The 144179-nt window shown below is 37.8% G+C and overlaps 6 protein-coding genes and 1 pseudogene across 7 annotated transcripts in view; 4 read left to right on the top strand and 3 right to left on the bottom strand.

Annotated features, from left to right (window-relative positions):
- The window catches only part of LOC141344784 (microtubule-associated protein 1S-like), a 6471-nt gene extending 3119 nt beyond the window's left edge, over nucleotides 1-3352 (top strand). Inside the window, exons 3-5 of the mRNA XM_073849683.1 lie at nucleotides 1-1372; nucleotides 1456-1661; nucleotides 2739-3352. The exon at nucleotides 1-1372 is cut by the window's left edge and continues 1698 nt beyond it. Coding sequence (XP_073705784.1) covers nucleotides 1-1372; nucleotides 1456-1661; nucleotides 2739-2897 — 1737 coding nt within the window. The 3' untranslated portion in view covers nucleotides 2898-3352. The remainder of the gene's footprint in view (nucleotides 1373-1455; nucleotides 1662-2738) is intronic.
- Nucleotides 3353-19032: 15680 nt separating this feature from the next.
- LOC141344708 (interferon-induced protein 44-like) lies at nucleotides 19033-21792 on the top strand. The gene is made up of 8 exons (XM_073849602.1): nucleotides 19033-19189; nucleotides 19410-19893; nucleotides 19999-20050; nucleotides 20181-20376; nucleotides 20481-20633; nucleotides 20807-20978; nucleotides 21433-21533; nucleotides 21616-21792. The coding sequence occupies exons 1-8, from the start codon at nucleotides 19142-19144 to the stop codon at nucleotides 21790-21792; spliced, it is 1383 nt and encodes a 460-aa protein (XP_073705703.1). The 5' UTR covers nucleotides 19033-19141.
- A 5738-nt stretch (nucleotides 21793-27530) lies between these two features.
- LOC141343992 (interferon-induced protein 44-like) lies at nucleotides 27531-30721 on the top strand (annotated as a pseudogene).
- A 141-nt stretch (nucleotides 30722-30862) lies between these two features.
- rabgap1l2 (RAB GTPase activating protein 1-like 2) lies at nucleotides 30863-40588 on the bottom strand. The gene is made up of 10 exons (XM_073848707.1): nucleotides 40467-40588; nucleotides 38711-38770; nucleotides 35974-36981; nucleotides 34458-34526; nucleotides 34196-34306; nucleotides 33986-34090; nucleotides 33816-33899; nucleotides 33660-33731; nucleotides 32976-33167; nucleotides 30863-31694 (listed from the first exon to the last, which is right to left on the bottom strand). Exons 3-10 carry the CDS (start codon nucleotides 36082-36084, stop codon nucleotides 31476-31478), a joined length of 963 nt encoding a protein of 320 aa, XP_073704808.1. The 5' UTR covers nucleotides 36085-36981; nucleotides 38711-38770; nucleotides 40467-40588; the 3' UTR covers nucleotides 30863-31475.
- fam163aa (family with sequence similarity 163 member Aa) lies at nucleotides 38808-63323 on the bottom strand. The gene is made up of 4 exons (XM_073848708.1): nucleotides 62928-63323; nucleotides 44404-44503; nucleotides 44082-44196; nucleotides 38808-40954 (listed from the first exon to the last, which is right to left on the bottom strand). The coding sequence occupies exons 3-4, from the start codon at nucleotides 44172-44174 to the stop codon at nucleotides 40595-40597; spliced, it is 453 nt and encodes a 150-aa protein (XP_073704809.1). The 5' UTR covers nucleotides 44175-44196; nucleotides 44404-44503; nucleotides 62928-63323; the 3' UTR covers nucleotides 38808-40594.
- A 6783-nt stretch (nucleotides 63324-70106) lies between these two features.
- Nucleotides 70107-92396, bottom strand: nrd1a (nardilysin a (N-arginine dibasic convertase)). 2 transcript variants are annotated; one of them, XM_073848669.1, is made up of 31 exons: nucleotides 92349-92396; nucleotides 91718-92013; nucleotides 91181-91439; nucleotides 89775-89856; nucleotides 89519-89672; nucleotides 89270-89343; nucleotides 89086-89181; nucleotides 88872-88994; nucleotides 88728-88785; nucleotides 87814-87887; nucleotides 87660-87729; nucleotides 87259-87336; nucleotides 87000-87120; nucleotides 86614-86672; nucleotides 86461-86515; nucleotides 86195-86299; nucleotides 85968-86091; nucleotides 81840-81926; nucleotides 81624-81743; nucleotides 81435-81486; nucleotides 81088-81238; nucleotides 80869-80996; nucleotides 78827-78989; nucleotides 77711-77742; nucleotides 77484-77622; nucleotides 77330-77377; nucleotides 76634-76686; nucleotides 76463-76546; nucleotides 74260-74467; nucleotides 74061-74150; nucleotides 70107-71041 (listed from the first exon to the last, which is right to left on the bottom strand). In XM_073848669.1, exons 2-31 carry the CDS (start codon nucleotides 91891-91893, stop codon nucleotides 70820-70822), a joined length of 3285 nt encoding a protein of 1094 aa, XP_073704770.1. In that variant the 5' UTR covers nucleotides 91894-92013; nucleotides 92349-92396; the 3' UTR covers nucleotides 70107-70819. The 2 variants fall into 2 exon arrangements, with proteins under 2 accessions (XP_073704770.1, XP_073704769.1); XM_073848668.1 differs by lacking the exon at nucleotides 92349-92396 and having other exon boundaries at nucleotides 91718-92341.
- A 7855-nt stretch (nucleotides 92397-100251) lies between these two features.
- On the top strand, nucleotides 100252-105099 carry slitrk3b (SLIT and NTRK-like family, member 3b). The gene is made up of 2 exons (XM_073849143.1): nucleotides 100252-100693; nucleotides 101714-105099. Exon 2 carries the CDS (start codon nucleotides 101738-101740, stop codon nucleotides 104387-104389), a length of 2652 nt encoding a protein of 883 aa, XP_073705244.1. The 5' UTR covers nucleotides 100252-100693; nucleotides 101714-101737; the 3' UTR covers nucleotides 104390-105099.
- Nucleotides 105100-144179: the final 39080 nt, after the last annotated feature.

Genomic DNA, 144179 nt, shown 5'->3' with positions numbered 1-144179 from the left:
TCTGCAAGACCCTCTGTCAAAATAATAAATGAGCGCTGTGTGAATCTAGACCTCACTCCTACTGAATATACTTTGCTTGATGGGGCTTTAAAAGAAAATATTTCAGCAAACGGGCGTGAGGAGGTTTGCATCAGTCCTGATGAAAAGACTTTAGAGCTAACATCTCCTAGATCAGGTCCAAACAGTGCTGGTCATACTCCTTATCACTTGTCACCTGAAGAGACCTGGGCCTCAAAAGATCATAGTAGTTTTGGGGTTAAGATGTGTCTTGGTTCAGAAAGCCAGCAAACAGGATTGTCCAAATTTTCAGGATCCGGATGCCCTAAAAGTAACCAGGAGAGCATCTCCACTTCCTCCAAAGAGAAGCATTCTAGCTTTCTATCTCTTAGCTCTTTCAAGGATATAATGCCTGATATATCTCCCACTGTAACCACTACTCACTCAATGCCTGCAGAAGTAAGTTCACCACAGTCCACTGAGGTTGATGAGTCATTATCAATGTCTTTTGAACAAGTGCTGCCAACGGTGAGCGAGTCCACCAACGAAGACGAAACATCCTATTCCAATGGACACCATGTTAGTTCTGATTTCAAAGTAGGGATGTCTTTGTCTTTAAAGAAGCCTCACACCCAGAGGGCATCTCATGATGGCTCAGAAGGGTGTCTGTCTGGACCTCAGGGTCTATTGCTTGATACTACCCATGATGTTGACCTCTGCTTGGTCTCTCCATGTGAGTTTAAGCATTTCAAACCGGTGGGTGATCAAGTGGATCCACTCTCACCAGGTGTTCGTAACACCAGCCCGTTAAACCTTTCAGATGATAGTGACCACTCCCAGGACGCAGCAAAGCCCCTTCCAGCATCATGTTCGGGTCACAAGGCCACTCATCCAACTCAGGAGACCCCTCTTACTTCTAGCAGTGATTATTTCCCAATGGCAACTGATTCAGATGTGCATCCGGGTGTAGAGGATTGCCCATCCATTACAGCGGATGGACTTCTGGATTCTGACGAAGAAGGTGGTGTCCACTTGCAAACCCAGAACCTAAATGATGGTTTGAATTCTTACAGAGGAAATCATGCTTTGCCGAAGGATCCTCCACCCGCACCTGTGAAAGACCTACCTCCTCTTCCACCTCAGCCTGGTGCCTGTATGCCTGATCCTGTTAGCGGTCTAAAGCCTGGCGCAACAAAAGGCAGAAAAGCCGCAGGAGTTACGCAGAGGTTATCATCTTCTAGTGTTTCAACACAAGGCACCAAAACCAGAGCTGGAAGTCAGGGTACTTCTGTTAGCGGCTCGAGGAGCAGCTCAGCAGGAGACTTAATGGCTAGTCGTAGCACAGGCTCCAATTCTAAACGATCCACAACAGCAGGTTTGAACTGATTTTACATTGTTAATTTTTGTGTGCAAATACATATGTATTTGGCACTGACTTGTGTCTTGATTTATCAACAGGTAGCAAGGTTGGCACTTCGGTATACTTGGACCTGGCTTACCTTCCGTCAAGCCATGCAGCTTCCACTGTTGATGTTGAGTTCTTTTGCCGTTTGCGATCATCCTGTTACATAATAAGTGGGAATGACACACTCAAGGAAGGCTTGATAAGGTCCATTCTGGATGCATTATTAGAGGGAAAATCTGTGTGGTCTGAGGATGTGCCGGTATGTATGAGTAGATACAATTGAGGTCAAAAGTTTACATACATCTTGCAGAATCTGCAAAATGTTGCAAAATTCTTTGGTTATTTAGCATTTTTGTGTTGTTTGAGCCCTTTCCAAAAATGACTGTATGATTTTGAGATCCATCTTTTCACACTGAGGACATCTGAGGGACTCATATGTAACTATTACAGAAGGTTCAAATGCTCACTGATGTTTTAGATGGAAAAATTATGCATTAAAAGCCAGGGGGTGAAAACTTTTGAACAGAATGAAGATGTGTACATTTTCCTTATTTTGCCTAAATATCATATTTATTTTCATTTAGTACTGCCCTTCAGACACTACAGAAGATACTTACATGTTTCCCAGAGGTCAAAATAAGTTTAATTTACCTGATCTTCAAATTTTAATGCATTGATTTTCCTTCTAGAGCATCAGTGAGCGTTTGAACCTTTTGTAATAAAAAGATGGATCTCAAAATTATACAGTAATTGTTGGAAAGGGTTCAAATACACAAATAAGCTTAAAACCAAAGAATTTGTGTGACCTGAAGGATTTTTCTGAAGAACAGCGGGCAGTTTAACGGTTCAGGACAAACAAGGGACTCATGAACAACCATCACTAAACAAACACAACTGTGGATCATTCAGGTAACAACACAGTACTAAGAATCAAGCGTATGTAAATTTTGAACAGGGTCATTTTTATAAATTCAACTATTATTTTTTCTTGTGGACTATATGTAAACATCTTTTATGTGAAATATCTTTTTCAGGTAACATGCTTTTTTGTAGATTCCTCTTATTTTGGTAAAATAACATTTTGCAGATTCTACAAGGTGTATGTAAACTTTTGACCTCAACTGTATATGCAATAGAATTTAGTTTAGGTGCTATCTCTGTTACCATCTGTGGTTAAAATATATATTATATACTATAAAAGTTTACTTGTAGAGTTTTTTTTATGTCTAGCCACTAGGGGATCACCATATAATAGCAGACCAAAAATAATCTGTAATGCACCTTGAAAATCTACATTTTTAAGAGGGATAATGTTGCTCTCTGTATTACCTTTTAGGTGACCCTGATTCCTACCTTTGAATCACTGATGATGCATGAGTGGTACCGGGAAACCCAAGAAAAACAACAGCAACTGGGAATTACAGTCCTAGGCAGCAACAGCACTGTGGCTATGCAGGAGGAGACATTCCCTGCTTGTAAAGTAGAGTTCTGCTAGATGGAAAGTAACGACACACGCTTGACATTTTACATAAGTGTATCACATGCTTAAAGTCACACACACGCACATTTTTACCGATGTAGATTCGTATGTTCTTGGCAGACAACATATATTGTGTTTGTGAACGATTCCTTAGCAGGCTGCTGAGGCATAAAATGCACAGTAAAATCACAGGTATTAAATCAACACCCATAGATGTGTTTACTCTAGAACTGTAACTGCACTGGTTTATTATTAAGCAGAGTATTTACTAGATTCCCACTTTGCAAAAATAGTCATAAATAAATACTGCATACTTTAACATATCCCAGTGTGACATTATGCCACATTCTAACTGTGCATGAAGACCATTACAAAAGGTTATTTACAGAGATAAATAAATTACACAAATTCGCAGTGCTAGTGGGGGTACAGATGATGGCACAGATATTTCTATTTCAGTTGTCCATACTAATCAGATCACAAAGACATGATTACAAAGAGACCTATTTTTATACTTTGAGGTTTACTTTGTTTTGGGTTGATCCTAATGAATGGTATTTAAGCCATTTCCCAGTCCCTTTGACTGTTTGGGGACCAGTAGCTTCACACTAAGTCACATAAATATTGTATGAATGCAGTGCACTATAATAGAATATCACTCTGAAATCTGTAGAAATATGATGGCATGTAATGGATATTTTAGTTCATCCCATTTGGAAATGTGATAAGTGGTAGAAGTGCCAATGGCTTGACACCAAGTATACAGTAACTTGCAGTGCAGAGGCTCTGATATCTACCGTATGCCTACTGTGTTTCTGTTAAATACTGACTGCTGTAGGGTATACTGGCCTTTATTAATTTATTTTTTTAGATGCATCTCTTTAATTCAGCACTGTAAAAAGAATGTGGTAAGTTTGTGGGGCGCAAAAGAATTTTGAATCCATGTATTGCTACACTCACATAAAGGAAAACGTGTATACATATATGTTATATGAATTAAAACATTAAATGTCATTGTAAATACTGCATTGATTCTTTGCCAGTATAAGATAAATAAAAATAAGCCAATATGATGGATAAAGTTGACCGAATAATCTATATAAATAAATATATTTAATTCAGTCCTTAAAAGTATCAATAAAAATAAACTAGACTGTTTTAACAAATAATTGTGTGCAGTGTACAGCGAAGGAAAAATATTTGATCTCCTGCTGATTTTGTACGTTTGCCCACTGACAAATAAATGACCAGTCTATAATTTTGATGGTAGGTTTATTAGAACAGTGAGAGACAGAATAACAATAGTAGTTGTATAAGATACTTAGTGTCATTTTTATGATTTATGTCTAGATTTATGGTACCTGTCAGCATTGATGGACAGGTTGTCACATGTCAAATATGTGTAGGGTTAAATATATGAAAGGATTTATGGGCTTCAGGGGTCTCTGCCACTCTGATATCCGTGTCACCAGGGGTCTGTTACCCCTGACAGACAGGACATGACGTGACAGTGGGTGTGTAAATCAAAAGATCTAAGAACAGACATTTAGGTTTGACTTAATTTGATTTATAAGTGAATTTGCGATGTTTTATCTCTCACCCCCATTCGATCCCCATGGTGTTTTATGGTTGCTCCTTTTTGGTCACTTCAGTCTGGAAGGGTTTGGGTTCCCCTGATTGTGAAAAATGGCTGAGTAATTGTGTGTGTGTGTGTGTGTGTGTGTGTGTGTGTGTGTGTGTGTGTACCTGGTATTCATCACGTTGTGGGGACCAAATGTCCCCACAAGGATAGTAATACCAGTAGATTTTGACCTTGTGGGGACATTTCTTAGGTCCCCATGAGGAAACAGGCTTATAAATCATGCACAATGAGTTTTTTTGAGTAAGTAAAAGTGTGCACAATCTCCTGTGAGGGCTAGGTTTAGGTGTAGGGTAGGGTTAGGGTGATAGAAAATACAGTTTGTACAGTATGAAAACCATTACGCCTATGGAATGTCCCCATAAAACATGTAAACCCAACATGTGTGTGTGTGTGTGTGTGTGTGTGTGTGTGTGTGTGTGTGTGTGTGTGTGTGTGATTGTAAGTAATGTGTGACCGTCTGTTTTCAAGGATAGTCGTGTTGCTTTTGCAATCTGCAAAACAGAGCTGCTGTAATGTTAGCAAGCTCTTGGTGCACCCCCTTCTTCTCTTTGTTCATAAATATTGCTTTAAACCTCATCTTTATTCAAGACCTACATTACCTTATTATATTATCCTAGTTTATATCAGATATAAGATATACAATTGGTTCTTAATAATTATTTTCTGTCTACACTCGTACATTCTGTTCTGTCTACTGGTTTTCTTTTTATACAATTGATAAAATGTATTTTTAAAATTACTAATTTATAAGTCGCTTCGCATAAAATGTCTGCAACACCGTTAAAATCCAAAAACTGTACTTGGAGAAAAGGATAAAGAGTGATTCAACCTTTTATTTCAACAATATATTTATTGAATACATTGAAGTAGTCAAGAAAATGATCAAATTGCCGTTACAAACAGTGGTCTAGCCACAAAAGAAAATATCTGAAGGCCAACATGTTTTTGCCAAGTATAAAATCGACAAAAGAATCAACTATTTCACATATCATGGATTCATAATGTTTTGAAACCAGTGAAACACATAATTCTGTTATACACGTTAACAGACAGAGAACTTCATCAATGCCAGTTTCATCTCTACGTGCAGTCATCATACCCAGAATTTCTCTGGTGGTTACGCTGATTGTCTCTTTGCTGTTAATACAGAGGTTAACACAGATGTCTGTCACATCGGGCCATGCTTCATCTTTCAGGCTTCATGCAATTTTCATTTCTTTCTTGAGGTTTGTTATACGTTTAGTATCCCCCGGACAATCATGATTCAGATCACACTCATCGTTGATGACCGTATTCATTAGTTTGATCATTTGACCTCTGTAATACAGTTTAAACATAGAGTCTACGATGACTTTTACACTGCACATTTTTCCTGCTGCGCAGGTACACTCTGACTGATCATCCGCAGCAGCGCCAGAACTACTGTACAGTTGTGCTCCATCAGGTTTTGTGTAGTCTCAGACGGTCTTTTCAGAATTCAGTTTTCTCCAAGACGTTGCCGTTTCCTAGAATCCGAATTGACTGTTTAATCCACGAGAGTCCATGCCTTGTGCATTAACGCTTTCAATTTCTGCTTTATGGGTCAGAACCCCCCCAAGCGTTAATAGTAGAAAAAATTGCAGCACAGCTGTGGTTCAGTCAACCTAGGTTGCTGAAGCTGATTCTATCGGTCTATGTAGATGTCGCAGTAGGGCCAGTCATCCGCACTTTTAAACCTGGTTATGTTCAAAGCGCCGGGTCAATTTTACGATTACTGCAGAGTTGATGAGGACAGCCATTGTTGGTTTTTAACTATTGGATCCATCCTCACCCCCGTTGTTTGGTGTAAGAGGGTTGTGGCCAGAAGTCATAAACATTTGTCATGATAAGTTTCACTCAAGCTATACATCCAATACATATTGATGCATATCCCCTCGATTTAACACTCATCATCAGCAATGCTTAAATTCAACTCAAACAACGTCTATCGTTGAGAAAATGGTGCAACACAGGTAAATCGCTATGCTCAAAATGTAGCCTTGTTTTGCAACATTCAAAGGGACTGTCCTCTGAAGTAGGCCAGTCGCAATCATACTCATCAGAGTCAGACTCATCGCTGCTTTGAGACAAAAGGTTTGTTTCAGAGTCCTCATTGCATTTATTTACCAACATAAGGTAATTTTGGTCATGAAGCGTTTTGTTCCAACAGGATGATATGGATATGTGGTATAGTGACTTTGTTGCATGGTACCACATACCAGATGTTGATCCATCAAACTGGTAGAAGTACCAGGTTTTCTCACCAAAATTAAATACTCTCCAAATACGCCCAGACTATGGCCGTCAAAAGCAGATAGTCACTTTTGGATGTATATTCTTCGTAAGATTCCAAAACGTAGAGTTTCACAACCTGCAACTGTTTGTCAAACACAAATCTTCCAACACAATCATCAGACACTGGGAAATCTTCAATCTTCATCTTCACCAAGAACCTTTGTTAGGTTCCTCCCATCATTTTTTCCTTGGTGCTAAAGTCAGGTCCTCTCTCATTTCAACAGAACTTCTTGTTGGTGTTACACACATCATTCTTCTGATTGGAGCAGCAGCAGCCACTGTAACAGGAGAATAGAGAATGTCTTCTGTTGTTAACTATGTGACTTAGGGCCTGTCCACACGGAGACGCGTTTCGCTGTATACGTTTACATTTTTTATCGTATTGACGTTTCATCCACACGGATCCGGCGTTTTAGGAGACTGAAACCGCTATTTTTTGAAACCGGGTCCCAAAGTGGATAAATCTGAAAACGACACCCTCGCGGTTTCGTGTGTACAGCCAATCCGTATATTTTGTGAAACGATGATGTCATCACATCACGTGTCGGCTGCGTCACACGTAACAGCAACAACAATATTGGCGGACTACATGATTGTGTTCGTGTTGCTACTAAGCCTACTAGTGTCACGGATTGGCCAGGTTCTACTCCCTCACTCACTCAACGATCACAGTCACCTGATTACTAATCATACGCACCTGAATCCAATCACCAGCACCACATATAAGCACACCACACACCTCACTCAGTGTCCGGGCTCGTTTGCACGAAGCGGACTCATTGTGTTTCTCTGTCGAGTTCACAAACCTCAAAGACATACTTACCTCGCTATTTACCTGTTGAAACTTACCTCTTGTCTCGTCTATTCCAGTACGAAGTCTGTTCTCTGTTCCAGTCAGCTGTGGTCAGCCATAAGCCTGTTCGTCGATCACCAACGGTGTGTGTGTGTGTGTGTGGGTCGGAGTCCTCCTCCCGTCGTTCCTGGAAAGGAAAAGGATCTGTATTCAGTATTCATCTCTAGTCAACGAATATCATACTTGGACTGTTATACTTACCCGGTTCTGCACGTCATCTTATCCACAACGCTCTGCTGATAATAAACATTGTTATATTGATCACTTACCTCTCTTGTTTGGTCTGCTTCCGTAACAGTTAGCCCGGACCAACACAGTATCAGCATGAGCAATCGGGACCCGTTTCAAGAGCTGGTGGACTCGCTCAGGAAGGTTTTGTTGGCTAGTCATGCCACCACACCAACTTCAGCTCATCCCACCGCACCACCGGCACCCAGCACTTCTTCGGCTCCCGTAAACGTCCCTTCCAGTCCCATGGCCCGACCAGCGCCCTACTCTGGCGGGGCGGAGGAGTGCAGCGGATTCCTGTTACAATGTTCATTGATATTCACAATGCAACCTGCTCTCTATCCCACAGATTCTTCGAAAATAGCCTTCATCACGTCTCTGCTTACCGGACCAGCTCTCAAATGGGCGGACACGTTATATCAGCAGGCCGGGTCGGCAACCCATTCGATCCAGGCTTTCGTCGCTCATTTTAAAGAGGTTTTCGGACGTTCTGATGCAGAAGTATCCGCAGGAGAGCAATTGTATCATCTTAAGCAGGGAAGTATGACGACACAAGATTACTCCCTGCGTTTCCGAACTTTGGCCGCTGCCAGCGGATGGAATGAGCGATCGTTACTGACCACGTACCGGCTCGGCCTAGAACCCAATCTCCGGATGCAGTTAGCTGCTTTGGACGACTCCATGGGATTGGAGAAGTTCATTCAGCAGTCACTTCGTTGTTCAGATCGTCTAAGATCCTACCAAGACCAGTCCGTCACTACTGCACTCCTCCGACCAGTTACATCCGCCAGCCCTCCAGAACCAGAACCAATGATCCTGGAATCAGGGAAAATCTCTGCAGCTGAGCGACAGAGAAGACTGACCCGGGGTCTTTGCATGTACTGTGGGGCTGCGGGACACGTACGACTCAACTGTCCTATGCGTCCTATACGATCTTTGGTGAGTGTAATACGTTCTGAATTGGATAACATGCATCCTCTGACTACCAATGTTCAGTTAACCACCCTCACTTCCTGTGTTACAGTCGCAGCCCTCATCGACTCCGGGTCAGCGGGAAACTTCATCTCCAACACCCTCTGTCGCCAGCTCCAGCTACGCACCCAAGCATCAACCACCATCTACCAGATTCAACCGATAACTAACCGGATAAACTCACGGACCCGTATTCACCGGAAAAGTGAACCCATCATCCTACAGATTGGAGTTTTGCACCGTGAGGAGATTCAGTTTCTGGTTCTGGAGGGAGCTACTATGGACATCATCTTGGGGCGCCCGTGGCTGGTGAAGCATGATCCCATCCTCTCTTGGGGCACAGGAGAGGTGATAAAATGGGGAAAAGAATGTACCAACCAATGTTTTCCAGATCTTCCACGTCCTAGACACAAGATACTACCTGTCAACGTCACCTCCGTCGAAAGTCCTGTTGAGAAGCAGTCAGTCCAGATTCCTGCCATTTACTCGTCGTTTCAAGACGTCTTCTGCCCCAAGAGAGCTTCCCAGCTACCTCCACATCGGCCATGGGACTGTGCCATTGACCTAGTTCCGGATGCTCCAATGCCCAGAGGTAAGATCTACCCGCTGTCGCTTCCGGAGACCAAGGCAATGGAGGAGTACATACAGGAGGCTCTCGATCAGGGTTACATCCGACCATCAACATCACCCGCAGCATCCAGTTTTTTCTTCGTGGCAAAGAAGGATGGAGGGCTGCGGCCATGCATCGATTACCGTATACTCAATCAAGGCACCATCAAGTTCCGGTATCCCCTTCCTCTCGTCCCTGCGGCCCTCGAACAACTACGCACTGCCAGGGTGTTTACGAAGTTGGACCTCCGCAGCGCGTACAACCTCGTGAGGATACGTGAGGGGGACGAGTGGAAGACTGCCTTCGTGACCCCTACTGGCCACTACGAGTATTTGGTCATGCCCTATGGTTTGGTCAACGCCCCCTCCGTATTTCAGAACTTCATTCACGAGGTACTCCGGGAGTTTCTGCACCACTTTGTCGTTGTCTACATAGACGATATCCTGATTTACTCCCGGAGTGAGGCCGAACATCGCCTCCACGTTGCGGAGGTCCTTCAAAGATTACGGGATCATCACCTATATCTCAAGGCGGAGAAATGTTCATTTCACCTACCAGCAGTGCACTTCCTTGGATACGTCATCGACCAGAAGGGGGTCCGTATGGACGAGAGGAAGGTATCTGCAGTTGTGTCCTGGCCAGAACCCACCACTATCAAAGAGCTCCAACGATTCTTAGGTTTCGCCAATTTCTACCGCCGGTTTATCAAGAACTACAGCATCATCACCGCTCCGCTTACCAGTCTACTCAAAGGAAAACCACGAACCCTACTCTGGAACCCTGACTCGGCCGCAGCCTTCCATAACCTCAAGGAAGCATTTACACAGGCACCTCTTCTAACCCATCCTGACCCTGATCTCCCTTTCGTGGTAGAGGTAGACGCTTCTACTACCGGCGTGGGAGGGATTCTGTCACAGTATCACGGTACTCCTCCATTGCTTCATCCCTGTGCCTACTATTCCCGGAAGCTCAGCCCTGCGGAGAGGAACTATGACATCGGCAACCGCGAGCTTCTTGCCATCAAGCTCGCTCTGGAGGAGTGGCGACATTGGTTAGAGGGATCCAACCACACGTTCCAGGTGATAACAGATCACAAGAACCTACAGTACCTCCGAGACGCCAAACGGCTCTGTCCCCGTCAGGCAAGATGGTCCCTGTTCTTTTCACGATTCAACTTCACCATAACCTACCGGCCAGGATCCAAGAATACCCGAGCTGATGCTCTGTCTCGCATCCATGATTCTCACGACTTGCCTGACACACCCACGACCATAATCCCCGAAAACATCATCGTTCAACCCATTGAATGGACCAACCCGCCAGCTGTCGCCACTCCGGAACCCAGATCTCCGCCGGGCTGTCCACCTGGTCGCAGATTCATCCCTAGGACCCAGCGGGTAGATCTAATCCATTCAACACATACCTCTCTGGGCACTGGGCATCCAGGGGCCAACAACACTCTCTCGCTGCTGACGGACCGCTTCTGGTGGCCGCACATGGCAAGGGATGTGAGGAGGTATGTCCAAGGATGTAAGGAGTGCGCAATGTCCAAGAGTCCACGTCATCTGCCTGCTGGGAAACTCCATCCCTTGCCTGTGCCGAACCGCCCCTGGTCACACCTAGGAGTTGACTTCATGACAGATCTCCCCTCATCTGACGGTAACACCTGCATCTTTGTTATAGTTGATCGATTTTCAAAATTCTGCCGACTGATACCTCTGAAAGGTCTTCCCACAGCCTTAGAGTCTGCCGAACTGCTCTTCAACAAAGTCTTTAGGTACTATGGCATTCCGGAAGACATCGTCTCAGACAGGGGTCCACAGTTTATTTCACGGGTGTGGAAGTCTTTTCTCAAACTCCTAGGTGTGACCGTTAGCCTCTCCTCTGGATACCACCCTGAGACCAACGGGCAGACGGAGAGGAAAATCCAGGAGGTGGGGCGGTTCCTCCGGACATTCTGTCATGGTCACCAGGACTCCTGGAACCAGTTCCTGGGTTGGGCAGAATACGCCCAAAATTCACTGCGGCAACCCACCACAGGACTCACGCCATTCCAGTGTGTGCTCGGCTTCCAACCACCTCTCTTCCCCTGGAATGGCGAACCATCACAGGTGCCCGCAGTGGATTACTGGTTCCGGGAGAGCGAGAGAGTCTGGGACGAGGCTCACCATCATCTTCAAAGGGCAGTGCGCAGAACCAAGTCCACTGCCGATAAGAAGAGGATTCCTGGTCCCACATACACTCCTGGGCAAAAAGTCTGGCTCTCCACAAGAGACATCCGTCTGCGCCTGCCCTCGAAGAAATTGAGTCCCAGGTTTGTTGGCCCCTTCACCATCGTGGAACAGGTCAACCCCGTCACCTACAGACTCCAATTACCACCACAGTACCGTATCCACCCCACATTTCACGTCTCATTACTCAAACCCTTTCACCCACCTGTGATTCCCTCCACAGAACCTGGTCAGGAAGAGGAACCCCCTCCCCCCTTGGTCCTGGAAGAGGGATCCATCTACTCGGTCCGAGAAATCCTTCTGTCCCGACGTCGTGGTGGTAATCTGGAATATCTCGTCGACTGGGAAGGCTACGGGCCAGAGGAGAGGTCATGGGTACCCAGAGTTGACATTCTAGATCCAGCCCTCATGGAGGAATTCCATCGTAACCATCCTGAATGTCCAGCCCCTCGAGGACGAGGTAGACCACCACGACGTCGGAGGCCTCGGCCCTCAGGAGCGGGCCCTGGGGAGGGGGGTAATGTCACGGATTGGCCAGGTTCTACTCCCTCACTCACTCAACGATCACAGTCACCTGATTACTAATCATACGCACCTGAATCCAATCACCAGCACCACATATAAGCACACCACACACCTCACTCAGTGTCCGGGCTCGTTTGCACGAAGCGGACTCATTGTGTTTCTCTGTCGAGTTCACAAACCTCAAAGACATACTTACCTCGCTATTTACCTGTTGAAACTTACCTCTTGTCTCGTCTATTCCAGTACGAAGTCTGTTCTCTGTTCCAGTCAGCTGTGGTCAGCCATAAGCCTGTTCGTCGATCACCAACGGTGTGTGTGTGTGTGTGTGGGTCGGAGTCCTCCTCCCGTCGTTCCTGGAAAGGAAAAGGATCTGTATTCAGTATTCATCTCTAGTCAACGAATATCATACTTGGACTGTTATACTTACCCGGTTCTGCACGTCATCTTATCCACAACGCTCTGCTGATAATAAACATTGTTATATTGATCACTTACCTCTCTTGTTTGGTCTGCTTCCGTAACAACTAGCTTTATTACAGCAAAATCTATTGCTTCTATGCAACTGTTATGAGCAACAAGCGATAATGTTCGCATCTTCGTCTTCTTCTTCTTAGTTCGTATACAGCGCGCAAGGTTATGCGCACGCTCAAAGTCTTCTTCTCCGTGTATAGTGTGTATCTATGGCAGAATTACAGCACCCCATACTGGTCTGGCATATATACTACACCGTTTTCAGTGGTTTCCGTGTTTACGGAAATTTTTTTAGAAAGAGGGGGAAAAAAATGTTCGGATAGGGAACGCACCGGCTTCGTGTGGACGGAGCCTTAAAATAGGTTTAAATACCAAATTGTGAATGTAGGTAGGACCCCATAGGTGTAAAACAAACAAGAATGTGACACCTTCAATAGTCGTAAAACATCAGCTGCTTTGTCACATTCAGCGAGATTGTAATCTCTTAAATTACCTCAAGTTTTTCTTAAAAACAAAACATTAACATTATCTTGCTGGTAAATCAAAATGCACTGTTAAACAGTATGTTGCACCGTATTTTTGTTTACACCTTCAGTTTACAATGACAACTTAAAGAAATTTTAATTTAATGATGCACAAATCACCCAAGAACTCGCATTCACATCTCTTGTAAAATGTTAATGTGTTAATTGTATTATTGTTTTTAAAAGAAGCTTTAAATGATTCAGAGTGCAGCGTGGATGTCTCAGAATATTTTCAAAGTGCTGAATTCTATATTCACACACCCACATCACAAATTCACAAGAGCAGAAGAGAGGATTTCTGTGTTACGTGCTCATTACAGCTAAAATTCTCTTTTGTCAAATTCTGTACATACTTTTGCATTTCGTAATTCAGTGATTTTTAGTCAGTGTTGTGCACAGAAAATTCCTAAGTAAAGATAATGTTTTAATTTTTTCCATAACCTTTACAAAAGTGTGGAACATCATAGTTCCCAAATGTGATTGTATTACAAGAGTAGTCCATCTAACAAATATGACAGAAGTAGAGAAACAAAGATGACGATAGTAACTCTAAAACATTCTTTCATTTTTTTAATGTCAAGCGGGATGTGTTGAAAAGATTCTCTGGATAAACACATCGGGTAAATAAATTGAAATTGAGGTTTGTCAAAATAAAAAAAAAGTTTAGTCAACTGTTTAATGATTTTCTTAAATTAATAGGTATGTGCTCGTCCTGTTCTCTTTCCCATGCATGGATTAGCATGAATTTACAGAGGATTCTTTAAACAAATACAGCTAAACCAACGAGATGTGAATTGGGTCATCTGCTAACTGAACAAGATGGCTAAATCTAATGGTGTAATAAAAATATTATTATATTTACAAATCCACATTTAAAAACTTTCACAGTTGTCCCAAACTGATTTTGCCAAATTCTATATCCATTATAAACATTTATTTTCCTGCTATATTCTCCTTCTGGGTGTTTTGGTCACTTGAATGCACGAAAGGTTGGGATGAATAATCTTTACTCTTTACAAGAGTGTGGAAACTTTAACATGCTTACACTTTAAAGAATGTGCAGCTTTCAGTGCAATCGTTTGATTTGTTTCAGTTGGGTAAAACAGCAAAACTTAGTTTTCATGTTAATGCTTCATGTGATTGCACATCGTGGACAGACACAAAGTTGCACTAAAAGGAATATCTCAAAGGGAAAGACTGTTACTTAAATTCTTAATTTAAATGTATTTGTATTGTGATGACAACTCCACAAAGAGCTGTCCTCACCTAAAAACATAAATAGTCCAACAAACAAAATCTTGATAATATGACTAAAATCTAGTGGTGTAAGAAAAATGTCATTTACAAGACATTGTGATTCTTAGATGCTAGACATCCCTGACAAAATCTGTTGACATCCAGAAATACTCACAAAGGTTTTAGCATTGTTATTTATATATTAGAAAACAACATGTATCCCCTGTGGTTGTTAAGCACCTCGGGTAAATAAACTGAAATGTAGGTCTGTCAAATGAGAAAAGTTTAATCATACATAAAAAATAAAAAAAAACTCTGAATTAAAAAATGTGTTTGTCACAAACACATCCAAATTGTTTTCCACTCATGTGAGAAAGGCACTTGGGTGCATTCATGATCTAAAAAAAAAAAACAATGCTGGTCATTGGGCTATTTTGAAAGAAATTAGAGAACAAAACAAAAGTTTAATTTAAAGACAACAGACAATGCACCTTGCTTTCGTGACACAAATATGTTTAACCATTTAAAGATGTTTGAAACTTGTGGGCGTAATTATTTTACTGAGAAGTATTAAGTGGAGTGTATATTTGTTCTGTTGCAGTACACATACTATCTACGGTCTAGATTAAAATGAAAACTAACAACAGAAAGTAAACAACATGATTATGATAACAGTTTTGTCTTTTTAAAAGAAAAAAATGCTGGTAGTTTTCTGTGAGGGGTAGGCTTAGCTCCAGTATTGGTGGTAGGAGCGATAGAAATTACAGTTTGTACATTATAAAAACGTTACCCATGTTCCACAGATTCACCCATACTGTTGATTCTTTGTCTAAAGCATGATTCTGTGCATTTTGTAATGTGGATGTTGTAAAGCCATTAAAACAAGCACATTTAGCATACTTTCATCCATTGTCAGCTAGAGCCCTCCTCGCAAAAACCTTCACTGTTAGAAGTAATGGAAAGGGAGGATGGTCTGGATAGTTGATGGTTTGAATATTTTTTAGACTATTAGCTTACAAATTAGGTTGTACTGATCCTACAGAGGTGTTAGCGTACACAGGTACAGATGATGTAGTAAGAACATACCCAAACACAACACCTTTTCAAAAGGATATAGAATGTGTGATGGGTAATGGTCTTGGTGAATTTTTTTCATTCTTTTTCAGTTTTTTGGGAATTGGCATGGAAAATATTTGTGCATTAGTATTATTATTATTAGCCTAAGCATTTCAGCATTGGCATATGCAATCAAAACAGTGAAGTCTTCATTTTCAACATTTAGCCTATAGATCAGGCAGAGCTGAACTGTTTAGGGGTTTGACATGGACATGTGTTTGGATGTCTTTTAACCATCAAACAAAGCACATTCCCATTAACAAAACAAATTAAAAACATACTGTATCAGACACCAACTATATTGTGGTAGAAAACAGGTAGGAGAGAAGCTATGGACTTTGGTGTCTAGGCAACAATCCTGCTAAGGACAAACTCCTTATCCAGGCTGGATGTAGACGGGCTGATAGGTACACTGTTTGCATTAACATATACCATACTGATCAAACAAAACTTGTTCTGTTGAGGTGTCAACACACACACACACACTTACACACACACACACACACACACACACACACACACACACACACACACGTTGGGTTTACATGTTTTATGGGGACATTCCATAGGCGTAATGGTTTTCATACTGTACAAACCGTATTTTCTTATACCAGGTACATACATACATACACACACACACACACACACACACACACACACACACACACACATACACGTGTCAACCTGTCCATCAATGCTGACAGGTACCATAAATCAGACCATAAATCAGGGCCATAAATCATAAAAATGACACTAAGTATCTTATACAACTACTAACAATTAAAAACAGAAAACCCCATTTCAAAAAAGTTATAAATTGATTTGCATTTTAATGAGTGAAATAAATATTTGAGCAAATATTTCGCAAAATGTGACTTGAACTTGGTGGCAAAACCCTTGTTGGCAATCACATTTGGAGTGGGGAAGAGCGGGGTAAGTTGTCACACATTTCACACTGTCTAACTTTTACTGAGCACCATACATCACTGTGTAATAAATGTCTTACCAAATTAAAGAAGGAAGTCTCGGGCACATATGATGTATTCATTACAATTTCATATCTTATCTTATTACGGAGTTGTAGACTGTTGAATGGAGAATGTGCTCTTGTGACAGTTTGCCCCATCGGCAGGTAAGTTGTCACCAGGGGCACCGCTCACAATTTTGGGCCCTATGACAAAATATGAGGTTGGGCTCCCCCACCACACAAAAGCAGATCTCTGGGGGCCCCTAAAAGGCGTGGGCCCTTAGAATTGTCCTAACTTACCCCCCCTTAGCGGCACCCCTGGTTGTCACACTAGATTATCTAAAAATAAGAACGCAAATACTTAATTGTGATTATTGATTCTAATTGTTAAATTCAAACCAAAACTGGAAATATGAACAATTATGCCTAGAGAATTTGGAAAAAAACAATTATTTCAATCAAAACAGATGCCCTTATTCTGATTAATCAGACTCATCTTCAGAGTCACAATTCTGGCACACATAAATTGCCTGGCCTGAGGTGCAAGCATCATGGGCTCATTTGTTTTTTGAGCATGTATTTGTACTGGGGCAAGTTGTCACATGTGACGACTTGCCCCAAAGTCAATAAGACAACTTGCCCCAAACTGACATGTATGCTAATGTTGGCTAAATGTCAGGGTTAGCTCAACATAGCACGTCAGCTATAGCATCAAAAGACACGTTACTGTCTCCTCTATTTTGTGCAAAATAATAATTTTTAACATCTATACCTAACAAAATGTAAAGTGATTTTTTTTTTTACTTTTTAGCTCAAAAAATAAAAAAGTTGTGCTCACCTCAGATTAGTGCAGTCTTGACCACATGTGAACAGGAGATTGATTATAGAAGAAGTCACACAAAGTGGCTATTTCATTTTTGAGATAAAGCCTCTAGTTATGAGCAGTGTGACAACTTACCCGAGTGACAACTTACCCTGCTCTCCTCTACTATAGACTGACAAAAGTTATTAAAAATCAAGGAGAAGAGTGCAAAAAAACTGTCTGAGGAACAAAAGGTGTTTGTGGTTGGCCCAACTGAACCAGGATTTTCAGAACAAGAATCTTGACAACATTTGTGTTTGTTCTTATCATTACCAGCCAGGTAGGTGAAAAAGTAGGCTATATCTTGTACGTATCTTTACCACCTATTAACTTTAGTCTGTAAAACTAATGCGCATGCGCCCTTTCCTGCTTACTAAGTTCTTATCTATATCATGTAGCAGCTTCCACACGTTTTTCCATGGTTTAGACAGTATAAATTAGCAAAACAATATATCAGTAGTATATTAACCATGCAGTGCTGTTATTTACATCAGAGTATCACCAATATGGCCTGGGTAAGTGACCACATTGTGGCATAAGTGCAAATCCTCTTTTGATATTTACTCACTTGATTATAAAATACTTTCTGAATTTGTTTAAAATACTAAACAAAGTTTAATTAAACGATTTAAGTGAACCGAGCGCTAGCTCGTGATATCAAGTCCAATTATTTCTCCAAAAAGTAATAAATGTCATTCCCTCACATAGGCAAACAAAATATATAAGCGTTGATTAAGTTATTACCCAAGTTTGAAACAGTTCTTGAGATGTGAGTCCTTGACAGAGTTGACCAATGAGATCGACTGCAGGGCGGGGTTTGAGCTTAAGGTTTGTGCAGAGCAGTGTTGCCAGACGTACGATAATTATCGTATTTGTACCATAATTTTGACCTCTGTACGATGTACGATCAATAATACCACAATGTACGATAATTTCAGAATTTTGTGACACCATGGTCGTTGTAATTATAAGAGCTTCTATTCTCAAAGATCTAGCTGTCTGGATACTACGTCTACCTTCATGATTGTGAGGAGACGTGAACGTGCGTTACGCATGCCTTTCTTTCATCCAATCTTACGTCTTCTAACCAATATCATAGTGGAGAATGGCTCTCTCTCACAAGCACAAGTTAACGTTCCTGTCGTACTTAGGTCAGTTGTTTCAAAACTGAGGTTGTTAGTTTAACAATAAAGTATAGAAAATGAGTGCTGAAAAGGATAAATAGCTGTAACATCTAGATTAATAGCTGTATTATGAACGTTTGACTCGGGTAAGATAATTAGTTTAGCATTGCAATAAGGTATAGAAAATGAGTGCTAAAAAGGAGAAATAGCTGTAACATCTAGATAAATATCTTTATTTTGAACGTTTGACTAAAATACGATAATTTTCTCCCAAATACGATAATTTTGAGCTTCTGGTACGATACTTGGACATTTCCAATCTGGCAACACTGGTGCAGAGCCATAGAAAGCCATAGAGCCGTTTTCTCTACGGCTCTGCATTCAAGGGTCACAATAAAACATTGGGAATTAGAGTACATTGACGTGTCACATGCACTGTGTGAATGTGGTTATTAAGTAAATTATTATATTTAATCTAAAATTTTTCTGTTTCTGGTTTTCTGTACCTGACCTGACGTGACTGAAATGACGTTTTATTTTCATGACGTACGACGTAAGTTTCGTTTCTGTTAAAAGGAAAGTCATATGTTGCGGAGTGAAAGAAAGCAGACGAACCCGACGTCTTGTACCAAGGTGAGCTTATGTGAATAATTATATTAAATATAAAATGACAATTTTAATGAAGAATTCTTTGACATTAATTTGGTTGGAGACAGTAATCTATACGATGTACAATGTAATATCTAGCCTGCATATTTTGAAAAGTATTCAAAATAAATTTTTTACAAAATTACACCATTTTATGTTTTATTATAACAGCATGCTTTAAAAGTGTTTGTTGAATGTTTTTCAGGTCATTATGAGCACTGTGACATCCAGCTTGAATTCATGGCAGAGGAAGAAGCTCTGCTCATTGTTCAACCATGCCAACCTTAGCCTGCTGTTCAAAGCCAGTGTGCATGGTTACAATGCCAATGTATTTCACCAAAAATGTAATACTCAGGGGCCAACTGTTATTGTAGCTTACAATAAGTCTGGATATGTTTTTGGTGCTTACATTAGCAAAAATTATGCAAAGACCGGACAGCAAATTGTGGATGACAAAGCTTTTCTCTTCAGCTTTAATGACAAAGAAATGAAAGAAGATCCTCTACGTGTGGTCAGTGGAAACCCTCAGTATACTTTCACTGACAATGGTCCAAACTTCGACTCTTTGGTATTTCTTTACAATAGCACAGCCACCGTCTTCAGTAATCCAGGAACATACCAATTTGAGCCACAGAAGATGTTTGGGAATGACTTACAGCTGACAGAATGTGAGGTGTACAGAGTGGAAGGTTTGTATTATTTTGGTCTATTTTTCAGGTAGTTACTAAAAAGAGTAATGCACTTTCAGAATTGGTTGTGTGCATAGCTTGTGCTCTGGTTTGAATTCTCACTAGATTGTGGAGGACTCATGGAGAAACCATGGAGAAATGTGCAGTGGAATTCTGAGTGAGTAAAGCAAACAAAAAGTCTTCTATAACAATACAGATGTTAATTTGGTCTGTATTAATTTTTTTTAAAAGAACTTACTTACTCTTTCCATAAAAATGCATTGGGAATTTGACAATAATGTTTTTAGGAGAAAGAAGGCACTCTTGAGCACCATTTCTGGCTGGAAGCCTTCTGTTAGCTCAGTCAAACAGGCTCGGATTCTGCTGGTGGGTCCTGTTGGTGCTGGGAAATCAAGCTTCTACAACTCCATCAATTCGGTATTTAAGGGTTACGTGAGCATGCAGGCCAACACTGGCACCGCTGGCACCAGTTTGACTACCCAGGTAGAAATTTTTCCACCTCTGATGTTTTATGGAGTGATAACATGTTGTTATACAAAGTTTCTGTATGTACTTCAAAATAATTTGCATATATTTGTGCCATGTAGTTCCGTACCTACTACATCAAGCCAGGCAGCGGTGTCAGCCATGTTCCCTTCACTCTGTGCGACTCGATGGGTCTGGAAGAGGGTCTGAACACCGGGCTGGATGTAGATGATTTTGCCACTATTTTGAAGGGTCACATTCAAGACAGGTATCAGGTGAGAACTTTAGGTAAATGGCAAACATAATCAGTAATAGGTCAGGCAGATGTTTTACTAGTTAATTACAGAAAAAAAAGACAGGCTTTACATTAATTGTAATTAATAGAATTTTTAATTCAATATTTTTAATTCAGTGATTTAAAGATATTCTACATGTTTCTTTTTCTCAGTTTAACCCATCGATGCCTATAAACCCTGAATCCCCTCATTTCAATAAATCTCCTGGCTTGAAGGACAAGATTCACTGTGTGGTGTATGTAATTGACGCCTGCAAAGTCAAGCTCTTCTCTGACAAAATGATCGACAAGTTTGCAGTTTTTCGAAGGAAAACCAACCAGCTGGGTGAGGGAGTAACAATAATGAAGCAGATTTGAATAATTACTGTGTGTATTGTGTCATTCAAATTGTGGTCATTCCGTTTACAGGACACTTAACTATAAGATACTCCACCCAAAATTAAAATTCTGTCATCATTTATTTTTCTTTCTTCTGTGGAGCACAAGGATATTTTGAGGAATACTGGTAACTAAACCATTTCAGTTGCCATTGTCTTCCACTGTAGACAACAACAAAAAGGTTTGGTTATCAACATTCTTCAAAATATCTTCTATTTCTTTCAAATCTGCTTACAGGTTTGGAATGATGTAAGTAAGAATGACTGTATCTTGCTCAAGAGCACGTGTTGCGGGGTTTAAGTGTACAAATAGCATAAATCTTTACTAACTAGGGCTACATCACCCACAGGATAGCAATTTATGGGATTTAATGGCTGATAAGGTGTTGTTTTGTACTTCAGGGATTCCTCAGCTGGTTCTGATGACTAAGGTGGATGAGGCCTGCCCCTTAGTGGCGGAAGACCTGAAAAACATCTACCAGAGCCACTATATAAACAAAATGGTACAAATGTATGACTTAGTATTCTGTGCTATTTTGTTTCACATATCGTTTTTGAGTTTTCTGATTAACTATTTTGTGACAGATGCAGGAGGTGAGCACTCAGCTTGGAGTTTCTCTGTCTGCTGTGGTCCCAGTGAAGAACTACTGCCATGAACTGGAAATAGACTCTCAAACTGACATACTGCTTCTCAATGCTGTTGTTCAGATGCTCAGAGCTGCTGAAGGCTTTTTTGATGATCTTTACAATGCAGAAGAGTAGAACTTAGTCTGATATAAAGATTATGAATGTATATTGTATTAGCAAATTGTATCTCTCTGTTTTACATATTTAAGGTGACAAGTTCTCCAATGAGGTCTGTTGATTTCAATTTGTGATCCAAAACATGCAGCCTGATGGTTAGTATTTAAAGCTTTATTCTTTCACTGACAAGTAATGATTTTGAATTACAATAAAGGGCATATTATGAGTGATAGAAGTGTCAACTGTGTAAAAAGTACAACTTGTACCTGGAGTGCAGAGTAGTGTTGCTTTCGTCAACGAAAATTATGACTAAATATCATCGTGAACGAACCTTTATCACGTGACGAAAACTAGACGAGACGAAACGAAAATGCTGGTCATGTGACGATGACTATAATTAAATGTTTAATGCAATATCGTTGACGAATAAAAACGAGACTAAATGTGGTTTACAAAATAAAAACTATGCTAAAATATCTCTTCATTTTTGTTGACGAAACGAGACGAAACGAAATGTTATAACCTAACGTTAGATTGATGTGCGCATGCCCAGTAGCCAGAGCTGTATCCCTTCTAGCCTAAACCGCAGGCGACGTCACTTTCTCAAGCCCCACTCGCGTAATTATCTAGAAGACGACTACAAACGAAGTTAAGTCTGACACAGATAAACGGACCGATGGCCGGCCAGCTGGGGTTCGTCTTTGGGAGAAAAAGAAGAAACGACATTTCTTCGAAGCGTTCCCTTCAACTCTATCGTAAAAAGGTTCATTATTCAAAGCTTTTCAACATGTTGTACACTAATGACATCTTGTGGTCAAAGGTGGAAAAAGTTTCTTTTGCGTCCCAGATGCCCAAGCGATTTTTTGACAGTTCAGTGATTCTTGAGAATTTGGATAAAACAGGTTTTAATTTTCCAAAAAAAAATGTGTTTAATTACACTATCTGAATGTATATTATTATAGACCAAGGTCTTAGCTTTTCAGCAATGTACTGGTGTCACCTCCCCATTTTGTATTTTTTTCATAAAATAGGCGTTTTACTTTTTAGTGTTTTACAACGTTTACTTTTTGCTTAAATCAAACAAAAAATGTTTTTTATTTAACAAATGTATTTTTGTATTAAAAGAGACTATTACTTTATTAACTCAGCAGCACTGACAAAATATATTGTAGGCCCCTATGCATATTTATTTAAAAAAATTAAAACTCCCTCTGACGGTGGTGACACTAATCTGACGGTGGTGACAGTGGCCTCATTACAACATAAAATTCCAAAATGTATACCACTCAAGTCAACGGCTTCTTGTTTAATAACTTTATTTAACTATTTGGTCCAACAAATAACAATCCTGAGCACTCTGATAAAACATTTTTCAAATATTTCAACATCGTCAGACAGAAAACCTGACGGTGGTGACATCTGACGGTGGTGACAAAAACCTACTATTTCCCATGATATGCATTAGTTGTTCACAATAGCCATCTTGTTTTCACTCTGTTGCTAGCTACTTCAGACTTGTTTTTAAAAAGTATACATTTATGTCATAATCAAATCTAATATTATTTATACAAAAGAGACGGTGTTGACATGTTATGGTTGCCACAGTAGCAGTGTCCAAAAATATGAACAATTCTAAGAGAAAATAGCAAATTTACAGGAGCTTGGCTTATCTTGAAGCATACAGTAGAGCTGAAGATTTGATAATGTGGTCCTCAGGAATGCAGTTGACCTTGTAGTTGCCTGATTTTATTGCTTTTTTATAAATATCTGACGGTGGTGACGCATATGTGGGACACATTTTGTGCAACCAAAAATAATTGTAAATATTATTCAAACACAGTGTTTGTAATTTGTGATACATATTACAATGTACTCTTTCATATAGTAAAATTATTATTCAATTAAATGATTACTTTTTGCTTTTTTAATCAAGCTGAAATGATTATCTCCTATCTGAGGACAAGTGATTTTGTAGGCAATGGGCCAGATTTGATAATTAAATTAATACAAAATTAAAAGAAAACTATAAAAGAACCTTACATATGTGCAACTGACCCTCTGATTATAATCTTGATTCTTTTGATTTATAAAAATGTTCTTCATTTCCAACAGAATGAGCACTTTTCTTGTTGGGACATGTTTTTGCCAAATTTTCAAGAATCAGTGAGTTGCATAAAATAGATCAATTTGTTTTACGAAAAACATAAGAAATATTTTACTTACACAAGGTATAAATTAATTAATCTGTAATTAACTTATAAAAATATAAGCATGATTCGTGTTGGCATAGATGATCAAAGTAAATTAAGAATATTGTTAAGCTGACTAATATTATTATTAATTAGAAGTGCTTGTGAAGCGGGGATTACTACAAAATGAACATGCACAAAACTACACATGTACATATTTATTCATTATGATTTATTCTTAAAAAGTGAATGACACTTGAAACCAGTGCAAGGGGCTTTTTATTTGATTTTGTTGTAAATTCAAATTAGAGCATCTTCCATGTCTGGAATGGATGTATTCTTGAGCCTATAAGGTAACAATAATATAATAAGATAACCTTGTTTGAAATGGGTTTGGCTAAATGAAAACTTTGGTTTCGTCTATACTACTAGGTAGTTATACTATATTGACTGGGTTAAATAAAATTGCATTACTAAAAAGAGACTAAAATACAAATTTTATTGACTAAAACTAGACTTAATGTAATCAGTTTTCGTCGACTAAAACTAGACTAAAATGTCAACAGTTTTCGTCGACTAAAACTAGACGAAAATAGTCATGGGTAATTCTGACTAAAATAAGACTAAAATGCTCAGACTTTTAGTTGACTAAAACTTGACTAGACTAAAAAGAGTATGAATGTGACTAAAACTAATAAAAACTGAAATGACAGCTTCACACAAAGACTAGACTAAAACTAAAATTAAAACCGGCCGCCAAAAACAACACTAGTGCAGAGCCTCTGACATCTACTGTATGCCTACTGTGTTTCTGACTGCTATTGAATATACTGGCCTTTTTCTTTTTGTATTTTGTAATTATTTTTTTTTTGATGCATCTCAATTCGGCACTATAAAGAAAGTGTCTGGTAAATTTCTAGGGTGCAAAAGAAGTTTAAATTCATGCATTGCTACACTCCCATATAGAGGAAACTGTGGGACATACTTGAATGTAATATGAGTTACACAAATTAAAAGATATAAGTGTAATTGAAAATACTGTTTTGGTTATTTGTTCATATGATAGGACAAATCAATCCCACAATGCAAGGTTAGTGTAAAAACTAATTATTAATTTATTCATTCAAGCTAAAATATAACAGGTTTAAGTATATTTTAAACAAAAATGTACTTCCAGCAGTTGCACTTAGAACCAGTCTACACATATATTTGTATTTTTGGATGAAGAGCAGTGCAAGAATTTTGTATGGGCTATATACATGTATGTTCTAAGCCTTAAGATACAACATCTTCCTTTGAGAAAATACCATGTTTTATACACATATGAAAATTGAGTTTCCGATTATAAGCAACTGCAAACAGTTTGATTAGCCATTTAAGGCATGTTTTGTTTAGTCAGCATTCCAGCAAGTTACAGGAGTGAACACCTCTCCAAAGTAGTCTGTTGTTGTTTTGATCTGAAGTCTCATTGTTACACAATCACATTCAGAGAAACATCCAGGATCTTATCTAAAGGTAAGACTGTTTTACTCTACAGACATTTCCAGATTCTTAAGTTGAATCCTTTTCCATTATTTTGGAAGGGTGACAAGCTTTTTTTCAACATACTGTTTTTTTAAAGTGTAATGGTTGAATGTCTTTCAGATCACCATCATGAGCACTGTCACATCCAGGTTGAATAAATGTCAGAAGAAGAAGCTCTGCTCATTATTCAACAATGCCAAACTTAGCCTGCTGTTTAAAGCCAGTGTGCATGGCTACAATGGTGATGCATTTCACCAAAAGTGTGATAAGCAGGGACCAACTGTTATTGTAGCATACAATAAGTCTGGATGTAGTCTGGATATGTTTTTGGAGGTTTTAGTAGCAAAGATTATGCTCAAACAAACCAAAGTGTTGTAATGCATTTCTCTTCAGCTTTAATGACAAAGAGGTTAAAGAAGATCTCGGATTCTGCTGGTGGGTCCTGTTGGTGGTGGGAAATCAAGTTTCTTTAACTCTATCATCTCTGTATTTAAGGGTTACGTGAGCAGCCAGGCCAACACTGGCACTGCTGGTACCAGTTTGACTACCCAGGTAGACATGTATCCTTATTATGCAACCTCTAATATTTAATATGTTATAATATTATAAAATATTTAGCATTTGCTTTGTGTAATGTAATTATAACAAATGTTTATATCATGTAGTTTCGAACCTACTTCATAAAGCCAGGCATCAATATCAGCCATGTTCCCTTCATGCTATGTGACACAATGGGTCCGGAGGAGGATGTGAACACTGGTCTGGATGAAGATGATTTTGCCAGTATTTTAAAGGGTCACATTCAAGACAGGTATCAGGTGAGAACTTTTTAAACAGGGCAACAGTGCTGCAAGTGTATATTTGGAAGCTGTTGGCAGTTAAATTTTAGAGTGAAAAATAATGCCATCATTTCCCATCTTTGTTGTTTCTTTAGTTTAACCCATCGTATGTGACTGACATCTGCAAAATCAAACTCCTCTCTGACAAAATGATCGACAAGTTTGCTATTCTTCGAAGGAAAACCAACCAGTTAGGTGAGTGATTGAGACCTTGTCCACACTAATTTTTTGTTTTTTGTTTTTGTTTGAAAATACTTTTTTTTGTTTTGTTTTAACCTTCTGTCTGCAGTGAGAAAACGCTTTTCTGAAAACTGCATACTCCACTGTCCTAAAAAAATGTAAACACCATCCACCAAAATAAATAAATAAATAAATTTAATTTAATAATAAAGCTGTTGTTTTAAAGGATTAGTTCACTTCCAGAACAAAAATTTACAGATAATTTACTTATCACTTTGCCATCCAAGATGTTCATGTCTTTCTCTCTTCAGTCGTAAAGAAATTATGTTTCTTGAGGAAAACATTTCAGGAATTATTTCCATATAGTGGACTTCAATGGTGCCCCCAAGTTTGAACTTCCAAAATGCAGTTTAAATGCAGCTTCAAAGCGCTCTAAATGATCCCAACCGAGGAAGAAGGGTCTTATCGTGAAACGTCATTTTCAAAACAAATTGACTATTTTATATACATTTTATATTTTTTAATTCTCTTTTTATATACTTTTTAATCTCAAATGCTCATCTTGTCTCATCTCTATGCGTAGTCTGTGTAATCCGAGTAAATACAGTTAGGGTATGTCGAAAAACTCCCATCTTGTTTTCTTCTTCAACTTTGTTTCATTGCTGCAGCTATGTAGGACGATTTTGAAGTTGGAGAAAAAAATGAGACAGGAGTTTTTCAACATACCCTAACTGTCTTGAACCGGAAAAAACAGAGTTCACACAGACATAGACAAGACAAACGTTTGAGGTTAGAAAGTACATATACAGTGAGTGTGTTTCAAAAAAGACCAATCATTTTGCCAGTTTTCACTAGACCCTTTTTCCTCTGCTGGGATCTTTTAGAGCCATTTGAAGCTGCATTTAAACTGCATTTTGGAAGTTCAAACTTAGGGGCACTATTGAAGTCCATTATATGAAGACAAATCCTGAAATGTTTTCCTCAAGAAACATAATTTCTTATCGACTGAAGAAAGAAAGACATGAACATCTTAGATGACAAGGGGGTGAGTAAATCATCTGTAAATTTTTGTTCTGAAAGTGAACTACTCCTTTAAGCAACAACTATTTTCACTGTAAATTCTAGTCTTTCTTAAGGAACCTTGCAGCGTTTGAAAGTTACTAGCCCAGATATTTATTTTCTTCGGGTATTCCTCAGCTGGTTCTGCTGACTAAGGTGGATGAGGCCTGCCCACTAGTGGCAGAAGACCTGAAAAATGTCTACCAGAGCCACTAAATCAGGGTTCCTCCATTAGTTTTCACCGAGTGTTTTAGAAAAGTTTTTTTTTCATTGCAGGACATCTTATTTGCAGGACTTATACTTTATCAATCATTTCTGTATGTATAATTGTGTTGCACTGGTTTATTTTGAATTAAATGCTGTATTGCTAGATGGGTACAAATATAATCACTTTGACATCAAGATGATAGGACATTTAGTTATAGTTTAGTTTAGTTATATTTTATTTTTCAAACAGAGCGCAAATCCAGGCGCAAAGTCAGGATGAACTGCTTGGGAAACAACACGTCTGACTGAGGAAATTAAACATATTATTAGGCCTAGTACATTTTTAAATAACCAGTTCTGTTTTGTTTAGCGTTTTTTTCGCACCTGACAAAAATAAATAAATAAATAAATAAAAAACCCTGCGACGTCACACGCTTCATTTGTGGGGAAAAAAAAAAGACACGTTGCGTTTTAGGTAAAACGAAAGTGAATCTTTTCAGGGTAAAAAACGGAGAAAGCGGGCGCTTAATGACTTGTTCCAACGTGAGCTGATTACATAATGTTTTTTTTTTTTTTTTTTTTTTTTTGCAAGATAATCTTTCTTTCTTTCTTTCTTTCTTTCTTTCTTTCTTTCTTTCTTTCTTTCTTTCTTTCTTTCTTTCTTTCTTTCTTTCTTTCTCTCAGATGAATTTGGGTCACGTTGCAAGTTTATGTGCTGGCCATATTTTCCAAAATACTGTTAAAAGCATGCTTAAAAGTGTTGGTTGTATGTTTTTCAGATCATTATGAGCACCCTCACATCCAGCTTGAGCAAATGGCAGAAGAAGAAGCTCTGCTCATTGTTCAACCATGCCAACATTAGCCTGCTGTTCAAAGCCAGTGTGCATGGCTACAGTGCTAACGCATTTCACCAAAAGTGTAATATGCAGGGACCTACTGTTATTGTAGCTTACAATAAGTCTGGATATGTTTTTGGAGCTTTTACTAGCAAGGATTATCATCAAAGCAACCAAAATATTGTGGATGACAAAGCTTTTCTTTTCAGTTTTAATGACAAAGAAATTAAAGAAGATCCTCGGCGTGTGCTCAGTGGAAATCCCCAGTTTGCTTTCACTGAAAGTTTTGCCCAAACTTTGGTTCTTTAGTGTTTCTTTACAATAATACAGCCAATGCCTACAGTGATCCAGGAACATACCAATTCGATCCAGAGCAGATGCATGGGAATGACTTAGTTACAGCTGACAGAATGTGAGGTGTACAGAGTGGAAGGTTTGTATTATTTTGTGCTACTCTTTAGATAATTGCTGAAAGAGTAGTGCACTTTCTGTAATGGTTCTGTGAATAACTCATGCCCTGGTTTGTATTTTCATCAGATTATGGAGGACTCATGGAGAAACCATGGAGAAATGTGCAATGGAATTCTGAGTAAGTAAAGCAAACCAAATTCGCTGTCTTCTTTAAAATAATTTAGTTAATTAGCTAAGTTATAAACTATGTCTAAACTTGTCATTATTTAAAGAAATGTTCCTGACAAACTGTCACTAGGAGTGTTCAAGGAATTTTGACAAAGATAATCGTGTTTTTAGGAGAAAGAAGGCACTCTTAAGCATCATCTCTGGCTGGAAGCCTTCTGTTAGCTCAGTCAAACAGGCTCGGATTCTGCTGGTGAGTCCGGTTGGTGCTGGGAAATCAAGTTTCTTTAACTCCTCCAACTCTGTGTTCAAGGGTTACGTGAGCAGCCAGGCCAACACTGGCACTGCTGGCACTAGTTGACTACTCAGGTAGATATACTGTATATCCTGACTATGCCACCTTTTACAGAGTGAAATATTTTGCGAAGTATTGTGATTATTTATAAGAAATTATGTTTATATGTGTATTGAAAATAATTGGTAAATATTTGTGCTATGTAGTTCCGTACCTACTACATCAAGCCAGGCAGCAGTGTCAGTCATGTTCCCTTCACTCTGTGTGACTCAATGGGTCTGGAGGAGGGTGTAAACTCCGGTCTGGATGTAGATGATTTTGCCAGCATTTTGAAGGGTCATGTTCAAGACAGGTATCAGGTGAGAACTTTAGGTAAAAGGCAAACATAATAGTTAATAGGTCTGAAAGAGAGAAGTTTGGATATCAATTAAATTATTTTTATTCCATATTTTCTGTCTGAAATCTTAATGATGTAAAAATATTTGACATATCTTTTGTTTCCCCAGTTTAACCCATCGATGCCTATACAGCCAGACTCCCCTCTTTTCCGTAAATCTCCTGGTTTGAAGGACAAAATTCACTGTGTGGTGTATGTGATTGACATCAGCAAAGTCAAGCTCCTCTCTGACAAAATGATCGACAAGTTTGCAGTTTTTCGAAGGAAAACCAACCAGCTGAGTAAGTGTCAAACAATAATGAAGCAATAACAAAGACTTGAATTCGTTTCATTTAAATGATGGAAATTCAATTTACATTGTTCTGTTTTTTAGATGTTCCTCAGCTGGTTCTGATGACTAAGGTGGATGAGGCCTGCCCTTTAGTGGCAGAAGACCTGAAAAATGTCTACCAGAGCCACTACATCAACAAAATGGTACAAATGAACATTTCTTATTCAGTATTCTGTACTGTTCTGTTTCCCATACTGAGTATTTCTGATTAATTGTTTTGTGACAGATGCAGGAGGTGAGTGTTCAGCTTGGAGTTTCTCTGTCTGCTGTGGTCCCAGTGAAGAACTACTGCCATGAACTGGAAATAGACTCTCAAACTGACATACTGCTTCTAAATGCTGTTGTTCAGATGCTCAGAGCCACTGAGGGCTATTTTGATGATCTTTACAATCCAGATGAGCGGTCTGAGTAGAGCTCTGTCTAACCTAAAGTTTCTGCATGCATATCAGTATTAGCAAATCATATCTTTCCATTTACATCCATATTTACTAGTTTATATTGTTTTAGGTCACAAGCTCATCTCTTTTTATGTGTTATACACTTACTCATTTACGTAGATGCTTTTATCCAGAACTAAGCTATTATAAGGTCCGCTAATATTTCTGCTGTTTGAACATGCAAACTATTTGTGATTCAAACAACGTAACTGAATGACAAATATTTACAGCTTTATTCTCTATATTAGTGAACAATTGGTGGTTTACAATTGAAATAAAGGTATTTTTGTCATTATGTTGATAACTGTCCTTACTTCATAAAGTTTATTTGTTGTAGAATAAGAAATACATTCACATTGTACAGTACCAACAGTAGCATTACAAGGCAATTGTTACCTTAAAGAGCTGTTTGTACCTGATCTATAAACCTTAAAATTACTTTTGTTGATGTAATCAAATGTAGTTATGTTAATTAATAATTCACTTAAGTAATAAGTGAAACCAGTTCATTTAAATGTTACACGAGGCAATCTTTTTTTCAATGTGACTTTTGTAAAAGATTATGCTTTAAGTAATACATAAAAATGTAATAGTGTCTTCATGTGAGATTGCTTTAATAGCAACTGATCTGATGCACTCATCTCTAGAGGGGCAGATATTGCTTTCTGCTGTCATCCATCCTTTGAGAATCCTCTCATTCCCAATGTTTACAACCATACGGATCTATAATGTCCTCTGGTTTGAGGGAATAGCCTTCTCATCATTTGTGAGACTCATTTCAGGAATGCTCTCATTAAATCTTTTTCTTCTCCATCAGTATGCTTAACTTCTTCATACTTTGGCTGCTCTCCCTTCTCGATGGGCCCAGGAGAGCCTTCTGGTGACCCAGCTGGAGTGGGGGTTATTAGCGGGGCCCCAGGCAGGATCTGTTTGAGAGGAGTTCTGATGGCCGCTGGCAGCTGTCTTGAAGGAGTCCAAAGTTTTTTTGAGCCATGTGTTTTTAGCAGCCTGAAGTTCAGTCGTCAGAAGTGCATTTTGGTGCTCCAGCTCCTTGGGACAACAAGATGATAGACAAATTAAAAAATTGTATATCATTTGTAGTATAGAAGTAATAAATCTAAAATCATCAAGACATTTAATTAACACTTAAAAATAAGCTTCGATTCATTAAAGGTGCAGTAAGAAACGCTGTTGAAACTGGATCAGATTGAGCGCCTTCAGTGTCTATTTATAGTGTTTTCACGACGTATCTTCAATTGGCCATATTGGCAGCACTAAATGTAAACAATGTCACTGAACCGAAAGAAACTCACATATTTAGCTGATTATTGCTATTGAAAATGGTCAATTATTGTCCTGTTTTGGGCTGTACTGACTGGGAAAAACATATGGAGTACTGTAGTCTGCCAAAAGTTATAACAAATCAAGGAGAAGAGTGCAAAACACTTTCTGAAGGCACAAAGGCGTTTGTGGTTGGGCCAAACTGAACCAGGATTTCTAGAGCAAGAATCTTGACAACATTCATGTTTGTTCTTGTCATTTCAGCTCAGGTAGGTGAAATATTAGGCTAATATCTTAATAAGTAATACTGCTCAAATGTATCTTTACCACCTATTAACTTTAGTTTGTCACAATATTGTTTTCCTTAGTAAGCTTTCCTGCTTACTAAGTCCTTCTCTACAGTATATGATTTAGCAGCTTCCACTTGCTTTTTCCATGGTTTAGACAGCACAAACAGTAGAACAACATATTCAGTAGTACATTTGTGTTGTTAACCACCCAGCCAAAGTTGATTAAAAAAAAGCCAAGTTAATAAAATTTGTTATCAAAATCTTAAAAAATAAGCTTTCTATGCTTTTAAACGCCATGGGTGTGCCCGCGGTCGGCGCTGAAACCACGCCCACTAGCGGGAAGGATGCCGCCTCTCACAACTCTCAAACACCGCTACAACCTGAATGGATGACAGAGCTGTTTTGAAAAATGATCGCAAACAGGTAATTTGATTTACTTGACGAAGACATAGCTAGCTAACAAACTGTATGCTTTAGTAACTCACGGTAATAACAGTAACTTTCGACTTAGCAGGCGAACCACTGATGCTAAACGCTCTTAATTATAATAATGTTCTGAACACAAAAATGGTGAACACAAAACTCAGTTTAACGGTCTAACTACACAATTTAGTACTACATAGTTCACAGTCTTTGTAACATGTTTTCAGCAATACATTTTAAAGAAACAATTCTCTGAATTGCCTTTACACAGACTTTACAAGATCTTCTGACCAAACATTTCAAGCCACAAGCTTTTCATCAGACTCTTTTTCCTTACCTGTATCTTGCATTTGGACTCCACCATTTGTAGCTTGGTCTGGGCCAGCTCTCTCTCTAATTCTTGGACCTGTTCTCTGAGAGAGGCTTTCACTTCATCCTGAGCACAGGTATCTTCACTCTCACAGCACAGCTGAATCGATCCATCCATACTAAAGATTTGTCTACACTGCTCACACTCCAGCATCTTGCTCTGAAAAAGTATCATTTATCACTAAATGTGACCTTGGATCACAAAACCAGTCATAAGTAGCATGGGTATATTTGTAGCAATAGCCAAAAATACATTGTATGGGTCACAATTATCGATTTTTCTTTTCTGCCAAAAAGCATTAGGATATTAGGTAAAGATCATGTTCTATTAAGATAATTTGTAAGTTTCCTACAGTAAATATATCAAAACTTAATTTTTGATCATTAATATGCATTGCTAAGAAATACATTTGGACAACTTTAAAGGCGATTTTCCCAATATTTTGCACCCTCAGATTCTAGATTTTCAAACAGTTGTATCTCAGACAAATATTGTCCTGTCCTAACAAATCTTATTTATTGAGTTTTCAGGTGATTGTATAAATCTCAATTTTAAAAAAATGACCCTTATGAGTGGTTTTGTGGTCCAGGGTCACAAATATCATGCTGCTAAAGTAATACTGGTAAGGGTGCTTTGAGGTGTGTTTCTTACCTTAATAACTTCCAGCTCTTTGTCTGCTTGAGCTTTCTGGTTTTCAAGTTTAGCATTCAGTTGAGAGCAAATCTAAAGGAAGCAAGAAATTGGGGTGAATGTTGGCATCAGATAGAATAATGCTTATTGAGTGTGTGGTTATAATTAAATGTTTACCTGCTTGTAGTCGGCGATGATGTTGTTTGATCTCTTAATGTCCGCTTCTGCTTTGTCCAGGTCTCTCCTGAACATCTCTTTCAGCTATCGAACATACCAATACTTTAGACAAGGCCAGAGATTTTCCAAACACTTGTATGTACTGTATACATTAGTGCGTTAAAACTCACCTGTAAAGCTTCCTCCTCCTTTCCCCGTTTCTCCTCCTCTGTAATCATCAAAAGCTGTTTGGTTTTCAAAAGCTCCTTGGTTAATTCATCCACTTGGTCCTCGGTCTGAAACAACACAGCAGATCTATTTAAACATACGCAGCAAATAAAACAGAAAATGAAACGGGCCTGTTGTGCATAACATGCATGACTTGTAATAATTTGACAGACCTGATCTAAAGCATTCCTTAGGGCAATCTTGCTAGTGACAAGTTTTTGTGCAAGGTCATCATTCTCTTGCTCTAGGCGCAAACTTGTTTCCTGAAGCTTACGGTTTTCTCTCTGGAAAGAGAAGGTATTTTTTTAGTCCACAGATTTAAAACTCTGAAGTATTCAATGCATGATTATGCAGTTTTCACAAAGAGATTTTTTGTAGATGTGTTTGTTGCAGAGGACAAAAGCTTTTTGTTTTCGTCAGGGTGTGATCTCTTACCTCGTACTTGTCGAGTGGGTCTTCTGGACGCACTTGGTTATCTCTTAATTTTGGCTTTTTAGAAGGCACCTGTTCAAAAAGAAGATTCAAAGACGTTTCAGGTCATATCAGGTGTTCAAACTCTTAAAGGCATGAAAGGAATGTATTGCAACATATTATACAATAACGATTTCTTGAAATTTTGATTATATTTTTTATTAATTCATATTTAAATACATTATTTCATATATATATATATATATATATATATATATATATATATATATATATATATATATACACACACATTAGGTACAATATATTAATGACATTATTATATTATGTAATATTTACAAAGGTTTTTGAACAGTAAGATTTTTAATGTATTTGTAAAGAAGTCTCTTCTGCTCACCAAGCCTGCATTTGTTTGATCCAAAGTACAGCAAAAACAGTAAGTTTTTCTAGTTGAATATATTTTAAAATGTAATTGATTCCTGTGATTTCAAAGCTGAATTTTTAGCATTATTAATCCAGTCGCATGATCCTTCAGAAATCATTCTAATATTCTGATTTGCTGCTCAGAAAACATTTATTATTATTATTATGTTGAAAACAGCGAAGTAGAATTTTTTCAGGTTTCTTTGATGAATAGAAAGTCCAGAAGAACAGCATTGATCTGAAATAGAAATCTTTTAAACATTATAAATGACTTTATCATCACTTTTGATCAATTTAAAGCATCATTGCTAAATAAAAGTATTAATTTCTATCATTTCTTTCCCCCCACCTCCCAAAAAATAAAATAATTATACCGACTCCAAGCTTGAAGCTGTATGTTACAAAAGCTTTTTTTATCTCAGATAAATGCTGATCTTTGGATCTTTCTATTTATCAAACAATCTTGAAAAAAATTACTGTTTTAAATATTGATAAAAATAATAATAAAAAATGTTTCTTGAACAGCAAATCAGCATAATAGAATGATTTCTGAAGGATCGTGTGACACTGAAGACAGGAGTAATGATGCTGAAAAGTTAGCTATCACAGGAATATATTACATTTAAAAAAAATATTCAAATTGAAAACAGTTATTTTAAATAGTAAAATTTTGGATCAAATAAATGCAGGCTTGGTGAGCAAAAGAGACTTCTTTAAAAAACATTAAAAATCTTACCGTTCAAAAACTTTTGACTGGAAGTGTATATAATGTAATATTGACTTTTTTATTTATTTAATGTGGTTACATTAAATTGTGTCTGTGAATAAATAAAATACAATTTAAATTCATAATTATAATAATAATAACAATAATAGTTAATGATAAAAAACAATTTAAAAACAATTTATTTTGTAAATCATGCATTTATTAGATTACATTTAACATTTAATAAGAAAAAGATTGCAAATGCACTAATATTTGTGCATTGTTGTAAAGAGATTTGAATCAAAACATGCTATCGTGCTACGCCTTAGAAATTCCAGCATGCCAGGTTTGAATCAACGTGACAAACGTGAGGTCAAAGTGTGCTGAACTTACCACTTGTTTTGGTAGAGTCTCCACTACTAGACTAGCCAGGATCTCCTCCTCTGACATCTGGTCAATAATATAGGCATCATAGGCCACAGCGATAGACACTTCTTCCATCATTTTGGCAGGTGAGTAGAACACAGCTCGATCTCCAAATACAAAGCAGACAGCTAAACTTGTCTGGAGAAATGACAACAGGTTTGACAGGCAGCAGCCTATATCTGTCTGTCTCAATGCAAGCCCTGCCCCAACGTAAGACTATGGGAGGGGATTCATTTCAGTCCACCTTTGTCCTCTGGATCTTCACTTACCTAATAAGCAGGTACCAAAACTTCTCCAACTGCCCTTACAGTATTATTACTCAATCCAGCAGGCAGTACTAATTATTTCCACACACAGTTTCCTCATTGCTAAAGCAGTTAAATATTATTAAAATGATTAATCCAACGCAAGTAGGACCTGGAACTGATAGATTTTTCAGAAGAGCTTTTACCGTCGCTGTTTAGAGTTTGCTAGCCTGCCTGCGGGTTCAAGCTCAGGGCTAAAGACTGTGAAATTGAAATTCTTGCTGTAATCCTGTAGGTCGCCTCTCACACAAAAACACTGTGGTTTTCCTGGGACAAGCAGGTGCCAGTACATTCCTCCATTCCTTAAGCTGCTTATATCTGGCCGCTGTATATGTTCAGCAGGATTGATGGAGGCTGTGAACTGTTTTTATCATCTGACTGCAGCCTCAGGGAGGCATAATGCAGATATTATTAATCAAAACTGGTTAAAAGCATTGGAGTTTCTTATAAAACTATGTTTGATTCTGTTGTTAATCTGTTGTGGTCATCGGCCTAAACAAAGCCGAGCAAATAAGCGAGAAAGGGGACGAAAGTGGGGGAGGTTGTTATTAGTAATTGAAAGAAGGGAGGAGAAGAGAGCAATAAAGACAAACAGCAAAGTGTCACAGTGTTCAAAGGTTCCTGTATTATAGGAGGCACCACCTCTCAGTCTTCAGGTTTCGTCATGATCCTGTGAAGCAAACAAACAAACGCAAAACTCTCTCTTTAGGGCACATTCACTGTGAGGGGGGAGTGACTCTCACATCGGTTTGTTAAGTGTGCTGCCTATTATGGTTGAAAAACTTAGAGGAAAGCTTCATCATGCTGAGAGTGAAATTCTTCACATGTGCTGTACTGTAATGCAAATGAGATGCATGGAACAGCTGTTTGTTTAACAAGATCTTAAACTGGTCCTTCAAGTAGTTTAACACAATACACAGAATGCAGTCCCAGCCCTGCTTGGCACTCCTAAATGTCAAATGTCTTTAGCGCTTTAAGATATAAAAGTGAAAGAACAGGCTGCAAAGAGAAACCTGAGATTTTGTCAAAATGACATAAAATGTGTTTCCTCAAGCAGTAGTTTTGTACACTATACCAATGAAGATTTTGGGGGCCAGTAAGCCCCAGTCTTTTTTATAATAGTTTTATTAAGCACGGATGTTGTTCTTTTAAACGTTCTATTGATCAAAGAATCTAGAAAAAATGTCTCAGTTTCCACAAAAATATTAAGAAGCACATCTGTTACAAAACGTTGAGCATCAGATCATGTGACACTGAAGTCTTGAGTAATGGCTGTTAAAAATTCAGATTTGCCATCATAGGTATAAATTACATTAAAAAAATGTACACTACCAGTCAAACGTTTTTGAGCAGTAAGATTTGTAATGTTTTCTAAAGACGTGTCTTCTGCTCACCAAGCCTGCATTTATTTGATCCAAAGTACAGCAAAAACAGTAAGACTTTGAAATATTTTTACTATTTAAAATAACTGTTTTCTATTTGAATATATTTTAAAATGTAATTTATTCCTGTGATCAAAGCTAAATTTTCAGCATCATTCAGTCTTCAGTGTCACATGATCCTTCAGAAATCATTATAATATGCTGATTTGCTGTTAAAGAAACATTTATTATTATTATTATTATTAATATTTAAAACAGCTGAGTATTTTTTTTTTCAGGATTCTTTGAATAGAAAGATCGAAAGATCAGCATTTATCTGAAAAAAAAAAAAAGCTTTTGTATACACCATACCATTTAAAATCTTGGAGTCAGTATAATTTTGTATTTATTTTTTATTTTTGGAAAAGAAATGATAGAAATTAATACTTTTATTTAGCAAGGATGCTTTAAAACAATCAAAAATGATGATAAATACATATATACTGTTACTAAAGATTTCTATTTCAGATAAATGCTATTCTGAACTTTCTATTCATTAAAGAAACCTGAAAAAAATCTACTCAGCTGTTTTCAACATAATAATAATGTTTTTTTGAGCAGCAAATCTAAATATTAGAATGATTTCTGAAGGATGATGTGACTGGAGTAATGATGCGAAAAATTCAGCTTTGAAATCACTGGAATAAACTGCATTTAAAAAAATATTCAAATATAGAACAGTTATTTTAAATAGTAAAAATATTTCATAATTGTACTGTATTTGCTGTACTTTAGATCAAATAAATGCAGGCTTGGTGAGCAGAAGAGACTTCAGCATTGGTGAAAAAATAGGCATTACTTCACCAATTTTTAATAGTGGTTTTTAATTTTACTATAGTGATAAGTGAACACAAAAGCCACACTGGACAGTCAGACATGAGTCAACTGTGTACTGAAGATATATTTTAATTAAAAGACTAAACTGTGTTTTAACTTTTCATAATTTCATAATTATTTAACTTATGCTGAAAAACTTACCTCATATGTGATTTGCTACTGGGGCATGTTGTCACAAAATGTCAACATGTGCTCAGTGAACTGGGGAGTAAAATGAAAATGTTCAGTATTTTAAAATGCTTGACAACCAGTCTCTTTTATAGTTTTACATAATTCACAAAATGCCAGCTACATAAATAGGAATATAGAAGAAAACATAATTGTGACCCTGGACCACAAAACCTTAACTTAATGTTTGATTAGTAATATGCATTGCTAAGAACTTAATTTAGACAACTTTAAAGATGATTTTCTCAATATTTTGTTTTTTTTGCACCCTCAGATTGCAGATTTTTAAATACTTGTATCTCGGCCAAATATTGTCCTATCCTAACAAACCATGCATCAACGGAAAGCTTATTTATTCATGTATAAAGCTCTATTTTGACCCTTATTACTGGTTTTGTTGTCCAGAGTCACAGTTAAAGGAAACAGAAACATTGGCAGTCAGCTTCTAGATACAGACTTGACAGAAAACACTTCAATCATTGAAATAATTTGATCTTTATGTACATGTATTTGTATAGACGTGAAATGGCTTTTATTACTCTGATCACAATTGACCAATTTTATAAAAGTCTACAGGCATTTATAAATGCTTCATTTATATTCAAAAGCATTCTGTGAAATATGTGGACAATAGGCTACTCTGTTTTCTTCAATATTTTAAACCATAGACTGATATACTTCCCATTTTTTTGCCAAAAAGTATTCACATGTAAAATAGAAAGTGCCATCCTGTGATTTATAATGTGATTTAGTTACTAACAAAGAGTGCTTGAGACAGTGAACATAGACATCAGAATGCACAACTTATAAACCAATGGCTACTGAAACAAATATGTGAGAAAATATATTAATTCACAAACAGGAACACATTTGCAAAGACAAGGAAACTATCGTTCCTATAAGTATCATTTCGAATGCCATAATATCATACAAAGAGGGGCAAGATAATGAAATGTTTTTAATATTTTCCAGTCATTTTCTCTCAGTGCCTCAAGAAGGTTGAAAACGTTGAGTATAAATCTGAAAATGATATGCCATTGGAGATTTCAGCAATGTTACTCTAAAAAGCTCTTAATCATAGTATGTAGTGGATATGGACAAAGAAATAAGTGAGAATTAACAATTACTCCAACTTCAATATTATTTAAAAACTCAACAACTGTCAATACATCTCATTCTGTGTCATTGTGAATTTTAGTTTATGTGACACAAATATTCAAATATGAACTGACCAATATAATCATCATTAGTAATTCATTTAACACTTCCCCAACACTTAAAGACAATCACATTTTGGTTAATTTCTCATCCTAAAATAAGCTTTTCAAAGACAAAGATTCAGTATATTTACTGTAGATAAAGCTGAATATCATGCTCTTTCAAACAAAGATACATTTTTAAAAGCTATTAAAAATTGTGGAATGTTTGCCTTTTATGTCACCATAAACAACAAAATACTTGAGATGAGCCTGGAAAGCTTCCTTGGGCTGCTCCATTTCTATTTTCTAACTTTATTATACGCTTTATCCGACTTTTCCAGATAAATAAAATAACCTATTTGCATTTAACCTTTAAGACTGACACTGAAAAGGCCAAAAACTCCACAAACACGTCATGTCATAGAACACACAGCCCTCAAAGCACAAAGAGGGAGGGGTGTGCAAGAAGAAGAGGTAAACAGCAGGTAAAACAAAAGACAATAGATGGAAGACTAAAGATGGCCTTAGACCTGTGTGGAAGAATAACATGGCATCTCGTAGGTCTTTTGAGTCTTGGCGCGTGGAGATGTACCGGCCCCAGTTGCTCTTGTCCACAGAAGCGGCTCTGTGCCTGGGTCCATCTCCAGGTCTGTGAGGGTCAGACGTCAGTGCTGATGGCTCGTGTATTGGTGTAAAAGTCTGGGGTACTGCGATGGCTCAGCACGGGGCCGTACATGGCGGCCAGACCAAGGGCAGTGGCGCCATGGTTCTCGTAGTGAGTGGGCATGTAGGACAGGCGCTCGCCGCCGTTCCGCATCTCATCCGTGCCACGGAGGTAGTAGGGTGAGCAAGTCGGGCAGTAGCTGTGAGGCGGAGCGGGGTCGTAGGGCAGCGAGAGAGGTGTGACGGCCGCCCCGTCCACTCCCGGAGCGCTGCATGCGTTGCAGGCGAACTGTGGCTGAGGATCTCCGACCGAGCCCGCCTCCCCTTCTGACTCATTCCTCTTACAGCAGTAATACTAGGATGGAGATACAGAGTAAACTAGATTAGGCATTGGGGCTTCAACGCAGATCTTTCTCAAAGTGTTGAGTAACACGCTGAACTTATTTGAGCACAGAACATGGAATGATTCTGAGATGGATTTTAGTTATTTACATAATAGAGCTGTTCAGTCATGAGGTCATTTTTAGGTCAACTTGTAGCTAAGGCTGAACTGACACATGGATTTTTCCAGAATAGCTGTTTTTAATTATGTATAAAATAGAGCATGTGGTTAGCACTAGTTGAAGCGACTTTTAAATTAATAGTTAAATTAATAGTCAAATCATACCTTAAGTGTGAATTTTGAAAACATATTGGTAAATGAAAATTATCCCTTGATTTACTCACCCTCAAGCCACCCTAGGTGTATATGACTTTTGTCTTTCAGACAAATACATAGTTAAATTAAAAAAGCTTTATAATGGCAGTGAATGGTGGTCAAGATTTTGAAGCAAATTAAAGTGCATAAATCCATCATAAAAAGCACTCCACAGGGCTCCAGGGGGTTAATAAAGGCCTTCTGAAGTGATTCGATAACCTTTGTGTAAGACAAATATCCATTTTTAAAACGTTATAAGAAGTAATCTTTAGCTTCTAATTGTCGTATGTGCATTCACAAGATAGTGGTGTTTCAGTGAATAAAGTAGCATGTAAGCCTAGCGAAAGCTCTGGTGAGAAGTGACAAACAATAAAGCACCGAGGAGAGAGCAAAACAAAACACTGGTCACGAATTTCGATATAAGCCAAGAGAAGACTGGTTTTCCTTTGTTGTAAACAAAACTTGGTTCTTGCAAGACTACCATATTCTCACCGGAGCTTACACTATACTCACGTCCTACGTAATCCACTGGAATGCCACTCTCTCGTGAACAGTTAGAAATATTTTTAAATATGGATATTTTTCGTGCACAAACACATTGATTAACTTCAGAAGGCCTTTATTAACCCCTCTGGAGCTGAGTGAACTTTTTATGATGGACGGACGCACTTTATTTTGCTTCAAAATCTCAACACCCATTCACTGCCATTATAAAATATTGTCTGAAAGATGAAAGTGATATATACCTAGGATGGCTTGAGGGTGAGTACATCATGAAGTAATTTTCATTTTTGGGTGAACTATCGCTTTAAGGAATGCTATTGTTTGTGGCTTTTAGGACTGCAAACTAAACAGCTCAAACCATTTTGGGCCTTTTGTTTTGGCATTTCACTGTTGGGGTCAACCGATATGTTTTTTAGGGCCTATGCTCATACTGATTATTACAGATCAAGTAGACCAATAACCTATATTTAAACTGAAATTACGGATGCTCCGATCAGGATTTTTGTGGCCGATACAGAGTACCGATTTCATGTCATGGTGATCAGCCGATACCAATGCCGATTCAGATGCTTTGAGCTTTATATAACAGATATGTAATCTCTCTGATCAACATGAATCTTTTTTCAGATAAAGTATTACTATAGTTGCTTTTGATATATTTTGTTAAATTTTTACAGTAATTCTGTAATATATGTAATGTAATGTAACTGTTGTTTTAACAGAGAAATAAATAATCACTCATTATAAAGTGAACATTTTAATATGCCTTCAAAATTGGGTTTATGCCTAAGGTGTGCAATTATTTTCAGGGTAACGTGCACGGCGAATGTAGTTCCAGGCAGCTCTTGACCGCATTACATGTTCGCATCACTTTTCCACATAATTTCAGATATTTTAAAGATCCTTACAGTCTAAAACAGCAAAATAACCAAAACCCACAACGACACTGGCCAAACTAAATAAGGTAAACAATAGGATAAAAACTGCACATCAGATTTCTTTGCCATAGTATTTCCACACCAGCGATTGCGGCGCCAATTCATTCCGATACAGATCTCCGGGCAATCGATCGGAGCATCCCTAACTGATATATATGTCTGGTGTAAAAAATTAAAATTAATGTCAAAACTAAGAATAAGAAGGGCTCTGACACTTTCTTCAAATGTTTTTAAGTTATTCTATCGGCAAATTGGTTTTGAAAATGGCCGATACCGGTAACCATAAAAATGTTTCATATCGGTGCGACTCTTATTAAAAAGATTCTATAGTTGTCTACATGCAGACACCTTCAAAATTTCTTACATTATCACAGTTTATTTGCTGTAGTTTAGGAAATGGTAATAAAATATGATAAGAACTCAGAGTTAAGCTGTGTCAGAACAATTTCATCTTGATAACGTCAGATAACTTTGATAGAAAGTTATGTAACAAAAACATGGTCAGGTCAAAGTGTAAAATAAAAATTTTGGTCCCTAATTGTTTATCAGTTTTACTGGTAGTCCACTGTATGAAGAATTTTGGGGTATAAATATGTCACAGTTTACTTTATTTTCCTATCCTCACTTACATAAATGAACTATACTGCACCCACTAGTAAAAAATATCAAGACGCACATATGTGACCCTGGACCCTGGTCTTATAATACATTGTATGGGTTAAAATTATTTATTTTTCTTTTATGCCAAAAATCATTAGATTATTAGGTAAAGATCAGATTCCATGAAGATATTTTGTACATTTCCTACTGTCAATATAACTGTATATATATAGTTTTTGATTAGTAAATGCATTGCTAAATGCTTACTTTGGACAACTTTAAAGGTGATTTTCTCAATATTTAGATTTTTTTGCACCCTCAGATTCCAGATATTCAAATCTCAGCCAAATATTGTTCTATTCTAACAAACCATACATCAGTGGAAAGCTCATTTATTCAGCTGATGATGTAAAATTTCAATTTAAAAAAATGACCCTTATGACTGGTTTTGTGGTCCAGTCTAAAAACAAAGTGTTAAAAGATTTAAAGTTAAACTTTTAAAAAATACATCTAGAGATTTTGTATTTAATTTTCAGTTTCTTGGCCCTGCATCTTGTGTTTTTAAACACAAAAACCTAATCTGTGTAAATGGCTCCTAATTCGACATTCAGGAATTTCCCTTAGGTTTTTAGAAACCTAAATTCCTGATTTTCAGTAAATAAGGTCTTCCTGCATTAATTCAAAAATGTGTTTTGTGTGAATGGCTTCTTAGTCCTGCAATGAAATGCAAATGCAGTGCTCACCTGGAGTCTACAGTAACAAAGCACTGCAATGATAGACAGGAGTATCACTGTTGCGAGAATTCCTCCGGTTATGACAACAGTTCCAGCTGTCATCCGACCAGATCTCCATCAAACCCTGAGTTAAACAGAGAGGGAGTCAATTGTCTTACAATGAAACTTCATTTCTACATGTAAAACAGACAGATACTGAAAACAGTTGTTCCATTCACAACACCAAAACACAGATTTGAAACCATTTCAGCTAAATACCATTTCAAGGATCACCAGTATAACACAAATACAGTATGTCAAAACCTGTGGATGGATTGTGCTCAGCACTTACATTAGAAGAGAGCAGAGAGGACGACAGGCCACAAAGAGTTCGCACTGCTGATTCTCCTGACGCACAGCTCATGGGTTGCAGACACTCAACTGTACGGTTTCTGGGTATCACAGAAGAAATTATGAGATTTTTGAAACTTTTTCAGCAATAGTATAACAGCCACAATAACCAATTTGTCCAGAAGGAGGCAGTATAATATAAGATATTCATACAGAATAAGAGATAAACATAACATTTTTAACATTTATTCAACTAAGAATAATGTGTTAATAGGATTTTGATATCTACAGAGATTGTAAACATAAGTATGGAGACAGTTCACAGATCTTGATGCCACAATCATAATTTAAGGCAATAAACAAGCAGTTTGAAAAAAGGATTTAACATAAGCCACTGGTAGATAATGGTGGAAAAAAGACAGAAAAAATGGGGGTAACTTAAAAAAAAAACTAAACAGACTTTCAGGTTCAAAGCCTGACATAAAATACTGTATATAAAATAGATAAACTTAAAAGTAATATTACTACAGAACACCTCAATTAAAATACAATTGTAACAAAATAAACTAGTAAAATAATTAATTTTCCTGTTAAATAGAGAAACTAGACTTGTCCGGTTCAAAATCAGGGATGTTATCCCACCCATCACAAGTCCTCTTCCTGTCTCAGAGTAAAAGCACTAAATTATATACAGGAATGGTGGAATGCTAATGCTGTTAAAAGCAATGTGCCATCTATTCTCCCTGGAATGTGGCCAAGCGGTGTGTTCCTGTCCCCTGTGCTGCTTGCCAGCAGTTAAACTCTAAGAAAGTACGGATGTGGGATCTTGTGGTGGGCTGCTGGAGGTCAAATATCGCCATCATGGCAACACTGACAGCAATGGACTACTGAATAGACATGTTTGGACAATTACATACAGTTGATGGGCTATAGACAAGGTCACTGTAAGTACACAGGACAGGTGGGAATTGGAGAGCGTTTGTATTAATCAAAGTTTCAAATTTGTTGGCGATAGTGAACTGTGAAATTTAATATCAAAGTAATGGCGTTTCTGCACACAATACCAAAATCCAAAATCTGCTCACTTGGTGATCATCTTGGCAACACCCCAGTGCAGCTATTTTGTGTTATACCAGAACGAGGAAATGCCAAAATGAAGAAGAGGAAAAAAGTCTGCCAAGCTTACGTGGGGCAAAAATACAGTCAGCCATTAAATAAATTAATTAATAAAGAGACACAAATCAACTAGAAACTACTCAACAAAAGAGCTTTACATTAAACACCATCCTTTTGTTTATTTGTCACATGAAAGCAGCATATTGTCTGTGACTATATTGTTTGTGAGGTGACCTCTTGAGTGCCTGCTGCATCTTCTGGTCTGTTCATTCTCATTTAACATTTTACTTTAAATATGTAAATCACTTACTATTAGCTACAGCTTGCTAAACAAGATTCAAAGATCTATAAAAAGAAAAGAGCTTCTCAGTGCTGGGAGGTTTGACCAAAAATCTGTCACATTTTTTTTAGTATTCTGTTGGTTTCACCAGTTATATAAATAAGATAGTATGAAGCAGTTGCAGAACCACTGCATTGTGCACAGTTTTTTTTATGTAGGCCTTAATTAGACTGTATAATTTTTAAATTTAAAGCAAAAACAGAATGGCCTGACCTTAGCTTATAAAATTATGCTACATAAAACATACCTGAACGAAACAAAAACTGCTAAATGGGACGCAAATTGACTCACTGACAGCAGGTGGCGCTTGTGGAATGATTACCGCTGTAAACAAAGTAGCTGCGCTTTTAACATAGCCTACTAATATGCATTATGAGATAAGATGAAAAGAAAAAAATACCATCTAAGCTTTTGTAATAACAGTCAGTTCCTCCCAATTCAGTGTTTTAGGATTTACTTCCTGTATTTCGCTCATTTTGAAGTTGAACGGTGAGTTCTCTTACTAGAGGGAACGAGTACTGCGTAAGAAGTATCTTACGCTGGGGAAAATCCTTTTCTGCGAGATATTGAAGCCAAAAATTATCCTTAATTTTGAAATAATGTAAAGCGCGTTGCAGCAGCATACAGACATAGGCGAAACAGCTTGCGCGCCTATTGGCTGCTCTGCGGCAACTGCAGCAGCCTATTAGAGCGAGGCCTGACGCGACGCCAGATCCAATGGGGGCATTTCGCGCCCTTTGCGTCGCTTCGCGCCCTTTTCGTAGCTTCCCGCCTAAAAGGGCGTGGTCTAGACCTATAAATATCGCTCATAGGCAGCTATTATCTGATTTTTCATCCTTCAAGCGAAGCACCCGCATCGCTGGAGCCGGATAAGAAGCCGCCGTTTGACTGCAAGCATCTCAGCGGGACGAGCCACTGAAGCTGCTGGCCACGCCGCCTTCCGTGCCTTCCTGCTGCGCTTTCCGGCGCCTATATCCTTTATAATCTACAGTGTGTGTCGCCGCTGCGATACACACTGTTTCTCTAAAAAGAGCAAAGCGTCTTTTTAAAGATGCCTTCATACGGCTCGTGCAGATGCCAATGGTGACTCTGAGGACTTGCCTTGCCTTCTTCACTGAGACTGCTCCCCCGCCCGCCGCGGTGTAGCGCCGTAAAAAGCGCCGTGCCCAGCGGGCCCCGGACACTTCCCCCAGCCGACAAAGCTCGCCGGTTCGCCCGCCTGCTTCATCGACCTCGTCAGCCTCTGTGCCGGACGTAAAGCGGCCGCTGTCTGCCACCGCTTCCATCGACGCCGCTGACGAGGGGGGCCATGAAGGAGGAAGAGGATTTCCGTTTCCCGCCAAAGCGGGAACGCGCATGCTGCTCAGAAGAGGCGATAGCAGCCCACTTATGTCTGCCCTCCGCTGGACGGCGTGCTAAGTCGGCCCTCCCCTCTAAAGCTTGCCGTCAGACGTCAAACCTGCTTCGCCGCGCTTTCGCCGCCGCCTAGCCGCGTCAGCGCTGCGTAACATGGTCTCTCACCGTTGCTGAGAGGCACCCGTGGTTAACGCTTTCTGACGTTTTTCTCGTCTGGCCGCCGCCCCGCCAGACGCGGCCCGCGGCCCAGGATTGAGTTGAAACCTGAGCCTCCGAAATCGTCCTAGCACAACTGGGAAAACGACGGTGTACGAGTCCCGCTGTTGCCGGACCCCCACCAAAGTTATTCGCTCGTCCAGTTCCAGGAAATGTGACTGTTCCAGTGTTTTCTGCAGCCAACAAACCGGCTCCGTCGCCCGTTTGCCTGCACACAAAAGTCGTTCCCACGGCTACACAGATAAACCCCCAATAAAGTGTATTGTCTGGTGTCCCGGCCACGGCCGATGGTGTTTCATGTGTCGTAAGAATGCCCACTAACCAGTGCTCATCTCTAACGTTACACACAAGCACAGCGCACATAAAATCGACACAGATCGATTGCGCTTCACAACCGGCCACGGCCGATGGTGTTTCACGTGTAAGAATGCCCACTGCAGTGCTCATCTCTACACACAAGCACAGCGCACTTAAAATCGACACAGATCGATTGCGCTTCACAACCGGCCACGGCCGATGGTGTTTCACGTGTAAGAATGCCCACTGCAGTGCTCATCTCTACACACAAGCACAGCGCACTTAAAATCGACACAGATCGATTGCGCTTCACAACCGGCCACGGCCGATGGTGTTTCACGTGTAAGAATGCCCACTGCAGTGCTCATCTCTACACACAAGCACAGCGCACATAAAATCGACACAGATCGATTGCGCTTCACAACCGGCCACGGCCGATGGTGTTTCACGTGTAAGAATGCCCACTAGCAGTGCTCATCTCTACACACAAGCACAGCGCACATAAAATCGACTCAGATCGATTGCGCTTCACACGTGGTAAATATGCCCGCTTCACAGTGGCCACAGACACCACATTATGCACGTCAAACGGTTTCTGTGAAAACGAAACCAAAAGTGCATTCGCTCTACGCAGGCGAACGTTGTTTGGAGTGTGTTAAATGTGCCCGCTGCCCCACAGCCACATCCACACACAGACATAATAGTTCCCGCTATCAGCGTGCCCCATGCCTCAAATATCACGAGCACGTTTTGCATGAAATCAGCGTGCATTCGCTCCATGAAAGCGAACGATGTTTGGAGTGTGTTAAATGTGACTGTTCCAGTGTTTGCTGCAGCCAACAAGCCGGTTCTGTCGCCCGCTTGCCTGCACACAAAGGTTGTTTTCACGGCTACCCAGATAAACCCCCAATAGAGTGTATTTTCTGGAGTCCCGGCCACGGCCGATGGTGTTTCACGTGTAGTCAAAAATGCCCACTCCTCCAGTGCTCATTTCTACACACAAGCACAACCTGTCATACAGACCCTGCGAACATAAAATCGGCTCAGATCGATTGCGCTTCACATGTGGTAAACGTGTCCACTTAACAGTGCCCACAGATTATGCACGTCAAAAGGTTTCTGTACAAACGAAACTAACGTGTATGCAGGCGAACGGTGTTTGCAGTGTGTTAAATGTGCCTGTTGCCACACAACCACATACACACACAGACATAATAGTTCCCGCTATCAGCGTGCCCCACGCCCCGAATGTCACGAGCACGTCTCTGGTGCCACAGCATACCGAAACCACTCCGTTAATGAAAGAACGGAGCGCGCTTCGTATTCAGCCTCTAGCTATTCATGCAAACGCATTGGAAAAGCTTCCAGGGGTCTCGAAATGGGTGCTGGACATTATAAAAGGAGGCTATTCGCTACAGTTTCACCGACGCCCGCGCCGCTATACAGCGCGCGTCGAGACCACAATGCAGACAGAAGCAGCACACCTGCTTCGAGCCGAAGTGGCGAAACTATTGAGCAAAGGGGTCATAGAGCCCCTTTCTCAAGCTCAAAGCGAAGGGGGGCTGTACAGCAGATATTTCCTGGTACCGAAAAAAGACGGGGGTCACAGACCCATATTAGATCTAAGGCAACTGAACAAAGCGTTGGTGAAGCGTCGGTTCAGGATGCTCACGACCAGAAAAATCCTCGCGCAAGTTCGCCAAGGAGACTGGTTCGTGTCAGTGGATCTGAAAGACGCGTATTTTCAAATACAGATAGCGTCACGTCACAGGCGATTTTTGAGACTCGCCTTCGAGGGCCAGGCATATCAGTACACAGTCCTGCCGTTCGGTTTGTCCCAGGCACCCCGTACATTACGAAGTGCATGGACTCAGCGCTCGTTCCTCTCAGACTGAAAGGCGTGCGCATACTGAACTATTTGGACGATTGGCTGATTCTAGCGCAGTCTCGCTCAGTGCTTGTACAGCATACGACCATGTTACTCGATCACCTCGAGAATTTGGGTCTCAGAGTCAATTGGGCGAAGAGCTCACTGTCCCCCAGTCAGAAAACTTCCTTCCTGGGCACAGAATTGGACTCGCTGTCAATGATAGCGCGGCTGTCACCACAGCGCGCAGCAGACATTCAGCGCACAGCGGGCTCGTTCCGCTGCGGCGCGTCTGTCCCGCTCAAAAAATTTCAGAAAATGCTGGGTCTCATGGCCTCAGCGTCATCAGTTCTGCAGCTGGGTCTGCTATGTATGCGCCCACTGCAGTTCTGGCTGAAAGCGCGCGTCCCGCGTCAAGCGTGGGCGCCCGGTCGGCTTCGTATCACGGTCAATCAGTAATGTGTCACAGCCCTGAATCCGTGGAGAGCAATCGACTGGTACCAGTTAGGTGTAAGCCTGGGGACTTCCTCGAGAATAAAAGTGGTGTCTACGGACGCGTCCACCTCGGGATGGGGGGCTCTGCTCGAGGGCAGACCGTCTTTTGGCCAGTGGTCAGAACGGGAAAAGCTCCTGCATATCAACTGCCTCGAAATGTTGGCAGTACAGAACGCGCTGATGCGCTTCTGTCCCCAAATAAAAGGAAACCATGTATTAGTCCGCTCGGACAACATGTCAGTGGTTTCCTATATAAATCGCCAGGGCGGTCTCAGGTCCAAAAACCTATACAGACTTGCAGAACGCCTCCTGGTATGGGCTCAGCGCAACCTGCGCTCGCTGAAAGCAGCGCATGTGCCGGGGCTTCTAAACATAGGGCCAGACAGACTGTCCAGGAACAATGTTCCAGCAGGCGAATGGTCTCTACACCCACAGACAGTACAACTACTGTGGAAGAAATTCGGCAGAGCGGAAGTAGACCTGTTTGCGTCTCCGAACAACGCTCACTGTCTGGAATTTTACTCAAAAAGCAGAGACGCGCTGGCCCACGAATGGCCCCGCCGTCATCTCTATGCTTTTCCCCCCGTCTCTCTCCTACCTCAGGTGATAGAGAGGGTCAGCGAAAAAGGATGTTCAATACTGCTGATAACGCCGTTTTGGGAAAACCAGCCCTGGTTCCCAGCGCTGATGCAGCTGACGAGCACTGTCCCGTGGCCGATACCAGTGAGGAGAGTCCTTCTCTCTCCGGCCAGCGGCTCGATTTGGCATCCTCACCCAGAGCTGTGGTCCCTTCATGTCTGGGCCACCAGCGAATATATGATGAACTCCCTAAAGGACTATTAAACACGATCACGCAGGCTAGAGCCCCGTCTACGAGACGGCTCTATTCCTCAAAATGGTCAGTGTTTTCGGGCTGGTGCGCAGCTCGCGGCTCGTCACCCACTAACTGTGGTGTGATGGAGGTGCTTTCCTTTCTACAAGAGCTGCTGGACAAGGGCAGAACCCCGTCCACGCTCAAAGTCTATGTGGCGGCCATAACAGCGTTCTCGAGCACAACGCTAGGTCAGTCAATAGGAAGGAACGATTTAGTTATTCGCTTCCTGAAGGGAGCTAGAAGACTAAATCCCCCCAGACCTCCCACAGTCCCCGTATGGGACCTTTCTGTGGTACTAGAGGCCATGAAAGGTGGACCATTAGAGCCTCTGCAGACTATTGATTTGAAATACCTGTCTCTTAAGACCGTGTTTCTGCTGGCTCTCGCTTCAGTGAAGCGCATAGGGGATTTGCACGCACTCTCTGTGAGCGCGACGTGCATGGAATTTGGACCTAATGACTCTAAAGTCATACTCAAACACAAACATGGTTACGTTCCAAAATCACTCAACACACCGTTTAGGGCACAGGTCATCGCGCTGTCAGCCCTACCGGTCAATGATGAGGAAACGGACGCGAGCCTCCTATGCCCAGTCAGGGCATTACGAGCTTACGTGTCTCGCTCGTCTGCTTTTAGACAGACAGAGCAGCTTTTTGTTTCGTTTTACGGGCGTCCCAAGGGACTGGCCGCGTCGAAACAGAGCTTATCCAGATGGATAGTTCATGCTATTGCGTTGGCATATGCTTCCAAGGGCATGCAGTGCCCGCTAGGTGTCAGAGCACATTCCACGAGGGGCGTGGCCTCATCGTGGGCGTGGTCGAGTGGGATTGCCTTGCAAGATATTTGTAAGGCGGCGGGCTGGGCCTCTCCGTCTACATTTATAAGGTTTTACAACCTGGAGGTTCCCGCCTTACAGGCCAGATTGCTGTCAGTCTAGATGTTCAGTGTTGTCTGACCTGATGTTATCAGCTCGGAATGCTGCGTCTACTGAGCACAGCTCTAGGGTCGACAGTGAAAGTGATAGCACAAGATGTGTCTGAGCAAACTGTGTGAAGACCCTTATTCTTACGTCAGCTCAGGCCGTAACCCCGCCCTGTATGTACGTTTACTTAGCGTCTGAGTGACGCTGCACTATTTGGAAGAGTGCGGCGTTGCCCCTCCCTCTTCCCTGGACTCCCTGTGAGTTCTATAGGTGATTATGAACTGTATGAACCCCGGGCTTTCGCCCTTGGGTCTTTGGTGTCAGATCTCAGCATGCACGGCGTTTTACACTGGGTCCCCTAGCGTAAGATACTTCTTACGCAGTACTCGTTCCCTCTAGTAAGAGAACGTACTCGGTTACTAACGTAACCTCGGTTCTCTCTAGAGAGGGAACGAGTACTGCGTATCTTGCCGTGCATGCGCACGCTCTGGTTGCTTTGATGATGAAAAACCAGATAATAGCTGCCTATGAGCGATATTTATAGGTCTAGACCACGCCCTTTTAGGCGGGAAGCTACGAAAAGGGCGCGAAGCGACGCAAAGGGCGCGAAATGCCCCCATTGGATCTGGCGTCGCGTCAGGCCTCGCTCTAATAGGCTGCTGCAGTTGCCGCAGAGCAGCCAATAGGCGCGCAAGCTGTTTCGCCTATGTCTGTATGCTGCTGCAACGCGCTTTACATTATTTCAAAATTAAGGATAATTTTTGGCTTCAATATCTCGCAGAAAAGGATTTTCCCCAGCGTAAGATACTTCTTACGCAGTACTCGTTCCCTCTCTAGAGAGAACCGAGGTTACGTTAGTAACCGAGTACGTTTGGTATTCTATAGTCTTTGGTTTGGTCTGCCTGCTACAGGATTTTCTCCTCTTTGCGTTCGTCTTCAGTGTTTCTGTTTTCTGTTAACGACCGTTTAGTTGGTTTATTTACACAGTTGAAGAATTAATTGTGTGTTATTAATAGTTTGATTAATATTTGTTATTTGCTAATATATTAGATTAATAGTTAACCATTAGAAAGAAATATATGCATTTAACAGGGATCTCCTCTGATTCTGTCTGCGTTGCTTAGCCATGCCGGTGTTTTAAAATTCTAACCGGTTTACCATTTGAACCGGTAACGTTATATCGCCCAGCACTAATTCAGCCCCTCTAAAGATTTTACCAATATGGTGATCAGGTGAACTTTTAACTAAAAGCTAGATGGGAGTCTAGGACTTAATTTAATACAGCCACCTTATAGACGTTTTCCTGAGTAAACGATGAGTGCCGCCATTACGAAATATTTTACTGACAAATGACGGTCATTGCTACACTGCAAAGTGATGGCTATAGAGCCATATGCTTTTTAATTTTTAATAAACCATTTTAATAGGTTTATCATTATATTAACATTTCGGAATATACTACTTTGACTAGAAACACTAGGTTTCGCGTTCCACGTTGACTTCTGCGCTCAGGAAAAACATCAATTGGTCACACAGGTTTGGCAGCACTGAACGTAAACAATGCCACTGATCTGAACTAAACTCGCATATTTCTACCGATTACTGCTGCTGAAAATCATCGATTATTGTCATGTTTTGGGCTGGACTAAGTGGGTCGGACCGGGAAAAACATTTGGAGTACAATAGACTGCCAAAAGTTATAACAAATCAGGAGAAGTGTGCAAAAAATTGTCTGAGGAACAAAAGGCGTCTGTGGTTGGCCAAACTGTACCTGGAATTCCAGGGCAAGAATCTTGACAACATTCGTGTTTATTTCCTATAATTTTCGGTCAGGTTGGTGAAATAGGCTAATATCTTAATTAATACTGCGGACATGTCTTTACCACCTATTAACTTTAGTTTGTCAAAATTGCACCATTTCCTGCTTATAAAGTCCTTCTCTATATGATCAGCAGCTTCCACATATTATTATTTTTTTTTTTGTGTGTGTGTGTGGTTTAAACAGCAAAAATTAGCAGAACAACGTATTCAGTAGTACATTAACCCTGCAATTCATGTTGTCATTTACATCCGAGTATCGCCAGTATGGCTGCGCATCCGGGTAACTGACCCAATCGTGATGCAAGTGCAACCCTCTAAAGAGCAATACTATTCATTTTGTGTGGCCTGTTTCTTTCTTCTTACACCTAATATGTCTCTGACCATACATACTGCATAATCATATTACAGATAAAACCACACTGCAGTGTATACTGAAGCCAAAAAAGGAGAACCATTAAATTGAGCTATGCTTTAAATTGGTCCTCAAGTCCCTGGAGAGATTTTGGTAAATGGACAGTCAGTTATTCATAGCGAAAAGTAAAAGACACCACTGGGCGCAATGAACACTGTGATAATAGAAGTACCATACTGTTCATTTGGTGAATTACATTTCATCAGTGTTTTTGAGGTTTGCTCAGACTCACAAGCTGATGATGGCTTTCCCCATTCCACAAACATGTTCGTTAACGTGCTTGCTTACAAGGCTGGCTGTATGTTTTCAATTGTTTATTCATGAAACGTGCATAATAATATGAGATGACCATCCCATGTATATTTTGTAGGTATGTGAAGAGATGCAGACGGAGATGCGCTGAAAAAGGAAGTGTGACCCGGCGCAGGCCTTGTCAGCATGCTCGTTTATCACCTGGCTCACTCTATTACACCAATGAGTCTGCAGATCAATAGACAGATGCTCGTATATCTCCGTTGCCATGGTACCTAGTGCTGCTGACCCACTTCTCCCCAAATACCCCAACACCCCTCTCCTTCGTCCATTCTCTCCTTCCTTTCCTTTTATTCCCTTTCCTCCTTGATTTCTAGTTACCACTATAGTTCAGTGCATCACCAGTACACATTAGCCATCTTTACACTGCAAAAGCAGCACAGAAGCCACATCGGAAGCTGCATGTATACTAATAAAAATGTGTTATGGTATTGGAAAAATAGTTTAATATATTTTAAAATTATTTAATTAATTCTGTGATGATAAAAGATAAATTATCAGCAGCCATTACTCCAGTCTTCACTGTCATATAATCCTTCAGAAATCATTCTAATATGCTGATCTGCTGCTCAAGAAAGATTTCTTATTATTAATGTTGAAAACAATTGTGCTTCTTAATATTTTTGATACATGTGATGGATGTGGTTGCATCTTTATTCACACAGACACCTTTACATCTTAAGAACTGCTCACTTTCTCTAACCTCTTCAGTTGTCTTGTTTAATTGCTCTTTTTCTCTCCTTGCCTCCAAAAATATGACTCTTCTCACTTCCCCTCTGCTTCTTTTTAAAGGAGCACATGATGACACTTCCCCTCAGTGTGTGCTCTGGTAGAGTGTGGCGTCTGTCCTCCCTGCCTTTGCTCCAGAACCGTTATTTACTTTTTATCTGGCAGCTCTATCTGACCTCTTATCTGTCCGACTGCACCAGACCCAATATAGCTCTGGGGTTCAACATGTTTACGACACAAATATGTCTGCAACGTGAAAAGTAAAGTCAAATCACATCAATCATGACAGGAAAACAACACTTAATTTAGTATCTAGTGTGAAGATGTAACATTAAAGGGATAGTGTCATGTCATTCCAAACCTGTAAAACCTTCATTCATCTTCGGAACACAAATTAAGATAGTTTTGATGAATTCCGAGAGCTTTCTGACCCTGCATAGACAGCAATGCAACTGGCACGTTTAAGGGCCAGAAAGGTAGCAAGGACATCGATAAAATAGTCCATGTGACTGCTATGAGAATATTTTTTGTGCACAAAGAAAACAAAAATAACAACTTTATTGAACAATGTCTTCTCCTCCTTGTTAGTCTTCGCCATGAAGATTAGCTGGTTTAAGATGGACATGATCTGGTTTAAGCTGGTCCTAAGCAGGAGCTAGTTGTTTAGGACCAGCTTGGGACCAGCACATGACCAGTCTTCGCTGTGAAGATTAGAAAAGCTAATTCTAGAATGGAAACCCTGTTGAAACATCCAGCATATGCTGGTTAGGTATGTTTTAAATCATGGCTGCTGGTTTGAGCTGGTTTGAGCTGGAGCTAGTTTCTTAAGACCAGCCTGAGACCAGCACATGACCAGTCCTCGCTGTGAACATTAGAAAAACTAATTATTGAATGGAAACCCTGTTGAAAAATCCAGCATCTGCTGGTTAGTTATGTTTTGAAGCATGGCTGCTGGTTTGAGATGGTTTTGGATAGTTATGAGCTGGTTTAAGATGGTCCTGAGCAGGAACTAGTTGCTTAGGACCAGCTTAAACCAGCTCATGACCAGCTAAGGACCAGCTAAGGACCGACCATCTTAAACCAGCTCATGACCAGCTAAGGACCATCTTAAACCAGCTCAAACCAGCAGCCATGCTTCAAAACATACCTAACCAGCATGTGCTGTTTTTGTCAACAGGGAACCCCGCTAAAAAGACCAGCTTTCAGTATGAAGACTTTCAATATAAAGATAATTTTTTTTAATGCAATTCTAGTCTTGTTGGTTGAGCTAGTTAAGAAGCCTGGTGAAAAAATTAACATTCCATGCTGGGCACCAACATCCAAAACAGCATACAGTATGCTGGTGAGCAACTATGGTGGTCTTTTCAGCAGCGGCAGTGTTGTTTTCTCAGTGTAAATAAGCTCATACATCACTATTTAAAGTGGCAGTCAGACGGTTTATGTCACTGAGCAAGCTAAACAGGACAAAATAAATGTCCTATGGTTAAGAAAATGCTAAAAATAAATGACTAGCTCCAAATGAACCCCTGTTTGACAAGTTCTGACATGTTGAACACTGTGTGACTATTAAACAGCTAATTTCCCTCAACGTTCTCATTTTCCTTATGATTACGGCAGCTTTGCTACAAAACAAGCGCAGCAGTGTGGCGCTAATAGAAAGCAACTTGCAAAGAGCTGAGATTGCACTCTGTATGGACAGCCCTTAGGGCCATTACTGGAACAGTCCGAGCTTTCATTTACTTTAATTGCAGTTCTAGCCTTTATAACATACACTTAAACCACTGGGCCTAATACGAAAAGGAAAAAGGACGGAAATCAAATCCCATTCAGCGTAAATTTTCTCATAATCCTTCTTCATAGTGGAGAATTCTCTTACAGTGAGCTGGTTTTTTAAAGGATTTAGAAAGATCATGTTCGGTTTCTCTTTGGGAGCCTAAAGTAGAAATGAATTAAAAGTCAAAGGTTTTATATCACAGGTCACTGAGGTGTTTTTCTTTCTTTTCTTTTTTTAAACTGTGGATTGTTCTCAGACTTTTAGACCAGAACAGGAAATAGATAAATAATAATAGATCTTATACAGTTGAGGTCAAAAGTTCTTCTTTTCAGAATCTGCACAATGTTAATTATTTTACCAAAATAAGAGGGATCATACAAAATGCATGTTATTGTTTATTTAGTACTGACCTGAATAAGATATTACCTGTAGTCAACAAGAGAAAATAATAGCTGAATTTATTAAAACGACCCTGTTCAAAAGTTCACATCCCCAAGATGTCAACATCTTTTATGTGAAATATCTTATTTATGTCAGTACTAAATAAACAATAACATGCATTTTATATGATCCCTCTTATTTTTGGTAAAATAATTTACATTTTGTAGTTTTGATCTTAACTGTATATCATTGTGGGATACAACTCTCATTAACATTAAATAACTGGTTCAATCTGTCAAATAAATGAACAGTCTGTCATCATTTGCTCACCCTTGGTGTCATTTGAAACCTGTTTGACTTTATTTCCTATTGGACCCCATTGGCTTTCATTGTATGGACAAAAGAATCACTGAGACATGTTTCAAAATATCTTCTCTTGTGTTCCACTGATGAATGTCATACAAGTTTTGAATTACATGAGGGTTTCTTTAACACCAGATTGCTCTGGCAATACTGTCCTGTGAGTTGTTTTGGATAAGTGACAGTTAATAATATCAAGTAACAAGCTGACAGCTGTAGGAAGCACCATGCATGCATATATTAAAGACTCCCTGATGTATAGAAGAGCTCAGATCAGCTAAATGGCCTCTGACACAGTCAATGAGAGATATTTAAGGAACTATTTAAAGGAATCACAGTAGTGACTCTGAGCCCATGATTCTCTGGTGACAATGAGGGTTTTGGAGATGGTTCACTAATGACCGAAGAGAGCTTGCTAAGCTCTTTGTTCCCAGGCCTCATTCATTTTACTTCATTTCATCAACTCTAAAGATTTAGCTTATTCAACTTTAAAGTCTTGTAGATTGATTGAAATAGAGCTATGCTTCAGATTCTCTTCTCTTTTCCAAGACATCCAATTTAAAATCAAATTTGGCATAAAAAACACAACATTTTAGAGTTTTACACAAGGCAAATGAAATCTCCAAACCTATAATGTTGCAGCTTTAGTTTTAGCCTCTCTCTCCAGCTGGGCCTGTATATGCCAGCGGGTCTCTGTTGCCTGATTTATGGACGGCCAGCATGCACATCCCGCCCCAAGGACAAATCAAGAGACAGCTTCAGATGTCAGGCTATAAAGCAGCTGCTGACTGGGTTCTTATTCAGCAATTGCTGCTACCCCACTTAATTCACTGGAGTTTATTTAAAGCACAAAGAGAGACGATCGAAAATTGTGGGGTGATTTGAAAAAAAAAAAAAATTTGACCGATATGAGGCTCATGGTTTAGGGGGACAGATACAATCTGTGTACAAATGCTAGACTAAAGACTAAAAAACACTCTAAAATAAACAGAACATTTTGTTAACTTATTTTATATTACTATATATAAATAGTATTGAATTTGAAGATCAGGGTAAACTGAACTTATTTTGTCTTCTGGGCAACATGCAAGTATCTTCTGTAGCTTCTGAAGGGCAGTACTCAATAAGAAAATGTACACATCTTCATTCTGTTCAAAAGTTTACACCCCCTGGCTCTTAATGCATTGTTTCCTTCTGGAGCATCAGTTGCATATGAGTCCCTCAGTTGTCCTCATTGTGAAAAGATGGATCTTAAAACCATACAGTCATTGTTGGAAAGGGTTCAAATACACAAAAATGCTGAAAAACCAAAGAATTTGAGGGACCTGAAAGATTTTTCTGAAGAACAGCAAGCAGTTTTACTGTTCAGGACAAACAAGGGACTCATGAACAACTATCATAAAAATAAAAAAAAACACACACACAGCTGTTGATCTTTCAGGTAACAACACAGTATTAAGAATCAATCGTATGTAAACTTTTGAACAGGGGCATTTTTATAAATTCAACTATTATTTTCTCACATGGACTATATGTAAATGTCTTTTATGTGAAATATCTTATTCAGGTCAGTACTAAATAAAAAATATCATGCATTTTGTATGATCCCTCTAATTTTGGTAAAATAATTAACATTTCAACTGTACAAGCTCGATTGCTTAAATCACTGTAAAATGTAAAATATACTATCACCTAGCTCTAATCTGAAAAATCCAACTATAAGCCATAAAGACATTAAGATATGAACATTAATGTCATCAAAAGTGCTATGACTTGACCTATATAAGCAGACAACAATTTCAGGACAAGAAATCTGATCCAAAAACAATAAATAGTCACACAATTTAAATGCTTTTTCAGCTAGTTCCCACTTTTCAGTCATGACCACTGACAAAAACTCCAAGCCAACCTACAGCACAATAGCTGTCATGTTAATGGGTCCATTCAGGAGAGAAATGAACTTTTTAAATCATTGTTTACACAGCGTAAGTCATATAAAGTGCAAATGCCAGCGCAGTGAAGCGTGTACATGTCCAACTCAGCAGTAAGCATTAAAGCTCTCTCTTTGGATAGCTCAGGCAATCCTGAGCAGATGACTCAGTGCTCTGTTCACTCATAAACACATTGTAATTTGTTTTTGATGTGTGCTACATAAGTCAGCCACAAACAGAAAGTGCCGCAATCACAATGCTGAGAGGCTTCTCTTGACACAGCTTGTCGGCCTGATCTATGATGTCACTTATAACAACGCTGTGGGGAGATAGTAAGGTGAACGTCCTTCTTCATTATTAAAATGAATCTCTCCTCCGCAGCCGTGAGAGCCGGTTCTCGCTCTGTGAAATGGAGAGGCAGGAGCTCTGATCATTTTTGAATGAATCCCTACTCCTGATATATCCACTCTTAAATAATGGCATGAATATTTAGGCGAGGAAGCCTCTAACTTTGCACTCGAAATCATGGCAAGCCTGCAATTTTAAAGTCGTCCTTTTTCAATTATTCAAATTTCATTCCTGTAACAATATTTTTCCATCACCGGGCCATTTAGCCAGCTAGTGAAGGAAGAATTTTTCACCCCATTCTCTTCAAAAAGCACTCATCTCTGCTGTGTATGGAGAGAATATATTTATGTCAAAATCTGGGGCAGTTGCGTGGATTTAAAAAATGAACAGAGAAAAAGAATAGCATCATTCGTTTTCTTTGTCAAAGAGTATAAATGCAATCCTGTTCATTTAAATCATACAGATAATTGATGCTAGCTAGTTACAAGGATGTAGGCAAATGTGAATATTTAAGAATCTGCCATTGAAAAACCATCTTAATTGATCGTTCGCAAACAGCTTGATCGACCATAACGCCGAATCCGTCATTTTGTCGAAAAACAAATCAGACAGGAGAGTAGATTAACTTCAGTGGACTTAAACAGAAAAACTGTGTTCATTGACATCTGTCTGCGGTTGAAGTTTTCGTGCTTTTAAATAAATAAAAATAAAATTTTTGGACATATAGCAACAGTATCTAAAAAGGGCGGGTTTTTGTGAAGTCAATTGGTCCTGTTAAAGGAATGGTACACCAAATGTTGCTAAAAATGTACGTATTGGCTATCCGAAATGTAGAAGAGTTTGTTTCTTCATCGGAACAGATTTGGAGAAATTTGACATTACATAACTTGCTCACCAATGGATGTGAATGGGTGTCGTCAGAATGAGAGTCCGAATGGCTGATAAAAACATCATGTGATAATTCACATGACTCCAGTTCATCTGTGGAAAAAAAACATTTTTTACTTTAAAACATTGCTTTCAGCTAAAATATATAAGTACTCTATCCGTAATATTGCTTTCTCCACTAAAAAACTCTTGTCTGAATCAGAAGTGAAATATGCACAAATCAAGCATCGTTTACAAGCTAAAACAATCCAATAAGAGTTCTAAACAAAATATATTTTAATGTGAGAGATAATTTACTCACCCCATGTCTTTCTTTCTTTATTTGAAAAAGGTTTTTGAGGAAAACATTCCAGGATTTTTCTCCATATAGTGGACTTCAATGGTGGCCAGTGGGTTGAAGGTCCAAATTTCAATGCAGCTTCAATGGGCTCTACACAATCTCAGCCGAGTAATAAGGGTCTGTCATTTTCTAAGAAATATACAAATTTATATCATTTTTAACCACAAATGCTCATCTAGCACTAGCCCGACCCAGTGTTTACAAAGCAAACGTGCAAAGAAAGTTAAACGCCCTTTACAAAAAAAGGTAAAACAACAATGTTGGACGATTTTGAAGCTGGAGGAGAAAATCTGAGGGAGTTTTTCACCCAACCCTTCCTTCTTTAACCAAAGTACACAGACAGAGAACTAACCACACGTGACTTTTCCAATGTAACTACGCTATGCTTGAAGATGCACATTGCAGCGCTAGTTCAAGATGAGCATTTGTGGTTAAAAAGTATATAACACTTTTTTTTTTTTTAAACGACAATCGTTTTACTAGATAAAACCTTTCTTGGCTGGGATCTAGTAGAGCCCTTTGAAGCTGCATTGAAACTGCAATTTTGGCCCTTCAACCCGTCGGCTCCCATTGAAGTCCATTATATGGAAAAAAAAATCCTAAAATGTTTCCTCAAAAACCTTAATTTCTTTGCGACTAAAGAAAGTAAGACATGAACATCTTGGATGACAGGTGACAGGTGAGTAAATTATTTGGAAATGTTCATTCTGGAACTGAACTTACCCTTTAATTAGATTTACACACACACAAAAAGTATTTTCTCCAAATCTGTTTCGATGACAAAACAAACTCATCTACATCATGGATGGCCTGAGGGTGAGTAAATTGTTGTATTACGTCATGTTCATGTACGTGTTGACTGCATTTTTTGCAACAGACAAGAATTGTTCCCAGAACAGCCTTTGATGGGCTCTCCCCTGTCAAAGCAACTCTCAAGTGAGTCTTTAAAAACTTCAGACTGCGTGGTTTACCATAGCTTGAGTCAAACAAACATGCTCCCTCAAGCAGTACATCTGCCAAGTGCACACTGCTGGAGAGCTTGCCATGTAAATCCAGCAAAACAAACAGTTGAAAAGCAGCTCCAAACACGCCAGGCCCCCTTGGCAGATAGAGCATCACTGGCCTAGAAATCATGTCTCCACTAAAACAGCATCTGTGTATGTGTCGTGTCCGATAGAAACAGACAACATATGCTTTACCCTGTGGAAAACATGACTTTTTCGCCAAAAGCTACAGCTCTGCGAGAGACATATGACTACTATCATGCTCAACCATCACAAAAATGTCTATCTATCTTTGATCAATCTGTCTAAATTAACCATTACATATAAAACACAGATAGATTAAGGAACAATAATTTTTTTTATTGTATTGAAATTTCTTAATACGGTATAACATAACCACTTTAAATAAATATACATTTTTATATATTAATATATAATTAATTGTGACCATAGTGTGCCAGTATCACCATATTTTATGATGCTTCCATCTTCGTAAATGTATTGCGTCCTGTGGTTCTGTATAGTGATCCCACTTCATGAGTGTTGCATGCTTGCTTACTATATGTGTAAGAAACATTTAAAAAAATATTCATGCAAACAAAGAGCATGCAGCAAGATATATAATCTGCCACATTTACAGATTGAATTGGCACTTTAACACTTGCATTACACTGCAAAATCCAAATCAAACCATTTCAGCACAAGTGCATGTCTACTCATATGGAAGGACAATATCAATTACCTTAAAACCTGTTTCTCCTCCTCCCAGAATGTTTGTAATGCAGTGTGCAGGTTATTATTCCAAATGACTGATGCTTGTCAGTAGTGAAGACTACTGTATCTGTTCATCTGGGAAAGGCTCGTCTTTGCTTCGTTAGCAGAAATGCAGCGTCCACTGCACAGCGAGCTTTTATTATCTATGTGAACGGATGGATGGCTGTCACATCATCATTTGTTGCGGCTGTAATTCCGTAGTGTCCCTGCGAACAGCCGCGTGTATTCTGTGAGAGACAATATAACACATCCGAGCTCGCAAATGAATGAGTGGCATTACCCAGATTGCGATTCAGAGACCGGTATGTAGTGTGCAGGCTGTGAAGAGCGCCGACGGTCCCTCAGGAGGATGCAACAGCCTGTGAGAAGCTGATGCTGCACGCGCGTAAAGGGTCAGGAAATGAACCCACACCTTTACAGACGTTAAACGAGAGCAAAGCGTCAGCCTATGAGCGTGCGTCATGTTTCACATGACCACCGGCCAGAGAATGTAGAAAGAAAAGTGACAGCGTTCACTTGACACTTGGCTTTATCTTTTAGAAACGTGCTTGTGAGTTTATAGTAGTCAGGTAACTAGGAAATATGAATTAAATCGTAATTTAAAAGAGTCGCTTGATTACATGACACTTGGATGGAGGCTGCAGAAGAATATAGCCTGATTATTTATTATTTTTTAAAGAATATACAATATGTTAAGGCAGACATTAAGATGCCTTTGTTTTTATGTGTCAGTGTGTGTCTATCTCAAAATAACTATAATAACAAAAATCTAAATAACAAGCCAAATTAACTACTTTATATTATATATTAAGAAGAATGTAGACTTTAACAGGCTTTTTTCATTTATCAGTGTTTTTGCAAGAAACTGGCAGATAGATCTTAAAAATATACTTTTTTCAAACCACTTTTTTAAAAACAGACCACGCTGATCTACTAATTTTTATTGCATATTTCATATTCCATGACTGGACCAATTCAACACTTCACCCACCCAAAAATGAAAATTACCCCATGATTTACTCACCCTCAAGCCATCCTGGGTGTATACGAATTTCTTCTTTCAAACAAATACAATCAGAGTTATCCTGTATGAAAAATTACTTTTTTTTTTAATATAACTCTGATTTATTTTACTTCATTAAAGTAAAATACTTTAATGCACTCCATACACTATAATGGCAAAGCAAAAAAACAGGGTTTTAACATCTTTGCAAATTGATTAAAAATAAAATACTTAAATTATTCAATTGCATAAGTATTCACACCCTATCTGGCACAGTTGAAATTTAGCTCAGGAGCATTCATATTGCTTGTAGATGTCACTAAATTTCAAGTAAAGTTAACCTCTGGCAAATTCAGTTGAATGGGTATGATTTGGAAAGGCGCACATCTTAAAAGGTCTAACAGCAGCTGAAAATGCATTTTAGAACAAGCCCTGAGGTAAAAAAAAAAAAAAAATCTGCCTGTAGGGCTCAGAGACAGGATTGCATCAAGCCACACATCTGGGGTTCATAAAAGCATGTAGACTCCATTACCCTTAATGGAGGAAGTTTAAAACAACCAGGACTTCGTAGAGCTGGCTTCCTGGCCAAACTGAGCAATTGATGGATAAGGGCTTTGGCTAGAGGGTGACCAAGAACCTGATGGTCACTCTAGCTGAGCATCATGAGCATATGTGGAGATAGGAGAAATCTACAGAAGGAAAAACATCATTGCAACACTCCACCGATCTGAGCTTTATGGCGGTGTGGCCAAACTCAATCCTCTCCTCAGTAAAGATACATGAAAACACTTGGAATTTGCAAAAAAGCACCTAAAGGACCCTCAGACTGTGAGAAACAAGATTTTCTGGTCTGATAAACCTCATTTCCAAGCATCATGTTTGAAGGAAACCAGGCACTGCTCATCACCTGTAGAGCACCATCCCAAAAGTAAAGTGTGCTGGTAGCAGCCTCATGCTGTGGGGTTGTTTTTCAGTGACAGGGACTGAAGGACTCTTCTACTGAGAGTAGAAGAAAAGCTCAATGCACCAAAATTTTGAGATAGCCTTAATGAAAACTTAGTCCAGAGCATTCAGAACCTCAGACTGGGCAGAAGGTTCACCCTCCAACAGGACAATGATTCTAAGCACATAGCTTAAAAGACAACTCTGTGAATGTCCTTGAGTGGCCCAGCCAGAGCCTGGGCTTGAACCCAATCAAAAAGAATGGCAGATAATTGCCAAATGCAGATGTGTAAAGGTTATCACATTTTAATATTGTAAAGGTGCTTCAAATAAATACTTATAGTTAAGGGTATGAATACTTATGCAATGTACTTATTTGAGTTTTTTTATTTATAATGAACTCACAAAGGTGTGAATTCTGTTTTTGTAATGTCATAATGGTGCATGGAGAGTAGACTGACGTGGGGAAAAAAGTAATTTAAAGCATTTTAACATATGTGACCCTGGACCACAAAACCAGTCATAAGGTTAATTTTTACAAAACTGAGATGTATACATCATATGAAAGCTCAATAAATAAGCTTTCCATTGATGTATGGTTTGTTAGGACAGGACAATATTTGGCCGAGATACATCTATTTGAATATCTGGAATCTGAGGATGCAAAAAAATCAAAATACTGAGAAAATCACCTTTAAAGTTGTCCAAATTAGGTTTTTAACAACGCATATTACTAATCAAAAATTACATTTTGATATATTTACAGTAGGAATTTTACAAAAAATCTTCATGGGACATGATCTTTACTTAATTTCCTAATGATTTTTGGCATAAAAGAAAAATCAATCATTTTGACCCATGCAATGTATTTTTGGCTATTGCTACAAATATACCCCAGCGACTTAAGACTGGTTTTGTGGTCCAGGGTCACATATAGTACAACACAAGCAGCAATATAACAAAATGTGAAAAAATTGAAGGGGTATGAATACTTCTGAAGCAAAGCGTTGTTTAGGAGAAATATCCATATTGGATGAACAACCCTCTAAATTTAATCTTCAACTACTTAAATTTGAAATTCTGAAAATTTCCTTTTTTGAGTGAACTTTCCCTTTAAGTATCACCATTTCTCAATTTGTTTTTGCCAACAAGCAAAACTAATGAAAATACCTTCTGTGTACAAATGTTCCAGTATGTGGGAAGATTAATGACGTTTGACGTAAATGAACACACAATCACAAGCATATATGCAAATCCCATCGTAGACTCAAGCTCCCCTCTCTTATATGCATGCATGCATGCGTGCACATTCATGTGTGCTCTCTCACACACGCGCACTCACAGCAAGGTGCCACATCATTGACAGATTTGATTATGAGGGCTGGCAGGGATTTGTTGCATAAATTAGAATAGTACCAGCGGAGGGGATCTGTAACAAAGCTGAATGAAGGAGATTAAGAGCCTGCTCAACTCATCTGTGCCAGTGCATGTAATGTAGGGAAAGTGCTTCAGTGCAAAGCTGCCATACTTGTTATTTGACATCTTTCTAATTAAATATTACACACGACACGGGAATGCCATTCCCTCCTTCCTGACTGTCATTACACTTAGTCTTTAGAAGCTAAGAAATGATTTCATTAAAATGCCACCTCGCGCGTCAAGGTCTTGAACAAGATTCTTAAAACACGTAACAGTACAGAGTTTATGGTGTATTTTTTTTTTTTTTTTTTGAATGATAATCAGTGCTGTGTAAATTAATTATAAATTGTAGTCTGTTACAGATTACAAATGACACGATGAAAATTGTATTCAGTAATTTAGATCTACTCATTTTAGGTTATGTATTCTGACTACTTTTAGATTATTTTTAGATGACTTTTGACCTAACTTGTTTAGTTTTAAATGGGATTATTTCTTCTAAAAAGCAAAGAGAAATAAAGATATAATATAGTTGAATTTATGAAAATGACTCCGTTTAAAAGTTTGCATACACTTGATTCTTAATGCTGTTTTTTTAGTGATAGTTGATCATGAGTCTCTTCTTTGTCCTGAACAGTTAAACTGCCAGCTGTTCTTCATAAAAATTCTTCAGGTTCCACAAATTCTTTGGTTTTTCAGCATTTGTGTATTTGAACCCTTTCCAACTATGACTGTATGATTGTGAAATCCATCTTTTCACACTGAGGACAACTGAGGGACTCATGCAACTATTACAGAAGGTTCAAACGCTCACTGATGCTGAAAGAAAGGAAAAAATATTGAAATATTAACATGGTATTTACTAAGAGGTGCTTTTGTCTCCAAATTCAGAAGCATCAACTGCAAATTAATTTACATGAAATTTACATGGCACACAGTGCAGTTTTAACATGTAAATGTAATCTGATTACATAATAAAAATTACATGTAATCAGTTACTACCCAGAACTGATTGATAACGTTCAGCTTTTTAAATTCATAATAGAGCGGTTCCACAGAATAAAAAAAAATAATTATAATTACAACCATGAATTTATCTTTTATTAAATGAATTAAATTAGGCTGTCTGAATCTAGCATTAGACGCCATTATCTCAGTATCGAAAGGCCAGACCCAATTAACCTGTCTCACAGAAGCCGTTGTTTCATTGCCTGTGCTTTGCTGCCTGGGAGGCACATAATTCATGTCCCTCTTATATTTAACATGATCCGTAAGAGCAGCGAGACTCACAGCTACTCCCTGTAGAGCAGGAGAAGGACTTCTCACATATATCTGCCTTATTTATTCATATCATCCAACTGTTTTCTTTCTTAGCTACACTTCCCACTTAAGCAGCTTGTCAATTAAGACACCCTGCAGGAGTGAGATGAAGTGGCAGTGTAGTGATGAATCGTCTAACTACAAAAGGCAGGCAGTGTATGCCAAGACAGTCTAAATATTTAGAATGCGATCCCTCTTAAACTGTGCCGCTTTCAGCAGACTGATGAAACTCTAGCCAGTGTACCGCTCCTCTACGGAGCGCTTCAGGACAGCAGGATCAGAACATCGAAAGGCGGGGTGGTGAGAGAAGAAGAGCTATTCTGGAGCACAAAGAGATCAACTCTCTTGCTGTGCTGCTATGTGCCACCTGCCTGGACAAGGAGAACACAATGCCAACTCCATGTGGTGCCTGGTAAGTGTTGGCACTGTGACAATTCTCAACACATTTTCTGCTAAATCTAAGGTCACCTTTGGAGAGTTGAGGGCATGCTTTTTAAAAATGACATAATACATATGTGACCCTGGACCACAAAACCTTAAGTCTTAAGTCGCTGGGGTATTGTAGCAATAGCCAAAAATACATTGCATGGGTCAAAATTTTTGATTTTTCTTTTATGCCAAAAATCATAAGGAAATTAAAGATCATGTTCCATGATGATTCTTTGTAAAATTCCTACTGTAAATATATCAAAATGTAATTTTTGATTAGTAATATGCATTGTTAAGAACCTAATTTGGACAACTTTAAAGGTGATTTTCTCAGTATTTTGATTTTTTTGCACCCTCAGATTCCTGATTTTCAAATAGATGTATCTCGACCAAATATTGTCCTATCATAACAAACCATATATCAATAGAAAGCTTATTTATTGAATATCCATATGATGTATACATCTCAGTTTTGTAAAATTTAACCTTATGACTGGTTTTGTGGTCCAGGGTCACATATGGTATAAATCATGCACAGTTCACATGATTATAGTATCTCGCTATGCTACTGTAAATGGCACATTTTCAACATAGTCAACATGAAACATTTCCACATCATCAATCAGCCATATTTAGCGGCAATGAATATATAATGCCACTGAACCGAACAAAACTCGCATATTTTGCTGATCATTGCTGCTGAAAGTCAATTATTGTAATGTTTTAGGCTGTACCAATCGGTCAGACTGGGAAAAACATTTGAAATACCATCCACTGCCAAAAGAAAGAACAAATCATGGAGGAGAGTGCAAAAACTGTCTGAGGAACAAAAGGCGTTTGTGGTTGGCCAAACTGAACCAGGATTTCCAGGGCAAGAATCTTGACAACATTTGTGTTTGTTCTTATAATTTCCAGTCAGGAAGGTGAAATATATGACTAATATCTTAATTTAATACTGCTCTTATGTATCTTTAACACCAATTAACTTTAGTTTGCCAAAATATTGCGCCCTTTCCTGCTTACTAAGTTCTTTTCTATATGATTTAGCAGCTTCCACATGTTTTTTTCCATGGTTTACACATCATAAACCAGCAGAACAATGTATTCATTAATACATTAACCAGGCAATCCATGCTATTGTTTACATCCCAGTATAGTCCGTACGGCCAGGCATCCAGTTAACTGACCAAATCGTGGAAACCCTGTATAAATCAAATCTATAGTTCACATGATTATAATATCTTGAAATGGTACATTTTAAAAATAGTCAGCATGAAACATTATTAGCAACACATTTTAATTCTGTGAAACAGGATATTCAATTAGCATAAGTGTAGTGCGGGAGTTTATGTAATTGCAGTGGTAGAGCCCTCAGCCCTGTCCACCCCAACTGACTTTTTATATATGATACATTTAATAATATCAGAGGCGCATATCTGAAATAAAGAAGACAAAAATAACGACTTTATTTAACAATTTATTCTCTTCCGCGTCTCTCTGCCTTGTTTACATACAGAGGAAGACGCACGCATGCGTCGTACTCTCGTGAATTAGGGCACAGAAAGTAGTTTTCTTTGCGCACAAACAGTATTCTCTTAGCTTCATAACATTACCGTTGAACTACTGATGTCACAAATGTACTATTTTAACGATGTTCTTACCTTTCTGGGCCGTTTTAACGTTTCAGTTCCGTTGCTGTCTATGGAGGGTCTGAAAACTCTCGGATTTCATCAAAAAAAAAAAAATCTTAATTTATCTTCTGAAGATAAACGACGATCTCACGGGTTTTGAACGACATGAGGGTGAGTAATTAATGACAGAATTTTTATTTTTGGGTAACCTAACCCTTTTCAGTGACTAAAAAACCCAAAACATTTTCATAGATTATACAAAGGTTTTGTTATTCGGAATAACGTGCACTGAAGAATCACGTACAACCAGAAACTTGTAACGTTAAGTCAATAGTGTACATTTTGATTCCACGTTTGTTTAATAATTTAATTGCGACTCATAAAAGAGATGAACACATTCAAATTCAGTCCATTAGTAGCTCCACGGTGCTTTTAATAAATATATATTTGCACATTCTGAATTTAAGCAGTAATATTAGCTGTTGCTCAGTTTACAGATTGAAGTTGTGCCAAATGCATTATGATGCTATAGCACTAAAGAGAAGCATCATCATTTTGGTCTTGCATGCTCAAATGCCCATCTCTGAAGCACCATTACACATCCTCAGTATCAGGCATCATCAACTGGCTACATAAAAAGCAGTCCAGCAATCTCTCTTACTGCGTTTCGCTCAAATATATTTCGGTTTTTAGCACAGTGTCATAACATTATAAATTTATTAGTACAAACTTAACACTGCAGACTTAATGATAAAATACACACAATTCTGAGTAAAGTCATTATGTTTATGTTCTAAAGGTCCACTACAGCCAGGGAGGGATATAATGAGACCTTAAAATCTGTTTCTGTCAGCAGGACCCCTAAAATGAGCCCCATCCATGTCTGTCCACCCACACAAACACACAACATTCACAGCAACGTCATTTCAACAGCAGGGCTCATTATATGAACGCACACATGGCTGAAGCTCGTTTCTCAAGTACGAGAGCAACGGGAGGCCGCCGACCCCTGCTCATCCTTGCTCAAATATGAAGGTAGACAAGAAGAAAGGATGGAAGATGGAGGTGGGGATGCGTTCCTGTGTGCCAGCTGGCAAAGTAAGTCCATGCTTTTGTTTATTTGAGAATCTTGTGGTAAGGGTAGAGATTGAGGGTGGAAGTAAAGGCTGGGATGTCTGTGATGGTAGTGGCTGAGGCCAGTAAAGTGGAAGCAGGAAGGAAGGTGAGTTTGGAAACTTCCCCATACAACGACATCTTACTGCCTTCCTCATCTTCCTCTCCAGCGGCTGGCTGTACTTCACTAGGAGGGTCGTTCTCTTCTACTCCATAACCGACAACCTGAAAAGAAACCATTCAAAATTCAGACTGGCATCTATAATAGTATTTTGACTAAACAAAATATGAACAAAAAGATTTGGAAATTAGTTATTTAAAGAGCAGGTCATATGGGTTTTCGAAAAATATATTTTTTGCAGTTTGTCTGCCTGTTACCGATCTACGTCACTGGGTAACACATTAACAATCCCCGCCTGCCTGCCTAAATACGAACACTCTGACCTGCCCACAAACACTTTTGCTATTTAGTGCGTTTACATCATGTTGACAAGACGCTGTGTTCCACAATACCACAGCAATACAATTCGAACCTTTTGTTGTGTGCTCGTCATTTTACTGAGGACTGCTTCTCTAATCTTGGCTTTATCCTCTTTGGCTTCTAATCTTATTTATTTGGACTAACAAGCGTCTCCGAACCACAACCTGTAAGTACGATTAATGAGTAATGTACTCACACCCTTGTCATCAAGGTGTTCATCTCTTTCTTTCCTCAGTCGAAAAGAAATTATGTTTTTTTGAGGAAAACATACTCCATATAGTGTACTTCTATGGTGCCCTGAGTTTGAACTTCCAGAATGCAGTTTAAATGCGGCCTCAAACAATCCCAAATGCGGTTGTAAATGATCCCAGCCGAGCAAGAAGGGTCTTATCTAGTGAAACGATTGGTTTTTTTTTTTTTTTATTATTACAATTTATATACTTTTTAACCCTAAACGCTCATCTTGTCTTGCTCTGCCTGAACTCGTTTTTTTCCTGGTACAAGACAGTGAGGGTATGTCCCATCTAATTTTCTACCTTAACTTCAAAATCGCCTTTTTACCTTTTTTGTTAAGGGTGTTTGATCTTCTTTGCATGCTGATGGTTTTAAAATGATTTTGTAAATTGAGGGAGAAACTAAGATGGGACTTTTTCTACATACCCTAACTGTCTTGAACCGGAAAAAAAACAGTTCAGGCAGAGCAAGACAAGGTGTTTGAGGTTAAAAAGTATATAAATTGTAATTTTTAAAAACAAAATAACCCATCGTTTCGCTAGATAAGACCCTTTTTTCCTCAGCAGGGATCATTTACAAACAAATTTGCGATCGCTTAAAGCCACATTTATACTGCATTTTGGAAGTTCAAACTCACGGGAAGTCTACTATATGGAGAAAAATTCTGAAACATTTGCCTCAAAAAACTATTTTTTATGACTAAAGACAGACAGACATGAACATCTTGGATGAAAAGGGGGTGAGTACATTATCTGTAAATTGTTCTGAAAGTGAACTACTCCTGTAATAATAAAGAATATTACTTAGACATACTTTGTTTTACAAACTGTCGTTTCATCAGTTAGTCACATTAACACTCTGCTAATATATCCACTATTATTGTTTTGGTAAGTGTTCAGCAGCTAAACTTTAGCTGTGGGCACGATTCACTTACATAAGTTTTACACAAAATGTTTGTGTATGTCATTATTTTAAGAAGAGATTAGCGCTATATTTCATTTTATGAAAAGGTGCATCAGGGTTGCCAGTTTTTTTTTTTTTTTTTACAACAAAACCCACCCAATTACTACTCAAAACTAGCCCCAATCACGTTTTGAGGGGGGGATCCCCCGTTAAAAATCACATTCTGGGGTGTAAAATATACGTTCTATGTTGGGATTGCCCTGGTAAATTAGCATTCCAGGGGCTAAATATGACGTTAATGGGGTTGTTTCAACCCGTGGACATCAAAAACAACCACGGACTTGTCAAAACTGATGTAGCGCTCGCTAACTTGCTCAAGTGCTCCTCTCTGTGCCAATCACAACAGAGGCACAATCAGAGCAGAGGCTTATGGAAGGGAGAGGTTTACAGACATTGTGCTCAAAGCTGCTTCGAACAAACCGTTTTGAAATCATTGACAAATGACTCCATGTATAAATGTTTATTCTGAGAAAATTACGTTTTTTGACCTTAGATGCATTTAAACCTGTTGTAGGGGACTCCAACATAATATTAGAACACTTTAAAAAACCATATGACATGCCCTTTAAAAAACTGGGAATTTTTATTAAAATCCACAAAGTAGTTCTTTAAAAAAATGTGAGTTTTTGGTAAAATCTACCAACTAGTTCTTTAAAAAACAGACTATTCAGTTTTTCCACAAAAGGAGGAATAAAAACCCTGAAACTGAAAATAATACTAATAATAGTAATTGTTTAAAAGTTACTCAGCAAACTAATATCAGTACATTAATAATGGTAAATGGTTATAATTTGATAAAAATATTATTTTAATCCATCACGATTTAAACATTTTTACAAATTCCAAAATATTCCACAATAATAACTCAAGGTAGTAACAATTTAAACAATATATGTGACCCTGGACCACAAAACCAGTCTTAAGTCGCTGGGGTATATTTGTAGCAATAGCCAAAAATACATTGCATGGGTCAAAATTATAGATTTTTCTTTTATGCCAAAAATCATTAGGAAATTAAGTAAAGATCATGTTCCATTAAGATTTTTTGTAAAATTCCTACTATAAATATATCAAAATGTAATTTTTGATTAGTAATATGCATTGTTAAGAACTTAATTTGGACAACTTTAAAAGTGATTTTCTCAGTATTTTGATTTTTTTGCACCCTCAGATTCCAGATTTTCAAATAGATGTCTCTCGGCCAAATATTGTCCTGTCCTAACAAACCATACATCAATAGAAAGCTTATTTATTGAGCTTTCATATGTTGTATACATCTCAGTTTTGTAAAATTTTACCTTATGACTGGTTTTGTGGTCCAGGGTCACATATTTTATTTGTGAACTTATGTTCAGCTATTCTTTTTAATAGTTAACTTATAACCATTTTAAAAGTTCCGGATCAAATGAGTGATTATATGTTATATTTTGTAATATTTTGGTACTACAAATTTTATTCTCATCCAATATTTTGAGAAGACACTGCCTTCCTTGTCTCCTTTGAGGAAACACTTCTGATATATATGAGTGATGAGTGAGGGACCAAGTGATGTGCCGGTAAACGTACATGTACACTGAGCTTCCTGTTGCCTTGGCCCCGGTGTTCCATGAACCAGTTCACGAGTTCAGCCTTGGTCATGAGTTTCAGTGCATCAATCTGTTATACAAGCAGAAAAAAATGACACTGTCCAAGTATATTCCCACAATTCATCATTAACACATTGCTGAACTGTCAGACTTCGTTCGTGTGCAACAGGGCTTCTCACCTCTCGGCTAAGTCTGTCGAAGACGAATTGCTGCGTGACCACCTCTGTCCAGTTCCTGTCCACCTCCTCACCGAGATGGGTGTCTTCGCAACCCTTCAGCTTGACAAGAGCAGTCACCTGTGTCTTAAAAGCCTCATCACTCAAGCTGTTCATCTTTTCTCCAAAGCTCACCAGAAACTCCTCAATCTTTGTCTCCACCAGCTCAGTGCTGGCATGCAGAAAGCGAGCACAGAAAGGAGAAGAGAAAGAGAGCACATTTAACACCACTAAAATATTTCAAAACTCAACTTAACATTAACCACTGATTCTGAGTTCAAACATTCACTAATGCTCCAGAAGAGAACTCAATGCATTAAGAGCCAGGGGTGAAAACTTTTTGAATTTGAAGATCAGGGTAAATTTTACTTATTTTGTCTTCTGGGACACATGTAAGTACCTTCTGTAGCTTCTGAAGGGCAGTACTAAATGACAAAAATGTTATTTAGGCAAAGTAAGAAAAATTTAAACTTCTTCATTCTGTTCAAAAGTTATCACCCCGGCTCTTAATGCTTTTCCTTCTGGAGCATCAGTGAGCATTTGAACCTTCTGTAATAGTTCTGTATGAGTCCCTCAGTTGTCCTCAGTGTGAAAAGATGGATCGTTGGAAAGTAGGGATGCACCGATCATGATTTTTCATGGCCGATTCCGATACCGATTTTTTACAAGCAAGCTGGCCGATTCCGATACCGATTTCCAATTTTTTCAAAAACAAGAAGTTATGCAAGTAAACAACATGTTTATTTATTATTTAACAGGCCAAACTGGTTGGAAAGTAGGGATGCACCGATCATGATTTTTCATGGCCGATTCCGATACCGATTTTTTACAAGCAAGCTGGACGATTCCGATACCGATTTTTTACAAGCAAGCTGGACGATTCCGATACCGATTTTTTCAAAAACAAGAAGTTATGCAAGTAAACAACATGTTTATTTAGTATTTAACAGGCCAAACTGGCTTTGGCTATTGAATCAATAGCATTTGACATCTGAAATTAAAAAAAAAAATAAATTAAATTAATTACAGTTTAATAAGTAAAACATGCTTTTAGTAAAGTAAAACAGTAAGCCAACAGGCATTTTAATGTAAAATAATAATAATCATTCTTAACAGAACAGACTTTTATTTTTGACTTTTCAAAAGTAAAGTAATGCTTGTTTTGTTTTTTACAAAAAGAAGCATCTCAGCTTTGTCACAAGTGAGTCTGTTTCTTTTTTCATCTATCACGTGAGAAGCTGAGCTGAACAAACGTTCGCTGTCTGCGCTTGTGCAGGGCGAGGACAGGTACGCTCGCGCAACTTCAACAAGCACAGGAAAGCGGCTGTCCTTTGCAGACATTGCAGATTGCAATCTTCACATCCTGCTCACAGATTTCGAAAAACCTCCACACAAGTGACATGTTTCTGAATGAATCGAATGCCGTGGCCCGCGTACACACTTCCGGAAAAAAAAAAACGGCTGGGATAAAAACGAAAACGATTTCGATTTATGGCCGGTCAATTGGTGCATCCCTATTGGAAAGGGTTCAAATACACAAAAATGCTGGAAAACCAAAGAATTTGTGGGACCTGAAGGATTTTTTTTGAAGAACTGTTCCAGACAAACAAAGGGACTCATGAACAACTATCAGTAAAAAACAAACAAACAAAAAAACGCTATGGATCATTCAGGAAACAAAGTATTAAGAATGAAGTGTATATAAACTTTTGAACAGGGTAATTTTAATTCAACTATTATTTTCTCTTGTTAATTATATGTATACGTCTTTAATGTAAAATATCCTATTCAGGTCAATACTAAATCAAAAATAACATGCATTTTGTATTATTCCATCTTATTTTGGTAAAATTAACATTTTACATTTTGACTTCAACTGTATATCACCACAACATTTTACAAGATAGACTATTATGAAGCAATAAAAATGTTATGAATGATGTAAGTACATGAAAGTATTGTTAACATTCAGTGTAGGCTGTATTTCACTTCAGAAATAATAAAGAGAGCCAATCAGTGTAGAGTAACACAGCAATTTAGTCGAAATGGAGGTGCAGATAAAGGTTAATTATGATTTTGAAGTCAAGAGGCAGCAGCTGCAGCACATAAATCAGATAATTCTGATGCAGGAGTGAACTGCAACCAAAAAATCACACTGAGAGCTCACTTGAACTTGGTGGCCTGAGTCTCCACAGTGACTGAGAATCCAAGGACACCTGATGTGTTTCTACAGGTTGGGTAGACATGATATCTGTGAAAACAGACGGAGTACAACTAATTAAACCCAGCAGCTGGAGGAAGATAATGTCTTAATGTCATCTCTGCGTTACAGACTTACCCCAGTGTCTCTTTGGTTCGGAGGAAGTCAAAGCATGGCTCCTCCATGTGCATCTACAACACAGCAGCCGCAATGATAAAACATGAAATGCTCAAAACAATTAATGTAATGCCACCCATGTAGGAACAAGCTTTAGCAGAAATCAAATTTAGCTTTGCTTAGTTTTTCTTTAGCGAGGCTTTAGTTTAATATGCAAACCAAAACTCCAAACTGAAAAAAGATGTCAGGGATTACAAACAATGAAAAAACAATCCCGGTTATTAACATTTGTTTCAGCAGATATCTTGTAGTTCCAAAAGCTGTTATCAGCAGCGATTAATCGGCAAAAATAAATAAATCGTTGGACCTTTAGAACAGCACATTACACTTTACAACGAGAGCCAGCTCAACCTCTCAGAGTGTTTTAAAGTAACTGCTGAGAAAGACAGAGAACTGGACAGCATCCAAAGTCAGTCTTCAGTATAAAGTAAAGTGGATGAGTTGAGCTTATGGCCATGCAGATGTGTGTGCTCAGCGCCCTAGAGAGCAATAACTGAGAACTTCTTTTGAATCTGGCAGGAGGGACTGACTTTATTGCTTAAAAACCCTGGGGCAGCTGTTCTTAAACTTTTTATACATACATAAAGTTACAGTAATGTTTACTGTAAGCAATACCATTCGTTATGTAGTCAGCCAGCAAAACTGAGTCATACTCACCACTAGTAGCTCCATAAGAGTGTGCTCACGCAGGTTCTTAGGACCGGACTACCAAAAGATAGAGGCAGATATTAGAGACAACCACTGTTATTTTAGAAATATGACATATAAAAATAAATATGCCTATATGTCATGTCTATCTTGCTGGTTTTACCTGGTAATACACAGTGACTTCAGAGTTGGCATCTCCTTTGTTGAGAGACTTCACTTTGCACAGATGATGTTTCTGAGGAAGTTCAACCACTCTGAAGAGAACAGGGACCTCTACTGATAGCTTCTTGAATTGCAATTTGCTGAAAGCAAAAAAAAAAAAAATGCTATATGTAACTATATTTTATACTTTTTTAATTGTAATGCTATACAAAATAAACTGGTGCTTACTCTGTAACATACTGCAAAAACCCCATGGATTCCTACAGGTGATGAGAAATAAAAAATTACAAACTTGTTTCATAACAGATCAACTGTAGTTCCGATAGTAAAATTAAAGCTTTTGCTTATACAAGTATTATATAATTTTGTAATATTCAAGGTATACACTGCTATTCAAAAGTTTGGGATCAGTAAGATTAATGTTTTTTTAAAGAAGTTTCTTATGCTCATCAAGGCTGTATCTATTTAATAAAAAATGCTGAAAAAAATGTAATTTTGGGAAATATTACTGCAATTTAGAATAACAGTTTTCTATTTTAATATACTTTAAAATATAATTTATTCCTTGGAAGCAATGCTGAATTTCAGCATTGTTACTCCAGTCTTTACTGTCACATGATCCTTCAGAAATCATTTTAATATGCATATTCATAATCAATGTTGGAAAGAGTTGTGCTGCTAAATATTTTTTGGGACCTGTGATATTTTTTCAGGATTATTTTGATTAGTAAAAAGTTAAAAAGAACAGTGTTTATTCAAAATAGAAATTTTGTGTTACAATATACACTACTATATAAAAGTTTGGAGTTCATTTCCATTTAAAAAAAAGAAAAAAAAAAGAAATTAATACTTTTATTTAGCAAGAATGTGTTAAATGAATAAAAAGTGATACTAAAGACTTCTATTGTTAGAAAATATTTCTTTTTTGAATAAATGCTGTTCTTTTTAACTTTTATTATGTATCAAAGCATCAAAGAAAAAAATATCATGTTTTCCAAAAAATATTTATCAGCACAACTGTTTCCAACGTTGATTATAAATCAGTATATCAAAATGATTTCTGAAGGATCATGTGACACTGAAGACTGGAGTAATGATGCTGATGAAAATTCAGCGCTGTGTCACAGAAATAAATTATGTTTTAAAGTATACTATAATATGTAACCATTATTAGAAACTGCAAAAATATTATATATTATATATATAATATAAATCTTACTGTTCCTAAACTTTTTAACGGCAGTGTACAAGGTAAGCTCTATCAGCTGCAATTGTAGGATATTTTGAACCTGGAGCGTTTCTTGAAAAGCAAATACATGCAACATAAAACATGAGAAAACTCACAGTGCTAGTGAAGTTTCCTTGCACTAGTCCTTCAGCATACAGCTCTGTCTTGAAGCTGCTCACAAACTCTATGAGCTCATCCACACTGAGCCCATCCAGCACAGCCTGGTACTTCTGAATGGTCGACCAGCGAGAGTTTTCTAGAATCAGAAGCCTCACGTCTCTGAGGAGACACATATGGACAGACATAGAGCGATGAGTGGAAGACCATGTATTTTTTTTTTTCATGAAAACATATATATAGCAATAGCAATATAGACACTGGCATATGGGACTGCGTGGGTTGCAGAGACCTATCATGGTGTTCCAAGCCAATTATATTATGCTTCATTTTGCCTATTCGAAAGCAGTTTTGACACCACATCACTGTAGAAGCCACATCAACGTGCCATAAGCTACAATTCTAAAGTTTGAGGGGAGTAAGTTTTTTGTCTTTTTAAATTGGTACTTTTACTCAGTAAGAATGAAGGACACAAGTTAAAATATTGACGACTGCCACAAAACAGTAAGCAGCAGCTGTTTCTTGAGCACCAAATCTGCATCTTAGAAGGATTTCTGAAAGATCATTTGACACTGAAGACTGATTAAAGCAATAGTTCACCCACAAATAAAAATTCTGTCATTAAAAGGAGTAGTTCACTTCCAGAACAAAAATTTACAGGTAATGTACTTACCCCTGTCATCCAAGATGCTCATGTCTTTCTTTCTTCAGTCATAAAGAAATTTGTTTTTGAGGAAAACATTTCAGAATTTCTTTCCATATAATGGATATGTATGGTGCCCCTACGTTTGAACTTCCAAAATGCAGTTTAAATACAGCTTCAAATGGCTCTAAACGATCCCAGTCGAGGAAGAAGGGTCTTATCTAGCAAAAGACTGGTTATTTTCAAAACAATTGACAATTTCTATACTTTTTAACCTCAAACGCTCATCTTGTCTCATCTGCGATGCGTAGTCTGTGTAATTTTGGTCAATACAGTTTGGGTATGTTGAAAAACTCCCACCTCGTTTTCTTCTTAAACTTTAAAATCATCCTACATCGCTGTTTTGATCTTCTTTGCATGTTCACTTTGTAAACACTGGGTCGGTACTTCTGCAGCAATGTAGGGTCGATTTTGAAGTTGGGAAAGAAAACGTGATGGGAGTCTTTCAACATATCCTAACTGTCTTGAATCTAAAAAAAAAAAAAAAAAAAAAAAACAGAGTTCACGCAGACCTAGACAAGATAAGTGTTTGAGGTTAAAAAGTATAGAAATTGTCAATTTGTTTTGAAAATGACCGATCGTTTCGCTAGATAAGACCATTCTACCTTGGCTGGGATCATTTAGAGCCATTTGAAGCTGCATTTAAAGTGCATCTTGGAAGTTCAAACTTAGGGGCACCATTGAAGTCCACTATATGTAGATAATTCCAGAAATGTTTTCCTCAAGAAACATAATTGCTTATTGACTAAAGAAAGAAAGATATGAACATCTCGGATGACAATAAATTAAATTATCTGTAAATTTTTGTTCTGGAAGTGAACTACTCTTTTAACTACTCACCCTCATGTCGTTCTAAAATTTGTAAGACTTTCGTTCATCTTCAAGACACAAATCAAGAAATTTTTGATGAAATCTGAGAGTTTTCTGAATGTGATGCTGCTGACGAAGGAGACAGCTTTCCGAAGATGAACAAAGGTCTTACGGGTTTGGAACGACATGAGGGTGACTAATTAATGACAGAATTAAAATTTTTGGGTGAACTATCCCTTTAACAAAAAACAATTCACAACAGTGCTGGTGTCACTACTTGTGGGCGGAGCTACAGGTGTATATAAAGCAATGGTCACCAAACTTGATCCTGGAGGGCCGGTGCCCTGCAGAGTTTAGCTCCAACTTGCCTCAACACAACAGCCTGGAAGTTTCAAGTATACCTATTAAGACCTTGATTAGCTGGTTCAGGTGTGTTTAATTAGGGTTGGAGCTAAACTCTGTAGGGACCGAGTGTGGTGACCCTTGCTATAAAGTGTAAGTGTAGTGAAGGCAAACATAAAGACGCACTTTCCAAGCTTCTCAGGCTTGATAAGGATGTTAAAGTAGGTTTTCTTCAGCTGCTCTGCAAACATGCTGAACACATCAGAAGCAGCGGAGAAATTGGCGAGATAATCCACAATCAGGTTGAACAGCAACTGCAACAAATATCAGCAATTAAAAAAAAAAAAAAAAATTCACAAAATTGAAACCAATTTCTGTATAATCTGATTTGTGCTTGTTATTTACCGGTAGTTTGTGGTTGAAGCCCTTAACCTTGATGACAAGGCCATGCTCCCCAGCAACCAATTTATATTCTAGCTGCGCCACATCAGCCTCGTAGGCCGGCTCGGCCAAGTTATGCACCAGGATATTCACAAACAGGTCAAAAAGCACCAGGCTAAGTTGAGGTGAGAAGAGAGAACAAAAAGAGAAGGTCAGGTGGAAAGGTAAATGGATGAACCAGAATAGAAACCAGAGATAGTGACTCCTAAGACCTGAGCAGACACACTAATGGCTAGATGGGGTTTCCATGGCTACAGCATTTACAAGATCTGCTCGAATGACTGTATGTTTTCACATGATCTTCAGCTTACTTTTTTGGAGACTTCTGAACCACAGGTGAAATGAGGTGGAACCGTACGTACGCTGTAGGAAGAGAGAGAAAACCGAACTGTGAGGCGGGTAATTGAGCACAGGGTACTTTCGTACTTTCCACTCAATCTATTTTGCTATTGGACATCGTAGACATGATTTATTGAATGTTGAGACAAATACAATGACACCTTTGGGGATCTTGAACTTGCTGTCCTTCTTATACCACAAACACCCTCTGTCATTGTTCATTATTCTGACAGGGTACTCTGTGTCTGGACAGTCAGAGGTTTTGAGGGCGAAATCAGTGGCTGAAGGAGAAAAGAGACATAAGAAATGGTCCTGAAACAGGCTACAGATACAGTACATAGCAACAACATTAAAAGACGTCAACTGAAGACACCCACCGATGAACTTATTTTCAGCAGGGAGGTGAAGGCTTGGGTTTAAATCGAAATCTCCTGCCCAGAGCTCTCTCCAGTGCTGCTGTATGTCTGTTAGGAAAAAAAATGGCTCAAACAACTGCTTGGAGGATCTATGCTTAATGCTATTTCTTGCATAATGTGATAAACCAAAGATTAAGAATAAATATCAAATACATTTTAAACCAGGAAATAATTATTTCCAATAAGCATGTCAGGCTTTAAAAGTGAGAAATAACAAGTGTGAAAATTACAACGTGATTCACTCACCCTCAAGCCATCCTAGGTGTATATGACTTTCTTCTTTCAGATGAATACAGAGTTACATTAAGAAATGTTTTGGCTCTTCCAAGCTTTATAATGGCAGGGAATGGCTACTGAGATTTTGCAGTCCAATAAAATGCATTCATACATCATAAAATGTACTACACTCTCCAGGTGGTTAATAAAGGGCTTCTAAAGCGAATTGATGCTTGTGTGTAAGAAAAAGATCAGCAGATGCCGTAGGACGTGGGCGAATGTGGTAACGAACGTGGAAGTGCAGCGGAGAGAGCAAAACAGAACACTAGTCACAATTTAGAAGTACAAAACAAGGATTTGTAATGAAAAATCTTTGGGGAATTCAATATAAGCCTAGACTGGTTTTCCTTTGCTTTAAACAAAACAGTCCCTCCAGGATTTGTGAATTTTGTGATCCAAATGTCTGATTTGGTAATGGTAATTTCCAAAAAAATTGCACAAAATTTGCAATGTTTTTTAATAATTATGATAGCACATTTACCAGATTGTATTGTTGCATTCACAATAGTCTTACATGACACAAAGAACAAACTAAATGTATGACTTATTTTATTTTGCTAAGAAACTAATGACAACTGGACAAATAAGTACAATACAAAGGTAGAGAAAAACTATTATTTTTGCTGCTGCTGCTGTTGTTGTTTCATGAATTTTACGAAACTACCATAGGCTTGCATAATAGGACTTTAGGCCTGAATTATAGGCCTAAAATTAAAATTAAGACCATTACGCCGGTTTCACACTGCAAGCGTAAGCAGGGCGTAAGCAGCGCGTCCACAGCGCGTAAGCAGAGCAGAAGCAGCGCGCATCCATTGGGCTTTCACACTGGCAGCGTTTGTCGCGCGCAGCTGAACCGCAGCTTGTGTACTGCAAATATAGACGAGTATCGTTCATTCGGTCACGCATTTCAGGTGTTCTCCGACAACTGTCTGTCATGTGCATTGAATTGTAATATGGTTGTATGTTGTAGATTTAAGCAGAAAATGAGAAACTCTAAAATATTTAATATATTTTTAGACAAAGATCTTAAAGGTCTTAATGATTACCAGTTTGGTTTAAGATAATTAAAGCAACAGTTTTTCAACAACGAAAAGAGTATGTAAAAGTATTATATATGGCCGGGGTACTAATTGCCCCGGCTGTTGGGGCTAAAGGCACAATAATTTACAAGATAAGTAATAGATTACTGACTTTTACATTTGTTGACTCATATGGTATATATCATATTTTTTATGGTGGTTGTCCAACTTTGAGATAATGAAACCATCATATTTAAAAACATGATAAGACATATCATATAAAAATATTGTTGTTACTACTGTGAATCTATATAAAATTATTATAGGATCTCCTTCAATACTTTCAGAATCTTCACTTTTAAAAATTATTTTGTTTCTGTATTTTAAAATATGCTCTATATTAACATTTTAATGGCAGTAGTATAAATATATTTATTCTTGTATACATCAAAACAAGCAGTAAATAGTACAAACTTTGCTAAAGTGATTGTTTTGAACAAGTAGGCAAACTAGACATTATTTACAAAAAAAAAACATTATTTTTGCTGGTGAGCCTTTTAAACCGTGATTGTGTAACATGTGACACATGATTTTATGGTGAAATTGTTATTTTTCGTGTTAATCAGGCCAGTTTTGATCAAGATCGATGCACTGTGGCTTTAACCCAGCGTAAGCGTCGCAGCAAAAATAGACTCGGCGCCAAAACGATCGCGGCACTGACGCTTCTGCTCTGCTCCTGCTACGCGCTGCCGCGCCGTCCCTGCGTGCGGTGTGAATTCTCTAATCTGTTAACATGGGCGCCGAAAAAAATACGCGCTACTTACGCCCTGCTTACGCGTGCAGTATGAAACCGGCGTTAGACAGTCATATACCATTATCAGCACGTTGAAGTAGTCTTTTCTGCTCAAAAAGGCGCCTAACTTTAGTGATGCAGTGCAGAGAGTCGGTTCTAGGAAGCTTCAGAAACTTGCCGTGGTATAAACACATGCATTGAGTGGACACATGCAAGAGATTTTATTCATCATACAGTGTAGATAGATAAACTGATTATAACGGGAGTGTTTTTTTAAAGTGTTCCTCGCACTAGACTAGGCTACACTAGTTAGTGATGAAGTTCTTTGATAATGTAAATGTTCTTTGCTTGTTTTTTGTAGCTGCTTTTTAAGATGATGTAAGGATTATATTATCCAGCATTGCACAGTCATTAGGATAAAGGTAGTAAAATGTGGTTTAGGCTGAATTAAATACGATATATCAGAATCCGTCTGTATATAGGAAACATAAACATTCACTTCAGTAACATCTATATGCGTTCATTAGAATTACGATGCGCTATGGCGCTAAACATACGCACGTGAATTATACGGGCACCGTTTCTATTCTGTATGAACTGAACTACATGAACTGATGACATCAATCAGACATCAGCGGTAACATTATTGCAATATGACGGTTATAGAAAGATACGTGCATTTACATTCAAGCGCGCACATTTACCACTCACTGAAGATAGCAGAGACTGAAACCGAAAGTAAACTTAAACTTCTCCGCCAAAACTACAGTCAGCGCTCTGTACACGCACAGCTTAGTCACATGCCCAATAATAAGACTACCCTTACAAAACGAATAAGGAATTTAGTACTCATGTTGCCACTGGTAAGTTCCGCTCTGCTGTTGTTTATCTGTGCGCCGTGCATGCACCTGTGAAAAAGTCGCGCGAGTAATTTACATCAAGTGATCGGCTTTTTTGATCGGCGCTTTTGGGGTTCGCCGATCAAGCTATTTTTAGCCAATATTGGCCGATCAATCGGAGCATCACTACTGAAAAGTTTAAACATTCACCGGCATAACTATTGTGCAAAGTTTGATATCCATTGGCTCACCTTTATGGTTTAAACCAGAAATACTTCCAATATTGCGATGTAACTGCAAACCCCCATGCATATGCATTAAATGAAGGGAGGAGTAAAAAAAGAGGAATCAACTCGGTATGCCACACTGTCTAAAACATGTCTCTATGCTTGTGTGCGATTTGTGTGTGTGAGAACAGCGTGTAAGTAACTCACCGGAGCTTACACTACGCATACGTCCTACATCATCTGCTGGAACACCACTCTCTCGTGAAAATACGACTGTTAGAGGAAGCTAGAGATTATGGTTTATAAGGTTTAAATATAGATATTTTTCTTATATTCACTGCCATTATAAAACTTGGAAGAGCCAAGGCTTTTTTTAATATAACTGATTGATTTCATCCGAAAGAAGAAAGTCATACACCTAGAATGGCTTAAGAGTGAGTAAATCATGGGTAAAAAATTTATTTTTGGGTGAATTATCCCTTCAAGCAACAGGAAGAAACAGCTTGTTGTGCTTGGACTTCAGATGTATCTCCCATTTGAGCAACCACCTACAATCTACTAGTATACTAACATCAGTTGCCATTTCCTGCAGTTATATTCAAAACTGAAATACTCCTACACAACCAACGTACCTCCTAATTTTGGCATTAGATTTTTTTCCTACAGCTGCAGTGGCTACACTGACTAATTTTGATAAGATAAAGCACCTTCTCCACTTCAAACTGGCAATTACTGCTGGTTTTAAGTGCATGAGTTTACTAAATATATAATTTTGTGACTGAGCTTATTGCAACAAGTAAATCTGCAATGTTTCAGCAATGGATTCTGAAATTCACTTGCAGACTCAGATTCTAAAATAACAAACTTGAACTTCTTATACTAAACATCGTATTTTAAACTAAACTGAAGAGTTAAAATTAAAAATATGCACAAACCCTCTATACTGTACTGGGTCCCAAACCACTTTTCCCTTAGTGGGCACTGGCCTTCATGCTCGGGGGACAAAAGGAGTAAGTTGGCCTTCTCTGGTGTGAGGAGGTTCAGTGCAGCAGAGATCACCTAAGAGCAAGACAAAATGAACAATTACTGTTTTCTTTCACTAGGCATGTTAAAATAGCACAAATATGTTTCAAAAACAGTGCTGGATGTGATGGGCAACTACCTCCGGTTTAAACTCAAACATTAGCTGGTCTCCAGTTAAGAAGTCCTCTTTAGGGAACATCTGCATGTTTTCACAGATGTCCTCCACATACTCAATAGGATCAGTCTGTAAAAGCAACACTGTAACCACAGAGTCTACACACAAATACTCATATCAATGTCTTTTCAAATTGCTTTGTATATCCAGAAATACAAAAATACTCCTTTGTTGGTGAAAAACAGCCAAGTGTTCATAGGTCGACAATAGTGTAAAATGCTTAACCTTACCTGCTCCTGATAGTGGAATTCATTAGCCTCGATCTTTTGAATCTCTTCATATATTCTGCCAAAAAAAGCAAAGTTTTCTGTGATTAAAAAGTTCTGCAAACATCCTCCTTTAAAAAAACAAACAAAAAAAAACACTTAAAGTAAAGGGTCTACCTCTGCTGGGGCCCAAGAGTCTGAAGCATTTTCAAGTACTGGAAGACCAGATGAGCAACCTGAATGTAGAAAACCATTCAAATTACCATGGATGCATTGATTCTAAGTGGGACTAAACTTTACAGCAATCGTGTCTGTTATAATTTAGGATGGAAAAGGGGTGTGTTTGCGCCTCAAAGGCTTGTAATCCTATTTTACACACATCTAGCAAAGCTGTTCGTTTCTCAGCTTTCCCCCATATTTCTATAATGACATTAAGTGTGAAAACAATATTATATCTTAAGGATGCTTGTAACTGTAGTGCATAATTTTGACATGCACTAGTAGTGTAGAGAATCATAGAAATGTAAAACAATCCAATGTCTAGACTGGTGACCTCTGCAGACCTCATAGAAGTTCTGGAAGCCCTCGTCTGTCAGAGTAATGGAGATACTAAAAATCGAATAGGTGGTGTTCTGATCAAAACCAGTTTCACTGTTTCCACCAAACAAAGCAAGAGCCCAGCACCTAGATTGAGAGAAAGAGATTCAATTTCAGTTTCTGGGGTTAGTGCAAAATTTATGTTGCACATACAGATTAGTTACAACGAAAGTGGAACCACCTTGTCCATTTATTAAAAACTAAATCATGAGAGAAAGGACTTACTTCCTCCTAAGCATGGACAGGATACTGCCAGTTCCCTCATGGCCAATCAGCCAAGCAATGTAATGCAGAGGCTTTACCCTGAGAACCAACATAACGATCTTTAAGTATATTATTTGAGAAATAAAATTGGAATTCCAATACAGACCAGCAAAATCAATATGTAAAGTTCCAGTGAAATAGCCATTCTTGACACATTTAAAGGAAAAAGGAAATTGGAGTGGGACATATCCAAGATGTGGATGCCCTTTAAGTTAACAAAGATTTAGATCAACAAAACTCAAATTTTGAAGTTCATTATAGTTTAACAGCACTTTTGAAAGATGTTTTCTGAATGAATATCAGAAAAAAATGACTGATCACTGAAAAAAGGGCCACATAGAGTGCCATCATGACTGGTTTACCTGTAATGTTTCTCTTGAGGGGGTAGAGCCCATGTGATGGTGAGGGCATGTACTTTTCTAACAGGCACCACTACAACAAGCAACAAACAAAATATTAACAGTGAGTTCTACAGTTTTATTAAACCTCATTTAAATATTAAGTTCTATGACATACTTCTGTAAAGTTTGTTGAAGGCAGGTGTTTCAAAGGGGCTCAACTGGTCTGAAAAATCAGGTTTCGGCTGCCCACTGAAAGGCATCGAGAAAGTCTTTAAACACATGTACACTGTCGCTCAAAAGTTTGGGGTCAGTAAGATTTTTTTTTTTTTTTTTCTTTTTAATAAAATTCTAATGCTCATCAAGGGTGAATTTATTTGATCAAAAATACAGAAAAAAAAATGTAATATTGCAAAATATTATTGCAATTTTAAATAAATGTTTTCTATTTTAATATAGTTTAAATATAATTTATTCCTGTGAGTTTTCTTCAGCCATTGCTCCAGTCTTCTGAAATCATCCACATATGCTGATGTATTATCAATGCAGAAAACAGTTGAGCTTCTTAATATTTTTTTGGAACCTGTGATACTTTTTTCAGGATTCTTTGTTGAATAGAAAGTTTAAAAGAACAGCATTTATTGGAAATCTTTAAATAAAAATGTTTTATAAGAATATACAATAGCATTCAAAAGTTTGGGGTCAGTAATTAAAAAAAAAAAACTTGTCTGAAAGAAATTGATACATTTTTGTATGGATGTGTTAAATTGATAAAAAGTGATTGTAAAAACATTGTCATTGTTGTAAGTTGTTAGACTTCTATTTTGAATAAACACAGTTCTTTTTAACTTTTTATTCATCAACGAATCCTGATAAAAGTTTTGCAGGTTCCAAAAAATATTCTGAAGAAATTTCAGAAGGATCATGTGACACTGAAGACTGGAGTAATGATGCTGAAAATGTAGCTTTGCATCACAGGAATAAAATTATATTTTAAAGTATATTAAAATAGAAAACGGTTATTTTAAATTGAACGGAAGTGTATATTATCACATTTTACAGACATTCAAATAGGGCTTTGGTTGAGCTTACTTGTTGGGGACTTGACTGAAGATTTCTCTAACCCATTCCTCCAGGGTGTCAAGACTCTCTATGAACATAAGAGTAGAAGAGATTTTAGGATCATTTTCTATTAGAAATATCATCTCCAAGTTAAGTCGTGCAAACAGCACCTACCTTTAGACTGCACAGCTAAGGTCATATAGTGGGCAGAGTAGTATCTCTTCCAAAACTCACGGAGCCGTTTGTAAACATTGATATTCTTTTCCCGAGGCTCAGTTTTCAGGGTCTGTGCATTTCCTTAAATACAAATCACAAGACCATCAAAAAAAGCAACTTTACAATAAACCTTGGAGCTACTCTAAAGCAGCTTTTGACATGTTTGACTTACCCCAGCAGAACTTGCTCATGGGATGGTTGGGCTTTGCTAGGCTGCCAAAGAGCATTTCCTTACGGTGAGAGTCTGAAGGCTTAGCAAGCTGATATTCTGTAGCAAGCAAAAAACAATAGGCTGTTAAACTGCACAGTTGAGCTATCAAGAACATTTTAATCTATAATTGAAATGCTTTACTCACCACTGTCTACAGCCTCAACCTCTCGGTCAATGGCGTCTTCAATCATAAGAGGACAGATGAAAAACTGAGCCCATCTGAGATTACAGAAAAAAAAAAAAAAAAGGTTAAAACATAAATAAATGTATTTGCTTTTATTTAAATAGTTTTGGGTAGAAAATACTTCATATGTTCTGACTGAAAAAAGACGACAAAGTGGCCATCAAGATAAGAGGTGATGTGATAAGATCAAATCTTTAAGAGCTGCTTCACCTGTCAAGGGCTTCTTTGAAACGTTTTCTCTGGACGTCAAATTGGAAAATGGTTCTCTCACAATCAGTGGAAGCATTATCACTGCCACCATGCTTTTTAAGAAATGCATCAAAGCCATTTTCAGAAGGGTACTTTTCACTGCCCATGAACACCACTGAAACATAAGTAGAGGGTTACGTTTGAGTGAAGCATTACCACTGAGAAAAAAAGCATTGTTAAATAAAGTAAAAGCAAAATGACTGCAAGAGTGACTTACTGTGTTCCAAGAAGTGTGCAAGGCCAGGTAGGTCATTAGGGTCACTGAAACTCCCTACGCCAATACAAAGGGCCGCTGCAGACTAATTTCCGAAAAATAAATAAATAAATACCAGTCAAAAGTTTTTGAACAGTAAGAGCTCAAATATTTTTTAAAGACATCTCTTCTGCTCACCAACCCTGCATTTATTTGATCCATAGTACAGCAAAATCAGTACAATTTTGAAATATTTTTACTATTTAAAATAACTGTTTTCTATTTGAATATATTTTAAAATGTTTTTTATTCCTGTGATCAAAGCTAAATTTTCAGCATCATTACTCCAGTCACTTGATCCTAATATGCTGATTTGCTGCATTACATTTATTATTATTATTATCAATATTTAAAACAGCAGAGTACATTTATTCAGTTTTCTTTAATGAATAATAAAAAAAAAAAAAATCCAAAGAACAGCATTTATCTGAAAAAAAAACTTTTGTAACATCATACACTATACCATTACAAAAGCTTTCTAATCAGCTGTTTTCAACAAAATAATAATAAAAAAAAGTTTTTTGAGCAGCAAATCAGAATATTAAAATGATTTCTGAAGGATTATGCAACAAGAAATAATACTACGAAATGCAGCTTTGAAATCACAGGAATACATTATATTTTAAATTATATTTAAATGGAATACAGTTATTTTAAACAGTAAAAATATTTATAAATTTTACTGTTCAAATAGAAAACCGTTATTTTAAATAGTACAAATATTTCACAATTTTACAGTTTTTGCTGTACTTTGGATCAAATAAATGCAGGCTTGGTGAGCAAAAGAGACCTCTTTAAAAACCTTTTTACTCTTTTTTTAGACTGGTAGTGTATTTCAAATGCTACAAGCGAGTTTAGGCATTGAAACATTATAATGTAGATTCATTAATATTCATTTTGAGATTTGCTCAATGTTACATGTAACAGTGCTATTACATTAGCATGTAAATGTAATAAATTGTATAACAAATTAATCGAAACTATTAAAAAAATAAATTAACAACAAAAAATGTTAATATCAGCTGATATACTGTGTATCTTTCGAGTCGCAATGAAACGGAAGTAGTGACAGACCAGAGTGAAAAAGATTATTAAAGAAGAAAAAAAAATGTATGGTGGGGACTTGGTTCTATCCATCAGATGTTGTCTGGATGGAGGCATGATAATGTGACATGATATAAGTGGAAAAAATGACTGGAGAAGTTGTTTTAAAAGAAGGTCAAGTTATGACGGTTAAAAAAAGATTTGGTAAAAAAAAAAAAAAAAACATGGTAGGATTTTGCTTTCATGCTAACTTTAATATATAGATTCAATCTAAATAACATGCAGCCAGTATCAGAATCTGAATCCCTAGACAACAAAACACAAACCTGTTTTTCAGATCCCTTTTTCTTCTTCTTGTCATCGTCCTCGTCAAGCTCTTCAAAATCGCTATCTTGACTGTCCCCTTCTACTTCAGATTCCTCGTCTGTTCCTTCCCCTGAGTCTCCCTCCTCTTCCTCTCCCTCTGCCTGCTCTTCTTCTTCCTCCTCTTCAGAATCTTCATCATCCTCATCTTCAGCTTTCCCATCTAAACCACTCAGATCAGAGATGAGGAGAGCCCTCAGTCCGTTACTCAGCTCAATGAATCTGGATAAAAAAAGAGGGGGAAAAATCTGTTAGCTGGTTTAGTCATCAGCACTCGCATGCAGTGTTGTGTTACACACTCAAGAGATGCAACCAGAGCTTGTGTTTTACTTGTGCGATCTCATATTTCTGTTAACTCCCTGGCCTTAAGTGCCAACATACTGTATCATTCATAATGTAAAATGATCTTTTAAAAGGCTTAACTTGTTACTTTAAGAATAAGACAGATGCTGGCCAATAGAACCTAGTACTATAGTAAAATCTGTACACGTGAGCCTTACCTGTATTGTTTGGGGTCACTTGGAGATTTAATAATTTGATGGTCTCCTTGGTTGTCATCTCCACCACTGTCCCCTGGAGGTACACTGGGGTCTCTAAGTGCTTCTCCCCGGTCTGGACCAGCAGACTGAGCAGCACCGCTGGCTGCAGCACATTTGAACTTGTTTGTCTGGGGCATCTTGAGCAATGATGCTACTTTAGCACTGGAGTTGAGGTGAACGGGTCGGTTTATGACCCTGCTACTAAACAGGGGAAACGCACGAGCAGCCTTGAACAGAGCAATACTGACTTTGTCAGTCTAAAAGAAACGACACGCATATTAGAAACAGGGTGACCATAAAAATAAACACATTATGTAATCTATCCTAAAGGATGGATCTAGCTTTTGATGAGTGAATACTTGAACTTCAGATACATATTTTGACCATTTATATTTGTATCATCACCACTGTGCTACAATGAAGCTAATCTGCTACACAGTGACACAATTTACTATAAACCAAAAACGGTTTAACCGCTTGCTATGGCTAACAAACGGAATTAGTTCATTTGTCTAAAATATGATGCATCCAAGTGCGATCAGTCCATCACATTATTTTACAAAGTTAGCCAAGTTTCATCGCAGTCTCATACCTTCTATCCTTCTAACGAGTCAGCCGAACTATAGCACTTAGCCTGTCACCGGTAGGTTGCGTCTATGCAACAACAAGAGTTGTGATTCGTCAAAGGCCATAGGCGTAGTAAAACGCGACTCTCCGATTGGCCCAAATCCGTTCTAAGATGAATAGATACATGATGCTGATTTATCTGTCTCAGCAATTTGTAAGTTTATGTTGCGGTCTATGGAGATTCTTAGTTATCCGTCCATCACCAAATGCTAACTTAACGGCAAAACTGTATAATGATATGACATTTATTTTACCTGTCTGTGTTTTAGTAATTGGATGTACAGAATTGGTAAGACATATACAGAATATACAACAAAAGATGCATACATGGCAGCTTAAATATAGCCAACACCTTCTCTTATTAATATATACAGTCAAGCCCGGAATTATTCATACCCCTGGCAAATTCTGACTTAAAGTTACTTTTATTCAACCAGAAAGGTTTTTTTTTACCGGAAATGACACAGGCATCTCCCAAAAGATAATAAGATGATGTACAAGAGGCATCATTGTGGAAAAAATATATTTATAAATATATTTATTTACATTTGAACAAAAAGTGGCATGTTCAAAATTATTCATACCCTTTGCAAAATGTCACAGTCTGTGGGAAAATCCAAAGTTCTATACCATTCCAAATAGTCCAAGCTGTTCTAAAGCATCCTAATTACCCTGATTCATTGGGAACAGCTGTTTTAATCAACTCAACAGGTGAAAAACAGAAGCTCTCTGCTGTTGGTTTGTGGACAGTCATGGCTAAGACAAAGGAGCTCCCTGAGGACCTGCGGCTGCGCGTTGTGGCTGCTCACAAGTCAGGAAAGAGCTATAAGACCATATCTAAATGTTTTGAAGTTCCAGTGGCTACAGTGCAAAGATTTATTAAAAAATACAAGACGTTCCGCACTGTGAAAAATCTCAGAGGACGTGGTCGGAAGCCAAAAGTGACACCTGTGCTGGGCAGGAGGATAGTGAGAGAGGTAAAAAAAAAAAAGAATCCAAGGATCACCACCAAGGCCATCCTGAAGAATCTGGGCTCTGCTGGTGGCAACATCTCAAGGCAGACAGTCCAACGGACACAGCACACCGCTGGGTTCCACAGACGCAGACCAAGGAGGACACCGCTTCACCAGATAAGGCACACAAAAGCCGCTTGGCCTTTGCAAATGCTCATCTGGACAAAGAAGAAGACTTCTGGTCTTCTGTTTTATGGTCAGATGAAACAAAAATTGAATTGTTTGGCCACAATGATGTAGCCTTCATTTGGCGTAAAAAAGGAGAAGCCTTCAACCCTAAGAACACCATCCCCACTGTCAAACATGTTGGTGGGAACCTAATGTTTTGGGGGTGTTTTTCAGCCGGTGGACCAGGGAATCTAATCACAGTAAACGGCACCATGAAAAAGGAGCAATACATCAAAATTCTCAACAACAACATCAGGCAGTCTGCAGAGAAACTTGGCCTTGGGCAACAGTGGACATTTCAGCACGACAACAACAACCCAAAACACACAGCAAAAGTGGTGAAGAAATGGTTAGCAGACAAAAACATTAACGTTTTGCAGTGGCCCAGCCAGAGTCCTGACTTAAATCCAATTGAGAATCTGTGGAGGGAACTAAAGATCAGGGTGATGGCAAGGAGACCCTCCAACCTGAAAGAGCTGGAGCTCATCGCTAAAGATGAATGGGCAAAAATACCAGTGGAGACATGCAAAAAGCTGGTCAGCAATTATAGAAAGCATTTGATTGCTGTAATAGCCAATAAAGGCTTTTCTATTGATTATTGAGAAGGGTATGAGTAATTTTGGACATGCCAGTAAGTAATGTCCAAAAGTAATAATTTTTTCCACAATGATACCTCTTGTACATCGTCTTATTATCTTTTGGTAGAAGCCTGTGTCATTTCTGGTCCAAAAAAAAACTTGCTGGTTGAATAAAAGTAACTTTAAGTCAGAATTTGCCAGGATATATATATATATATATATATATATATATATATATATACACTGCCCTCCAAAAGTTTGGAAACGCCCAAGAAAAGTGAGGTTAATTCACTGATAAGATACATTTTCAATTCATCAAAATATCCACCATTAGCAGCTATTACAGCTCTTATAACCTTAATCTTAACCTTAACCTTATATTTTGGTAAGAAAACTTTATGGACATGTTATACACCAACCTTTAGAAGAACTGTAATGATGATGAGTCTAAGATTGTCTTGACTACCAAACATTTTTTAAGCCATTGTTAACTCTGTAAAGCTTTACATGTAAAATAATAGCCAGAATACAGTTTATTGAACCTTTTTTAAGAAATTTGAGAATTCTGGCAGAGAAATCTGGCAAAGATTGCAGATATAAAACATAATTTTTTTAGTTATTGTTTTGTATTATATTTGATACATCAGGCGTTCATGGCTCATATAGTGTAATATTGAGAATACGAATTTTAAAGCTAACACTTGAGGAGGAAAAACACGTCAGATTTGTTCAGAGGCCTGACCTGAGGAATAGCATGCAATTTCACTCAGATGTTGTTATTTATATGGCCAAAAAGTAAGATTAAATTCTTATAGCTTCTCATGTAAATCAAACTAAGATTTTTATAACAGTAAACAGGCTGCTTCCATAAAGAAGCTTGAGCAAATAATCTCAGGAAATGTGATTGAAGCATACATACATATTTCTGGCTATTCAGGAATTTAGAAATAAGCTATTTATTTTAATTGGCTTCAGTATACACTACCAGTCAAAAAGTGTTTAAACAGTAAGATTTTTAATATTTAAAGAAGTCTCTTCTGCTCACCGAGCCTGCATTTATTTGATCCAAAGTACAGCAAAAACAGTACTTTTGAAAAGTACTATTACTATTTAAAATAGCTGTTTTCTATTTGAATATAATTTATTCCTGTTATTTCAAAGCTAAATTTTTATCATCATTACTCCAGTCACATTATCCTTCAGAAATCATTTTAATATTCAGATTTGCTGCTCAAAAACCATTATTATTATGTTGAAAACAGCTGAGTAGTGTCACGGTTCACGGATGAGGTCAGGGTCCAAAATGCAGGGGAAGGATTTTAATGAAACAAAACAATAAACAAACACAAACCAAAGGCCAACACGGCACAACACGACTAGAAAATACAAAGTAAACAGAACTGGAACACGAGCAAAGAACACAGAGATCTGGAGCGTGAGAGACAGACATACAAAGACAATGCAGCCAGAATGAGCAGTGAGACATGAGAGTTCTTATAGACCAGATAATAGTGAGCAGGTGTGAGTGTAATCAGTGCTAATGACAAGACAGGAGTGAACAATCAGGGAAGTGCAGTGCAAGGGGAACAGCGACCTCAGGTGGCTAAGGGAAACCCCACAGCCCAGATCATGACAAGTAGAGGTTTCAGGTTTCTTTGATGAACAGAAAGTTCAGAAGAACAGCATTTATCTTAAATAGAAATCTTTTGTAAGATTGTAAATGTCTTTATCATCACTTTTGATCAATTTAAAGCATCTTTGCAAAATACAAGTATGAATTTCTACCCCCTATATATATTCCAAGCTTTTGAATGGTTACAAATTTATTATTTCAGATTAGTGCTGATCTTTGGATCTTTCTATTTAACCTGAAAATGTACTCAATTGTTTTAAATATTGATAATAATAATAATAATAATAATAATAATAATGTTTCTTGAACAGCAAATCAGCATATTAAAATGTTTTCTGAATTTTTTACTATTTTACTTTAAATAGTAAAAAATATTTCACAATATTACTGCTTTTTCTGTATTTTAGATCAAATAAATGCAAGCTTAGTAAGCAGAATAGACTTCTTTAAAAAAAAAAAACATTAAAAATCTTACTGTTCAAAAACTTTTGACTGGTAGTATCCCTGACCAGCCTGTATTGAACATTCAGTAAACTGATATGCACAGGCACAGCTCAAGTGTTCTTTTCAACCTTTATTCCTCTCCATTTAATTACCTGCAGATACCCTGTGAAAAGAGATTGATAAATGCTGCATCCATGACAACCAGATGTGGAACAGTAAGCCTAACCATCATTGTAAGACTATCAAGTGTTAAGGGTAGGTTAACACAGTGTTTTCAGTCGCATATCACATCATTGCTGCCGCTGTTGGCTTGTGCTGGACTCAGCTGGAGTCTTATGTGATGTGTTTAATGAGTTCTAGAGCTGCTTTGGATGAAAGAAATAGACAGTTTTCTTGCAACGTTCTTATTTGCTGATGTTTAGAACAGGTAATCTGTGCTTAGTAATTTAATTCTGGTTAATTGTTTCTATATTTTACAATTGGAAAGCTCTCAAGTGGAGATAATCATAATCATTGGAATCCCTGTATAATCCTGTGTGGGTATTACATGCCCGTGAACACGCTTGCATTGTTTAGTAGCGGCTGACTGCGACTCTCTCCGTCGGTAGGGGGAGCTCTCGTCATGGCGTGTTTTCTGCTTCATTTAGTGTGGCTGCTTTGATGTAATCTTTTAGCATCTGAAGTATGATGCTTCACATGATAAGAGGTGATTTCCCTTGGAGCACTACTCCTGTTTTGCGAAATGCTGTGTCACAACATTTGGAGTCTAGGTCTGGTACGTTTCAATTTTTAACAAGATGCTTTTGACAAGGAAATGCTAGGCCAGAAAAGCACTTAAACAGGTAAACAAATGAGATAGGCCTACTGAAAAAGTCCTTGTGTAAACATTAATTTATTTTAAGGATCATAAAAGTATGCCTATGAAAAAAGTCAAAATTTAAGCAAAATAACTTAGCTTGGTCAAAATAACTAATGTAACATATGCGACCCTGGACCACAAAACCAGTCATAAGTAGCACAGGTATATTCGTAGCAATAGCCAACAAAACATTGTATGGGTCAAAATTTTTCTTTTATAACAAAAATCTTTAGGGTATTAAGTAAATATCATGTCCCATGAAGATATTTTGTAAATTTCCTACCTTAAATATATCAAAACTTAATTTTTGATTAGTAATATACATTACTAAGAACTTCATTTGGACAACTTTAAAGGGGATTTTCTCTCTCTCTCTCTCTCTCTCTCTCTCTATATATATATATATTTTTTTTTTTTTGCACCCTTTCAAATAGTTATATCTCGGCCAAATATTGTCCTTTCCTAATAAACCATGCATCAAAAAAGCTATTTATTATTTATTTATTATGATGTATAAGGTATTAAGTAAATATCATGTCCCATGAAGATATTTTGTAAATGTACATTTTGATACTATGTATTATTGTAATATGTATTGCTATGAACTTAAATTGTACAAAACTTAAAAGGTGATTTTCTCAATATTTTGATTTTTTTGCACCCTTAGATTCCAGGTTTTCAAATAGTTGTATCTCGGACAAATATTGTACTATCCTAACAAACCATACATCAATAGAAACCTTATGCATCATATTTATGATGTATAAATCTCAATTTAAACAAATTGACCCTTATGACTGGTTTTGTGGTCCAAGGTCACAAATAATGATAATACTAACGAATACAGGTGGAAAGTGATCATTTTGATCATTAAAATATGTTTTAAAAAGGCTATATAAGGATCATTCTATATTATAAATGAATGCTGATTTTTAATGGACGAACATACACATAGTAAAAGATGATTAAGCTGTTGGTCCTGGAATGGTTTTATAAAAACATGATTTAACATAAGATTCAGTCATGGCATTCAGAGTCAGATATTTCCTACTATTTGTGGTTGTCCATGGCAACACTGTATATCCGGTAACTGAACCAGTGCTAGATTTTCTCAGAGCACCTTGGTATTATTATTACTGTAACATTGCTGCAGTGTTTGTGTTGTTGCTAGGCTGATTGTAAATGAAATGTGAAATAATTTTTATTATAAATCTAAAAAAATCAAATGCATATTTTTAACATTTATGTGTTAGTCTGTACAGACGGCTGCGGCTATTCTAAAATAGAAGCCATCATCCACTGCTCTTAATCCATCAGGAGTTTACATGGGGACTCCAAAGGACAGGTTCCCATGGCAACTGATTTATATCCTAATTAAAATGGGAGGGTAGTTTAATTAGCTTAACACTGGTTATTGCTCAAGGCTGGCCGTCCTTGGTGGAGGTCCATGTGTGTGAGTAGAGGGGTCATTGCTCTGTGGTGTCCACGAGGCGCACCTAACTAAATAGTAGCGGCACCTGTGGATGCAGATACCCTCCTCCCCAGCACCTCAGTGCCGGTTACGCCCTTCATCTTCTGTTTTCCAATGCTGGGTAATTAATGACCAGCTTTAGGCTAAATGAGCTTTAAATGGCCTGGCCACCAGATTACATCTCGTGATTTTTTTTTTTTCTGGAAAAATTACGCCTCTAATTGTGTCTCTTGAGTTGTTGCAAATTGAGACAGTTGGGTTTTGTCAAACAGTCTTTGTTGGTTTCATGTGAGGCGGATTTATAATTGAATGAGAGTGCTTGAAGTGATTTGTTAATTAGTCAAAGGTGGTGAAAATCATGTAAATTCTTAATATAATCATTCTTCAAACAAAGCTAATCTTTTGTAATAATATTAATTACACACAATTACTTGCTTAAATTGATCAGTGTGTGAAAAGCATGGCATGGCTATTTTGCTATTACGGAACGAAGATTGAATTGTTTCTTTCAAGGCGGTTGAGATATGCTTCAGGTCAGAATCTGGCATTAGTTTTCAGAGACGGTCGGGTTTCTGGACCCCATTACTATCTTGTCAATCACAGCGCTTTCTTTCTCCTCACTGTGTGATGGCTGCAGAAAAATGGATGTCCAGCACTGCATACCTTTTAATAGCGAGTAAAGTCGCATAAAGCCTCAACTCCACAATTCCTAATGACTGTTTGTATTTTCCCAGCTTTTTTTGCTCTTCAAAGGGATGTGGTAAATACTCTCGCAGCAATTTGATGGAGAAACACTGCTTTAATCACCTTTAACAGGCTTTAGAAGAGTAGGGAAGCTGCTGTCGCAAGCTAATTCACTGGAACATGTTCAGATCTGTAGCGCTGATCTGTGTGACGGCATTAAAGCTTTTTTTTTAAAGGATCTTCAGGAAAATGCTTTAATGCTCAAAGGCACAGAGAGAGCTGCTGAGACAGAGTATTAACTAGCTTTAGCTTAGATTCTCTGTTACCTGTGGGAAATTCACAATAAAGGGAAAAGTAAAGTCGATATGCTTGTGTGTTCAGAATATTACTTTGGCTATATATGGGGAATTTAGTTTGGGCGTTTTGCTTTGGTTTTGATGGATGAAACACAGTGATTAGAGCAAACAAAGGCAAGAAATCGCATTTATTCATCTATGCATATCACTGTCAAACTCATTATGAAGTCATTAACTGGTGATTTATAAGATAATTAATCAGCCATATGAGAAATCAGCAAAAGTGGGCATCAAGTCAACATTGTTCATTCTCAGTTCCAAAATAAGCAACATGCCCATGTATGAAGCACCACATTGTTGTGCAATAGCAGATGGCACTATGTTTCCATGGTAACCAAAATAAGGTTTCATTAAATTGTTAGGGCCCTAATACCATGAAGGATGATGAATAAGTAACCCAAGAAGCCTCGTCGCTCTGGGAACAGTTACGGTATTATTTAATAATGCGCGAATGTTGTGATACAACAAAGTAAATAACCCGCGTTACGCATTATGGGTACAAACATTCTCAACTACTTTCTTTCGTAAATCAACGCAAATCTAGCAAATGTGTCTCGGGAGAGTGAGCGTAACGCGTTAAGAAAGCCCAGCTCAACCTGAAACGGTGTGTCGAGCGCCGGCGTTGCCGCGTTCATATTATTCTCATCATCTCTCGCATATTTGGAGCGTTTCATAGCAGGGCTGCGGGCGGGCGGGTGCACTATATTTTACTTGGAAACCGAAGTCCGAGGCAGCGCCATCCTGTGATTTATTTCAATGCCAACTTGCATACTTGAGCCGCTTTAGTTTTTTTCCTACTGTTTCTAAGCGAAATGTACTAAGATCTCGCTCATCATCAGTCCTCACAGTGGTGCTGAACTGCAGCCTTCGCTGTCTTCACTGTTGAGCGCTCGTCAGGGGAGCGGACCTGCATCCTAAAGCAAACCTTTCTGAGACATTGCAGTCCTGTCACGTCTTCGGCTCTCCTATTTGCCTCCACCACGAGAGAGGAGAGGAGAAGAAGAAGAAGAAGAAGAAGCGGCTCAACGTTGGTGACATGGCAAGAAGCAGCATCATTTAAAGTGGTCCATCTTCTGCTCTTTTAATTCCACTGCAGCAACCTGAGTGAGTAGCGCACATTTCTGCTCAGTTAATGCCTCTGATATGGATCCGGACGCGGGCGGTGGTAAAGGCAGACAAAGGGGAATGCTAATAGATTGCATTTTAGCGCATTGGATTATCATTATGTGTTAATTACGTCTCTGACAGCGTATTATAATGGCATGAATCGCTTTTGGGTAGCTAATGAACATTGTGTTCAGCTTCCATAAGTTCAGCTTTTTCATGCAGTGCTTGAATGGTTTCCTTATGTGTCTGTATTGCATACTCAGTTCAAAGCTGGATCTGATCTTTGGGTTTGTTCTGTCGAGAGAGCAACGTGATTATCTTATCTAGGCTGGATTTCAGTTTAACTTTGTTTTTAAAAAAAATCGTACTTTACCTCCAAGTAAGTGCAAAAATGATTTCTGATAGCCTAAAGATTTTGCTTGCAATAAAATGCTTCACATGCATTAGTGGCGGCCTGAGGTAGCCACATTATTTCAATGACCTGTATGCACATATACTCCTTCAGCAATCAATAGAACCTAGGTCTTATTAACATCACATTCCTAAGTGCCCTGCTGTGCACATTAGCTAATAGGTGCTCCTGGAGGAGGGGAGAAAGAAATATTTTCCATGGAGGTCAAATTGATATTCCAGAGTCATTAGCTGATTTAGAAACTAAAGTGAAACCTCTAGAGAAGCATGATTCCTTTAAATGGATTAGGTCACATTTTGCTTCTTCTCAATATCACTGTAACAAATGCAGCAGGCGTACTTTTAAGTCAATATTAAGCTCTGGTGCATTTGCTGACATTGGTTATTGAAGCCTCATTCTATATTTCGAGAATATTGTTTGCAGAAAAAAAACTGCAGTCAAAGCAGCTAAGCTGCATTCTGCTCCGTCATACAGTATAGATGATAGCCTCCCCTGTTCTACAGTCATATCACGACTAACTTGTCAAAAGTCAACATCATTTGTATTGAGCAGTGTTCATCATCCTCTCTGTATTCACGCCACTAAAACTGTTGTATTTTTTTCAGTGCAGTGAAGGAGCTCTTGAGGCTATGCACTTGCCTGCTTTTGGTGAAAGCATGTTGTGGGTTACACTGCTAAGCACAATTGCACTTGGATGGACGACTCCTATCCCTCTACTTGATGAATCAGAAGAAATAGACGAGCCTTGCTTTGAGCCCTGCTACTGCGAAGTGAAGGAAGGCTTGTTTCATGTTCATTGTGACAGCAAAGGATTTACAAATATTAGCCAAGTCTCACAGTCATGGCTTAGACCATTCAAGCTCTACCTGCAGAAAAACTCTTTACGGAAGCTCTACTTCAACAGTTTTCTGCACTTGAACAATGCAGTGGCCATTAATCTGGGCAATAATGCCCTGCAGGATATCCATGTTGGGGCCTTCAATGGTTTGAGCTCCCTGAAGAGGTTGTACCTTCATGAAAACAAACTGGAAGTGTTCCGGAATGACACATTTCTCGGACTGGAGAGTTTAGAGTACCTTCAGGCCGACTATAACGTTATCAAGAGAATAGACAGCGGGGCCTTCAGAAATCTCCACAAACTCAGAGTGCTCATCCTTAATGACAATTTAATACCCATGCTGCCGGCATTTCTTTTTAGGTCTGTCTCTCTCACGCACCTTGACTTGAGAGGCAACCGACTAAAGACGTTGGCTTATAAAGGGATTTTGGAATATATCGGTCGTAGTCTTATGGAGATCCAGTTGGAGGAGAACCCTTGGAACTGCGTCTGCGACATCATCCAGCTCCAAGCCTGGTTGGAGCGGATTCCGTACACTGCAGTTGTTGGAGAGATCACGTGCGAGTATCCTTTCCACCTCCACGGAAAGGACCTCAGAGAGATCAAACGCAGCGAGCTTTGTCCCTTACTGAATGAAGCCGAGATCGAGTCAATTCTAGGCGTTCTCCACTTACCGTTCTACACGGGCAGGGCGAGGCCTACAAAGCCATCATCCATAGTCTCCCCCAATCAAAACACAGTTTCCTCTGTGGAACAAAGAGAAAGACCTCCAAAGCCAACAAAGAGACCCAGGCCCTCAAAGACACCACCAACACCACGTAGCGTGTTCCCTAATCAGCCACCCGTAGCCGGATACCAAACAAGGCCGCCTATACCGATCATTTGCCCGATTGGATGTACCTGTAACTTGCATATTAACGACCTTGGTTTGACAGTCAATTGTAAGGAAAATGGGTTTCGGAACATTTCCGAACTAATGCCAAGACCCTTGAATGCTAAGAAGCTTTATTTAAGTGGAAATCTCATTCAGAGAATTTACAAGTCTGATTTTTGGAATTTTTCCAGTCTTGATTTATTGCACTTAGGAAACAATCAGATCTTTTACGTCCAAGAGGGGGCTTTTGTTAACCTCCCTAATTTGAGAAGCCTCTACCTGAACGGTAACAATATTGTGAAGCTAACTCTCGATATGTTCCATGGCTTGCACAGCCTTGAGTATTTGTATTTTGAGTACAATGAGATCCGAGAAATCCAGCCGGCTGCCTTCAGTTTAATGCCCTCCCTGCAGCTAGTCTTTCTCAACAACAACCTCCTGCGAACGTTGCCCGTGGGAGCGTTTGCAGGTACCTCGCTGACACGCCTGAACCTGCGGAACAACTACTTTCATTGCCTCCCGGTCAGCGGCGTTCTAGAACACCTGCATGCGGTCGTCCAGATCGACCTGAATCAGAACCCCTGGGACTGCTCCTGCGACATCATCCCTCTCAAAGAGTGGCTGGACACGCTGAGCTTAGTGGTCATAGTCGGAGAAGTGGTGTGTAAGACCCCCGAGCTGGTCTCAGGAAAAGATTTACGCTCTCTGAATCCTGAAGTGATTTGCCCTGAGCTCCGACAGTCCTCGCTGTCTCCTGCCGAATCAGATAGTGGGCTTATCACTACGTATCCCGAGGTGGGGCCGCACCCGCCGAAAGGTGCCATACCCCTCTCCGTTCTCATTCTCAGCCTGCTGGTTCTGTTCGTGTCCGCCTTCTTTGCTGCTGCAGCTCTTTGCGCATATGCTCTTAAAAAGCGCGAAAAACTACCCTTTAGGAAGCAAGGGGAAGTGGGCCTGGCGGGCATTCAGATGGAATGTGGAATATTCACAGAACAGCCACCCACCTTGCCAGAGACTCCTCCCTCCAATCACGTGTACGATAGCATCGGCGCTCCCTCCTCGCACATGTGCAGCAACCCGGTTTACAAAAGCGGCCAGGAGGAGTCAGGGCAGAAGCATCCATTCTCAGAGACAAAAGAGAGCGGGTCGCACTACAGAACGCTGGTGGAGAAGGAAAAGGAGTGGACCATGGCGATCTCCAGCTCACCTATTAACACTATTGTCACTGTCGGTGCGCCATGCGGCGGCGACATTGCCAGCTTCCATGAAAACGGAATACTCTGCCCGACTGTCATTGATAGCCAAGGCCCCACGCCCAAGGTGGGATTAGTGGACAGTCTTTTTGGCACAGCTTCCCAGTTTAGCAACCTGCCTGACAGACACACGCACCCTCCCTCAGAGTATCCACATGCCAAACAGGATGCCAGACAAAAGCAAATGATCACAACCACCACAGGGACAAGGACAGGATGTCCTAATCAAACCCAAAGTGATTACCCCGAGCTGAGGGCTAGACTCAAAACAAAGATGGATTACATTGATATGCTGGAGAGGTCATATCAATTCTAAGACATGTCACATATAAGACTGCACATCCAAAATGAAAATGGTAAGATGGAAATGTGATGTGTACGATGGTACGGTTTTCCCTCAAGTTGCTCTGGAGGAAATCCCTCGTTCCGATTTTTTAAAGTGCCTTCATAAGAGCAGCCAGCAATGTTGTAAATGAGTATTTTTGTATTACAGTTTTATTTATCTAAACTACATAGATTTACATTAGAGGGAAAAGGATCAACTGCTGTTTCCAGACTTTGCGATGTTGGTAAACATGTGACGCAAACTATACATATGAATGCAGGGTGTGCGGTCTTGGCTTTTAACTCGTTTGCATTGAAAACTTGGGAGATATTTTTTATTTAACTGAAAAATTGTCCTTCAGCAATAGAGATACTGCAGTTATTGTATAACTGTTAAGTGCTTTGTTGAATCTGTATTTTCAAATTGAGTAGATTGTCTTTATTGGGACTTATCGAATGGTTTTACGGACCAAGGTAAGGTCAAAACATGTAAAAGCTTGGGAACTATCGATCCTGTCTACGGACGAGTAACTTTTCATGGTCTATCTCACCAAGGCAGATCTGTGCATATATTTATTCTTAGATTTCAGTGTTGCAATTATTATTGTAAGACATCATGTTAAATCAGTGTATAATGATTATGCCTCTGGTTTAGCCTTCCTTGAAAAAAACCCATGAATTCAATAAAGGGTGCTAAACTAAGCCAAGTTCTGCAAACTGTACCATTTTGAGTAGCGAACATGCAGATTCTGGCCTATACATAGCATGCACACACACACACACAAACAGCACTTTATCCATGTGCATATAGTACGAGATTCGAAAGAACAAAGCGTTTCAGACGAGATCTCATATGCCGGAAACTAGTAAATAACAGTGTGAAATTTGTCCGAGATTGCATGATGTTGACACAGTCAATTTGCGAAAGACTCTGTCAGGTCACCCACAGACCTGGAGGAGAGGAAGCGGAGAATATGTGCAGCATTCTCATAGCATCCTCTGCAGTCTCCAGTCCCCTGAGTGTCCATGGGAGGGCATCAGTTAGATACACCTATTCACCATGCATAAGCTGGCTTAACCTAGTTACACAGCATTGCATAAGGAAGAAAAATACCCTTTTTGGCATCATACTGTAAAAGCCTTGAATAAAACCAAACCTGGAAAGAGATGAAGCTGAATATTTATGAGCATCGAAGTTCCGTCATCCCACGGTTTTGCCGTTTGTCATTTTTATTTCCTCATTCTCATGATCTCCTTCCATAATTTCTCCTCTGATTGCATGAAATGCAATTACAAACCTTCACTCAGAGCCATCCGAACACATTATCTCATTTCAAAGAGCTACAGTAAACATTAAAGTAATGGAGCGTCTAAAGTACGAAAGTGTATCCCTAAATGTTTTAGTTGCTCACAAAAGCAGCTTCTCTTGAAATTGGCCAGTCGACGAGCTGAAAGTCCAAGGACACGTGTGTGTGTGTGTGTGTGTGTGTGTGTGTGTGTGTGTGTGTGTGTGTGTGTGTGAAAGGAGGATAACGTCAGAGGCCCGGATCGGCTCTTATCGCGCTGCCCCTGTTTATTTTTGCTAATGTTGTACTTGGCAGATTCCATCCCTCACAGGCCATCCATCATTTACACAGTTGGACGTTTATAACGGCATTTCTGCTTCTGGCATCCAGACCTGCTTGTCTAAGAGAGCAGCTTCCTAACCACCTTTCCTCGGTGATAATTCACAAAGCTTTTGTCCAAAGTATGAGGAGAGATAATCCTCTCAATGCCACTCCAGTAACCCTCATTATACGCCTCTGCCGCCCAATCCCGCAGACGGCCCGGCCAACTGATCCTGTATGCAGCGAATGCGATCGCAGGGGCAGTCAGCTGCTCTGCTACATAGTGCTCGTGTGCCTCGCCAAGACAAAGTGGCATTTAACCAAGAGACCGTGAGCAGAGAGGAACGGGCAAATGTGAAATGATAGCTTATGTTTAATGGTTGATGGAATCGAACTAACCAGCAGTTACTTTCTTTGATAGTATTGTCTGACTTTTTTAATGGGAAGGCTCCTAACATAAAATGGCGTCATTATGAGGTTAATAATTACTCCTGAAAAATGCTCTCAGAACAGCCATTTAACAAAACACCGGTATTATGAGTTCTGAACACGACATATGGCGATGAATGCGAAAATGTAATGTGCCGCACCGCGGATAATGTGTGCCCAACACGTAAATGAGCCACAAAGTACCTGCGGAATTTTCAATGGGATGCAATTAGTCAGCAAACGGTGTGTGCCGTTGCTCTCTGACATTTGCATTTTTACCGGAGACTGTGGCCTTTTCCTCTGGCTGTCACGCCTGTAATGTGTCTGCTCAGACATGCCGTCAAAACCCCTGCCCCTTGGGAAATTCAGGGACACCACAGTGCAGGCAGTTGTCATTTTACTTCGTTGAAATGCTGGACAGCTTGGACATGGTTCAAGTGTTCTGCTGTCGTCAGAGCTGTTCTTTCTCAAAATTTATCACCGAGCAGAAAAATGTGAAAAAGTTGGCACTGGCTTGCATATAGATGTGTTTCGCTATGACAGGAATTAGGGGTGTTATTGTGCTGAAAAACCTCTGCAAATGCCTTTCTAATATTGACGATACCTTTCTGTATTGACCAATATTGCTGCGGTATTGTGTTGGGTGGTATTTACTGCATGTGGTTTGCGCTTTAACCTTTCACTATATTGAAGTTGCTTGTTTGAGAGAGAAGAGGGGAATAATAAGAATGTGTGTGAAAGTGACAGGTAGGGGACAGTCAGAAAATGGAAAGGTTATTTAGAAACCACATATTTAGTTTAAAAGGAAAAAGCCACAATACGTTGTAAGATTTTAATTTCCCACAAGTCGCCTGTTTTATTGAACCAATTTAATCCTTATTGATTACCGTACTACAGTATACTTTTCACTGTAAAAATGGAGCTGTTTGGTAATTATTGTCAACAAATCTTTACAGTTTGTTTTGATGGTGTATTTTGGTTGATTCAGTGATATTAAATAGCCACGTGAACCACTTTTAGTAGGGATGCAAAATATCCAAATCTGTACCATTATTGGTTATTGTCCAGAATAGTAATTTTAAAGTATCAATTATTGTTTAATTTATAATAATTAATTTTCATTTACCAATTTTTTTACATTTTATATTGTGTCATGAATACAATGCTAAAGTTAAACTTTAAAAAACACAAATTTAATAACACTGTTAAATGCAACCTTTCTGAAAAATTCACTTTTCATACTGTACATTGTAATGCTGATGCCTAAATGTACTTTAAATTCAATGATTTTTAGTTTTATGTTTTTGATTTATTAAGAAAAAATAGTATAGCTGGTTAATATATGTGACCCTGAACCACAAATACTTTTTTTGGGAAATTAAGGTTTATACATCATATGAAAGCTGAATAGCTTGTTAGGATAAGACAATATTTGGCCAAGATACAACTATTTGAAAATATGGAATCTGAAGGTGCAAAAAAATCTAAATATTGAGAAAATTGCCTTTAAAGTTGTCCGAATGAAGTTCTTAGCAGTGCATATTACTATTCAAAAATTAAGTTTTGATATATGTGACCCTGGACCACAAAACCAGTCTTAAGTCGCTGGGGTATATTTGTAGCAATAGCCAAAAATACATTGTATGGGTCAAAATTATTGATTTTTCTTTTATGTCAAAAATCATTAGGAAATTAAGTAAAGATCATGTTCCATGAAGATTTTTTGTAAAATTCCTACTGTAAACCTATCAAAATGTAATTTTTGATTAGTAATATGCATTGTTAAGAACTTAATTTGGACGACTTTAAAGGTGTTTTTCTCAGTATTTTGATTTTTTGCACCCTTAGATTTCAGATTTTCAAATAGATGTATCTCGGCCAAATATTGTCCTATCCTAACAAACCATACATCAATAGAAAGCTTATTCATTGAGCTTTCATATGATGTATATATCTCAGTTTTGTAAAATTTAACCTTATGACTGGTTTTGTGGTCCAGGGTCACATATTTACTGTAGGAAATTTACAAAATATCTTCATAGATCTTTACTTAATATCCTAATGATTTTTGGCATAAAAAACTATTGACTACTGCTACAAATATACCCGTGCTACTTAAGACTGGTTTTGTGGTCCAGGGTCACATATTATTTTTTGCCATTTATCAGTTAATGTTTAAAAAAAAACAAAAACTTTTTTTGCTTATTGCTATCAGTCACAATTTAAATTTCAGGCCATCCCTATTTTCCCATTCCCATCTCTCTCTGTGGCTCACATCCTGATTGTCAAATCAGCTCACAAACCTTGACTGAAAGATAAATTGTGGTTGCTAGTATGGGAAATGATAAGGAAATATTACCTCACACCGCAAACTTCTCTAAATGTACAGTGGGTGCAAAAAACAGGCTGGTGTTTTGTATGCTGTACAGGTTCAATCTCTGTTTGAAGCAGCTCTGACACCATGCTGAGAGCTTTGTCTTGGGAAAAGAGAGTAGGATGCTGTCAAACCAGATCTTTTGTTTCCCCTCCTTTACTTTTCCTTCTTCATCTGGAATTAAACTCTGCCAGCAAGGAGAAAAGTTGTGTTTTAGTGTCTGACGGGTGACTTTTTATGCCAAATTTCTTCGTGCGGTGCCTAGTGCTGATATAGTTAGCGTGAGCTGGTTATTCCCTGTCCGTGGTGCTGAATTTCTTTTGTGCAAAGATATCGGCAAGGCGTTCTGCAATGCCTTGTGCTGTGCTGTGCTGTGCAGCTTTTGCAGTGTGCTATTTCCTGCAGTGGGAGCTGTTTTTATGCATTTGAGGATGAATCTAGAAATCTAGTACACTGTGATGCAGCCATCAGCACCGTCTCTTAAGTCCACCATCTGCTGTAGTTCTTGGACATTTATGGGAGATCTGTCAGTGTAATTGTGTGTTTGTCTTGGCTGGGAGGGCATTGATCTGACCCACGGCATCTAACGGAGCACCATCACTGTCTCAGTAATTACATGTTTTCATTAAGAAAACTTGATCAGCGTGGAAGGGGAAGATAAAAGGAAAACAAAGCAAATTATATGTGGTATTTGTTTATTTGAATGCTTTGAGTTTTTATATTTAAACATTCGAAAGAAACGCTTGTTATCTGTGACATCTGCCAAAGGGTTTATTGGAAATCGCTATATAACAAAAGAGGCTTTTTGATACTTTAAACAGCATTGGAGTGCTTTTAAACTGCGTTTTATGTTTAATTAGGTTTATCTGTTATTCTCAATAGAGAATTTTGCTGATCCTGTTTTTGCCAGCAGCATGTTTCCTGGAAGTATCTTTCACCTAATGTCTTTCTTCAGCTTACACAATATAAAGAGAGAAAGAGACAGACATGTATGCACAATGGGAGTGATGATTTTTTTATACTAATATTAAAAATGCAGAAGTTTACACAGAGGTGTTTACGCCTGTGTCAGAGTGAGCTGCTTTGGGCAGGTGGGAACTAAATATGGAAAACTAACATAGGAACAGGCAAAAAAATAAAGCAGAACAAAGCTCAAATGGACGAAGGGAGCTCTTTGTTTATGAACACATTTTAATGTCCTACTCAATCACTTATGATAGAAAAATATGTTAGAGATTATGTACAGTCAGTCAGTCATTGTCACAAAATACGACAGTGTGATCGGGAGCTTATCAATCTTATATCAACCTGAAGGCGTTTATTTGGCAATAATGACCATTTGACTATACATAATTACAGCTGTTCACTAAATAAATAAATACATGGTACCCATTGACAACGGTAGATGTAGTTTGGAACAGCTGGGTTCTGGAAGTAGCCTATTCATTTTTTAAATAGCAGAATTGATTTTAAACAATAAAATACCTTTAAAGACCACTGTGAGCTAGGAGGTTTTAAAACGATGGCATTAGTGCTGAGCGGGTTGACCAAAAATCTGTATCATGGTTTTTTATAGGATTCTGGTGGTTTGATGGTTTATCATGGTTTTTCCCTGACTGTGCCTTTATATTATTCAGAATGCATGAAACAGTTGCAGAACCACTGCATTTTAATCACAATCCAAACAAACATGCTACATAAAGCGTAATCATGCTAGAATTTTGATGTTTTGATGTAGATTTGATTGCATAACTTCAAAATTTAAAGCAAAAACAGGTTGGTCTGACCTTATCTTTTTGATATTATGCTAGATAAAACAAATTTGATTAAAACAAAACCATCATACAGGCTAAACGAGGATGCAAATTCATTCTCTTGACACCAGGTGGAGCTTATGGAACAGCAGCAATACAGCATTTCTTTGGTTACCACTGTAAACAAAGCAAAATCGCTTTTAAAGGGACCCCTGGGTATTAAGACTTGTATAGCATAATATAACACAAATTATGTATCTTATTGGAATATCTACTAGAAAAACTAAAGTATTTACATTATAAAAAAAAACACACATCATTATATACATATTTTGAACTATGGGGAGCACCATTATATAGATTTTGTAAAGCGGTTGCACTCGGTGGGCTACTGGCACTATCTGTTTGCTATTTTTACTGCAACACAACTCGGAAAATATAATACTGATATGATGACCACAGCTACTGAAAGAGCTTATAGGTTGCGATGAATATAAACATAGGCTTAAAGTTAAATTAAAATTTTGTCATTAATCACTTACCCGCATGTTGTTCCAAACCCGTTAAAGCTTCATTCTTAATGTTTAATGACAACATTTTCATTTTGGGTTGGAGTACCCATTTAAACCAAATGCAATATCATTGATTTTCCCCACAAAGAACGTGCCTGGATATCGCGTGAAAGGAAAAGGAAAGGAAAGGAAAGGAGGAGACATGAGGTGACATGAGGCCAAGTATGGTGACCCATACTCAGAATTTGTGCTCTGCATTTAACCAATCCAAGTGCACACACACAGTAGTGAACACACACCCAGAGCAGTGGGCAGCTATATTGCTATTACTGCGGCGCCCGGGGAGCAGTTGGGGGTTCAGTGCCTTGCTCAAGGGACTCACCTCAGTTGTGGTATTGAGGGTATTGAGAGAGTGCTGTACATTCACTCCCACCACCTACAATCCCTGCCAGACCTTAGACTCGAACCCGCAAACTTCGGGTTACAAGTCCGACTCTCTAACCATTTATTTTCCAAGCTGCTTATTCCGAGATGTGTTGCGGTAAAAATAGCAACAGGTAGCACCAGTAGCTCATCGAGTGCAGCTATTTTATGTAATTCAAATAATGGGGCCCACATGCTCCAAAATATGTATAAAACCATGTGGATTTTTAAAAGAATGTGAATCTTTCATAGGTTTTCTACAACATATTTTAGTAAGAGACATAATTTACTTTATATTAAGCCATGCAAGTCTTAATACCCAGGATTCCCTTTAAATACTACATTAAAATGCATTATAGAGAGGTAAGATGAAAAGAAAATACCATCTATACTTTTCTGAAGACAGTCAGTTCCCCTCAGAGATACATTCACATAAAACCTCACCCCCAGTTCAGTATTTAGAATGTTCTTCCTATATACCGTAAACAGCGAGTTTGCTCTGCCTGCTACAGTATTTTCTCCTCTTTACATTCATCTTCAGTGTCTGTTTACGGCTATTTACAGATGGTTTATTTGCCCAGTTAAAGAATTAGTTGTGTGTTATTAGTTCTGAAAGTTTTCCAACCATTAGTCATACGTGTATGCAGTTAACAGGGATCTCCTCCAACCCAATCTCACTGCAATGCATACATTTTTGACAAGGTGGCAAATTCATATGAAATCATATGATCTGTGAAAATCACACATATTTTACGAGGTGGCAAATTTGGACGAATTCGTACCCTGCTGAAAAAAAAACTGCTAAAACCAGCCTAAGCTGGTTGGCTGGTCTTAGCTGGTTTTAGCTATTTCACCATTGTCGTTCATTAATAGTTATTCACATCAGTGCTTAATGGGATTGTAGTTCTTTCCCTCAGTAAAGCCTTTAAGAATGCACTTTTGTACGTTTTTCTTTGCTTTAAATTAAAGTTTGTAATGGTGTAATTCATCTTGAAGCTGGTCGATTTGGTTCATGGCTTATAACTCTAAAGCAAAGACTTTTTTAAAAAAACCCTGAGGGAAAAAATGAATAGGAAATATACTTCTGAACCAAGACCATTGAAAAAGTGGACAGGCACAGTTGCAGTCTGTTAGGAATTATCTGAATACTAGCAGCATGACTGACCAATCAGTATAAACTATTCCAGAAATAACATACTGCAGTAATGATGGAATTTAATTGAATATAAAACACTTGTTTCCATATATAGCTAATTACAAGATAACACCACAACTAGCGAAATGTACAGTATAACTGCAACCTTTTCTTAATTATTGTTTTGACAGAAAGACAGAAATAGTTTTGCTATCTTAATGTTTGTATAAGGAACCTGAAGCTATGCAGTGTTTCTGCATGATAAGACATAATAACAATAATAAAGAGCGTTTTATGTTTTATATTAGAGGCAATAATATAATTACAAAGAGAGCATAATTAGTGCCCTTCCACCTTAAGAATATGCATTTCTTTGTCGGTCCATCTCAAACCAATCAAAATCTGCGGAGAGACATATCCACACATTTTTTTTCTTTTCCCTCCATTTTCCTTCGTTTAAATGAGAGTGCTGACCCCATTAGATAAAAAATAGAAGAGGGGACAGACTGCATTCATTTTGAGAAGAGTGATTAATTACAGATGTTACCGAGACAATGAAATATAGATCATACCGACTGGGACTCCAGCCGGGTTTACTCAGTGTCAGGCTCTTCCAATTTTGATCAGAGGAAACGAAATTCATCGCTGAGCTATTTGGCACAGATTTCCATGATCATTAACATTTTCTTCAAAGGCTTGCAAAAAAGCATGCTTACCAAAAATCCACCCGAAGAGGGAGAAGGAAAGCAGTGACTTATTGTGACATGCTGTTGTAGATTTATCTCGATATTTTGTTTTTGCAGCGTGTTGCAACTCATTTGGAGCTTGTGGCTTGTGTAAATGGCGGTCTGAAATGAAATCTCTAAACCAAATCCTCGGCGAACATTTGCTCCGGTCGACAGATGCGCGAGAGAACGAAATGGAACCGAGAGGATGTGCGAAGGAAAAGGCGAGAGAAGATATACTTTGCATGGCTGAGATAAAGGACAGATCATTAGTCAGGGCTCTTAATATAACTGCAGGAACAGGAGAGCATGGCACTGTCAGGTTTTAGACATTTGGGATCTATTTTCATTATATGTGTGCTTATTGCACAACTATCTGCTGAGGTTTAAAATCTAGCTTACATTAATGAAATAATAGGAATGGTGTCGGCATGTTTATTTTTATACTGATATGTTGGATTAAGATGATTTTTTTTAACCTTTTGTTCTCTTATCGCTATCTTTTAAAGTCTTAAAAACAATGACTAATATTTGTTTTATGTACATAGAGTCCTACATTTTGGAACATTTCCAGAGGAAACATTATGCAAAAAAGCATTTCATTTTTATGACAAAATGAAAACTGTGATAGACACAATTCTTGCCATTAATCAGCCGTAAATGGAATAAGTGTTCTTATTATAAATAACACACACATACACATAAGTGGACACTTCAAAACTAGCGTCATGCAAGGTTTGCTTAAAGCTTAAAGGGATCATGAATTGCCTTTTTATCATTTTTTACTGTTCTCTGAGGCCCACTTATAATGTTCTCAAGATTTTTACATCAAAACATAATTTAGAAGTAATAGGCTATTTTCTGTCCTTTCTTAACCCCCTCATCAGAACGCTCTGTTTAAATAGGTGTGGTGGATTGTAGACTCAAAAGTAAACACCGACTGCTGTGATTAGCTGACAGTTGTGTATGTTTGACAGACTCCATCCTTTACAGATGGAGGCTAATATGATTTATGTTAAAAACGCATACAGTTGAGGTCAAAAGTTTACATACACCTTGCAGAATCTGTAAAATTTAAATAATTTTACCAAAATAAGAGGGGTCATACAAAATGCATGTTATTTTTTATTTAGTACTGACCTGAAAAAGGTACTTCACATACGAGACGTTTACATATAGTCCACAAAAGAAAGTAATAGTTGAGTTTATAAAAATGGCCCCGTTCAAAAGTTGACATGCACTTGATTCTTAATACAGTGTTGTTACCTGAATGATTTTGTCTTCTGGAAAACATGTAAGTATCTTCTGGTTGCTTCTAAAGGGCAGTACTAAATTAAAAAAATATGCTATTTAGGCAAAATGAGAAAAATGTACGTTCTGTTCAAAAGTTTACACCCTGGCTCTAAATGCATTGTTTTTCCTTCTGAAGCATCAGTGAGTGTTTGAACCTTATGTAATAGTTGCATGAGTCCCTCAGTTGTCCTCAGTGTAAAAAGATGGATCTCAAAATCATACAGTCATTGTTGAAAAGGGTTCAAATACACAAAAATGCTGAAAACCCAAGAAATTTGTGGAACCTGAAGGATTTTTCTGAAGAACAACAGGTAGTTTAACTGTTCAGGACAAACAAGGGACTCATGAACATCACTAAACAACAACAACAATAACAAAAAAACACAGCTGTGGATAATTCAGGTAACACTGTATTAAGATTTAAGTGCATGTAAACTTTTGAACAAGGTCATTTTTATCAGTTTAACTATTATTTTCTCTTGTGGACTAATATGTAAAGGCCATTTCTGTGAAATATCTTATTCAAGTCAGGACTAAATAAAAAATAACATGCATTTTGTATGATCCCTCTTATTTTTGTAAAATAATTAACATTTTGGAGATTCTGCAAGGTGTATGTAAACTTTTGACATCAAATGTAAAAACTGCACATATCAAATAATCTGTAATAACAGACAAAGCAATAGTGACCACATAATAAAAACAGTTACTCACACTTGTGTGTTGCGATATTACTGTCGGATCCGTTATAGTCAGCACAGCATCATCTTTTAGTTTCAGTCTTTCTGAAAATCCTGCGTTGAATTGTACCTTGTTTGTAAACAAATCTGTGGTAAAATGAAGTAAACAAAGGACCAAGTTCTTACTGATGTGGTTGGAACTTCATTAAAAATAAAGTCAGGAAGGCAATACCAAGACAGTTTTTCCACAACTTGGCACTGCATAGCATCTTTATTGTTTGGTTTTTGCATAGACCTGCGTTCACCTCTCTCGTTATTTACACTACACTACAAGTTCTGAAACTTAGGCCTTCAGAATGCTTTTGGTTGCACTTTATTTTACAGTACGTGTACTTCCGTGTACTTGCAGTGTACTTACAGTGTACCTACTGTACCTAAAAAGGTTCTAGTAATACTATGGGGTAGGTTCAGGGTTATTACCTACAGTACATAGTATGCACATGAGGAACAGGACTGTAAAATATGTCTAAAGAATGTCTAAATATAAAGTGAATTTTGGTTTCGTAATTTATTATCCCTTTACAGTTTTTTTGTGTTAAATTGTTTTCTTCAATTTTAGATTAATTTGCAAAAATAACTACAGGTAAGCCATTTGTGGGTAGATTTTTCCTAAAAATGTAAGCATTGTGGCGATATCAGTATTTTTTGTAATGGTGTGACTGCCTAATGTTTTGCTCTATAATTGACCCTTGGAAAAACCCATCATCCTCAGTTAATGTTGCTATGTCTGACAAACTATGCTGCTCTCACACACTATACATCATGTTCTCATGCAGTGAAAAATACATAGCGGAGTAAAGAGGAAACTGACAACATGTCGACAGACAAGACAGAGCAGGTTACTTCTAGTATGAAACAAGGTCTCAGCCATAAAATGTTGTCATTTTTTAAGAAATTCAAACAATAAATACCATTTTGTGGCTCTTTAATGTATCCTGACAGATCAGTGTATTGCCTTATTTAAATCAATCGAGCCGTGAACCGAGCATCTTTTCTTCCTTACTTAAAGCACGAATAAAACATAAATGAACATCAGAACGTACACTTCAGTTTAAAATGCACAGTCACACACTGCACTGACCACTGTTACACCTTTGTTTTCAGGTTTATGTCATTCGTTCAAATTAATTCAGTAGAGATGTTATTTATTTGGTCAGACAATTTTTAGACATTGGCTTTGTAGCACTTTCTTTCAGATTAACACTTTGATTTAGCAAGAACACATTAAATTGATCAAAAGTGATGGTAAAGAATGTTATACAAAAGATTTCTATAAATAACCATTAATAATATTAATAAATGCTTCCAATGTTTCCAATATGCAAATTCGAATGATTTCTGTCATGTGAGATTTAAGACTGGAATAATGACTGCTGAAAATTCAGTGTTGCCATCACAGGAATAAATTGCAATTTGAAAACAAAAACACTGCTATTTTAAGTTGCAATATTTCAGAATACTACAGATTTTACTGTATTTTTTAACAAAAAATGCAAACTTGATGAGTATAAGAGACTTCTTTCAAAAGACTGCAAACTGGTAGCTTGCAATTTAATATTTCAACCACAGATGGTGATAGAGAGGCCAAACTTACATAGTGTATCTTTGAAGGGACAGATCATCCAAAAATAAAAATGTACTCACCTTCATGTTGTTTTTGAATCTTCTATGACCTATTTTCTTTTGCAAAACACAAGAAGATATTCTTTCTTTTTTCTTTATACAATAAAAGTCAGTGAGATTCAGTGTTTGTTCCCCAGTGTTCTTCATAATACCTTTTTTTATATTTGCCATGAGGGTGAGTAAATCATTTTTGGGTAAACTACCCCTTGAAGGAAACTAGAAGGCTGTTGTTGTGCCTGTTTTCTGGCTAATATCTGACCAAAGAAAGCTATTTGTGGACTGTGTTTCTCAGTCTGCATTAACAGTAGTTTGTGATGACATTTAAAGTCACCATAAATTAAAAAATTAATACATTGATTTTTTTTTATTACAGTATGTCCTGTCATAACCTTCAATCGAAAACATTAACCCCTTCTCTCCTTCACCACAACATCTCTTCTCTGTTGACATGTGCATCGGCATGTGGGTGGGACAATAATCTGTTCCCTCCAGCATCCTGTCACTCACATCAGATCCCAGCAATTGGCAAACAACCACAAATCAATGCTCTAATCAGCTTCCTATGGACAAAATCAAGTCCCGTCATAAATCCATACATATTTTCTTACTTGAGAAGTTGTTTCTCTCTGATATACATTACAATAGGGAATAGGGAAGAAAAGGTAATTTCAACCTTTGTTTCATGACGACTTCAAGACTGATCTTTTATTTCTAATTGATTACATAAAAATCCAACCTTGAAATGTCAAGGATTACACAGTCATTTTTTAAGTGACTTATAGTACTATATTGCATTCCATACTGGAATCATGGATTAAAACATCAAGACTCTAAATATTCAATATAATGCCAGTGAATCTGCTCATGCAATTTATTTTTGCAAGTCTAGGTGAAATTCAGTGAAGTGAGCAGGAGTGATACGCTAATGTAGTTTCTCAAAGCCTTTCGAATGTAGATGGCAGGTTGTTGGTGTCAAGGGATGATGAGCTTGCAGACTTCATAATGAGAGTGAGAAGATTCACCATCCACTCATTAGAACCATAGTGAAAGGAAATTTTGTACTGAGCCAAAAAAGAAAAAGAAAGAGAAAATGTGCACAAGCTTGTCCCATAATACTCCAATAAAAGCTTAATGATTTCCTCAGTTGTAATGAATGGGTATATCTATGCGAGCAGAGTTTAGCGGCTTCCATTATGAGTCTTTTTTTCATTTCCTCAGAGGAGGGCAGGTTATTGTTCACATCATCACTAGTCTCAATTCCAGAACGGTTAGTTTCAGAGAGCCCAGCGGCTTCAGGGAGTCTTCTTCGCTCTTAGGCTCGCTGCCAATCGTCTCTTAACTCCGACTGCTGGAATAACACCCTCACAGTATCAATTATTCCAGTCTATTTCCCAGTCTGACACTCGCCATTATCCTCTCAGATATCATCGCTGTCATTGAAATGGAGCCAAGGCGGAAGCGTTTGTCTACCTGGGAATTTGCGCCTGCTCATCCCTGACATAGAATGGATGCACAGATGTCACATTAAAATGATGGCTCATCTTCTGCGACCCACATGTTCTATAGCCCATCTCGGCAATACAGGGCCCCGTCATAATACGGCGGGCTTCCACTTTGTCTAGACTCTTGAAGACGGAGAAGGAGGAGGAGGAGGGTTCAGATGGCCAAATCGATTTTGCTTCAGTAAGGTGCACGCATGTCATAACAGTGATATTCAAATTCTTTTTGAAGAGCTTCTCTCGCAGAGAAAGCTCTTTACCCGGCAAGGCATTCATTCAGGAAAAAATGGCCTGTGACTAAGCAAAATCTCTTTGATTTCAGCTTGGAGGATTTTCAGAATCCAGATGAATGATATGTGACGCTTTCTTCCTCGTATGATTGAAATTGCATTCAGATCAATTATGAAAGGAGCCTCGAAGTGATCAGCACTTTTTTACGGCTAATTTCGGCCTGGTTATGAAACGTACACCATCAAACGTGCGAGCGGGACTGACCTTGGCTAGCGCACATGAAAGGGAAAATGACAGTGGCAGCTGTATGATATGCAGTGGTGCTGTCTTCTGCAGTCTCTTATTTAGGCCTAGTCCCCGAAGTCATTTGCAAGGATAATTAGAGAGGTACATGAATTGTATCTGCAGAGCTTCTCTCCCCGTCCTTAATAAAATATGAAGTTTTTAATGACAGTGTGGTGTTATGCACCATTCATTATTCATCACTTTACGTAACCTTTATGTAAGTCCTAAATTAATCGCAACTTAAATAAATTTGAGGGACGGAATCTGGAAGGTTTCACGCTAGTTATCGATCGATTCGGAGCGGGACAGCCCTACGGAAATCCAGTTTGGAGGATGAGGAAACATGAAAGGGAGGCCTGTGAAGAAGCACGTCGTAGATGAAAATGATGAGATGAATCATTCAGTGGTATTTGTTCATGTGCCGGATACATAATCTGTTCCGTGCAGATTAAAAGAGATTATAGTTGTAGTTCGGGTGTGTTTCAAAGCGCCGCACCTGGTTAACGGATTTCATGGCTTCACAGAGATAGAGAGAGTGCGAATTAGCATTTCCCTGAAAACAACACAGGGAGAGCGTGTTGTTTTAGGGGAATTAACCTTTGATGTTAATGAGGCACATTTCCAAAGCACATTTCAGCAGCCATATCTGAACTCTCCACTGCTCGCTATCAGCTAGCATCAGTTGCCGCAAAGCAAACTGTTCCCTCAGTCTCTCGCTCTGATTCTCTCTCTCCACAAGGCCACTAGCCAGGTTTTGCATCCCATGAGACCAGGAGGGAAGAGTTCACTGAATTATGGATGTTTTACAGTGCCAGGAATTCTGTCGAAATCTTCTGCAAATAAGCTTTAAATCACTGCGGTGTCACCACAGATTACCTTGCAACCACTGAAACGCTGAAAATGCAGCCAAAAACTCAGCAAAACCAACAAGTACAGCAAGGCAGTTTTGCAGACAATGCAGCAATGGAGGCAGGAAGAAAAAGAGCTCCGACGTGGCTTCTATATTATGCGAATGCTAATTTGTTTGTTTTTGCAGGAACTTAAGGGGGCGTTCTCACTGACAGCTATTAAAATATTGGAGGTCACTGAGTTTTTAGTGGGCGTTCCTGCTGTCTGCATTCCCATTGGTCGTGGTTTTGTCCTGTCGCTGCTCATTTGCATAAAGTTGAGCTCTGCTTGTTGAAAACAAATGATGTCTGGTTGCTGTGTCGCTGCAAATCACTGTCAGTGTGTGGCTGGTTAGCATTTCTGGTAGATGTCGTAACTTTTTCCATTGATGGGCATTTAAAATGTCATGTTTTAGACCAAATATAAACATTTAATTCTTAAAATATACTACTATAGGATAAACTAATAAACTGTAGGAGATATTTTAAAGTGGTAATGAACTGCCCTTTTTTATTATTTTGTATTGTTCTCTAAGGTCTACTTATAATGTTATAAAAAAAATTTATGTCAAAAAACATTATAATTTAGAAGTAATAGGCTATTTTCTGTCCTGTTTTAACTCCCCCTCATTGGAAACGCTTTGTTTGAATAGGTGTGGAGGATTGTAGACTCGAAAATAGACTGTTGTGTATGTTTGACAGCCTACATCCTTCAGATAACCGCTTCTGTGATTTAGGTTAAAAAAACGAATAAATACTCAGTACATACGATCTGTAATAAGACAAAGCAATGGTGATCACGTATTAAAAACAGATACTCACACTTGTGTGGTCAACATTACCTACCTGATTTCGTGATGAAAACGTATCGGTAAGAACTGTGCGTGAAATAGACGCAAAATACATACCAGTAAGTACGTATCAATGCAGTTTTCAACAGAAATGAGCACTAAGGGTGGTACAACAGTGAGCACTTATAATAATTTTCGTTAGCTCAGCCGACATGGAACTGGTAGGAATCCCTCAAAAACATGAAAGATTGGAGATTGAAAAACAAGCTAAAACGGCATGCTTGCGATTGCATTTTTACATCACATTCCCTTTTGTGCCTACTATCGATTAGGTTTAAGTGCAGATGGTACATTATTTTAAAGGTGCCATAGAATGCATTTGATACAATATTTTAAACTGTTCTCTGATATCTACTGTATATGGCTTAGGTAAGGGCAAAAATTCTCCAGAAACATGTCAATTTACAACCCTAGGATTTGTCCCTAGAATGAAATAATTATTACCTTATTACCTTATTTGGAAGAGTCATGAATAATAATGATGAGCTCTGCTATGATTGGCTGTTTCACAGTGCGGCTCATTTCAGTAGCTCATACAGCAGGAAGGAAAATATATATATATATATTTAATCAGGGAGCTGCTATTAATATGCGGCGCATTGAAACTGCTTTTGAATGCACAATCACTTTTTACTTTCACTTTCGTGATTGCACATGCTCTGTTTATACCAGAGTGGCAGTACTTACTACACATTTTACAAGATTAGATGCTTGTTAGTGGTGCTGAGGATCTGCAAATCATCCGCCAGCGTCCTCAGTCATCTCTCCTTACTCTGTTTATGTGGAAAGTGAAATCTTATGTACTGTATTGTAACAGGCTAATGTAGCAACTAGCCATGTAACTTTAGTGGCTTGGGTTATTTTATTGGAACTTGTCATTTGTTTTCTGTGCCTTTCTGAATACAGACACCAACCCATCCCTGCACATCACATCCTCTGCGCATCCTGGAACATAACATTTATTTCCATGATCTGCCATTTTCGCTATTGTCCTCACTTGTTTCTGGTATATGCAAAGGTTGGGGGCGTAACTATTAATGATCCTGACTATAACGTCACAGTCCCTGCTATGTTGGGATTCGCCTCTTTTTCAGTGGTCTTTTGCACGCACAAGATTTACATAAGTACAAGGAAACAATGGTGTTTGAGGCTAACGTTATGTCATTTCCATGTACAGAACTATTATTATTCAACTATGCCAAGGTAAATACAGTTTCTCAGTTCATGGCCCCTTTAATAGTGCCTGATTACTTTTTGGAAGTTTTCTAATCTAATGTATCATTTTTGAAAGTATTTATTTTATACATTAGCAAATATTACATCACCAGCCAGTTAACTGCTAGTGAGAAGAACGGGAATGTTAACCCATAGCTCTTTCCAGGTATTTTAGACCTCCTTAGTTTGCACCGATAATAGGATTTATTGATCACAAGGAAAGAGGGAAAAGTAAATGAGGTTTGGTTAGACCTTTAACACACAGTATCATTATGAGCTCCCTGTATTCTAACTCTAAGCCTTCCTCCATTCACTAGAGTAACAGCTGTGGTTGTTTGCAGTGCTAACCCAACAGCAATACCTCAACCCCAGCTTAGATGTGCTGTCGCCACACACCTCTGTGGCCCATTGTTAGACGGACAGCTACAATATGTTCCTGCCAAAGGCTTGTTTTTATTCTCTTATTGGCTTTGGTCTGAGGTCATTTCCCTGTATATCACTATTCCTCTCTCGACACACGAAGGGTCCAGTCAAATCCTGAGAGATGTTTTTGAGGGACAATTTACCTCCCTACTGAATTAGAACACAAGCAAAACAAAAACAAATATCTGACTTCAGACTGATATATGTGACCCTGGACCACAAAACCAGTCATAAGTCACACAGGTCTATTTGTAGCAATAGTCAACAATACACTGTATGGGTCAAAATTATCGATTTTTCATTTATGCCAAAAAAAAAATCATTAGGATATTAAGTAAAGATTATGCTCCATGAAGATATTTTGTAAATTTTTAATTAGTAATATGCATTGCTAAGAACTTAATTTGGACAACTTTAAAGGTGATTTTCTCAATATTATAATTTTTTTGCCCCTTAGATTCCAGATTTTCAAATAGTTGTATCTCGGGCAAATATTCTGTTCTAACAAACCATACATCGATGGAAAGCTTATTTATTTAGCTTTCAGGTGCTGTATAAATCTCATTTTTTATAAAAAAAAATAAAAATTACCCTTATGACTGGTTTTGTGGTCCCCAGTCATATATTAGTTTTTTGCCACCATTAATGATGTTATGTTTTCTTGAAAATTGAACAAAAATTATATTTTGCGATGGCTTTTATCTATATGAAATTATACTTATACTCGTAAGTAGGGATGTATACATTTTTAAAATTATTTCTAGTACTGAGAAGCCAATCGGGTTTTTTATGTTATGGCTGATATCTGATAAATGGGCAATATTAAAATTCCACATTTCTATTTACTAATTTAGCAGATGCTTTTATCCAAAGCGATTTACAAATGAAGGCAATGTAAGCAACGAACAAAAAAATAAAGCAAAAATAAATAGGTTTTGTGACAAGTCCCAGTTAGTCTTTTTTAAAAAATAATAAATAAAAAGAATAAAATGTAGATAGAAAAAAGATAGAATAGATAAAGCTGGTGTTAGAGGGTCACGTTATTATTTTCTCATAATAATTGAAAGGAAAGCAAGATAGAATAGAAAAAGAATAGAGCATGTTAGTGTTAGAGGGTCAAGTATTTTTTATTTAAAAAGAAAACAGAATAGAATAGAGGGTCAAATGTACATGGAAAAGATAGATATTGAAATTCTGTACTATTTTGTCTAAATAAATGGGAAAAAAACTGTTCAAGTCAATTTAGTCATCAAAATATTATAATGTACAGTACATTAAAATGGATATTCATTTTTAGATTTGATGAAGATTACATGTAACTGTTAAATTACATTGTTAAATTATTAGTATTTGACATTAAGAAAGCATTAAATTAAATTAAATTAAATTAAATTAAATATTAAATCATGCATCCCAGTTTCTTTGATCAATCTGAGAGTGCATAGAACATTTCTTTAATCATATCAGTGGCTTCTGAAATATGACATTAATATGTGCAATAAAGACTTAGAACAACAAAGAAGACGTCAGAGCGAAAAGGAGGATCCTGGTGTTTCTTACACTGCTGCAATGCAGAGAAAGATCCATCAAGACTGTACTTGATATGTCTGTTTGGTATATTGTTTATGCCTATTTCATCATCATGGCCACCATCACAATGATTGCATCATCCTTTGCACTGAAACATTTGAACCCCCAGAATCCAGTAGACTTTCCCTTCGGTATTCTGTGCGAGTTTGACTGCAGTCCTTATTTCAGTATTTATATTTTTCGATTTCATTTCAACACTCCGACAGATTAGTGAGAGAGAGCGAGCGAACGTGTGCGAACATCTCATAGCGTTGGGCTTAATAAATGCAGTTCTATTCCAAAGTTTCAGCACAGCCGAGTGTCAGAGAGAGTGTGCTATTAAGCATTGTGAAGTTCAGAGAATTCCATGAGTTGCTTCACACAATGGCTTTCGTCTAGATTAATTGAAAATGACTTCGGCTGAGTACAGCCTTCGCAGACACAATGTCTGCGCGCTGCTGTAATTATTATCCGTTGATTTGGACCATGCTGTACAATTTACTCTTTCTCCTCTCTTTTTTTCTCCTATCCATTATTGTTGTTTGCTAAAGTAGAAATACAATTTCACAGCTCAGAGGCTGGGTCAGGACTGGAATTATGATTAATATTATTCCACTGAAAATGATTCAGTCCTCTGTGTGTTGGTGAAAAATAATTACTCTTCTTAATTGTACAAAATATTGCCGCACGAGACACGGAATATTAGAGGAAAAACAAAAGACGTGCATAAAGCTGGTATATTAAACCGAGGTTCGTCGACGCTTTGTAATGACCTCTCCGAGGCGTATCGGTGGGGTGTAATTACTGATAATTCAAGAGAAATTCCTATTGAATTATTCAGAAACAGAGTCAAGGCTTTCATTTAACATCTCAAACTGTCTTGCTTTATGGTCCCTGTTCCCTATTCAGATAATTGAGCCAATCCATTTGGCTTGGTATGGTGATAAAGTCCTCAGTGCTGTGAGTTCAGTTATGACACTTGAGTTATTAATTACTGCATCTTAAATTTGGCCATTGACCGTAATGCAAGGCAGTTAAATTGCCACCAGAACCCAGCTGCACATCGTGTCAATTTACATGAAGTTAAAAGACTTTCGTAAATGCATTATCTTGCCAACTTCTGCCCTGTAGCTCATCCCTAGTTATTCTTCCCCTTCGACAATACACTGAGGGAGAATAATCTGATCCTTTACAGAAGCAAGCACCGTTTATTTATCACATGACTGCTGTTGCTTGGCAACCCAAAGCCTTCAGTTGATCCACCAGCACAAGTAATAAATCCATTATACAGAAAAGCAAAGTAGCCTCCAACAACACACATACAACTCATTCCTGCCTTTCCTACTGCAACAGAGCTTTTTCATTATATATGTAATACAGAATTATTTATTGATGTTGAGTCTTGTCTGTCTGTCTGTCTGTCTGTCTGTCTGTCTGTCTGTCTGTCTATCTATCTATCTATCTATCTATCTATCTATCTATCTATCTATCTATCTATCCATCTATCCATCTATCCATCTATCATCTATCTATCTATCATCTATCTATCTATCATCTATCTAATAATTACTTGAGTCTTCAGTGTCACAAGATCTTTCAAAAATCATTCTAATAATATATCTATCTATCTAGGGATAATAAGGAATAAATAAGGAATTTAATGTTTGGTTTTGTTATTGATTTCGCTTAACAATTCTAAGCCAAATGCTGGGATCAATATATAAATACTTTATGTAACAAACATATGGTCATATATTTAATATTTACTTTTTTTTAAATAAAATACCACAGATTTATGTCTAAAGCCTTATAGTAAGTACAACATACTGTAACACAGTATCAAATATTGGTAACAGTGTTATTTATCTATTATCTATATATCTATATCTATATCTATATATATATATATATATATATATATATATATATATATATATACGCTATGGTTTTGCAAATATTGCAGAAATTAAGATTTTGTGTTTGAAAAAGTGTTCTTATACTTACCAAGGCAGCATTTAACTGATGAAAAATACAGTAAAAACAGCAATACTGAGAAATACATTTGAATATATTTTAAATTTTAAATTATGTCGGCGCCGTTAGCCGTTGCGCTTCGAGCGTCCCGTGTTCGAATCCAGACTCTAGGACATTTCCCGATCCCGCCCCCTATCTCTCTTCCATTTCGCTTCCTGTCCTTACTGATCTGTCCTATCAAAATAAAGGCAATTTTTTTTTTATTATCCCTGGGATGGAAAAGCAGAAAATTTCTGGGAGCTGAAATAAATATATTTAATGAAAAAGGATAATACCTGATCTATCTATCTATCGTTTTAAAAAATATTGCAGAAATTAAGATTCAGTATTCATATACATATTCATATACTGATTTAATTGAATAAAAATACAGTAAAAACAGCAATACCGGGAAATACATTTTAATATATTTTAAAATTTAATGAAAATAAAGCAGAAATAAATATATTTAATGAAAAAGGCTAAAATCTGATTTTAAATAACTCAAGCAAATTTACAAAAAATACCTGAGTTTCAAGTGTCCTTCAAAAATGATCCTTCATAAATCGTTCTAATATTCTAATTTAGTGCTAAAAATCTCTTTTTCACATCAATTTACACTCCATACTCCATAATCACAAAGCAAAGCCTTGATTTGAGATCACTTTGCAAATTTATTGAATAACAAAAATTACTAAAATTACTAGTCTTTAGTGTCACATGATCTTATATTCTGAGTTAGTGCAAAAATAATTTCTTGTTATTATGAATGTTGAAAAGAGTACTGCCTAATATTTTCGTAGAAACCATCATTCATTTCCAGAATTAATTTCTTTCAAAAACCGATAGATAGATAAATAGATAGATAGATAATTAGATAGATACATGCTTGTATAGACAATAAATGAATGTTGTCAATGGAGTTCATCTTATCAAATCAACAAAATGAGTTTTCTATATGGGAACCTCATAGACACCTGTGAACCTGCAAGCAATCCAGACTGTTCCAATATCAGATAAGAGCGAAACAATAGCTTTCTCTATAGATACAATCTCTCTAAAGTGTCCTTTTGATTTTTTAGATTGCCCCTGTGCTATCTGCTAGTGGACTATCTTTAGATCCTGTTGCCAATGTTGGTGCACCGGCTTGGGAGAAAAACAAAGGCCATCTAGGTGCTAATCTGTAAAAAATACCTGTGAATGTGGGGTGTATATTGCGTTACGCCACTTCAACCACAGAGCCAGCGAAAGTGAGCCGGCTTTTAATGTTTTTAGACTTCCAGCACATTCGCTTTTACTCGGCTGCACACATTCGGAAACGCGATCGAATGTGACCTTTTTTCCTACACAGAAGTGGGAGTATGTTTTTGAAGAGTTCATCTCAAAGCCTTTGACTTGATTACTCAAGCTGTGCTGTTTGTGCTTGCAGGCATCATAAAAGACAGAGAAACATGGAAAATAGCAGTTTGAGAGCGTCTATTCATGTGGCAGAAACACAGGTCAATGACAGAGCAGAAAAGCTCATTATTATTGAAAAAAAAATTAATTAAAATGATTCGAAACAAACCCGTTAAATGAGCAGCCTATGATGTTGCATGTTAAACATGTTCTAGCCTGGATTTCTAGGAAGGAATGCTTCGAAATGTGCTGGTAAGCAAACCGAGATACTACCCAGACGACCTTGGCACAGAGCGAGCAGAGAGCAGACTCATCTTTGTGTGCGGTCACTGGCTGTGAATGTATTTAAGGTTGGAGGACCAGAGCGTCAAGTGCGGTGCTTACAGGAAGGTGCGGGAAGCCCTTAACTGTGACCGAGAATCCACAAAGACGCTAATTCGAAATAATGCCTCCTACCTGCATTTCATTTATTTCTTTTCTCTTCCGTAATGATGTGGTGGCTTGACGTCGTCCCTGTGACCGTCTGCCTGCAGTGATTAAAATAATGATCAATCACAGTGCACTGGATGGGCCCTCATCACGCTCACATTCCCACTGGGGCTCGAACACATTGATGAGAGCGGTTGATCCATTCACTAATGATTCAGAGCTGAGTTAGAGTCAAGACTCATTACAATAACAGATGATGTGCTCTTTGATGACATGGAATTGCTCCAAGGAGTAGTTATTGAAGGAGCCCTCACTAAAATTAACAGTGAGAAGCTGTGTTTGTGCAGGAATAATAGTGCAACCTTGAGATGCAAAGAAAACAAATGCAACATAAAAGCTGTGTGCCTCCTCCACTTATTTTTCTTCTTACATGCAGCCATGAGTCTCCATGCCTGTAGTTTCTTGTTTGCCAGTGGTATAACTTCGTCCTTCATGTTATTGAGGGTACTATTGATTTCGCTTAACAATTCTGATTTTTTTATATATGTATTTTTGGTGCCAAATGCTGGTATCAGTAATGTATAATTTATTTATTTTTAATAAAATACCACAGATTATGCCTTATGCTTAAGTACGACATCGTTTCACATCGATCTACAGTTCATACTCCATAGTGACAAAGCAAAAACCTGATTTGAGATAACTTTGCAAATAGATTGAGTCTTCATTGTCACATGATCTTTTAAGAATCATTCTAATATTTTGATTTGGTGCAAACATAATTTCTTGTTATTATCAATGTTGAAAAGAGTATTGCTTAATATTTTTATAATATAATGTTTTAATAACAACGATACACGTTTTTCCAGAAATAATTTCTATCAAAAATCGATACATACAATCAATTTTAAATTTTATAACTTCCTGCCGTTCTTCAGAAAAATGCTTCAGGTCCCACAAATTTTTAGATTTTTCAGCATTATGTGTATTTGTACAATTTCCAACAATGACTGTATGATTTTGATATCCATCTTTTCACACCGAGGACAACTGAGGGACTTATATGCAACTATTACAGAAGGTTCAAACCCTCACTGCTTCAGAAAGAAACAAAGATGCATTAAGAGCCGGGGGTGTATTCTTTTGAACACAATTCAGATGTGTACAATTTTCTAATTTTGTCTAAATATAATTTTTTTTTTCATTTAGTACTGCACTTCAGAAGCTATGGGAGATACTTACATGTTTCCCAGAAACAAGAATCAAAATAAGTTACATTTTCGCTGACCTTTTCACTCCCCGGTTCTTAATGCATCGTGTTTCCTTCTGAAGCATCAGTGTGGGTTTGAACCTTCTGTAATAGTTGCATATGAGTCCCTCAGTTGTCCTTCAAAATCATACAGTCATTGTTGGAAAGAGTTCAAATACACAAAAATGCTGAAAAGCCAAAGAATTTATGGGACCTGTATGGTTTTTCTGAAAAAAAAACAGGCAGTTTAACTGTTCAGGACAAACAAGGGACTCCTGAACAACTATCACCAAACAAAGAAAAAAACTAAACGCTGTGGATCATTCAGGTAACAACACAGTATTAAGACTCAAGTGTATGTAAACTTTTGAACAGGATCACTTTTATAAATTCAACTATAATTTTTCTTGTGGACTATATGTCAACATCTTATTCAGGTCAGTATTAAATAAAAAATAACATGCATCTTGTATGATCCCTCTGATTTTGGTAAAGTACCAAGGTTCAGAAAGTGAGTTGCATTAATTGAAAACTGCTTCAAATTAATCAAAAGTGTTTGTGATTTACTTAAAAGAACCGTCTCATAAGAGTCATTCGTACTAAACTGGGCTGCACTAGTGCAGTAGCATCTGTTTCTTTCATTGGCTGATAAAAACTTGTTCAAAAGAATCATATTAGCTCGAGAATCAGACTTTACTAGTCACGCTGTATGTTTTTGAATCACTAACAACAATCGGCTTATAAAAGTCACTTCCTCGAGAATTAGACTAGTCGTGCTATACTTTTCATGCTGAATAGTAATTCACTGAACACTTTCAGAACATTTAATATGTCGTTTATCGGCATCTGCGAAAAATGCATGTGGGAGAACTGAGCGACGTGAAAATTATTTGCAATATTTTTAATGAGCTTGTTCTTAGTTCATGTTTAAAACAAGTGATGTTGGAGAAATAGCCAGTTCACGTTCGAGGCCAACATGTGGGTGGCCAAATCCGGCCAAAGTAGAAAAAAACCTGTTAAAAGATGTTAATGCATGCTAATGGTAGGCTGAAAGTAAGCCTCGTTCATGCACTTTCTAGTACATCAGCGTTTTCCTTCCATATTCACTATCACCAGCTCTCTCTTAAGTACTTTTATTTATTCTTTATTTTTCGCAGGCAAAATGTGTGGAGCTCTAAGCTCCTCATGGCTGCAGCATGTGCAGAATGATAACAAACAAATCTGCCATAAATTCCACAAACCATTTATGAATCACTTTGGAACTGTATGTATTACATAGAACATTTCCCATGAAAACCTAGTATCAGAGCATTAAATAGATAAACCCAGACATTTACAAACCAACTCGCTGCCTCATTACCCTGAAATTCAGCTCAGCTGCATGCAATCTGTTAAAAAATATATTTAACCATAGGTTTACAATCAGAAAGCCAGATATTTTTAGGACGGGCTAAAAAATAAGCAGTCTTTGCATAGGATACATTGTTGTCATCCAGTCAGCTATCTCTTGCTGTATAGGGGCGGAGCGCATTTCTGTGTGTGTACAGCTGTGCAGCTTCTGTTTAGACTTGACTCCAGGGACGTCGCTTGACAGTAATCCTACTCCAACCCTGATCTTTCAAACACACTCGCAGCTACAGTGATACCAAAACAAAGAAACGCCTCAAACTCAAAATCGAGTGTGACTATAAATAACGCTAACTAGCATTTATTAAGGGTCGCATAAGTGGAAAACATCACTCACCTATAGCCCGCTCAATCAATAGGTTCTCATTAATGTTATCCATCGTCATTATCATCTTGCCGTTAAGTGCAAGGCTTAACCTAAGCATTAAAGGGATAGTTCACCCAAAAATGGAAATTCTGTCATTACTTACTACTTAAAGGAGTAGTTCACTTTCAAAACAAAAATTTACAGGTAATGTACTCACCCCTTGTCATCCAAGATCTTCATGTCTTTCTTTCTTCAGTCGTAAAGAAATTCTGTTTTTTGAGGAAAACATTTCAGGATTTCTCTCCATATAATGGACTTCTATGGTGCCTCCGAGTTTGAACTTCCAAAATGCAGTTTAAATGCTGCTTCAAAGGGCTCTAAATTATCCCAGCTGAGGAAGAAGGTTCTTATCCAGCGATCGGTTATTTTCTAAAAACATTTACAATTTATATACTTTTGACTACACACAGAGCTAGACAAGACGAGCATTTGAGGTTAAAAAGTATATAAATTGTAATTTAAAAAAAAAAAAAAAACAATCATTTTGCTAGATAAGACCCTTCTTTTCTCGGCTGTGATCGTTTAGAGCCATTTGAAGCTGCATTTTGGAAGTTCAAACTCGGGGGCACCATTGAAATCCATTATATGGAGAGAATTTCCTTACGACTAAAGAAAGAAAGACAAGAACTTCTTGGATGACAAGGGGGTGAGTACATTATCTGTAAATTTTTGTTCTGAAAATGAACTACTCCTTTAAGACTTTTGTTCATCTTCGGAACACAAATTAAGATATTTTTTGATGAAATCCGAAAGCTTTCTGGTCCAGAAAGGTAGTAAGGACATTGTTAAAGTAGTCCATGTGACATCAGTGGTTCAACCATAATTTTTTGAAGCTACGAGAATACTTTGCGGAAAGAAAACAAACAAACAAACAAACAAAAGTATTCTCATAGCTTCAGTGTCTCATAGTGTCAGTTGCCTTGCTGTCTATGAAGAGTCAAAAAGTATCTTAATTTGTTAGATTTTTGAGTGAACTATCCTTTAAAAATGCATTTAAAAATACTATTCAAGGGTTCGACTGAAGTGTTTCAATAAATATTCTTTTTTTGATAACATTTTGAAAACATTATTAAAGACCACATAAATATAAATGAATATTCTATTAACGTTAATGGAAGAATGTCAGTTTATAACTTAGAACCTTGCCAGCCACAATTCTGAGAACATTGCATCTGTGCATTTATGCTATTAGTAATTCATGAGCACGCTTTAAAATGGAGCAAATAAAACGGGAATGATGCTATTTCTCATTCAATTTAGCATTGACATTGGTATTCTGTGTCAAAGTAATTAGGATTACTGTATTTAAAGCTAAATCTTGGTATCTCTTCCTCCAGGGAATGATGACAAAAAGGAAGCATTTTTTTGTGTTCATGACAAAACTGGAGCATTATTCTCATCATGCAATCTTGCAACTTCCATATTTGTCTCCTCACTGTCTGAGCTTTTGTGCATTTAAAATAATTAAAATACTTTAATTAAGCTCAGCATGCAATAACAGTCTTGGAGTGTTTAATTAGTTTAATAGTTTTGATTCAGCTGTAATACTTCAGTGGTGAATTATATGTCCCATTTATCACAAGCTGTAATAGCTCATTTTGCAGAATCATAGCATAACTAATAAATAAAGGTCTTCTTATGTTGTTTTTGATGCTTCAAATCCATGCTTCAGACATCTACTGATGCCTATGGGCTTTAAAAAGAAAATTAATTCGATTTTGACAAATAAAGGTTCTGTTTGCATCCTTGCGAAGATGAAAGCGCTCGATTACCTTGATTCTTCAAGACCAGTTAAGCCAAATCTAGGACATCATTGTGAAGTCGTACATAATATCATACAAGTGGTGAAGTAAAACCAGACATAACCGGAATTCAGTTACATATTTAATAGGGCTGTCAATTAATTACATGATGTTTCGATTAATTAATCGCAAAATAAATTTGAATGTGAAAATACCCACAAATTATTATTTAAAGCTATTTTTGTGTTAAATGAGAAAGTATCAAATAGACATTACAAATTAGCTTTAGAAATAAATATTTTATTTGATTCAACATAAGATTTATTACACATAAACACATAAACTATGGAACATAAAAAAAGATAATTTGTAATTGATAACAGTATTTTCTGTTCATACAATGAAAGTGACTGGTAACCAAAACAGCTTTGTTACCAACAGTCTTAAAAATACCTTATTTTATGTTCCATAAAAGAAATGTTTGAAATGACTTGAGCGTGAGTAAATGATAATGATGGGTGAATTTTTATTATTATTTTTAATGAAATGATACTCTAAAAAAGACCTGACAGCAGGTTGTACGATTCGTTCAAATGGCTGCGCTGATTCATTCAGGAATTCAGTATATGGCTCACTTTATGAATGGGCCTTTAAATCATTGATTCACATGATTCATTCAAAAATCGGATTCATTCAGAACTAAAACACGCTGTGTTGCTGTGTTGGATGTACAGGTTTGGGGATAGGGGCCAGAATGTTAACTGCGCTAAAATATTTTAATTGTGTTATTTTCTCATAACTAATTAATTAAGTTAATGTGTTAAACTGACAGCCCTAATATTTAATTATGTATAATGTAAATGAATATACCATGATTCTATTAGAAATTTATCCTTAAAGCTGGCAGTCGCTTAGTGGGAAGAGCTTTACACCATGACTACAGCTTAGAGAAACAGGCTTTAACTATTTTATGACACAATTATATTGTATTACTTTTTGACATATAATGTGGGCTATGAGTCATCACTGTTAATTAATGCTCGACAATGGCCGATGTTGTATTGCACCGCGGGACGTCAGAGCATTCATGAGGTATTAGACAAAGCGTTCTCCAAAATACTCACTTTTAAATAAGCATTCATTTGAAACAGATCAAACTGTGAGCTCAAAATGAGGTTCTGAGAGAGGGTGAAAAGAGCAAGAGCCGCAGCTCCAGTATTGAGCAAAAGGGCTGTTTTGTATGTACAGACACAGAGCTCATTACAGAAGAGGCAGAAGCCAAATCCTTCAGTGCCCGTAGGCAGGGATTTACCGAGGAGGAGATAAAAGCTGGTTCATGATCGCAATAGAAGTACATGCTTGGTCACTGCACTTAAACACTTCATTGTTTTGGCATTCAGCTCAAATAGTGCTTTGACGGAGCTGTGTGAATACAATTGTTTCTGTCAAATTACATCTCTGTTCTCATTATAGAATGGAATTTTGCTGTTGCCGAAGAGAAAGTAAAACACGTCGGCTAAGTTGGGAAGCTGTAAGTGGGAATTCTGCACGCTTCGAAAACCATCGGTGTCAACATTGCTTCTAAAATGTGTGACCTCTAGTTGCATGAACACAATTCATTAACACAATGCAAGGGCATCAGTGAAGGCTTAAAATAGCTGTGAAAATGCATGCATTCATGTGGGCAAAGTTTTTGAGTACTGCAGATATTGACATCGATGTGTTTGATTTGCTCCCCTTCATTTTCTTTAATTGTGCAAGCAGTTTGACATACCCCGAAGAGTCAAGAATTGTGGGAGAAATATATCAAGGCTAGACTGCGTACATGACAGATATTCTTGTTTGACTGTGCTGACTTTGTAATCCCATGAAAGTGTAACTACCTGGAGGCTGTATTTGTGTAGACTGGTATACATTTTTGGGAGGTCTGATTGCAGAATTAACAATATGGCAAGAATCAAACCTCAAAGGTGGGGAGAGTAGATGAACAACAAATAAGTACACGCATATATCCTCTTAATAACTTTCTGGGGTTCTGTTGTTTCCCTTATTATGTTTAATATCAGGAAGATTAAGTATGCAGATAGTACATTGTACTGCAGAGAGCAGTCACAGAATATGGAGTAGTCCTCATTACGTATCCCTCACCAGTCTAGCGTTTAATATTTGTGGAACGTTGTAAAATGATGAAAATTAAACTGCTCGGATTCATTAGCTCTATGTGTTGCAGCAATAAGAAAGTAATTAAACCACTGCAGGCATTATGATGCTCCAGTTAAGAAAGAGGCCAAGTTCTTTGAAATTGTTTGTGCTGTAATGAAAAATGGATCAGCAGATTTTTGATAATGTTGTTTTAGATTTGCAAAAAGACAAGAGGCGTAATGTTGCCTCTTTAACCTCTCACAGATTTACAATGGTCTCACTGTTTGTTAAATTAGTGTATTGTTCTTTGTAATGCTCGATTCTGATCAGTCATCGTGCCCTCCAGCGATCTGATATTTCCTAGTAGAGCGCAACAGTTGGGTTTCGGAAGTAAAAACTTGATTCATTTTCTGCATAGGGATTTAGATTTTTTTGAAGATAACTTATGAACCTTTACTCACCCTCATGTCATTTCAAACCCGTAAGATCTTTGTTCATCTTCGGAACACAAATTAAGATATTTTTGATGAAATCTGAGAGCTTTCTGACTCTGTATAGACAGCAACACAACTATCACATTCAAGGCCCAGAAAAGTAGTAAGGATATTGTTAAAAATGCTACATGAGTACTTTTCTTGCACAAAGAAAACAAAAAGAATGACTTTATTCAAAATATATTCTTTTCTGTGCCAGTCTTCGACGCACTTTCACAAGAATACCACAACGCATGTGTTGGTTTTCTTTAAATTTCATCATAAATATCTTACTTTGTGTTCTTAAGATCTTAAGATGAATGGTCTTACGTGTTTAGAAACATCACGAGGGTGAGTAATTAATGACAGACTTTCCTTTTTTGGGTAAACTAACCCTTTAAAGACAGACTTTGAAGAGCTCTTTAAATTTAAATAATGTTTAGCAACAGAATTTGGGTAACGCTTTAGAATACGGTTCCGTCATTAATGAATAACTACACAGAAACAAATGACTAATGCACTACTAACATTATAGTAACTACTATTAACTAACAAGAAATTCTGATTAACGAATCAGTAAGGAATAGCGCTCAGCTGCAAGTGGTAGTTCACTATTAGCTAATCAGTAACTACTATTTTTTTCATATCTCCCGAAGAACTACTAATAATACTATATACAGGTTCATAATTAATGTTAATGATGCAAAATGTATAATTAATTCTAAATTAAAAACCATAGTAACTCACTAGTAATAAATCAAGAATTACCAAATACTTCAGAAGGGATTACTAATTATTTGGATCCGTATTCTAAAGTGAAGATCATGATAACTCCCTAGTAATGACTGAAATCATTGTAAGCTTTTGAGCTATATGTAAGGTTTTGGATAGTAATGACTCAAGTGTTACTACATCCTTACTAATTATTTGGATCCGTATTCTAAAGTGAAGATCATGGTAACCCACTAGTAACGACTTAAGTGTTACTAAAGCCACCGGAAGTATTACTATCCAGAACATTACAAAACCTCAATGTAGTTATTCATTAATGACGGAACCGTATTCTAAAGTGTTACCAGAATTTGTAGTGAAAAGCTACATTACCTATGATGCTGCACAGAAAATTCCACCAGTCAGAGAGACTGAGTTGCCAAAAGAGCCTTCTCCCATGAAGAACCATTAAATGACAATAGAGCAAATGTATTGTTTCTATAGATGTACAGTTGAGGTCCAAAGTTTACACCTTGCAGAATCTGCAAAATGTTAATTATTTTACCAAAATATAAGGGATTGTACAAAATGTTATTTTATATTTAGTACTGACCTGAATAAGATATTTCACATAAAAGATGTTTACATTTAGTCCACAAAACAAAATAATAGTTGAATTTATAAAAATGACCCTGTTCAAAAGTTTACATACGCTTGGTTCTTAACACTGTGTTGTTACTTGAATGATCCACAGCTGTGTTTTTTGTTAAGTCATAGTTGTTCATGAGTCCCTTGTTTGTCCTGAACAGTTAAACTGTCCGCTGTTCCTCAGAAAAATCCTTCAGGTCCTACAAATTCTTTGGTTTTTCTGCTTTTTTGTGTATTTGAACCCTTTCCAACAATGACTATATGATTTTAAGATCTATCTTTTCACACCGAGGACAACTGAGGGACTCATATGCAAGTATTACAGAATGTTCAAACGCTCACTGATGCTCCAGAAGGAAAAACAAAGCATTAAGAGTCAGGGGTGAAAACTTTTGAACAGAATGAAGATGTGTACATTTTTCTTATTTTGCCTAAATATCCTATTTTTTTCATTAAGTACAGTCTTTAGATGCTACAGAAGATACTTACATGTTTCCCAGAAGACAAAATAAGTTCAGTTTACCCTAATTTTCAAGTTCAAAAAGTTATCAGCCCCCAGCTTAATGAATCGTTTTTCCTTCTGGCGCTTTGGTGAGCGTTGTAAACTTTTGACCTCAACTGTAATTAACAACTTTAAATGAATAGTATTATATTTATCTATCATTTTTAATTCAACTGTCATTTGCAATGCTTCATGGGATTGTAGTTCTTTCCCTCAATAAAGCCGTTGGGTACAAAGTACCTTAGTCTTTCCCATCCAAATTTCAAAAGCTTTTTTGCTTCAAATCAAAGTTTTTAATGTTCTGATTCACTTTGTAGTTGGGTTAAAGGCTTATAATGCTTTAATGAAGACTTTCAAAAAATCCCTATGGAAAATATATAAATGTTTGTAATAATTTCAATGGAAATCTGTATTTTATTTAGTACGTAGCCATGTTAAGTGAAATCAAATAAACCCCTTGAGTTCAGGATAAATATATGCCCTGATCACCCTGTCCGGGTTGATTTTGGGATAATAACAGACTGACTCTACATTTTCTCATGTTTATTCAATTTGTAGGGAACTTACAAGATTCTTCATCAAAAATTTACAAAGAAATGAGGAAAGCAGCAGCTAGCAGCCACTTTTAGAGAACAGAAAGCCGAAGTACAGAAAGAACGAAAGAATGAGGACATGAGTTTGTACAAGAACAGTGTAGCATATTTCCAAGCAAAGTCTTATTGGTTTGTTTATTGAAGATGGTGGAAAAACTCATTTTATGGATAGTAATAAACCTCTCTGTTTATTGAATACACAGATCAATTATAGACTGGGGAATCAAAACTGTAATCTTTTTTTCCCTCCTGTGAGCACAGACCCACAATTCTGCATCGGCAGATGACAAACAAATGAACCTCTGTAGGATTTTTATTTTTTCAGAGTCCAGATATAAAAGAATGCTATGATAACAAAGGTTGAATTGAATTCTCTTTGTCTATGTCTGTTTGTGTCACGACTATTTCATGTTTTTCATCCATCTGTTGCCAAAGAGCTTTGGCATGCAGCTTTCATCTCTACTCTACTTCACTATCGTCGACATTTGTTCTGACCCTAGCGAGGACAAACGTGATTGAACATACCTTGTTGAGAGAAACATAAACATCCTGTTACAATCAGACTTGGAGAGCAGGCGAATTAAAACCACAGTTGCAACAAAGGATGCCTGAAATTGAAATTGAAACAAACATAAGACCAGTTAAACAGAGGGTAATGGTAATAGAATGACTCATGTGTCGGCAGCAAGGTCACCATGTCGCTCAAAAAAAAGACAAAAGGTTTAACAAACCGTTTAGATTCCAAAATCGGCTTTGATTTAGTTATGATGGCAAATTAGCATTGTTCAACCTTATGTGCTCTAAATCATGTAAACCCCCGCTGATGCCTTCCCTGTGCACTCTGAAGTCAACTCATAAACACAGACGGCTGGCTGAATGTTCAAATCTGCCGATTTGATTAACGTCAAAAAACAATAACCATCAATTACTTTCACAGCGACTTCCTGACAGCCAGTTGCCCATACGCTGCGATATTTGATTTCACATTAACCAACTGCTTACATGAATAGTGGCACATTTCACAGTAGCTGGCAGCTCGCTATCTCTTGGTAAATCTGTTTCTAATTAATGTAAATAAGTGGCAATTGTGACATCCTATGGAGAAAAAAAAAAAACAGAATTTAAAAATTATTTATGCTCTTAAATTGTTTAAATATTTGTTCAATAAAATATGTTAATGGCAAAGTGTATGTTGGTTTATTTACATTTACATTTTGTCATTTTGCAGTTGTTTTTATCAAGTTTTATCAAGTTGACTTGTGAATGATTTATGTGATTTATATATTATAATTTATTTATTTGTTTGATATCTATTTATTTATAGTTGATAGTTGTGAAATATTATTAGGAAAGGAAAGGAGGTGACGTGAGGTGACCCATACTAGGAATTTGTGCTCTGCATTTAACCCATCCAAGTGCACACACACAGTAGTGAACACACACACACACACACACACACACACACACACACACACACACACACACACACGGAGCAGTGGGCAGCCATTGCTGCGGCGCCCGGGGAGCAGTTGGGGGATCGGTGCCTTGCTCAAGGGACTCACCTCAGTCGTGGTATTGAGGGTGGAGAGAGCGCTGGTGATTCACTCCCCCACCAACAATCCCTGCCGGACCTGAGACTCGAACCTGCAACCTTTGGGTTACAAGTCCGACTCTCTAACCATTAGGCCATGGCTAAAATAATGTTTTTCTATTTTAATATACATTAAAATCGAATTTATTCCTGTGATCAAAGCTGAATTTGCAGCATCATTACTCTAGTATTCAGTGTCACATGATCCTTCAGAAATTATTTTAATATGCTGATTTATTATCAGTTCTGAATATTTTTGGAATCAGTGATACTTTTTTCAGGATTCTTTGGTGAATAAAAAGTTGAAAAGAACAGCAGTTATTTAAAAAGAAATCTAACAACATACACTACTGTTCAAAAGTTTGGAGTCATTCAATTTTTATTCTTTCTTTTTTTTTGGAAGAAATTAATACTTGTATGCAGCAAGGATGTGATCAATTGATAAAAAGTGATAGCAAAGACTTATATAGTTAATATATGCTGTTTTATTAATCAAAGAATCCTGAAAAAAGTATAACAGGTTTCAAAAAATATTTGGCAGCACAAATGTTGCCAACATAGATAATTCTAATAAAAAAATCTGCATATTAAAATAATTTCTAAAGGATCATATACAGTCGTGGCCAAAAGTTTTGAGAATTACATAAATATTGGAAATTGGAAAAGCTGCTGCTTAAGTTTTTATAATAGCAATTTGCATATACTCCAGAATGTTATGAAGAGTGATCAGATGAATTGCATAGTCCTTCTTTGCCATGAAAATTAACTTAATTCCCCAAAAAACTTTCCACTGCATTGTTAAAAAGGCTTCAGGGCATCCAAGAAAGTCCAGCAAGCGCCAGAATCGTCTCCTAAAGAGGATTCAGCTGCGGGATCGGAGTGCCACCAGTGCAGAGCTTGCTCAGGAATGGCAGCAGGCAGGTGTGAGCGCATCTGCAGGCACAGTGAGGCCAAGACTTTTGGAAGATGGTCTGGTGTCAAAAAGTGCAGCAAAGAAGCCACTTCTCTCCAAAAAAAACATCAGGGACAGATTGATCTTTTGCAAAAAGTATGGCGAATGGACTGCTGAGGACTGGGGCAAAGTCATATTCTCCGATGAAGCCTCTTTCTGATTGTTTGGGGCATCTGGATAAAGGCTTGTCCGGAGAAGAAAAGGTGAGCACTACCATCAGTCCTGTGTCATGCCAGCAGTAAAGCATCCTGAGACCATTCATGTGTGGGATTGCTTCTCCCTTGCTCATCCAAGGGAGTGGGCTCACTCACAATTTTGCCCAAAAACACAGCCATGAATAAAGAATGGTACCAAAACACCCTCCAACAGCAACTTCTTCCAACAATCCAACAACAGTTTGGTGAAGAACAATGCATTTTCCAGCACGATGGAGCACCGTGCCATAAGGTAAAAGTGATAACTAAGTGACTCGGGGACCAAAACGTTGACATTTTGGGTCCATGGCCTGGAAACTCCCCAGATCTTAAAACTTGTGGTCAATCCTCAAGAGGCGGGTGGACAAACAAAAGCCCACTAATTCTGACAAACTCCAAGAAGTGATTATGAAAAAATGGGTTGCTAACAGTCAGGATTTTGCCCAGAAGTTGATTGAGAGCATGCCCAGTCGAATTGCAGAGGTCCTGAAAAAGAAGGGCCAACACTGCAAATACTGACTCTTTGCATAAATGTCATGTAATTGTTGATAAAAGCCTTTGAATAGTATGAAGCGCTTGTAATTATATTTCAGTACATCACAGAAACAACTGAAACAAAGATCTAAAATGAGTTTATCAGCAAACTTTGTGAAAACTAATATTTGTGTCATTCTCAAAACTTTTGGCCACGACTGTACACTTAAGACTGGAGTAATGGCCAGTGAAAATTCAGCTTTGAGAGGAATAAATTATATTTTTAAATATATTAAAATAGAAACCATTATTTTATATTGTAATAACATTCTGCAATATTACTGCTTTTTTTCTGTGTTTTTGATTAAATAAATGCAGCCTTGATGAGCAAGAGACTTTTTGGAAAAACATTACAAGACTTACTGATCCTTAACTTTTGAACAGCAGTGTAAATATGCTGGAGTTTGTTTTTGAATGAGCAAAGGGAATTTTCCTTGAAACCCTCCCGAACAACATGTGGTGATGTAGGGGCTGTTTGATATTTTTTTAGGCTTTCTGACCCCAAGACTCAACTAATCTCTGCAGTTCTCCAGCTGTGATCTTTGGAGAGTCTTTGGCCTTAAAATGCATTCGGACGATACAGACACATGTCCTCTTCCAGGCAGATTTGTAACATCTTCAGTTGGAACTTCTTAATTATTGTCCTGATGGTGGAAATTGGGGTTTTTGGTGCTTCACTATTTTTTTATAGCCACTTTCCATTTTGTGAAGCTCATCAATCTTGTTCTGCACATCAAAACTATGTTCTTTGGTTTTACTCCTTGTGATGGATGATTAAGGGAATTTGGCCTTTGTGTTCCTCATAATTATAATCTTGTGGAACTGGAAGTCATGACTGGACAATTTCATGCTCCTAGTCACCCTGGTGTACTAAAAAAATGTAAATATGAATGGGAATATACTTCAGACTCCTAAGAATTTATTGGGGTGCTAATACTTATGGCCAACATGCATTGAAGAAAAACATGTATTTCATAATGTGAGTTTCCCCACACTTTCAATTGTTTGTCTTCAATGAAGATTAAAATTAGGTGAATAGTTTGAATGAAAGATCAAGAGGATAATCAATGCAGATTTGTTTTCACAGCTGACTACCAAGGGTGCCAATATTAGTGGAGGGCACTGTATAAATATATATATATATATATATATATATATATATGTGTGTGTGTGTGTGTGTGTGTGTGTGTGTGCGTGTGTGTGTGTATATTGTTGTAGCTATTTGTTATTGCACAATTGCACAGAACTGATGAAGTTTCTTCATTTTGATTTATTGTTTTTATTGTACGTCTATAACATGACAAATGAAGTAGAGGTATGATTATTGATTGTATCCACAAGCAGGTTTGAGTTAGACCAGAGAACCCGTCAGTGCCTGTCATGCGGTACTGGAAGAACAGGAGTGAGAAAGTCAATGAGAAAGAAAAAAGCAAGAGAGAAAGGCGGCAGAAGAAAAGAAAGGAGAAAGAGAGAGAGATAGAGTAAGCGAGGGTGGGGAGACCTCGCGAGAATCGACTCCTCTGTAAATCAATTCTCAGCCAGGTTTCACAACAGTCTGAAATCTTCTATCATCATGATGAAGTATGAAAACACAAAGGAGAAGAAAAAAACAAGACTTTTGTTAAGTTTTACACATCAATATAATGTCTGAGCTTCTCTCTAGATGAAAAGCCAGCCCACGTTTGTGAAAGAGGCGTATGCAGCCTGAGGTATACCACCAAAAATGACATGGTATTCCTAAAAAAAGGGAATTTGTCTGCCTTTCGGTGATTAGTCTAGCTTGAAGGTTAAGCAAAATCACAACAATGAATATCAGCATTCTTGGTTGTTTGATTTTGCTTTTGCACAGACGAAAATCTTTCAGACAAATTGGCCAGTTTGTACATCAAAAACCACAAACCATCAGTCTCAGTAGACTAGAATAGACTATATTCCAGCCAAATGTTCTGAAACTACTCAACTCCAGGTTTTTTGTTCCTCATTTGCTGATTCATATGTTCCTATGAGAGAGGACATAAACACTTAACATAATGGAAACAGGCAAGTGGAGTGAAGCAAACAGTGAGAAGCTATAACTTTCTAAGTTTCACTAACTTTTCTTCCGAACACAAATTTTCCAACCAGAACTGATGTATAATAGAAAGTTCAAAGTTTTCACACCTCGGTACTGATAAAAATGCATGTGCAATAAAAAGTGTCATAGTTTGTAATTCATGCAGCGTCATTTATGCTATTCTTTGCCCCTGTGAATGACTTTGTGGAGAGGAAACATCCAGGGAGTTGAGAGCATATGCCATGCTGATTAAAGTAATCCCCAAGCACAATGTTAACGCATATGATTAGAGATCAATTAGAGATCAACGGCATGCTTGTCAGATGTTTTGACTTCTTTTTTGTTTATTTGATATGTTGGTTGTGCTCTCTGTAAATCTGTATACATCTAGTGAATTTATTAGCTCATTCAGAGTGACTCCTTTACCGATTGTAATAGTTTGTTTTAATACAAGGTTGTGTGCAAACTAGCATTCAAAATTTGGGTTGGTAAGATTTTTAAAGATTTTACCAGTAAAAAAATATTATTCAAATTCATTTCATGTTAGTACAATGTTACTTGTTTCTTTATAATTTATTAGTAAATTTATTTGCAATTTCCAACTCAGTTTCTACTCATCAAGGCTACGTTTATTTAATCAAAAATACAAAAAAATTTTTTATTGTGAAATACTATTACAAGTTAAAATGATGTTTTTATATTTTCATATAAAATTAAAATCTCACTTATTCCTGTGTTAAAAGCTGAATTTTCCGCATAATTAGCATGGTCCTGTCTTCAGTGTCACATTTCCTTCAGAAATCATTCTAATAAATGTTGGAAACAGTTGTGCTGCTTTCATGCAAAAGTTTAGAATCAGTAAAACTTGTCATGTTTTTTAAAGACGTCTCTTATGCTCATCAAGGCTGCATTTATTTGATCAAAATACAGAAAAAACTGTAATATTGCAAAATGTTATTGCAATATAAAACAATGGTTTCTATTTTATCATACTTTATTAAATAATTTATTCCTTTGATGCAAGGCTGAATTTTCATCAGCCATTACTCCAGTCTTAAGTGTCACATGATCCTTCAGAAATCATTCTAATATGCTGATTTATTATTAGAATTATCAATGTTTGTGCTGTGCTGTGATACTTTTTTTGAATGAAAAGTAAAAAAAAAAACAGCATTTATTTAAAATAGAAAAAATGTCATTTTAATGTAA

Source organism: Garra rufa, chromosome 10 (assembly GCF_049309525.1).
Source record: "Garra rufa chromosome 10, GarRuf1.0, whole genome shotgun sequence".
Lineage (NCBI taxonomy): Eukaryota > Metazoa > Chordata > Actinopteri > Cypriniformes > Cyprinidae > Garra > Garra rufa.
This window is presented reverse-complemented; position numbering and strand designations above follow the sequence as displayed.

Bases quoted from the DNA above. Each gene is read 5' to 3' on its own strand.
- LOC141344708 (XM_073849602.1), top strand. From the start codon at position 19,142: ATGTTGCGGAGTGAAAGAAAGCAGACGAACCCGACGTCTTGTACCAAG. The intron at 20,051-20,180 runs GTGAGTAAAGCA...TAATGTTTTTAG, and splicing joins AATGTGCAGTGGAATTCTGA to GAGAAAGAAGGCACTCTTGA. The intron at 20,979-21,432 runs GTGAGGGAGTAA...TTTGTACTTCAG, and splicing joins AAGGAAAACCAACCAGCTGG to GGATTCCTCAGCTGGTTCTG.
- rabgap1l2 (XM_073848707.1), bottom strand. From the start codon at position 36,084: ATGATGGAAGAAGTGTCTATCGCTGTGGCCTATGATGCCTATATTATT. The intron at 33,900-33,985 runs GTGAGTTTTAAC...TATGTTCGATAG, and splicing joins AGGAGGAGGAAGCTTTACAG to CTGAAAGAGATGTTCAGGAG. The intron at 31,695-32,975 runs GTAAGGAAAAAG...TGTTGTCCCAAG, and splicing joins AGTCCAAATGCAAGATACAG to GAGCTGGAGCACCAAAATGC.
- fam163aa (XM_073848708.1), bottom strand. From the start codon at position 44,174: ATGACAGCTGGAACTGTTGTCATAACCGGAGGAATTCTCGCAACAGTG. The intron at 40,955-44,081 runs GTGAGCACTGCA...TCTCCATCCTAG, and splicing joins TTTGTTACTGTAGACTCCAG to TATTACTGCTGTAAGAGGAA.
- nrd1a (XM_073848669.1), bottom strand. From the start codon at position 91,893: ATGCCCCAGACAAACAAGTTCAAATGTGCTGCAGCCAGCGGTGCTGCT. The intron at 87,888-88,727 runs GTAAGCTCAACC...GATGCCTTTCAG, and splicing joins TTCAGTCAAGTCCCCAACAA to TGGGCAGCCGAAACCTGATT. The intron at 81,927-85,967 runs GTTTGTGCATAT...TTTTCCTAACAG, and splicing joins GACCCAGTACAGTATAGAGG to ACATACAGCAGCACTGGAGA.
- slitrk3b (XM_073849143.1), top strand. From the start codon at position 101,738: ATGCACTTGCCTGCTTTTGGTGAAAGCATGTTGTGGGTTACACTGCTA.